This window comes from Phyllopteryx taeniolatus, chromosome 1 (genome assembly GCF_024500385.1).
Source record: "Phyllopteryx taeniolatus isolate TA_2022b chromosome 1, UOR_Ptae_1.2, whole genome shotgun sequence".
NCBI classification, from domain to species: domain Eukaryota; kingdom Metazoa; phylum Chordata; class Actinopteri; order Syngnathiformes; family Syngnathidae; genus Phyllopteryx; species Phyllopteryx taeniolatus.
The window spans coordinates 13,103,990-13,233,767 of NC_084502.1; the positions used below are offsets into that span (position 1 = coordinate 13,103,990).

The 129,778-nt window shown below is 44.2% G+C and overlaps 7 protein-coding genes and 2 long non-coding RNA genes across 21 annotated transcripts; 5 read left to right on the forward strand and 4 right to left on the reverse strand.

The window, feature by feature from the left end:
- Nucleotides 1–18,549: 18,549 nt before the first annotated feature.
- Nucleotides 18,550–19,386, reverse strand: LOC133481132 (uncharacterized). The gene is made up of 2 exons (XR_009789527.1): nucleotides 19,073–19,386; nucleotides 18,550–18,989 (listed from the first exon to the last, which is right to left on the reverse strand). It is a non-coding gene; the product is annotated as an uncharacterized LOC133481132 (long non-coding RNA).
- A 4,307-nt stretch (nucleotides 19,387–23,693) lies between these two features.
- On the reverse strand, nucleotides 23,694–36,751 carry LOC133477896 (monocarboxylate transporter 2-like). 6 transcript variants are annotated; one of them, XM_061773263.1, is made up of 5 exons: nucleotides 36,559–36,751; nucleotides 27,907–33,796; nucleotides 27,697–27,840; nucleotides 24,175–25,008; nucleotides 23,694–24,101 (listed from the first exon to the last, which is right to left on the reverse strand). In XM_061773263.1, the coding sequence occupies exons 2-5, from the start codon at nucleotides 28,151–28,153 to the stop codon at nucleotides 23,893–23,895; spliced, it is 1,434 nt and encodes a 477-aa protein (XP_061629247.1). In that variant the 5' UTR covers nucleotides 28,154–33,796; nucleotides 36,559–36,751; the 3' UTR covers nucleotides 23,694–23,892. The 6 variants fall into 6 exon arrangements, with proteins under 6 accessions (XP_061629247.1, XP_061629232.1, XP_061629241.1 ...); XM_061773248.1 differs by lacking the exon at nucleotides 36,559–36,751 and adding an exon at nucleotides 35,999–36,434 and having other exon boundaries at nucleotides 27,907–28,137; XM_061773257.1 differs by lacking the exon at nucleotides 36,559–36,751 and adding an exon at nucleotides 35,745–35,974 and having other exon boundaries at nucleotides 27,907–28,137.
- A 1,554-nt stretch (nucleotides 36,752–38,305) lies between these two features.
- LOC133477947 (calcium-independent phospholipase A2-gamma-like) lies at nucleotides 38,306–46,220 on the forward strand. The gene is given in 11 exon segments (XM_061773346.1): nucleotides 38,306–38,466; nucleotides 38,895–40,002; nucleotides 40,114–40,268; nucleotides 40,386–40,538; nucleotides 41,489–41,646; nucleotides 42,654–42,748; nucleotides 42,827–42,861; nucleotides 42,863–42,999; nucleotides 43,087–43,144; nucleotides 43,208–43,402; nucleotides 44,588–46,220. Coding segments are annotated over 10 exon segments (2,391 nt in total). The 5' UTR covers nucleotides 38,306–38,466; nucleotides 38,895–39,056; the 3' UTR covers nucleotides 45,047–46,220.
- Nucleotides 46,221–48,533: 2,313 nt separating this feature from the next.
- Nucleotides 48,534–64,764, forward strand: nfascb (neurofascin homolog (chicken) b). Of its 6 annotated transcripts, none has more exons than XM_061773313.1 (27): nucleotides 48,534–49,042; nucleotides 52,252–52,364; nucleotides 52,459–52,564; nucleotides 52,666–52,856; nucleotides 54,106–54,228; nucleotides 54,567–54,785; nucleotides 55,150–55,261; nucleotides 56,039–56,226; nucleotides 56,313–56,444; nucleotides 56,527–56,670; nucleotides 57,334–57,445; nucleotides 57,536–57,699; nucleotides 58,331–58,478; nucleotides 58,579–58,703; nucleotides 58,799–58,900; nucleotides 60,213–60,410; nucleotides 60,570–60,640; nucleotides 60,722–60,944; nucleotides 61,078–61,193; nucleotides 62,183–62,393; nucleotides 62,472–62,594; nucleotides 62,662–62,835; nucleotides 62,929–63,060; nucleotides 63,134–63,203; nucleotides 63,619–63,630; nucleotides 63,725–63,760; nucleotides 63,962–64,762. In XM_061773313.1, exons 2-27 carry the CDS (start codon nucleotides 52,289–52,291, stop codon nucleotides 64,191–64,193), a joined length of 3,540 nt encoding a protein of 1,179 aa, XP_061629297.1. In that variant the 5' UTR covers nucleotides 48,534–49,042; nucleotides 52,252–52,288; the 3' UTR covers nucleotides 64,194–64,762. The 6 variants fall into 6 exon arrangements, with proteins under 6 accessions (XP_061629297.1, XP_061629317.1, XP_061629285.1 ...); XM_061773333.1 differs by lacking the exon at nucleotides 48,534–49,042 and adding an exon at nucleotides 51,400–51,712 and having other exon boundaries at nucleotides 63,948–64,104; XM_061773301.1 differs by lacking the exon at nucleotides 48,534–49,042 and adding an exon at nucleotides 51,408–51,712 and having other exon boundaries at nucleotides 56,331–56,444; nucleotides 63,962–64,764.
- A 1,363-nt stretch (nucleotides 64,765–66,127) lies between these two features.
- On the forward strand, nucleotides 66,128–76,020 carry LOC133478052 (acidic mammalian chitinase-like). Of its 2 annotated transcripts, XM_061773582.1 has the most exons (12): nucleotides 66,128–66,236; nucleotides 66,316–66,356; nucleotides 66,425–66,454; nucleotides 66,548–66,752; nucleotides 70,278–70,334; nucleotides 70,424–70,589; nucleotides 70,666–70,790; nucleotides 70,870–70,993; nucleotides 71,084–71,266; nucleotides 74,598–74,714; nucleotides 75,245–75,377; nucleotides 75,486–76,020. In XM_061773582.1, the coding sequence occupies exons 2-12, from the start codon at nucleotides 66,332–66,334 to the stop codon at nucleotides 75,806–75,808; spliced, it is 1,488 nt and encodes a 495-aa protein (XP_061629566.1). In that variant the 5' UTR covers nucleotides 66,128–66,236; nucleotides 66,316–66,331; the 3' UTR covers nucleotides 75,809–76,020. The 2 variants fall into 2 exon arrangements, with proteins under 2 accessions (XP_061629566.1, XP_061629576.1); XM_061773592.1 differs by lacking the exons at nucleotides 66,128–66,236; nucleotides 66,316–66,356; nucleotides 66,425–66,454; nucleotides 66,548–66,752 and adding an exon at nucleotides 69,925–70,014.
- A 7,569-nt stretch (nucleotides 76,021–83,589) lies between these two features.
- Nucleotides 83,590–88,266, forward strand: LOC133477958 (acidic mammalian chitinase-like). The gene is made up of 12 exons (XM_061773382.1): nucleotides 83,590–83,643; nucleotides 84,088–84,139; nucleotides 84,387–84,418; nucleotides 84,500–84,526; nucleotides 84,637–84,832; nucleotides 84,920–84,973; nucleotides 85,179–85,332; nucleotides 85,409–85,533; nucleotides 85,617–85,710; nucleotides 85,832–85,996; nucleotides 86,070–86,147; nucleotides 87,334–88,266. Exons 3-12 carry the CDS (start codon nucleotides 84,394–84,396, stop codon nucleotides 87,481–87,483), a joined length of 1,068 nt encoding a protein of 355 aa, XP_061629366.1. The 5' UTR covers nucleotides 83,590–83,643; nucleotides 84,088–84,139; nucleotides 84,387–84,393; the 3' UTR covers nucleotides 87,484–88,266.
- A 1,020-nt stretch (nucleotides 88,267–89,286) lies between these two features.
- Nucleotides 89,287–100,295, reverse strand: LOC133477951 (N-fatty-acyl-amino acid synthase/hydrolase PM20D1.2-like). 2 transcript variants are annotated; one of them, XM_061773369.1, is made up of 13 exons: nucleotides 99,900–100,295; nucleotides 99,687–99,773; nucleotides 97,540–97,775; nucleotides 91,069–91,155; nucleotides 90,849–90,982; nucleotides 90,668–90,787; nucleotides 90,526–90,601; nucleotides 90,397–90,458; nucleotides 90,239–90,317; nucleotides 90,077–90,148; nucleotides 89,843–90,008; nucleotides 89,675–89,774; nucleotides 89,287–89,534 (listed from the first exon to the last, which is right to left on the reverse strand). In XM_061773369.1, the coding sequence occupies exons 1-13, from the start codon at nucleotides 100,069–100,071 to the stop codon at nucleotides 89,405–89,407; spliced, it is 1,521 nt and encodes a 506-aa protein (XP_061629353.1). In that variant the 5' UTR covers nucleotides 100,072–100,295; the 3' UTR covers nucleotides 89,287–89,404. The 2 variants fall into 2 exon arrangements, with proteins under 2 accessions (XP_061629353.1, XP_061629345.1); XM_061773361.1 differs by having other exon boundaries at nucleotides 99,867–100,274.
- An 11,744-nt stretch (nucleotides 100,296–112,039) lies between these two features.
- LOC133477963 (uncharacterized) lies at nucleotides 112,040–114,271 on the reverse strand. The gene is made up of 3 exons (XR_009788529.1): nucleotides 113,123–114,271; nucleotides 112,425–112,484; nucleotides 112,040–112,191 (listed from the first exon to the last, which is right to left on the reverse strand). It is a non-coding gene; the product is annotated as an uncharacterized LOC133477963 (long non-coding RNA).
- A 5,158-nt stretch (nucleotides 114,272–119,429) lies between these two features.
- On the forward strand, nucleotides 119,430–127,232 carry LOC133477964 (major facilitator superfamily domain-containing protein 4B-like). Its single transcript, XM_061773406.1, has 10 exons — nucleotides 119,430–119,709; nucleotides 119,789–119,987; nucleotides 120,081–120,323; nucleotides 120,405–120,567; nucleotides 120,667–120,782; nucleotides 122,293–122,466; nucleotides 122,540–122,687; nucleotides 123,133–123,203; nucleotides 123,278–123,398; nucleotides 123,508–127,232. The coding sequence occupies exons 1-10, from the start codon at nucleotides 119,480–119,482 to the stop codon at nucleotides 123,600–123,602; spliced, it is 1,560 nt and encodes a 519-aa protein (XP_061629390.1). The 5' UTR covers nucleotides 119,430–119,479; the 3' UTR covers nucleotides 123,603–127,232.
- Nucleotides 127,233–129,778: the final 2,546 nt, after the last annotated feature.

The window sequence follows — 129,778 nt, forward strand, 5'->3', positions numbered from 1 at the left end:
AAGAAAGAAAACCCCCAGAAAAGTATAGAAATACCTTCTAGAATAAAGTATAATAATAATCAAGTATTTGGTCTGGTTAATTAGAGGCAGTTCAAATGGCGGCAGGTGTGTGCCAACTCCTATTTCAACTTTGACTTTAAATGGGATTTATTAGTTCTGAACACAGCCACATCCCAGTTATAAGAGGGCACACGTGTAACCAGTTGTTTATATTTACTTCCCCTCTCAGAAATTGTTTTTCAAATGTTTTAAAAGTTGCGCGGGTTTTAGGTCATATTCATACAGTAAAAAGGTTTGAAATAACTTATCTTGGTCTATATTTTTATCACAAAAAATGGCATTTGAACAGGGGTGTGTACACTTTATATCCACCTAAACGGTTGGTGCACTACGTTTTTTTTACCCCGATATAAAAACACCAAAGCCATGAGCAAAATCAAGGGGGTGGGGGAAAGTCGGTTAATTGGAGGAAATATTCGCTGTGTGGATAAGCAGCTCTATCCTCCCCATTTCTCAGCACGTGATGATTGTTTTTTTAATCTGTGTCTGGCATGCCCAATATTGGCAAAGGTCTGAACCTGCACACTGCAATCTCGATGACGTAAAGACTTTTCATTAGGATTCTTGAAGCCAGCACATTCCCAGCTGAGGAAGGAGGAAGACACTGAAAGCAACATAGCCTGAACCTTCAGAGGCTTTGGATGAGACACCTGGGTGCAGGAGAGATTTAGCACTTCGAGAGGAGGAATTGTGGACTTCTCAAGATGGGGTGGTCACGTGAGTAGAAATAGCTCCACAGAGATACGGCACATCGTGAGCCCTGCAGCCAGGTTTGGAGGAATTTGTCCAGTATTTAAGGGATACATGAGGCCTAAACGGTTGGAAAACATTCAGCACGTTGACATCAGACTATTTTGATGTTCTCTCCTGAACCAATTTTGAAGCAATTTGTTGACAAGTCGCGACTTGACTTTACTATCCCTATCCAAGTGGATTAATCGCTAATCATGTGATGGAGATAGCCGGTACGTACGACGTCAGGTTCAGCCTTTTTCAAATCTTAAGAGATTTTTTTATCTGTCAGAGAAAGATAAAACAAATCCTGCATTGAGCAGTTTTTGAGCTCCGATAATGTCAACACAGAAAAACCACACACTATTTTGAAACCTCGTGTGATCACACGTGATCTCTCAAAAATGAAGAAACTTCTTGCCATCTGGGGAACCCCCTTTTATACAAAAAAAAAAAACCCAACATCTTATTCATGGCCGCTTCGTTGCTGGGCAGTCAGGAGGCTTCTGTGATTGGCTACATTCCATTTGTCGTCAGAATTCACAGCGTCATGACTCGGGCACTCGACGTCTTCTTGACTCCCAAAAATCTTTAGTTGTTCAACATCTCTGTGAAGCTCCCGTTTGCATTTCCATCTTTTGAACAAACTAGTACCATTTGTCGAAGTGACAATGATGCAAATCTGAGCTTGTTGAGCTGTGGATATTCAAAAATATACACGCGGCTGGAAGGGAGGGATCATTATACATATATCATTATCTCTTTACTACTCGTAATACTTTTTTTTTTTTTTTAACAATGGAGGTCTACCTTGGTACAATACTTGGTATCAATACTTGTCCCCGCTTTTACTGCAAATGTGCTGATGCTGATCAAAATTAAAGTGGTATGAAACGGGATTACATGGCGTACTTGGATATTGTGCTTTGATTCAGTTGTGCAGGGCATTATTTGAAATGCAACAATAAATTATGCTCACGACGTCTGTAGTGTTGAGCATGTGTATTCTTAATACAGTTTGATGAAAGGAATACATGTTGCGGATGCTCTTCACATTCACCTATAATATTTGCGACTGTGAAACCGACTTTCATCAGGGTAACGAGAGACACCGCTTGTTTGTTGATAGTTTTATTTGAGTCAATTGTCATGGTCTCGTGAAATCTTCTTCTTCTTCTTTGCCTTTCGGCTTGTCCCGTTAGGGGTCGCCACAGCGCGTCATCCTTTCCCATGAGAGCCTATCTCCTGCATCCTCCTCTCGAACACCAACTGCCATCATGTCTTCCCTCACGACATCCATCAACCTTCTCTTTGGTCTTCCTCGAGCTCTCTTGCCTGGCAGCTCCATCCTCATCATCCTTCTACCAATATACTCACTCTCTCTCCTCTGGACGTGTCCAAACCATTGAAGTCTGCTCTCTCTAACTTTGTCTCCAAAACATCGAACCTCGGCCGTCCCTCTGATGAGCTCATTTCTAATTTGATCCAACCTGGTCACTCCGAGAGCGAACCTCAACATCTTCAAGGTCATGGTCTCGTGAAATACGGATTGATATTTCCTGTCTGTTTCCATTGATTCACCGATCCATCCATTTTCTCTGTCTACTGGTCCCCAGACAATTTCAGGGCAGTTTATTTGTATTCAATAGTGAAGAGAAAAGAGTTGGTGTTAAATGCTCCTGTTTGACATATGTGGTAGGTGGATTTGCTCTGCCACCATGTCGCTTTGAAACATTTCACAGATTTTCCACACTTTTTAATTACACTATGTTTCCTTCCATCTATCTACCAGTACTGAGAAATATGAACTTGAAATGATGTAGCCCAGAGAAATATATTACTGCCGCGTCTGTAAACGCGGCGCTTCTTTTCTTCTCTCGAAAATGTTATCGGCTCATCCTTGGCAATCTCGCAATGGAGACTGAGAGGGATCTTGATTCCAATCAAATAGTGTCTTGTGTGTTCATCCAATTTTTTTAAAAAGTCAGATTATTTTTTACAGGGTTAGGTCAACCCTAACCCTTATCTTAAACCTAGCCTTCTGCTACCAAGAAAAAAAATATTGTCCAGTCACCATTAAAAAAAAAAAACCTAATCTTTGTGTGGTAATTAGAATACTAAAAACATGTATTTGACAGATTTCTTTTGAAAATATTGTATTGCTTCTTTCTTTCATCTTTATAACAAACAAACAAACAAACAAACAAACAAAAAGAACAAAATAACTACCACTATGGAGGATCTTAAAAAAAAAAAAAAAAAAAAAACACACTTAAATACTATGCAAAAATACTTCAAATAATTCCGATAATGTTGTAATCTTTTGTTAAGGGACTCAAAATATGCAGCAACATTTGCACTTTTACTTTTCCTCTTCCACTAAAATGTCCTTGCACTGATGGAAATGGCATATTTTCCATCATGGGGAAGACAAAGGTACCAAAGCCGTGGCCACCGCTTTACACTTGGTAGCATTGGAGAAGTTCCCTCAGTAGGATGCGGTGGGTGGAGATATTCAAGCTCAAAATGTCCAGCAGAGGACGGACGCATTTCAACGACTAGTAAGGATAAGTGCCGTAGAAAATGAGTGGATGGACACATAGATGAACAGACGGATGGATGAACGGTTCCAATCCAAGTAATCCAATAGGTCGGTTTTATTGAGTGCATGTAAACTAACTGTCCCCAAATCATTCACAATTAGCAGTGATTGAAATGAATCGAAAGCAACATGACAAAAAGCTGACACGTGACTTGGAGCATCTTATCATTCAAACTTCATACGTGTCTTACAGAGAGGGAATCCCCGCTCAGGCGAAATCAATATTCCTCGTGACTTGCTAAGCACGCTCATATCACTCCTCAACATCAATGTTCAATTGAAATGTGCATTTTTGCATGGAGGCAAACCTAAAGCCTCTCTCATAAACACCAGTCCAACTCGTCTTTTGGGAGGGATTGTGAAGCACCCACATAAAAACGCAAAGGCCCGCCTGTCTATCATCCTTGCTGCGCAGCAAACCAATCCCAAATATTTTTCTGACCTGCACACCACCGATTTCTGCCTGAAAAATGTCCGTGCGCTGCTGATTCAATGAACCTTTCCCTGAATGCTTCTGACGGCAGCTCTCTGAAAAGAAGAGAAAAAAGAAAAAAGCCGGAGTGTTCACAGATGTCTCATCATTTTCAAACGGGCAGTACAGATACGTGCAAACACAAAGCCCAGTGTCACATACGTACAACCCATAATGACTGCGCAGAGTGTGGACGACATCAAACCATGTTTTCAAGTCATTATGGCACCACTCTTAACGCCTGTCTGACTCTACGCTTGTAAATGGCATGCCTACAAAATAAGGTGTTAGTTGCTTCTTGCAGAGGGCGGCTAAGCACAGTGAAAATGTCAATAAATCGTTGTGTTTTGCTCAGGGTGGGAGCGCTGGAAGAACTATGGAGCCAGGATGGATCGAGTCTATTTAGCTTCCCCCTCAGCAGTCGTGTCATTATTATTTGTATTTTTATTTTTTGCCTCCCCTAAATAAAAAAAAAAAAGACATGACATTTGAAGATGATATTCAGATTACAACAACATGCCAGGGGGTAGATTTCTGTCGGACATGTACGACATGACACCGAGAAGATCGTGTTGTGCGGAAATGCTTTTCCGACAATGACAAAGAGGAAAACGTTGTGGATAAGAAAACGTACGCACGCGCACAAAGGTGTTTGGGGGGGGGGGGGGGGAAATGTTCAAGATCTCAAAGATCCTCAGTGTGATATCAATACATCAGCGCCTGTAACTTAAGTCACAGTGCTGCACTCCTCGGGACTCATTTGCATTTTCATTGGCCTTTTTTTGTTTTCTCAAGCCTTCCACAAAGGTCAATAGGAAACGCTTGCTGTCTGCTTTATCTGCAGGAGGCGACTCTGAAATTCAGCCAAGTAAGAAACAAGATTATCTTGATTGAAGGCAGTGTGGAAATGTGGCCTTTGCATCTGTTTTAGTGGAGTATTAACATCGGAGTGGGTCAAATCAATACAAACGAGTCTTGAGTGGGAACTTTTTCAATTGGCAGAGGCCCCGCCCCTAATGTTGAAAGCAAATGGAGTTTTTCCACCTGTCACGTCAGTTGATCTCAACATTGAATAGCCTCTCTTCAGTACATGAATCTTGTTGTGGATAAGAGGTCAAACGGCGACGCAACTCATGAACTTGTGCTGTGCAGAATATACGCATTACGCATGCCTAATTTCTCAGGATGTCGTAATAACCACATGCAAATGTACATCCCGAGTGTAACATTGACATTTACCCAGGGCGACGTTATTTGATCCCCAGTCAAATGTCATTGCATGCAGATTAGGAAATCTTCAAATGAACAAAAGAACTGTAGGTGTCCACGTTGAGGTTTTCTCCCCCAACAGCTGATGACAGTCTGCACAGAGCACAGATGCTTTTACCTTCTGGCTCCGGGCTGGGCCGTTCCATCCCAGTAAGCATCTCCATGCCTCCTGAGATCTCCGACTGTTCAACTCTATTGGCCACCAGGTGTGAGACATGAATACAAGAGGAGGCGTTTATTCATGGCCTTTAAGAATGTCATCTAGCGTTATCTGCGTTAATATTTGCAATTTTGCATCCCGAGCTTGATGTGCATTTCTTGTATTCCAGATAAGGAAACATCACGCAGGGAGATAACAGTGCCTTTGAAGGATTTTGAAAATCTGGCGAGATGTCACGCAAGCAATCATTTCAGTAGCCTTCGTTTTGCAATGCCACCAAAAGACCGTTGGCTCCCTCACATAAATCACACGATAACTCCAACAATTACGCTCGCTCCTGTAATCCCCCCCCCCCCCCCGACGGCTGTATTCATCACCCCAGATGAAACCGTGTTTGCCCTTCAAATATTTACGTCAGCGTCTAAATCACGTGAACAATATCACATCCATGTGTCACATGTCAGGTACGCACAGCGGAACGTTTGAGTCGAAGCTGCAATGAAGCATCGTGTCTTCTGCTACGTACGGAGGGAAAAAAATGCCAGCAAACCGCTGAAATTCAGAGCAATTCTCTCCCTCCTAAAGTGACACCTGCACAACGACAGAATACTGCATACAAAGAAGTAGGCTCTTAAAGGGTGGGTCTCTGGGAAACAGAATTCAGGAGGTTATCATTTATATTATATGACACATGTCAAATCTATGCCCATCTCCTCTTCAGTCAGAGAAGGATCCGGTTGAGATCTCAGCCTGACGCTCCTGACAAGGTCAGAATGTCTCACGCAACCTTTTTGTGGAAAGCACTCAGCACAACAAACTCGATGCCGACTGTTTGCACTCTAAAGGCAGCTCGCAAGACACCAAGCCTGGCACGCTTCTTCCTCGAGCGTTTGTTCTGGGCCACTGCTGCCCGACTGTGACTTGAACAGCTGGAGGAAACGCAACGGCAGAGGTCAGCCCCAATCGCCCCGAGAGTAATGGAAAATATGAAATTTGATGAAAAAAGCAAAACAAAAAGCAGACGATGCAATAAAGGGAGCTTTCGCTTGAAATGACAAAAGACAGAGTGAGTCCCGCCTAAATGTTGTCTTCAGACCAAAAGGTTAGCGTATCTGAAATGGGTTCACAGTCCACACACAGTTAGGTGTTTGGCTGACATATTTTGTAAGGGGTTGACAGCCACAAGAACATGGATTGATTATGTTTCTTCAGAAAGAGGAGAAAACGGAGGCCTGGCAAGAAACGAAGTGAAGGTAGAAATAAAACAACACGCAACGCAACAAATCTTTTCTAAACCCCCCCCCCCCCCCCAAAAAAAAAAAAAAACAGCAGATTACAGCAGGGGAGGGGGGGGGAGGGGGGGGGCGGAGTTGGGGTGGCCGGGGTGGTTGTGGGGTGGGGGGGAGCAGCAAACCTCCGCTGACTACGTGACTTTAGAACCAGGGGCGAGTCTAAAACAGTGCTGAGCTGCTGGCCAGGCAAGATTCATTTCAGTGTTTTGTACAATTTTCATTGCCACATTTATAAACGAGAAGCATAACACTGTTCGGGAAACTCTATGACTCAGCCAACAAATCTGAGAAAGGTTATTCGATGTTGAGCCACAGCAAGAGAAGCATGGATTGACTTTTTCAAACAAACATTCACACTGTACTCCTTTCTGGGGGAAGACAGCTCATTTTCATACAAGTACTACCTACCTCCACATATTCATTAACAGTATGCATTTTGTCTGGAGTAAACCAGCCCTCGACGGTGAGAACTTCAAAATGACACACAGAAAAAAATTTTGACGTTGGACTTCTTTTTTTCGACTTTTATATAAAATGTAATTCACCATATGTAAAACACATGAACGGAAATGGACTTTTGTGACGACTTTGAATAGTAATATACGCAGGTGTGGACTCGAGTCACATAACTTGGACTCGGGTCAGACTCGAGTCATGAATTTGATGACTTAAGACTCGACTCGGCAACGTGTTAAGACAGCGATGAGTCGTGACTGTCATGAACATGGTTAGGGCGACGGCGAGGAACGCAAGGCAAGAACATGGTGGACCCAATTGCGGGGAAGCAGGGAGGCAAGGCAGGAGTGCGGGAATCTCAAAATAATAATATTTCATCTCAATGATAAAACAACTGGCAAGACATGTGACAACGACAATGAACCGACAAGGACTGAAAGAACCCAGGGAACTAAATACAAACAAATTGACGAGACAACGAGGAACACCTGGACAAGACACGAGTGGCTGGAGAGAGCTGATTGGTCGACACAAAATAGACGAGAACAGGTGGACACAACAACCTAATGAGCACACGACAAACATGGAACACAGGAAAACATGGAACAAAACTAAACAACCCAAACCAAAACACAGACCATGACAGTGACTTCACCTGGACTTGTAAAAACTAGTATGCACCCTTCTCAAGTCGGTGCAAATAAACGTTGGCACAGAGGCGTGGACTTGAGTCAGACTCGAGTCATGAATTGGATGACTTTAGACTCGACTCGGCAATGTGTTAAAAGACTTGCAACTCGACTTGGACTTGAACAGCACATCGCTCATGCTTGCTTTCGTTAGGAAACGGCAGCTGGCTTTGCGAGCAATCACGCAAATAGTTGCGCGGCGGGCCGACCGTGCGCCGTCTGGGCTTCCTGTACATTACGGTCTAGTTGAGTTAGTGTAGTGTTCTCAAGATTCAGTCTGTCCTTTTTTTCTTTTTCATACCAATCGCATCTACTCGACATGAAACTACATTTTTCTTCGTGTCTTTTTTTACATCGTGTTCCGATTGAGATACCGCAGTTGGATTCAATTGTAACTTTATAACAAGATGACAAACTTGTGTTCCTCTTTTTTTCAATTCATGTCTTGTATTTTTAATACTCACAAGAAATGCCCATTTTAAACTGAAATCTATTTATATTTCTGCTTGAGATTTCCTCCCTCGAAATGTTTGTAGACAAGAAAATGCAGTTTCCTGCTATATGCACAATGTGAATTGAAGAAAAAAATACCGTTGATTATCGAAAAGAGTAAACCAATTGGTCATTCAATATTAAGTGAAATGTCTCATTTTCCATCGTGTATTCAAAATTATACATAGGTAGAAGGGTGTTCCAGAATTTTGAGGTCTGAAAAATATATTTGCTCCTTATCCCATCTTGATTATTATGATAGAATTGTCAGTAAAATACTCGATTACTAACTGCAGCACTACTGTATGCCAATTCTTATTGGTGACAGGTCTGTTCGATGTCACTTCAGAAATGAAGCGAAAAAAAAGAAGTCATAGCATAGCATTTTCCTAGAGTAACTTTCAATCGGTTTTGAAGGGGCAATAAACTAACACGTGACTTGCAAAGCAATGACTTGGTCCGACCTCTGCTCATATAGAAGATCCTCTCTTTTCTGCTCCCTTTCTACGTGTCCGAATAGGAGTTATATTCCGCTCAGCTAGCTTGTCGGTAGCGCCTTGGCTCTAATATTAACACATGCTAGCTTCTCTCATTCCAATTCAAACAGAAGACGGTGCTGCTGTCTTTGACCACCGGAAAGATGTCCTCGCGAGAAAAAAAAAACATCAGCTAACTCCTAAACACTGAGCTATGACTGAGTTACAGCAAAAAACGAGGAACGAATGGTGACTTCCACGTCCTGGTTTGCACCAGGTATTGCAACCACAACTTTGCATGACTAGACGGCAGCCATCTGTTGCTCTGTGCAGTCAGCGTGCACGCAACACAGTCCAGTCTTGGAGAGGTAGGAGATATTGGGTGGAACAAACCATTATTTCTGTTGTTAAAATATTACATTTCAACCAGGTGCTGTATGGTTATATAAACGTACACTCTTGTATACGTTTGTTTAAAAAGGAAATATGGTGCAATACATACATTATTCATACATACATGCATACGTACATACATTTAGGGGTGTATGATCAACTCGCCCCCCGCCATAAAAATGGGCTAGAAGCGCCTATGTTTAGAACCTCGAATGTTGAATTTGTGAGAATACCTACAATATGTAACTTGTTTTCTCACAAGATGATTTCCTTTCCCAAGAAAGTAATGTTATCGTTATTTTCAAAATGCAAATAAAACAAAGTCAACTGCGGTGAGCTGAGCAGCCAAATTGGATGGTCAAAGGAAACAAATAACTGGAGTGAACTTGAGCTCACCGGATCTTTGCTCGCCTCCACAGGCAGGATGTGAGAATAACTAATAGAAAAACTGAAATTGTATTTCCCCCCTGTAAAGAGGGATGGTTGCATATCCAGGTGGCTGCTTCAAGTACCCCCTGTGTACGACTCCTGGGTGCGGAGAGAGGAAATATTTTTCTTCCAGACGATGGAAGAGCGAGTCAGGTTTATGACTGTTGGGGGGGCCTTTATTTCCCTGAGAAGAGTCATTATTATTGCCCTGCAAATTTATGGCTTACTTCTGAGGAGAACGTACCAGCTGAGTGCCTATCATTTCTCTTACCAGATGATACATTATTGATAAGTCTACGGACCTATCATCTCTCATCAGCACACAACAACGCATGCAATGTGTGTGTGTCTACTTTGTTTTCCCTACTGTATTTTGTCATGTTACAACTAGAATGCTTTATTCCAGACTGCTCAGATCGAAAGAATTGTTACTTTTAAAGTCACTGTAGAATAAAATTGCCTTGTAAATTTGACACACCACAGAGAAGTGTTGTTAACAACCCTGCCACATTGAAATGATTACCAAAAAAAATCTAAAATCACCCAGTACAAAAAAATGAAGATTCCAAATTGGGAAAAAACAAGTCATTGTCTCCATTCTCAAATGATGTGGGGTCATCTGCTTGAAATGAAATATCACTACAGATGGATGCTACCGTAATTTCTCGTGTATAAAACGCACCCGCAAAGTTGACCTCAAAATTCTGGAACACCCTTCTACCTATGTATAATCCATTTTTACAATGCATGATTTTGCGTCTACCCATATGATCAAAACATGAAGTAGTATCTGCATTTTGTTACTTTTTTCAAAGAATTATTCTGAACTTAACACGGAATACTTTCTTTTTATTTTACTTGCTCTTATTTTGAAATTCACAGTCATACTTTGATTTAGTAAATGAGAAAACACACAGTTGTGCTCATATGTTTGATTACCCAGGCAAAATTTGTAAGATGGGTACAATTCTTGAAAGAAAACATAAAGGACCAGGCGAAACACATTTAATTTTATTTTAACGGGATTCAAATTAAACGGTCAAACATTTCACAAAAGCATTATCATTAAACAAAACATCACCATGAATAAATGAATGATGGTTGTTGTTCAGTCATCAGTCGTATTTAAAAGACAATATTTCACAAATTCTGCCTGGGTATGTAAACATATGAGCAGAACTGCACATATATGCAGTCATATTGGAATGAAAGTGTACACCTTTTACATAACCTCTAGATGGGGGCATACATTTATAAAATGTGAAAGTTTTTTTCCATTTTCCCCTATACCTATGTATAATGCGCACTATTGACGTTTGACAATTTTTTTTGGGGGGGGGGGGGGGGAAATGTGCATCATACATGAGAAATTACGCTACTTCATCTAGCATTTTTCTTATGCCTACACATAACTACATGTTCTCCTCACTCTCACTCTTGGGCCAACAACGAGGAACTGTAAAGCAGACAAGTGAGCCGATTAACAGAAGGGAAGACGCATTTTCGGGATGTATGCATAGCTAGCTAATTGACTGCATGTCGCAATTGTCCCGCTAATGAGAACGAAGGCACTTAAGTTCTTATATAGTGGGGGAGGGGCGACTCATGGCCAAGAGTGCCACCGGACTAAAATCAGGAAAACTGAAATTGGTGAAAAAGAGTTGAATGCTATATCTCCACATCATGGACGACATTGTCAGCAATTATATTCAAACAATACAATATAACATAACATATCGAAACCCATTTCCATAGTCACTTTACAGGGTTTTTAAAGTAGAAAGAAATGCTTTCCAAAATTGGGTGTCATGAGCAAGTTTGCATGAGCTGGGTTGATGAGACGTAGAAAATGGTTTAAGACGGGACAGATGCAGGCTGAGAGACAGCGAGTGTGCCCCGTGTCGGCCGAAAGGGACAGCGCTTCCCTCCCTCTCATTTTCATAATGTAGCCAGGACATGGAAATGGGAACTCATACACGGGGATGAGATTTTGCGACAAGTATGTTAGCATAGACGGTGGAAGATGCGATATGGATGATCGAAGAAGAGAAATGATGAATTACTGTTTAAGCGTCGGCTATTTTTTCAACGCAATCTGGTTGCTATTATGTTGTGAAAGAGTAATAAGGCAACAAAGGCTGTCCTCCTTTTGACGCTGTCCTTCACCTGGCTGCGAACAGCGTCTGTGTAAAAGGGCAAGAAAGATGGAAAATATTCTTTTCTATGAGCCACACACCAGAGTCTCTGCAGTCTGCACACTGAAAAAAGTTCATCATCGGTGATGTTTTATAGGAGGCCTCCCACACGTGCGCCCCTCGCTGAAGGACCCTTCAGCCCAGCAGCAATCATCCTATTTAGACAACGAGAGGGCCTGCTTTTTTGCGACGTGCTATTGTGTAACGTAGCCTTGGGTTGCAATCATGCTCTTCACGCTGCCGCGATGACGCTTAACTCGGAGCTTTTGTTTTTGTTTTTGTTTATGTAAGCAGTTTAATTAAACCCCGGATAGGTGGATTATCGTAAACGAATGCTTTTTAACATTTGCACATTTTGGAATATAAAGACCCAGTTACATGGATCTTCTAAATGGTGCCCTCTCCCGCAAGCTGACAAACTATAAATGTAAGCAAGTGTCTTTGAGACATTTCGTTACATATTGTAATTTCATCTTGATTGTAAAAACACACATCATGAGCCTCATTAAAGAAAGGTAAGGCTAAATCTCATCTATTCATTTGTAACTTCCTCGGTTCTTAATCCTGATGTTCCCTTTGCGGAAGTCTATTAGCACGTTGACAGTGATGTATGAAAAAGGGTGGGCACCGGCTGGATTGTGAACAGAGCAGGATTTCTCAAGTTTTAAAGTGATCATTTTCACATTTTAACGCAATAAGTTAGCATGTTTAAACGTGATCAAATTGTACCAAACCAAGCAATGACTTGCGGTACAGGTCACTGGCGGAGCCCGATGAAGGGACAGAAAGGTACGCGTGTCTTTTGGGGTCTTATCAATGAAATCTTACTAGTTATGCAACTATGATGTTCTTCTCCAATACCGTAAAAAAAAAAATCATAATGAGGCTGAGGGTTTAAAAAAACTGGAAACCGAAAGTCAAATTTGTCACGTTTTAATGTTAAATGTTTCATGTTATCATGTTCACATAATGTGATACTGTACTTTTTGTTTTTGTTCTGTTATGGCAACAATAAGCTTCCACAAATTCTCACTCCTCGATGTGAATTTGGAGAAGCTCCTTAACATGGCGGCGTCGGAACAACTTCCGCCTCGCTGTCAAAACATCAAAGAGCTAGTTAACGTTGCAATTAAGAGAAATGAAATCCACCAAAAGACTCAACGAATGTGTTGATTCGCTTCCCACATTCTCAGCCCGAGCCAATCCGTCACCACTGAACAACCTTCTGAATACATTAGAATACATTACGGCTGATTGGCTGTGCAGGAGTCACTTGGTGACTTATGTTGTTTGTCATTGTCTGTTTCACGAGCCGCTGCAGCCTGCAGGTGATGATGCACAGGAAGAAAGCACGGCAGCATCATGCAGCTCTCTCTGGGTGAACGTTCACACTATTGCTTTCAAAAAAAAAACCACATTTTTTTCTCTACATGGCAAACATAAAGACATTTGTAATTGTGACTTCAGATTTCAGCCGGCACTACCGAATGACTGCCTGCACTTTGAGCTGAGTTAAATGCACACGACACGAATGATCGGACAAAGAGGCGCACTTGGACAGGACGAGTGGAAGGAGAGAGCTGATTGGAGGAGACAAGTGGCGGCGCAGGGCACACTAAGACAGGACACAGGTGAAACTCATAACAAAACAGAAATAGCACACACACACACACACACACACACTCCGAGCCATAGGTGTTAAACACATTTTTGTTGTTGGCCACATTGTAGAAAACATTCATATTTAACTGTCTCATCATATTACATATACACAACAAACTGATGGATAACTAGTTTTGAAATCAGAAGTCAAGGATAATAGTTTGTTCAACTGTTGTTCAAGTTACTGTCAAAGGAGGTTTGGTAACAATAAATTCTTGCAATATCAATATATTATTGATTATATTTGACAATTTGAAATGTTGGTACAGAGTTGAAGAAAAATGATGGCAGTTGTTTTTGTGGGCCGGATCTGGACCCCGAGCCTTGAGTTTGACATCTTTTGATACATTTTAGTCTTGTTATGTACCTTCAACAAAAATGTGGGACTTTATGAATATAATACTTATCTCCGGGTAGCTGCCCAAAATGGCCCAATGTTATTGCAGTCTGCAACGGAGCGCTGTTTCTAATATTGTGACCCTTCATGAAAAAATATTCTAGCACCGTTACAAACAGCGATATGTGAAATCATTTCTTGTATGACGACTACAGTTGAACTCTACGCAAATCTTTATTCTTACATGCATGGAAATGATATTCATTTGCACACAGCACAGCGTCACGTTCCAACATTTAACCTTTCGAACCCTTTTACCGATCAGATGCATATGCGTAGCTATTTATTTTCATTCTCACTAGAGATTTATATATGTGTACGTTTTGCGTCATGTCTCCTGGTCCACCCGAGATGTGACTTTAAGGTTTTGTTTCTTACATGGCACTAAACACCTGACTTCGTAGTACCTTATGTTCCTTACGCTCAGGTCGGTCTTTTGGTGAGCTACAAAAAGAAGTTAGCGGGTACTCTGGAATGCCCTATCTGTGGAAATTAGAGCGACTACCTCTGTCGAAATGTTTGCTCTGACACTCTTTTCTGATTAAGGGTTTTAAAAATGAACTTGACTTGCATGTACAGTATTTATGTAAAAGGGAAAAACCTCAAATATGAATGTAGAACGTGTCTATGTGATATGACAACTCCTTCGTAAAGCCTTACATTCCATATACTGTATGTTCCAGGTCAATTTTGGTTTGGGCCAAGAATATCCTCAGAATCATTTTTGTATTCATTCAGTTTATGAACTACATATCTTTTTTCATTGCATTCATGACCTGTGTGACATCAGTAATTGGATAATCCTTAATCCTGAATGTTTCAGAGAAAAGAAAATATATTTTCACTTGCTACATTGCAGTTCCCTGTTTTTGCAGGTCCAGAATTCACTTTTACTTGTTCGGATTTTCGAGAAGGGCGGCGCAGTGAACGACTGGTTAGCGCATCTGCCTCACAGTTCTGAGGACCGGGGTTCAATCCCCGGCCCCGCCTGTGTGGAGTTTGCACGTTCTGCCTGTGCCTGCGTGGCTTTTCTCCGGGCGCTCCGCTTTCCTCCCACATCCCGAAAACATAAGCGGAATGGAAGACGGGTGGATGGATGGATGATTTTTCGAGAAACCCCCATGCCCCCTCTGCACAGTTTCTGCAGTCAACTGTGCAAATGTGTTCTCAGGACTGTTCCAAGCTCTCTCTTGAACACCGTCACCACACTGTCTCATACAAAATGTCAACATTTTTAAATTACAGTTTCAAGATTCCCACCTTTCCCACCACTTTCCTTGATTAAGCACACACTGGTAAATGTAATCATACATTTTTCATAAACACGGGTTAAATTCGATCCAGTCCAGTACAGCCACAGTGTACGCACACTTTGGAGCACGTGTACAAAGGAATGACATTTTCATTTTCATTGTTTATTTTGGGATTCAATTTAAGGGTCTCACAATGGCATTTAGGGAATTTTGATTTGCTGTCAAATGTCAAAGTAGGTCAAATTATACCAGAAGACTATGTAATACTTAAATAATAAATATATGTGCACATTTTTTAGACTGTGTTTTTTAAAACATGTATTGAGCCATCACTTTATTGTGGTGGTGGGGTTTGTGTGTTCCAATGAACCTAGGAGCCAAGTTGTCCGGAGCTTTATGCCGCTGGCACGGTCACCCATGGCAAACAGGTCCTCGGTGAGCACGGCTCAAAAGACCCCAATGATGTATCAAAAATATTGGAAGACTTTTTCCCTTGTGGGTAACCGGGGCCCCTCTGGAGCCGGGCCTGGAGGTGGAGCTTGAAGGCAAGTGCCCAGCCGAGCGCAGCCCGAACGGGTGACGGACGTGGGCGCCCCTTCTCATGGGCTCACAACCTGGCACTAACACAGCCCCGTAGCATCACAGATGCTGGCTTTTGAACTTTGCGTCCATAACAGTCCGGATGGTTCTTTTCCTCTTTGGCCCGGCGGACACGACGTCCACAATTTCCCAAAAACAATTTGAAATGTGGACTCGTCGGACCACAGAAGACTTTCCCACTTTGCGTCCGTCCATCTTAGACGAGCTCGGCGGGCCCAGAGAAGCCGGCGGCGTTTCTGGGTGTTGTTGCTGAATGGCTTTTGCTTTGCAAAGTAGAGTTTCAAGTTGCACTTACGGATGTCGCGCCAAACTGTATTGACTGACGTTGGTTTTCTGAATTGTTCCTGAGCCCACGCGGTGATGTCCTTTACACATTGATGGCGGTTTTTGATGCAGTGCCGCCCGAGGGATCGAAGGTCACGGCCGTTCAATGTTGGTTTTCGGCCTTGCCGCTTCCATGCAGTGATATCTCCACATTCGCTGAACCTTTTGATCACATTATAGACCGTAGATGATGAAATCCCTCAATTCCTTGCAATTGTACGTTGAGGAACGTTGTCCTTAAACTGTTGGACTATTTTCTCACGTACTTGTTGACAAAGAGGTGAACCCCGCCCCATCTTTGCTTGTGAATGACTGAAGCGCCTTTTCTACCCAATCGTGGCACCCACCTGTTCCCAATGAGCCTGTTCACCTGTGGGATGTTCCAAACAGGTGTTTGATGAGCATTCCTCTTTTTTTGGAACGTGTTACAGCCATCAAATTCTATGTTAATGATTATTTGCTAAAAATAATAAACGTTTATCAGTTTGAACATGAAATATCTTCTCTTTGTCTGTCTTTGTGAGCGCCCTTCTGGTGTGCTGTGGGAAATTATAACATTTTACTTAATTGTTTTACAATAAAGATATCATTGCTCATCTATTTATGCCAGTGAGGCATAGTGACAGACAGAACGAGTAAATACTCTTCTATTAAATGGCAGGAAGTACATACAGTCATTAATGTAGCCACGTTTTGTGACATTTTTGTTTGTTGGTGTGCCGTGAGATTTTCCGATTGTAAAATCCGTGCCTTGGCTTCATAAACGTTGGAAATGACTGCTCTAACCGAAGAGTTTCCATTGGTTATTGTCTAAGGATCCTGCAGACTTTGAATCTTGAGGCGACACAATGCCGCACGGCTCCTGCGGAGTGAGGGAACCCCTCTCAGACCGTTGAGCATTCAAGAAATAGGTAAGAGATACCAGATTAGTTCTCAAGCTATTTTCAACACTTTCAATTGGTTAACAGAGCGGCGTCTTGAGATCAAAGTTGAATTCGTTCCGTGACCACGCTGGTAACTCCAAATAATCATCTTTCCCAATTGAAATCAACGGAAATGCGATTCATCCATTCCGGCTTCCCCGTCAAAAATGAAAATTATTGTAATGTGTTTTGAATGAGAAACTCGTGCTCTTTTATTGCACTTTCTAAAACAATGCAGTAGTGACATAATTCAAGAGAATGTAAACAATGGAACAGTTTTTGGTCACACTTTTTGCTTCCTTCTGGTTTGCCTTGGCCACACGGGGGTAATAGAAGAGACATACGGATATATAGGACCGTCTCCTCATTCCTCAGTAAGTCGCAGTAATACTGTATGAGTTGTTCTTTGGCGAGGATAAAGAATATGTGTGCCTGTGAGTACTGTTCGATTGTCTGTCTACATCTGTTGACATGGCACCACAGTCATGCTAAATGGAACAGAAAAAGTGGGGTCAGCAAAAGAAAGAAATCAAGTGACGTTGACCATATTTGGACATACGAGGTTTTCGCCCGACAGCGATGGCATGAAAATAAGACACTTCCACATGTGAAGTCATCAGTACTGCTCAGCAGCACTCCAGTTTCAGGGGTGGGCGGTAGCCTAGCGCCTCCGCCTTTGGGCGCATCCAAAACCTCACAACCCCCATCGACGATTGCTTTTCAATTGTGATAAAGTTCGATCCCCGCCACCAACAATTTTTGTTCTGGGTGGGGTATCACCAAAGTGGTGGGTGCCCCGAGCAAACGTCCCTCTTGCACGTCCAGTCGCAGTCATGCTCGCATTCCCAGCCCGAGCACGGGTGTCGATCCCTGAGGGCGCGGCGCTGCCTTTGGTGGGCATCTGCAGATTCATGGGAATAAGGGGGGGATCTGGGATTGACCATTCCAAACGGAGATAATCAAACTAAACGAGGTCATATTAATCACTCGAGCGTGTCTGATAGACCGAAAGCGCAAGCCGGTTGCGTTTCATCAGCCACATGACACACATTACGTCACGTGCGCTCAGCGTGTAAATGTGTTAGCGGGCAGCCTTGTGGCCAGCGAATGCCATTTACTCTTCAACCGAACACGTTTATGCTGCGGTGTGATTCAGCGTGGCATTCAGAGGATAGATTACAATCCGCGTCTTCCTCCTGTAACACGCACACAAGAACGCTGTCGCTTGTCCACAGCGGACATACGAGCTTTGGTGGGTTTCTGCATTGGGCCAGATAAAGACAAACAATGGTCCTCATAGGCAGCACGGAGCCTCCACACCCAGACTTTCTGTGACACATTCCTTCCGACAAAGCCTAAATGTATTTTGAGTGGCAGATTAAGGATATTGGTCAGAGCCCGCATTGTCAGCACAGAAAAGTGGGCTAAATGTGCGTATACGTGATAATTCGCACATCTTTATCATAGTCGGCAGACAAAAAAAGCCCTTTTCTTCTGGCTTCCGGGGAGTGCGTTTCACAGATTGTTCATTTTGGGCACCGTAATCGCATTAAGTCTTTGTCAAGCGTGACTCGTGACGGAGAAGTTCAGGGCCTTCTCCGGTTTGTGCACGTTCAAATGAAGCCATAATGCAACTTGCTGCATCGTGGGGAAAAAAGATAATGTTCCTGCTCTTCATTTTGATCGTCTCTTAAATAAACTTTATAGCAAGCGATTCCCAATATTTGTTTAGCCGAGGTGCAATCTCACGGCACACCATCAAACGAAAATTGAACAAACATTTTTTTTTTAATTGAAATAATTAGGATCGAGTCCAGGGGGGTGGGGGCGTGTAGGGGGCATCGGTTTTTCACAGTTGTTGCGCAAATGACCACTTCGTGTAATCGCCCACGTGAGCATGGCGGTGAGACCTGCAGGGTCGCGATCCTGAAGAATGGTCCCTCGCCGACCAGAATCCGAGCGGCGTTCTGATTCAGATTTCCCAGACATAAGGATGTCCACGTGCACTCGGCCCCAGGACACTCCGGGCCGCATTTCGATGGTCATGTCAATGGACTTCCGTGTCTTGGGCACTCGGGTGCAGAGATGGGCGGAGCTGTCAACCGATCACCACCTGGTGGTAAATTTGATCCGTTCTAACTTTCATTTTTTGGACTGCAGAATCAATGAAAAATCCCAAAGTGGCGAGAAACTTACTTGTGGATCCGAAATGTAACTTCCGGCCACTTCCGAATCCTCTCAGCTGCTTGATGTCCCGCCCTCTCTGAAAGGTTGTTGCTTCTTCACTCTATTTCTGTTTGCCAGTCTCGTGCCCAGTTTTTGGCAAATGAGGGATGAGCGTTTATTCATTTTATTCCGTTTCAGCAAACCTACTGAATCCCAAAGACACAGGTCAGGGCTTAACTGCTTTGAGTGTGTCGGCGAGTGCACAAGGAATGATTGACACCTCTTCAGTCACACCCTCTTTCTCTGATTGGTTGATTTTCATCAGCTTTATTTGTATTCCTCGGATTTTCCTCCCATCTTCCTCAGTGGTTTCTTGCAAATCAAATAAGAGGACAAAAAGTGTTTTTTGTTTTTGTATTTATCGCTAGCTGATTCAGACCGTCCCCTAGTGGTCAGCTGGTTGAAAATATATTCTCATTCTTCTGGTCTTCTCGCAAATATCGACTAATGTTGTTGTCGGGGAACGAAAAGTATTCATTTGTCTTTGAATGTTCAATGTAAATAAAAGGAAATACTAACTATTACTATGGTGGGGAGTTTGCATGGCCTTTAGAGATTCAGTGCTTATTTTTTTTCAAAGAAACAATTTCAATAAATGTTACGTTTCACTTGTGACACGCACAAAACATGATTCGTGATTATTTTATAATTCATGAGAACCGTCACCTTGGATATTATGCATAAATACGAGGGCTCAAAATAATGCAAAGGCCAAATAGTCCCACACGGGCACATGCATGTGTATTATATACTGCACTTTCCTATTATTATGTCCTCTCGCCAGCTATTCTGGATAATAGCCACCTTGCACAGTAGAAATGAAAAGAATGACGACAAATACTTCCCAGAGAGAAAAAAAGAAATAGTCCACCCTGTGCTCGTAGTCATTAATGCGCATGCTGTACAATGATTTCAACCATCCATGTATTTGTATCGCAATTGTCCTGTTTAAGGTCACAGGTGAGCTGGAGCGGGTACCGACCCTGAAATGGTCACAGGCCAATCACAGGGCACTTTTGACATACAGTACAACCAACCTACGGACAATGAGTTAAATTCACCGAAGAAGCGAATGGAGGAGGAATGGAGGAGGAAGCGAGAGTGCCTGGAGAAAAGCCATGCAAAAGCCATACAAGGAACATGTGCATTTCACAGAGTAAGCCCAGATTTCAACTCTCAACCTCAGAAATGGGAGTCGGATGTGCTAACCACTCTCACACCATGGCGTGCTCCACAATTATTTGGATTTCATATGTACATTGGTGCCTTGCGATACAAGTGACCCGACATACAAGTTTTTTCAAGATTTGTTTTTTGCGAAACAAGCGCTACATGGTAGCAGTGAACTCAACAAGCAGCAGTGCAGATCGTAAGCAATTCTTCCAAAAAGAGGCCTCAAGCTTTTGCATACAGGTCACATTCGGAGTTGGCTGTCAAACCGAACAAAAACCAAGATAATTACACATTGTGTATTTACAAATTGACCGAACTTCATGCTAACACATAAGGAGAAACACCTATGCTCGACAGACTAACAAATAGCATTTATAGCTATAACGCTTTAAGCGAGGGATATCTGAACACAAATGGTGCAGCATCACACGTAGACACGTAGAATATTACAATACTCATAGGCATATATTATTTATCCTCTGCTAAAAATGACCAATATTACTGCCGATTACTGAGTCACTTACAGTAGAGGAGTGAAACTCTTCTTCATTTATCTGCATTATGCCCCGAGTGGGCAAGTAATGCACACCGGAAGGAACTGCAATGAAATGAATCATGATGCATAAACTGGTTAATTCTTGACATTCCATGTAGTTATGTGATTGCTGTATGTTTTTATAAAGTACAATATTAAAAAGTGCTATTTTCCTGAACGCAAACGGGCTGGCATGGCTCTCAAGACACCACGGTACTTTGTTATTGATAACAACCACCCTGTGCAATAAAAACAAGCTAAACAACAAGAAATACTCGAATGTCGGGCAAGCTTAGCTCAGTTGGAATGACCAAGTGCGAGTAGGCAGGCCCTTCAAGCAAATGTTCGGTCCACAGATGACAACGAAACGCTTCCGTCTCCGGTTGACGTGATAGCCACGCTGCTTGTTTGTGTAAACATGGCATAGACAGATTGCTATTGGGTTGGAAAGAAGATTAGCAGTTCTTATTAACCACTATGTTGGATTAAATGGACAGTGTCAGTCATGTTTGACACGTGCGCAGTTGCCGTTGCCACAGGAATAGCTTCCCGGATTAAATCGGCTGGTCCAAATTCAAATCAGATTGACTGACATCAGTCACAGTTCATCGCAATGATTACACTCCAGCTGTTGAGCGAGGAGATGATACTAAAGCTCACGGGTTCCGCCACTCATAGGAAGTCTTGATTTTCTTTCTCTCTTTTGCCTCTCTTGAACCTCTTTTCCCATTGCTAACAGCCTAACGCCACATTTGGGTGACAAAAGATTCTCAAAGGAATTGGAATAATTGGCTCAATTGGACCTGTTATCTGATTGGAATGAAACAAACAGAACTCACCCTAACAGCTTTACCCTTAAACATTCCATCTCATCTGCAGATAGTGTTATCCACGCTTGGAGAAGAACCTATTGATTCACACACATAAACAATTTCAGTCCATAAGAAAGGGAGTCAATATGCACCTTGCGGGGACATTTAAGCATACGTTTGTAATAATGGCCTTCTTTCCTTGAATGCCTCTCCAATGTATCTCGGACTGCAGATGCTCCATGGTATGAAGCTATAGTCAAAGCAGAATGTGCAGGGACTTCTAACCGGAGCTAATAATGTGACCATACCAGTCAGTCCTCTTTTGGGTTTTCTTTCGCTCCAGAGGCATTTTGAGTCTGAAGCAGTCCTCGACGTTTCATTACAAGATTGTGGCGCAAAGTCCTGAGAACAACCAAATCAAAAGTTAGACGGAAACACGGAGGTTGATCAATTCAAACGCAAATACGACTGAAAAGGCGCGGGGGGTTTCCGAAGAATGAAAGGTTATTCATTCATCATAGTTGACATTTCCTATAGACATTTTTTTGTGGCCAAATTAAATAGAAATAACTCACCCCCCTCCATCTCCATAATTTCTGAAACAACAACAACAACAACAACAACAAAACATTACAGTAGTTCCTCGTTTACAGGGGCTTACATTCCAGAACCTCCACAATAGATGAAGTGGAGTAGAGTTTTATTTCGATTCATTTTAAAGTTTTATGCATAGTACCAATACAAAATATGCATGTGAGGTGCAGGTATTATTTTTGCCCACTTGGGGTCGCCAGGCCCATGTTCTAGACTGTAATATCTGTGACTTTTAATGTGTATGGCTCTAAAAACCCCGCGGGGCCTGGCGTGTTGAGTAATGTGGGAGTCAGCGAACGAGAGTGTAGAGTCGTCTGTTGTTGGGTCAGGATAGTAGCGGACGATGAAGTGGCTAACCGTTAGCTAGTCTGCGTGCTGAGCTAGTATATGAAAGTGCTTGTTACGTGTTTACTTTGCTACCGTTTGTACAATAAAGCGATTGAAAGTGCTGTGTCTATCCTTGACCACCTGTGAAGGGATTGCAGTTCATTCTAACTCACGGTGGCATTAAGTAGACGGACAGTTCTGCTTTGTAGTAGACACAGTATACTTTATCTTCTTTTTTTCACTGTGAAAATACAATGTGAGTCTGCAGTAACAGCCTGTGTGGAAAAAGATGATACTGCGTTTGCATATGAAATGACGGTATTTTCCTAGCAATCTTAGAACATACAACTTTGTTTTACAGTAAATGATCATCCATGTTAGATGCTTTTTTTAGCTGCACGTATAGTATAGAGCAGGATCAGAAATCCATAATATTTTGAAAAGGGAGGTCAATTTAAATGAATATAATTTCAATCACAACTGACCGTTATTAGTATCTTTCCAATGCCACATTTATTTAGTCGTACCTAACAAACTATCACAAAGGTGCAACCCTTCAGTTATTTACCCTTGAATTGTTCAATGTAAATACTGTATCACCCATTCTAATTGTGACACTCCTTTCCTTAACCCCCTTATGTAAAATGGAGATAAAACACTTAGCTCACGTAACACACTTGACTGCATGTTTGCATGTTGAATAGAGAGAGGTGAAATAAGTCGTGCGTGTGTATGGCCTACGGGACCCACAGCATATGAAATAAGGTGGGAATGAAGAGAACATTTCAAAATAGAAATGTCTGCCCCCTTTTAGCCCATTGTGTCGCTGCTGGGTCCAATATACCCTGTATAAGAAGGTGTTTTCAATTTGAACAATAATAATAAAAAGGAAGAAAAAATAAGACCAGCAGATGATATTTCATCCTTTTTAATCTTTTTGAAATATATTTTTAATGATTAAAAAAAGAACAAAAAAATAGACCAGGAGATGAGATTTTCATCCTTTTTTTCTTTTTTTAAAAATACTTTTTCTAGATTTTGCAAACTGGGTCAACTTTACATGTTGGTGTTTGCTGCCACCTAGCTGTATTAGTAAGTTGATGAAGAAAAAAAATAAATAATAATTAAAAAAAAAATATATATATATATATATATATATATATATATACTGTACATACATACTGGCATCGTGTGTTATCCTAACCCTTCAACCTCTAAAGAAACCAAAAGGCCACACATACTGAAAATCTATGGGTTTAATCTGAGGTAGAAAGTGTTTTATTTATTTATGTATTTATTGCTTTATTTCCGTAAATATCAACTACACTCACACATCATACCCAACAAAGTCATTCCTGTGCTTCATCCTGATTCATCTTCAGCCGCACAGCCTCCGCACACGTCTTCATCTCTGCAGACGGGCGCTGCCTCTGCTCCTCATCCAGCCTCTTGTAGTTGTAGTAATGCATGATGAAGAAAAATAGGCCTGGCACCAGCATCAACACACCACACGCGTAGTACATGTACTTGTAGTCTCCAAAAATATCTACCAGCGCTCCTGAAAGACCAAAATAAACTCATCACAATTGTTATCACGTCAATCTGATGTGCTCACTTATTTAGTTCCAAACCTGAAAGCGGAGGACCGAGAAGCACCGGGCCGCACTCGATAATGGTGACAAGTCCGACTGCGGTGGAGAAGCGATGCGCTCCCACGAGGTCCATCAACACTTCGAAAAGCAAAGAACACACCATCCCGAACGACATCCCGAAAAACACGGCATAAACGACAAGGCCAACGTATCCAGAGGCCAGAGGGCACAAAAGGTGGCACACTCCATTGGAGGAAACGGCAAAACTGAATAAATACTGGATTTTGGGCCGGATCCACTTTGTATTGCCGATGAAGCCGATTGTTGGTCTAACAAACATGTCCACGAGAGCAAAGATGGACAGCAAGAACGCTGCTGAATATTCATCAACCCCCAGATGTTTGGCGTAGGGGGCTAGAAAAACTACAGGTCCAAAAAAACCAAATAACATGACCACGTTGCCGATGAGGTAAATGAGGAATCCCCTGTGTTTGAAGAGCGAAACATCTATAAACCTATGCACGCAGTCCTTTTTAGTACTCTCATTTTGGATTTCTACAGCTTGGTTATCTGCGGGGGGCTCGTCTGCTCCATTACTCTCGCGTGGCTCACTTTTGAGTTGAGTTTGGACTTTTTTGTCGGCGGGCCTCATCAGAGAACCAGCAACACAGCAGTTCAAAACGAGGCCTCCGAGGATCAGGAAGCTTCCTCTCCAGCCGAAAGAATCAAAGAGAAACTGATTGAGCGGAGCAAGAGTGAAGAGAACCACTGGACTTCCTGTCATCGCCAGCCCGTTTGCCAGCGGCCTCTTCACGTGGAAGTAGGTGCCGATGATGGTCAGGGCAGGCTGCAGATTGAAGGCTAGGCCGAAACCTGATGAAATTGTACAAGAGAGGCGTCATCATATCAGAAATAATACAGCAGATTGGGCATCATGGTCACTTAAGCAATGAGAGAAATAATAATGACATCTTTTCCCACCCATTACGACCACTCTATGATTTTTAATGACCATTAGTTGTCCAATATTGTACACGACAAAAAAACTACATTGTGAAGATTTCTACGATAATGTTGCATTGAAGAGCGCTGCCGTAACACAGATTCATTGTTTTATAAATCACGTATGATACATACAGGGAAGGGTACATTTAAAAAAAACAATTTGCAGTATTAGCTGAAATCACCTCAGCTTTCATTTTGACGCAAGATTATAAAACATTAGTGTCTTAGATAAGGACTTCCCTTCTTTGCATTACTTATAGTTAGCAAACCAAATTTGTTGTTGGTTGGACTAAGGACATGCGACTTTTGTCACAAAATGCTGACATTTTCGAACACAACGGAGAGATGAGTGAAGTGTTGCGCATATGAACAACTTTTCACACATTGTATAGTCCTTAAAATGAACAAGGTGTTTGTTTACGCAATGTCTGTGTGAAGCTTTTGAAAAATTCTTCCCAAAACTTCAGCTCCCAGCTCCGTTTTTATTGGACGATAGATTCATGCTTGTTCTTACACAATTGTAATTTCCATCCATCCATCCATCAATCCATTTTCTAGCGCTTATCCGAGATCGGGTCGCGGGGGCAGTAGCTTTAGCAGGGACGCCCAGACTTCCCTCTCCAGGTCTTCCGGGGGGATCCCGAGGCGTTCCCGGGCCGGCCGAAGGATGTAGTCTCTCCAACGTGTCCCAGAACACCTCACCTGGGAGGCGTCCGGGAGTCATCCGAATCAGATGCCCCAGCCACCTCACTGTGAAGGAGGCAAACCTCCATTCCCTCAAGCTCTCCCTCTCGCATGACCGTTCCCACTTGCATTATATATTTTTGGCTCAGAACACCCCCATGACTGCCCTTTATAGATTCCGGTGCCGATGACAACTTCATTCACGAAGCAAGAATTCACCAGCTCCAGATCCCTCTCCAACCACTTCCGTCCCTGAAGAAAGTCGCAGCCATGGATGGCCGAATCATCTCCCCCGTGAGCCCGCCAAACAGTGCCATTCACCTTGCTCATTTCGGGTAATCACCTTGAAAACATCTCACTTTTAGTCATGAGGTGGATTTTTTTCGCCTGTGGTTCTGAGTCGACGGTCCCCCGGGAGAACACCGGCTTCCGTTGGGCACGAATCAATGAAGACTACGAGACACTTGGCTTTTGGGCTAATTCGATTTATTGAACAAGCCTTGGTGTCGTAGCAGCTGCTTACAAAGCCAGGACAACGAAAAAGCCCCCGAAACGCCTGGATGCCAGTTTATAAAGGTATAAGTATCTGGGCGTGGAATTAGCCCAGCCCCTGGGTTTACCCGGAAGGTGGTCGCTCCACATGACCATATTTGGAGGGTTCTGACGGCCACAAGGTGACACTGTGCCGTGAAATAGCCACACCCGCCTGCTGGCGTGTAACAAACTGGCCTGGTGCACAAACGCTACTCTTATCTCATTAGATGCAAATCAGGCCTCTTTGAAGACTCGAAACCTCTGCTGTAAACCAAAGACAGGTTGTTGTCTGAAAACCCTCATAAACGTGCAAATGGTTGTAGGAATTCCTTTGGTGTAGAAATACAAAGAAAAGATGGTTGGCTTCAATACTGATCTCAAAGCATTTGGTCCTCTCAAAGGAACTATTTAAATATACTACAGTTATTACTTCTCCTGAGACCCCATTATTCCTCGCTATTCCCTGGCGTAAACGTCATGACGCTGCCAAAGACTGGGCACGTTTAGCCATAACAGGATGGAGCCCTCATTGGCACTCACACTGCCTGCGTTCCGCGGTACCACCCGAAATGCGAATTCCACCTCTCCTCCGTACATTATTGCCAAAGGTCAATTGCAACCGGACCCCGCCAAAATCCAAGCAATCGTAGACTGGCCGATTCCCACCGCCCGGAACATGCTGCAACTTTTCCTTTCATTACTAACCAACTTCTGTCGCCGCTTCCTCCGCAATTACAGCAAGGTCGCACTTCGCCTCACATCCACCAAGTCTCCTTTTCAGCATCCCAAGCTTTCGAGCAACTCAAAAGCATTTCTACCAGTGCTCCCATCCTACGCCACCCCGACCCCTCCCTCCGGTTTGTGGTCGAGGTTTGTGCCCCCCTCAGACACAGGGGCAGGGGGCTGTCCTCTCGCAGCGGGACCCCACTACCCCGAAACTCCACCCCTGTGCTTTTTTCCATATTTTAATGACATATCATATAGTATACTGTATATCGTTTTCAGAGTGTACGTTGTCTCTCTCCTAAAGTCAGCAGGAATGTGCTCCAGCTCACCTGTGACCCAAATGAGGACAAGTGCGGTAGAAAATGGATGGATGGAAACATTTTAAATGGGAGTCGTGAGCTGAAAAGTTTCAGGAAACTCTGCTTCAGAATGACTTGGCATGGCTATGAAAAGTCCAAAAGTCTGTATAGAAATCAACATACATTAACAGAGATACATATATAGTGTACCTATAGAATATTGTCCAAAACAGCGACACACTCCTTAACAGCTAAGCCCTGAAGCAAACTTTCTATAAGTGACATTTGTGTCGGCTTAGAAAGGTTCAATTACCTCCAATTACTCCAACGCAGAGATACAGATGGACAATAGTTGTTCCAAAAGAGGCGAGCACCATGGCAGAGGAAACCATGAGCCCGCCAACTATGACCACAGGTCTGCTGCCATAGCGATTCACAAGAATGCTACTCACAGGCCCTGCGCAGGAGAGAGCAGTCACATTGCAAACTTAAGTACATCGAAATGTGTCGCATTCCGACTGACCTGCTGCATACATAGAGGCAAGCATGGCAGAGGACACCCAGGCAATCTGGCTGTAGGAAATGGAGAAATATTCCTGGATCTCCTTGTAGTAGATGGTGAGCGACTTGGGAAAGGCGTAGGCGAATCCTATGGAGATGAAGGAGGCGAAGACCACGGCCCAACCCCAGCCTCCGTCCGGCGGAACGTAGCCCAGATTGCTCGCTGCTTTGGCCGGCATGTCGGATGGAACGGCTGAACGGAAGACCATCGACAGATTCGAGCCTCCTACTTACATGCCAAGCAAAGGTTATGTATGACTGAAAGTGCGATGGACGGGCAACACCTCTGCACAAAACCTACGAGTGTATTGAAGTGCGTTGTCGGGTGTGAGTGCGACTGGCTAACCCTCAGAGGGGTCCCGCTGAAAGGCTTCTGATCTCATCACGTGTGCTTGTACAATAAATACAAGTAAGGGGGCAGGAAGGTGTGGGGGGGGGGGGGAGCCCAGCTTGAGACTGGGAACTTGTTTTTGAAATGGAGCCCTCCAAACGTCTTGATATATGTACAAGCAAAACCTTTGTTTTTACAGCCATTTTTCATGAGATCAACTCAAACGTCTAAGATCGATTTCCTCTCAAATATTAACACTCAAATGTTCAGTTTGACTCTTTTCGTAAGTATTCAATCTTTAAGCTGGAAAATGAGTTTAAAATGATCAACTGTTTTGGGATGAGTTTTGTGGTGTATTTATGGTTTCAACTATGAATAGAGACGATTACAAACCTTTTTTTTTGTATAAAGGAGGAGCGTCAGTTACTCGCTTTTTCGCTATCTGGAGTGGGGCTTGGTTTTCGTCCAATGTGACTTGATGAAAGGTTTCGATCCTTTCGCGGAGTTCATACAGCAAACTCGATACAAATCACTGTAATGTTTCTAAGTACGCGGCAGCTCCAGTTTAGTCTCGAATCTATATTTATATTGATTTTTATTTTTGAAAGGGAAAACAACAAACGTGACCTTAGTTGGCGATGAACCGAAAGTTAAAAATGTTGAAATACATTTGTTTTCACCTCGAGCACGAGAGTCTCCCTGGCGACTCCCCACCCTTTCACTGCTATACACTATTGTTTTTAGTTTTTAGTTTCACAATGCCTGCATATTTCATAACATCCATTAGATCTGTTGACATGAACCGAGAGGAAGGCGTTTCATTTTTCTACTAAGAGAGGCGGATGAAAGAAACCTTGCGGAAATAACGTACATTTCTTGAAAGGCGGCTTATTGTCCAACTTCCCATGGTCGGGGTCGGGGTCGGGGTCGGGGTCGGGGTCGGGGGGGCCTCGGCCCAATGTCTCAGCTGTCCAAACAGAGCTGCTTCTGTGGAACATTTTTACCTTGAGCAATTGATTGTGGTCGGCATCATTTATTTGCAAGTATTTATTGTTGTCACATTACACGTGGTGAATAGGCAGCCCCTGCGGACGAGCTATTCATTCGAATAAAAAGGCGTCGACTGCATGTGGCTCCGTTTGTGTTGCACTGCACTCAGCCGCAGGAATGGAGAAAACACATTTTTTTCCTCTTGCCATAAAGACATCAAAATGATTCATTTATTTATTTACTTAATTATTATTCGAATTATTCGTATTATTATTAGAACAACGGTTTGGCTACAGCGATGATTTGAAAATCAATCCATATTTTATATAAAATATAATTTGGGTCAAATCGGAGCCCGTTTTTAGCTTCTGACAGCAATTTTGAAGAGAGTACTGTAAATGTCATTCTTTTACCCTGAAATTTCAGTACGCTTTTCTTAAGTGACCCAAAATACGCAAAATTTACAACATTTCAAAATGTCATTTTTCTTGTACACGAGCGATTGACTTTGTATACAGTGTGGCTGTTCTGGGTCAAATTTGACCCATATCTGCTCAAATGGATTTTAGATTTGCCAGTGTGCATTAAATGGGAATTGGGAATCTTGAAAGTGGGAAACTGTACATGCTGTAAAGATGTGCATTTTTTTCCACGGGACAGTGGTTGAAGTAAGATCGTGTTTTTCCTGCAGAAACATGCACGTGTTGATTTTTGAAGGGTAATGGGGGAATCTGGAAACTGTAAAAGAGTCCTCGTCATGTACTGTATATGTGTATTTGTATGGGACAGTAAGGACGGTGTTCATGGGGGACTTCGTAACAGTCCGGGGAACTGTTTAACTTCCGACCTACCACATTTACTTCGGTTCCCACAGAATCATGTACCTGTCGAAATCTCGAAACGGTGAACGAGTAAAACAGAGTTGTACATCCTTCGACCAATATACTCACTATTTCTCCTGTGGACGTGTCCAACCCATCCAAATCCGCTCTCTCCAACTTTGTCTCCAAAACATCGAACCTCGGCTGTCCCTCCGATGAGCTCATTTCTAATTGGATCCAACCCGGTCACTCCGAGAGCGAACCTCAACATCTTCATGTCCGCCACCTCCAGCTCTGCTTCCTGTCGTCTCTTCAGTGCCACTGTCTCTAATCCGTCCATCATGGCTGGCCTCACCACTTTTTTATAAACTTTGCCCTTCATCCTAGCAGAGACTCTTCTGTCACATAACACACCTGACACCTTCCTCCACCCGTTCCAACCTGCTTCTTCACTTCCTGACCACACTCACCATTGCTCTGGACGGTTGACCCCAAGTATTTCAAGTCCTCTACCCTTGCCATCTCTTCTCCCTGTAGCCTCATTCATTGTGTGGCTCATCAACTTTATTCCTCTCTAGTTGCCACAGCTCTGCACATCACCTTTGTTCTTAAAAATGGGCACCAGGACACTTTTCGTCCATTCCTCAGGCATCTTCTCACGCGCTAGAATCTATTGAACAAGCTGGTCAAAAACTCCACAGCCACCTCTCCTAGATGCTTCCATACCTCCACAGGAATGTCATCAGGACCGACTGCCCTTTCCATTTTTCATCGTCTTGAATGCCTTTCTAACTTCCCCCTTACTAATCATTGCCACTTCCTGGTCCACCACACTTGCCTCTCCTACTCTCCCTTCTCTCTCATTTTCCTCATTCATCAACTCCTCGAAGTATTCTTTCCATCTACCTAGCACACTGCTGGCACCAGTCAACATATTTCCATCTCTATCCTTAATCACCCTAACCTGCTGCACATCCTTCCCATCTCTATCCCTCTGTCTGGCCAGCCTGTATAGATCCTTTTCTCCTTCTTTAGTGTCCAACCTGCCATACATGTCATCATATGCCTATTGTTTGGCCTCTACCTTTGCCCTGTGTCGCATCTCAATGTTTTCCTTTCGCCTCTCCTCGGTCCTCTCGGTGTCCCACTTCTTCTTAGCTAACCGTTTTCCTTGTATGATTTCCTGTACTGTGAGGTTAGGGTTATGGTTCTCCTTTCCTGCCAGAAGATACACCAAGTACTCTCATGCCTCCCTCTCTGATCAACTTGCCTGGAGTGGTCCAGTCTTCTTGAAGCTCCTCCTATCCACCGAGAGCCTGTCTCACCTCTTCCCGAAAAGCTGCACAAAAACTCGTTCTGTCTCAGCTTCCACCACATGGTTCTCTGCTCTGCCTTTGTCTTCCTAATCTTCCTCCCCACCACCAGAGTCATCTTACACACCACCATCCTATGCTGTCTAGCCACACTCTCCCCTACCACAACCTTACAGTCGGTAACCTCCTTCAGATGACATCGTCTGCACAAGATGTAATCCACCTGCGTGCTTCTACCTCCGCTCTTGTAGGTCACCCTATGTTCGTGCCTCTTCTGGAAAAAAGTGTTCACTACAGCCATTTGCATCCTTGTTGCAAAGTCTACCACCATCTGTCCCTCCAAGTTCCTTTCCTGGATGCCGTACTTACCCATCACTTCTTCATCACCCGTATTTCCTTCACCAACATGTCCATTACAATCTGCACCAATCGCAACTCTCTCTCTGTCTGGGATGCTCAGAATTACTTCGTCTAGCTCCTTCCAGAATTTCTCTTTCACCTCTAGGTCGCATCCGACCTGTGGGGCATAGCCACTAATCACACAATTTCAAGTTTCGGCCTCATCTCTCGATCTGATACTCTTTTCACTTCCAAGACATTCTTAGCCAACTCTTCTTTTAAAATAACCAGTGCAAACCGGCCTACAGTTTGCACTGGCTTGTGCCCCCCATAGTGCTGCATTCTCTGAAACATTGATTAAGGGTTCATAATCCAATGATCAATGTCAGGCAGGCTATTAACACATTTAAAAAAATCTGTACTTGATATACTGTCGATTATATTCAGATAATTATTAAGATATTCTTAGCCCATGTCAGAATTGACCCCAAACTTGCTTGGAAAAGGCAGGTTTTTGTATGTAGTCTGAGAAAACCTAAGCAAGCAAGGTTATAACCTGCAAACCCCACACAGGAAGATCAGAGCTGACATTTCAACCCCAAACCTCAGAACTGTGGAGCAAACCACATGCTGCCAGAGAGTTCATCAATTCTGTTAAAATAAAAAAGAAAGCAATTATAAGTTTCACCCATTTCAAGGGCTGCAAACTTTGTATGTTTCAAATGTAACAATCCATGTAATTAAAAGTCAGCAAAGTTCTTAACAGACATTATTCGCCGATAGACTGGAAATGGGAATTACGTCATGCGCAAACGGAAAACATATTTACACACTTCGCACAAAACTGGTTAATCAGCAGGAAACTTGATTAGATATTCTTTTCCATTTTAATATCCTGCAGCTCCAAATTATGTGCACAGTTTTGAATTCAGTTGCCTTTTATCTCTTACAAGGTATCACGTTGACTTGTGATAAAGATCCATAATCATAACTTACTTATTTAATGTAGTAATTTGTAATTAACTTGGGCAAAATACTCCAATTTTCACAGCCTCCTTGGGCCTTTCAACAGTCAGTACCCTTTGGGACCCATCCATGCTAAAAATCAAACAAACAAAAAAACGACAGTATATACAACGTCCCAATTCCAATCAAGTTGGGACGTTGTGTTAAACAGAAATCAAAAGAGAATACAATGATTGGCAAATCATGTTCCACCTATGTTCAATTGAATACACTACAAAGACAAGATATTTCATCTTCAAACTGATAAAACTTGATTGTTTTGAGCAAATAATCATGAACTTAGAATTTGACGGCTGCAACACGTTCCAAACAAGCTGGCACAGGCTCACGTTTACCGCTGTGTTTGTGACATCACCTTTTCTTTGAACAACATTCAATAAACGTTCGGGAACTGACGACACGAATTGTTGACGCTTTGGAGGTGGAATTCTTTCCCATTCTTGCTCGATGTACAGCTTCAGCTGCTCAACAGTCTCCGTTGTCGGACCACACAACACGTTTCCACTTTGCGTCGGTGCATCTCAGACGAGCTCGGCGGGCCCAGAGAAGCCGGCGGCGTTTCTGGGTGTTGTTGATAAAGGGCTTTTGCTTTTCATAGTAGAGTTTCAAGTTGCACTTAACAGATGTAGCGCCGAACTGTATTTACTGACATTGGTTTTCTGGGATGTTCCTGAGCCCATGCGGTGATGTCCTTTACACATTGATGTCGGTTTTTGATGCGGTGCCGCCTGATGGATCGAAGGTCACGGGCATTCAATGTTGGTTTTTGGCCTTGCCGCTTACATGCAGCGATTTCTCCAGATTCTCTGAACCTTTTGACGACATTATGGACCGCAGATGATGAAATCCCTCAATTCCTTGCAATTGTTCGTTGAGGAACATTGTCCTTAAACTGTTGGACTATTTTCTCACGCACTCGTTCACAAAGAGGTGAACCTCGCCCCATCTTTGCTCGTGAACGACTGAGCAATTCCGGGAAGCTCCTTTTCTAGCCAATCACGGCACCCACCTGTTCCCAATGAGCCTGTTCGCCTGTGGGATGTTCCAAACACGTGTTTGATGAGCATTCCTCAACTTTCTCACTTTGTCTTTTTTGCCACCCACCTGTCCCATCTTTTTTTGGAACGTGTTGCAGCCATCAAATTCTAAGTGCATGATTATTTGCTCAAAACAATCAAGTTAATCCGTATCCAACATGAAATATCTTGCCTTTGTAGTGTACGTAATGATTTGCAAATCATTGTATTCTGTTTTTATTTATGTTTAACACAATGTCCCAACTTCATTGGAATTGGGCTTGTAAATATGTTCTTGTCAATTTGGTCCACTCTGTTAATTACTATCTTGTTGAACTGACTTATTACTTTATATCATTAGTGTTTAGCATAATCCAATTGTGTGGAACTGGCGGAACGAGTCTATATTGGCTGTTTCTTTTCTTTTCTTTTCTTTTTTACTGTCCACTTTTGATCGTAATATACGGAAGTGAGTCAAATAAGGGCCAGTATCACAGGTCAGATCAGTAGTAACAATTCCAGATTTCTATACTTTCTACTCCTTACTTTTGTTAAAACGAGCTTGTTCCTTTTTTTTTTTTTTAAAGCAACCCATTCAGTGCAGTGCAGTGTAGTGTAGTGTAGTGAGGATGGCAATGACCTCTACAGTACATCGGAGATAGCAAGCAGCCCCAACATCAACATAGGGCACAACATAGAGTAGAACAGCAGTTTCTTTGAGCCCAAAGTCAGCAGTTCTTTCGCATCTGAAAAAGAAGGGGCATTCCTTTGACGACGATTTATCCCCAATTATGGATATGGTGGATTGCTGGTTCGAAAGAGGAGCGAAAGCAGCCATCTGTTTCCAACGAGGAAGGCCCTCTCCAAACAGAGGAGGCGCTTTGCACATAATGTCCTGACATCCACATGTTTTGACGTGCTTTAGTTTTCGGGTGAGCTCTGCCGCATCCAATATGAAGGCTATCGGGGGACCAAGTCAACCCATAGACATAATTACGAGATGCCTCACCATCGAGTCGGGTCATACGTCAAGGCGTCCGCCGTTTTGCTGCAGTCATTTCCCAAGACTTAAGCGAAGATGCCCAATCGCTGTCCTGCTTAGAGTTAGACAATTTTTCAAGCAAGGAATTGTGTTTCGCCCGTACAGCATTAGCTTAAGAGAGTCAATTGTGGAAAATGCTATCTATTCCCTTGCTCCAGCTAGCCCCCACAGCAACAATGGTGAAATATATTCATTTTAAGTAGTGGGGTAGTTTTGCTGCAGTTGTTGAAATATGAGATTTTATAAGGAATCAGTCGCAGTGATTGAAGTTGGTTATGGTACTAACTTCTGAACGTTGTCATAGCAGCTGAACATTCCATTCGTCAGTTAGAACAAGAGCAAGGCCCGTCTTAACCAGTTTATCTGTGCAGACATTGGATCAGATCAAGTATGGCATGGACTACCACCATTTTGGGTTCATGTCAGGGGTTCGTTTTTGTTTTACACAAACTAATATTCCATTCCAGTTAGAACAATGAAACTTCCAAAGGACAATTCAGGGAAGAGGCTGCGCAAAACAGTGCTTTTCCAAGGTTTTTCAATTGGTTCAATCAAGCGGTAACATGGAAACAACAGCAGCCCTCAGCCTGGTGTCGAGGCGAGTTTTTATTTACAGTCGACAGATCACACAGATCGGTTTCTGGCGTAATGCTGCGATAGCATGCAAGTCAAGCCCGGAGGTCACTGTGGGTCAAATAGCGTGTAAAATTAACCAAGTTATGTCATTAGACAGCTGTAACCTTCGTGGTAAAAAGCCTTTATTTTGCAACTCCCTTAAGCCGTTTCTTTTGTGTGCGTTTTTAAATCAGTTAGAAAAGGTAACGTACGTTGTCGCAAGTGTTGATTGATGTCATTAATGTAGCAATACAACTAGAAAGATGATCACAAAGCACTCATCACACTATTATCTCAACAGCGTCACCTTGAAAATCCGAGATCAGGACCTCCTGGCAGCAGATTGTCCCCATGAAGTGAAGCGTCAACTTGGCTGGCTTGCGCAAAGTGGACACTCGATATATTTGACTTTACTTTGAAATGTCAGTCATGCAACATGTCCCTTCCACTGCAAGTGGAGGACCACCTGCTAGCAGTATTCATCCCAGACAATACACAAAGCTCGTCACTTCATCAGGCACAGTCACAAGTCGTGGGAAATAATTAGCACTCAGTACTCACACACAAAGTTCAGTTTCCAAAGGGAGTTGAAATATTTTAGCAATTCAATGCTATTCCACATTCTGAGCAACCAGCAGTCGAAACCAATTTAGAGTGTAAGTCATAATAGGGTGATTCTGTTGAGGATGATCTTTTGCTGTTTATTTTGGCACATGACGTGACACGGAACTATCCCTTTTAGGGAACCGTTTTTTTCTTCTCTGCTTCGGGTGCTGTATGTTGGACTTTGTCTAATATGTGTGACGGAGATCCGGTTCCTCCAGTTTCTGCAGAGAAAGCAGCCCGACAAAGTCGACTTTGTTGATATCTCGCTTCCGGGCTTCAACGGAGCCAAATTGGGACGTTGTGTTAAACAGAAATCCAAACAGAATACAATGATTGGCAAATCATGTTCCACCTATGTTCAATTGAATACACTACAAAGACAAGATATTTCATCTTCAAACTGATAAAACTTGATTGTTTTGAGCAAATAATCATGAACTTAGAATTTGATGGCTGCAACACGTTCCAAAAAAGCTGGCACAGGCTCACGTTTACCGCTGTGTTTGTTACATCACCTTTTCTTTGAACAACATTCAATAAACGTTCGGGAACTGACGACACGAATTGTTGAAGCTTTGTCGGTGGAATTCTTTCCCATTCTTGCTCGATGTACAGCTTCAGCTGCTCAACAGTCTCCGTTGTCGGACCACACAACACGTTTCCACTTTGCGTCGGCGCATCTCAGACGAGCTCGGCGGGCCCAGAGAAGCCGGCGGCGCTTCTGGGTGTTGTTGACAAATGGCTTTTGCTTTGCATAGTGGAGTTTCAAGTTGCACTTACGGACTTTTTTGACATTGTTTGTTGTATGTTGACAGTTTAAACAATTAATATAGGTGTGTGTTTGTATATATATATATATTTTTATTTTTTTTTTATTTTTTTTTTATTTTTATTTTTTTATTTTTTTTTGAATTATTTTATTTTTGTCATGAACATGGTTAGGGCGACGGCGAGGAACGCAAGGCAAGAACATGGTGGACCCAATTGCAGGGAAGCAGGGAGGCAAGGCAGGAGTGCGGGAATCTCAAAATAATAATATTTAATCACAATGATAAAACAACAGGCGACTATGACAAAAACAACAGGCGACTATGACATGACAAGACATGTGACAACGACAATGAACCGACGAGAACTGAAAGAAACCAGGGAACTAAATACAAACAAATTGACGAGACAACGAGGAACACCTGGACAAGACGAGTGGCTAGAGAGAGCTGATTGGTCAACACAAAGTAGACGAGAACAGGTGGACACAACAACCTAATGAGCACACGACAAACATGGAACACAGGAAAACATGGAACAAAACTAAACACAACCCAAACCAAAACACAGACCATGACAATTTTACTTTTCACCGTCGTCTCTTGAAATTGACAAAAAGTTATTTTTTTAGTTAGAAGAATTCATTTGCTTGGAATAACAGAGAACATTGAAAATATGTGTTCATTGTTACAGAAAATCCTTGTCTTTTATAAATCACGTGTTTGATACGGACTCTTTACTTAATAGCTATATTGTGTACAGTGCAGTCCTGACATAGCAGCATTAATGCTTAGGTCTCTTCTTCTAATGTCTTCTTTGATCCGCAGGCCGATCGGGGCGAGGTATTCTGTTTTATGAATGGCAACGTATGTACAGTGGACAGTCAAGTATTTAGCGTATGTCGCTGAACAAAGATACATCAATGATTGTTTTTGGACCAATCAAGTGACATTGGATCCTAGCACAGCGGTTGCTGATCACGATTCTGTCTTCACCGGATGTAAACTGTCGCTGTTAAACCGCCGGTTAGCTTTCTGGAGTGATTCCACGTAGCTATTTACAAAACAAAAGGTAGAGTGAAAATCATTTCTGGAGGTATACTGTAATCGAAGAATGTTCACTAATGCCCACCAGATGTCATTACAGGACCTCATCTAGATTGTGTATAAATAATGAATCATGCACTCCAGTCAGCATAGTTTAGGTTTGGATTTTTGAAGACTATTTTTGTCAGTGAATACAAAATGGGTGTACAAAGAGCAACGTTGTAAATAACAATGGCAAAGAGTTCTACATGTCCATGCGATGTTAAATATAGCTGCTGCAGCAGGACAGAGGCGTTGAGTTGCAATGTGCGCATGCATGCCGTGGTTTGACGTGAGACGGGGGCCAACATTAGAACATTGCCAGCAGCGGCACCGTGCACGTGACCTTAAGCCTGTTTGCTTTGACTGAACACTGGGCAAGACCCCCCCCCCGCCCCCCCGCCACCAAACTGAGTTCATCCAATAAGGAGAGCAGTTAAGTAACCAAACACAAGAACACAAGAAGGAGCTTGCTCCTGGCACATTTACAAGTGGATTGAAAAAAAAGGGAACAAATACCAGAATGACTGAAGCGGATGCACAAGGACAGAAGAAGCTTATATGTTTCAGGTAAATACTAAGCAGATGTAAAGTCTACTTTGTGTCTTGACCTTGCTCTATGCTTGTGGCAACAATTAACTCCTGCGCTGTCAAGCCCCCCGCCCCCAATGGACTGTTGAATTCAGCACTTGTCCCACTTAAAGAAAAGAAGCAAGCACAGCCAAGGGCATGCTAGTGTGCAATTACTTTGAGGTTGCATTCCTATACAGTATAAGAAGAGCGCCTACGGCCGCTCGTGTGTTATTGAGCTAACGTACATTTGATTGAATGTTTTTTTTTAACATGGATTGTCTCTGTTGCAATCAGTAAACAGTAGGCTACTTACTCACGTTACGTTTGAAAGGTTGATGAATTTGTAATGTACAATCTTTACCACTAGATAGAGCAAGTACACTATAGAGGAATTGTCACTCACTCAAAATAAATGTTTCCCTCAGAGCCATCATCATCACTACGCGCCCGTGCGTGCAAAAATAACATTTGGAATTCGAGCAATTGCAGTCGCTCACATCCGATCAACAATGTGCCGTTACGTCAGCATGGACCTAAGGACTGTGCACACTAATTGGAGCTCATAGTGTCAAACCAAAGACTTCAACATGTTCCTGAGAAGGTACCCGGCCTGTGAGCCACTTCACCTCCACCCATATTCATCAGTGCCCGCTTCTCATCTCTCCAGATTTGCGCATAAAACTCTATGCAGAAATGTAAATCTAAGTGATGACAGTTCTGTCTCTAATCGCTTCCTATCGGGTTTTTCTCCAAAAGTGAAACATCTCCAGATTGTGAGATGGTACTTGCCCTCCAACAGGGGTGCGTTCAGAGCCCAAACTACTGCTGGGCTCATCGAGGCACCTCAGAACAGTTTAGAATTAACTGCTCGGGGTCAAACCTTTAATCGATTGTCCCGAAACGTTAACGACGTATCTCGGGCTGAAAATGCTCCAGCGTATATCAGCAGGATGCAGCGGCGGAGTCCAAGTCAGCGGGCGTCCGCACAGAGACCTACGTCTGAGGCTAACGAAACAACAGTCCAATCACCGGGAGACGAACAGGAGGACTCGGGTCTTGCAAGCCAGGCAAACTCTGGACTGCAACTATTCCACATTAGTTCTTTGGCAACAAGATTTGGAGAGAGCTACAATTATGTCGCCAAACACATTAACTCGGTCTTCTCCCTGGGTTTTACCAAAGTGCAAGTTCCGGCGAAAGGGGAAATCACAAAAGGATCCGACAGGAGATCCAAGAAGAGAAAAAGGCAAAGTTATCATGTCATGCATTCCAAAGACACTGAAATATCTCCATTAACATCAAGTGCTGACGAGGCCACCGTGGAACCCAATTATAGTCACAGCTGGGAGGAGGGCTATCGTCATTTTGCAAAACACATTAATAGGTACTTTGGCGCCAAGGTTACCGATGATGCCGGCCGTCACAGTCGACCGGAACCCCTCGCACCATCTCCCTCGCACGCCCGACACAGCCGAGACCGCGTCGGCCCTGAAACTGGCCTTTTCCATAGCGGCCACAATACAACCCGCTTTGGTGAGAGCTATTTTCAGATGTCAAGTCACATGAATCGATATTTCAAGGCCGCGAGCACATTGCATGACGCCAGTAGGAATCTGAAGAACGAGATTGACTTTCCTGCCGCAGACAGACAGAAGGCAATCTCCTTCATGGACTGCTTTCATCACCCCACAAGAGTCATCCCTGACCTGCTCGGAGCATTTCTCGACCGGGTGCCCTCGCCACAGAACAGAAAGCCAAAACATGCGGTAACATCGCCGGAAGCAGCCTTCGGTGAAAAGGTAAGTTCTTAGAGGTGGGAAGAAAATAGGATGTCCATCAGAAAAGCTCAAATGGTCCTTTAGTTTGCATTGCTTGCCGACATCCAAAAGCCGATGTTTTGTGTTGCATGTTGTCAGTTGTTTTTGAGCCACAAGCAAGCTGAGGAACTGACACATGGGTTGATTGAAAACCTGAGACAGGCTTCATCTGCAGAAGGTCTGACAACCTGTGTGGAGATGCTGAATGAACACCTGCGACATCATCCTTCACGTAAAGCCTTGATGTGGCAGGTCTGTTGGAAGGGGGGAAGACAAAAAACAAAAAAACCTACCTCCTTTTTAACCCTTTCATGCATAGCGATCTCTGATTCGCTATCGGGAGACGGGTGCCCGTGCGGTGTGGAGTCACCTCCATACCTCTGCTCACGAGCGAGCCACCTCGCTGCTCACACGACGACTGTCTAGTTTTTAAATAATATCGCAAGGATAAGCGGTTCAGAAAATGGATGGATGGATGGACTGGTCATGGGTACGTCACACTGTTATGCAATTGTATCTGTAAATGCAGACATTAGCTAACGTTAGCTAGCCGCGTTAGCCGAATGAGTAAGAATATGGAGTCACGGGTAAGTGTTTTTATGGAGGTTTGGAGGTGACTCCAAACTGCACGTGTACTCTTTTGACTACACTGGACAGCTTTTCAAAAGTTTGTTTTGTCTATATGCATTATTGATGATGTCAAAGTTGCCATCGGTCACCACAGGGGGCAGCACTTGTGTCATACCTTACAATGCCAACCGCTGGTCTGCAGTTTTAAGTCCTCAAACCAGAAAGCCAAGGAGTGCAGTGCAGTGAAGGAACATCTCTTTCCATTCCTTCTATTCCTTCCTTACTATAAACAAACCAAAATACTGTACATTGAGGCATCAATTAACAACTAAGAAGTAATACATTTATTGACATTTGCAAGCATTGATTTTGCGATGCCATGCAACAGCACTGGACTATGTTAAAATGTGTGAACACATAGTTTTTTGAGTACATCAAAAACAGGAAGTATTTCATAGTTCCCATAATCTTTTTTTGGTTCATTGTTTTGTTAAAAACATGAAGAAAATCAATTAAAAGCCTAGTGGACACCAGATCCTTAAAATAATGAAGCTGGAATTTTTTGTCTTTATGCCAAAGGTCATAGAAATCTTTTTCTGAGGAAGGCTGTCCTAATTCACTGAAATCTGTAGGAGAAAATGGCCGTAACATTGCTGAGACAGCGGCGAGTCCATAGAGACGAGCAAGCCCTCCAGCCGGCCATAAGAGAAGCCCTGGCTCTCATCGGCTATGTTGACCCAGTCAAAGGTCGTGGTATCAAGGTCCTCTCCATTGATGGCGGAGGTACAAGGTAAGAGTCACACCAGACACAATACAAATCAATCTTCTGGTTTTGCACTACTCAAAAAAATACACGCCGAGTATGCCGTTCAAAGAAATATTTGGATTTAGAATTAGTCTAACGACAACGGAGACCCCAGACTGTTGAACAGCTGGAGCTGTACATCAAGCAAGAATGGGAAAGAATTCCACCTACAAAGCTTCAACAATTATTGTCCTCAGTTCCCAAACGTTTATTGAATGTTGTTCAAAGAAAAGGTGATGTAACTGTCACATGTGGGGAGTAGCTGGACCCAAGAGCAGGCGGAGGCAGATGGAAAATGATGAACAGTTTATTGAGGAAACGTTTATTGAGGAGGTGGTCCTGGATGTGTTGGCAGGCAGTGGACAGAACAGGCGGCTGGCTTGGTGGCAGGAATGACGTGGGTCAGGAGCACTAGGAACGAGGAGACACAAGAGTTTACAAGGGAAGCGAGGAACAGTGCAGCTTACTTGACATAAGGTGGGCTGTGGTACCACTAGGAGAGGCTGCAATACTTAGGCGAGGATTTCTGGGAACGGGCAGGCTTATATACACCGGTGGTGACGAGGCTGATTGAAGACAGGTGCTGAAAACAGAGAGGGGAGGGGGAGAGAGAGCACACAAAGCGCCCTCCCGGCTCCAATAATGGAACTGCAGGGCAGTATATGACAGTAACACAGTCGTAACCATGACCCTGTGCCAGCCTTTTTTGGAACGTGTTGCAGCCATCAAATTCCAAGTTAAGGATTATTTTCAAGTTTATCCGTTTGAACATGAACTATCTTGTCTTTGTAGTGTATTCAATGAAATATAGTTTGAGCATGATTTGCAAATCATTGTATTCTGTTGAAGTACACATTGTTTTATTATTATTAATACTCCATATAGCACTCCCACACGCCATATTCAATTGTATTTGACTGCAACTTTGCTGTAAGTGCGCGCCATTGTGTCGGGCCGGAATGTCAAACCGCTTTGGATCGTTTGTGTTCCAGAGGCCTGGTGCCGCTGCAGGTGCTCAAGCTGCTGGAAGCACAGACGGGAAAAAAGATTCATCAGCTGTTTGACTACATTTGTGGCGTCAGCACAGGTGACCAAGCCATGAAACTGTGATGTTTCTGACAATAAGTCCATCCAAATCCCAAATGTCACAATATTTTCACTACAGGGGCCGTGTTAGCCTTCATGCTCGGCTTGGCCCATTTTTCCCCTGGAAGAGTGTGCGGACATGTATCGGCGGTTCGGCTCTGAGGTTTTCCAACAAAACCGCTTGGTTGGCACAGTGAAAATGGGTTGGAGTCACGCTTACTATAACACAGAGACATGGGAAACCATACTAAGGTGCTTCGTACAAGAACCAGGGACTCCGGATGACTGTAGATGCAAGGCGTAATGTGAAATCAAATGTCACATTTTTATTGTATTCAGAGAGAAGCTCGGCGATCGAGTGCTCATCAAAACAGCCAGAAATGAGTCAAGTCCCAAGGTGGAAACAAAATACGTACCGCTTGAATTTAGCTGCTCGATTCATTGTACTGTATGTGATCAGGTTTCAGCTGTCAGCGCTGTGGTCAATTGGGGCAACAGTCCCAAGGCCTTCATCTTCTGCAATTACAACCACAAACCGGGATCCCTGAGCCGCTACGCAGGCGGCTCCAGCTACCCCATGTGGCAGGCGGTGCGAGCGTCATCGGCCGCTCCGGGATACTTCCAGGAATTCCCGTTACAAAGCGACATCCACCAGGTTGGAAGAATTAACAGAAGTTGTTTCCCAAACTTTATTGAACCGAGACACATATTTGACATGACTCAACTCAGTCCTAAATCTAGAGCAGTAACAAATGGATATATTTGCAAAGTTACCCTGTTGGAAATGTCATAGTAGCTTAACTATTTTAATTAGTTCCTCCAAGTAATATATCTAATTCCATTTGACTACTTTTCTTAATTTTGAATTAATGCATCAACGGGACCCTTGGATGTTTCCTTTAAAAAAAAAAAAAAAAAAAAAAAAGGTGGATTAAAACCATAGATCATTTTGGAATTAACCACATACTTTATTCTTTACACAAATCATACCAATAACAAAACGCAAATACTTAATTAAAAAAGTGTTTTTCTTGCATTTTATATATACAGTATTTATTTAGTCCAAGATTCTAAAGATGAAACCGCTCCAAAGTCAATGTTCTTTTATATCTTCAAAAGTGTAACTATGTAAGTATATGCAAAATGGCCCATGACCAGAGAGCCAATCACAAGTGTCGGCTTTAGAAGGAGGAAGTGATACGAAAAAAGTCATTTTCTCCCAGTAATATAATGGATTACAATTACATACGTCTTGTAATTCAAATACACGTAATTAGTTGCTCCCCAACACTGTGCATATATGCATGTATGTATAAATGTACAATACAAATTTGACATTGGATGCCCTTCTGATGCATCCCAAATTTTGTTTCATCTAGTAAACTCTATATTTTTAAGAGAAAATGACACAAAAAACATGAATACTGTTAAAAAGCAGCAGTGTGTGCATTTGTCTTGACAAACTCAACGATATTTATACATTTCTAATTCCCCCTTTCCCATCAATGTCTCAGTTCAAGTATGCTGCTCTTCTGAGTAATGTGTAGAAGCGCCCATTTTCAGAAAGCAATGCATGGACCACACACACTGGCTTCAGGTGCTTTTTCTTTCTTTTTTCCCCCCTCAGAATGAATGACGCCACTAATTGAACTCCACACGGCCTGTTCAGTTTATTTTCCAATCACAAAAGGAGCATGCATATCATGAATGTTGGCTCCGTTGGTTTTCTATGACTCTCCGTTTTGCCATGCAGTAATATCATTTCTACCAAAAACAGTCATTGGTTAGTCATATTTAGACAACTGTATGTAGAGTTGACTCGATGCTTTTTCGATTGTAGGATGGAGGGATTATCATGAACAACCCCTGCGCCTTAGCTGTGCACGAAAGCAGACTCTTGTGGCCCAAGCACGCATTCCAGTGCGTGCTGTCCCTTGGCACCGGTCGCTATGACAATGCTAAGAGAGGCCCTGCCACCTCCACAAGCTTGAGAGCCAAAATAAGCAACCTGATCAGTAGTGCCACCGACACCGAAGGGGTCCACACACTTTTGGACGACCTGCTCCCCCCCGACGTCTACTTCCGCTTCAACCCCACGCTGAGTGCCGAGGTGTGCCTCGACGAGAGCCGCCCGGGGGCTCTGGACCGGCTGGAGACAGACACGCGGCTTTACCTGGAACGAAACCGTCTCAAACTGGCTCGACTCTGTTTAGTACTCGGGGCGGAGCGTTCGGCTCTGAGCAAAACCAAGGACTGGATCTGCGGAAGGGCCTGGGAGATGAAGCACCAATGGGTCTAGATAGAACTGCTGCAATGAAGAAAAATAGCCCTGCATAGTCTCTCTTTTGTGAGGATCATTCTTAGTATTTATTTCATCGTACGTATATAATGCTCATTTTTGAGGCTATACTGCGTACGACATGTCTAAAAGAAAAGCAGGGTTAAAATACATAATGAGAACTGTTTCTAAATGATTTTACTCTTATTTATTCAGTAAAGCCTTGCTATTCGCCGGGGGATACAAAAAACTGTGAGTAACTGTCGCCCCCTAAAAAAATGTTTATCCAGTGGTGCCTTGAGATTGGAGGTACCAGACTTACGGTTTTACGAGATATGAGCTAAATATATATATATATATATATATGGCTGAAATAAGTATTTAACACGTCACCATCTTTTTCACTAAATATATTTCCAAAGGTGCTATTGACATGTAATTTTCGCTAGATGTTGTAATCCATACATACCAAGAAATTAGAACAAATAAGATACAAAAATGAAGTTGTGCGTGAAATGACACAATGTGAAATGACACAGGGGAAAAAGTATTGAAGACATGAAGAAAGGGAGGGAGGTGCAAAAAGGCGTGGAAAGCCAAGACAACACCGAAAATCCATCGATAATCAAACAGCAATCCAGCCCCTTGAATATCAGCTGGTTCGGTCCTCATTGATGGCCTCCAAAAAGGTCTCATTGCCGAGGTGTGAGTCAAGACACATCTCATGATGGGGAAGAGCAGAAAGCTGTCTCAAAACTATCGCAAACTAATTGTTGCAAAACATATCAGTGGCATCGGTTACAGGTGCATATCTCAGCTTCGGAATGTTCCAGTGAGCACGGTTGGGGCCATCATACGTTAAGTGGAAAGCCAATCATAGCATACGTTTGCCTTGATCAGGTGCTCCTCACCAGTGATGCCGGTAACGCGCTACAAAGTCACAAAAGTCAAGTACAAAGTAACGCGTTACTCCAAAATCACTCCGCTCTTTTTTCCAATGAATAGTAGGAAGCGATTGGGAAGTGATTGTTTATTACACAATGCACAGTCATGATGCAGTACCATAAAAGTGCACACAAATGCACCATTTTACCGTCGCCACACTATTTTTGTTATTTTCCTGCGTGAAATGTATTTGATTGTTGTTACTTTTTGTATTTACACATGAAGAATACAGTTTTACTGGCGTGTTAAACGTGCAATGCATTGTGGGTTAATTATTCATACCGAAGTGCGCAGTCATAAATCGGTCACGGAGGGTAAGGACTGACTCACTGAAGGACTTATACTTATAATACAATACTTAGCTTAAATAATACTTACAATAAAAAGTGAGAACTCTCTGGTTTGCCGCGTTGCACGGCTGACGTCACGTAGTAATAAAAAAAATGTTCTCGCTCTTCGCATCAAAATGACTGTGGTGGAAGCAATGGTGTGTGTGTGTGTCACTCACTTTCACGTTTAGGTACACGCATGCACAAAGGCACGCACACACACACAGTTGCCTTCGTGGACTACAATCGGCAGTGTACTGTGAATGGTGAGCTTGTTTACATGTTTATGTACTTCCTGTATTTGGCATGTCAAGTCTGCACTAAGTTGTTGATTTAATGTGGCTTCGGCTACACTAATATTTAACATTTATTGGTTCATGTTGATGACATCATTCTGTAACTTGTGTGGCGTACATTACCAAGTAATGGGTACAGTTAAGCTCATGGTTTTTTTTTTTGCACTGTGGATAAGTGACATTCCTGCCACTTGGCATCTGCTGAAAGTAACTAAATAGTTACTTAGTTACTTTTGAAATGAAGTAATCAGTGAAGTAACTAAGTTACTTTTAAGCTCGAGTAATCAGTAAAGTAACTAAGTTGCTTTTTCAAGGTAACTGTGGCAACACTGCTCCTTGCAAGATTTCTGACAGAGGAGTGCAAAGAATAATTAGAAGAGGACCACCTGTGGAGAGCTTCAAAAAGAGTTAGAATTAGGAGGCACTGTTGTCACAAGGAAAACACTGAGAAATGTACTTCGCCGCCATGGCTTGTATGTACGCTCACCAGGCAAGACCCCATTGCTGGAAAAAAATGCATGTCAAAGCTGGTTTCAAGTTTGCTGAACAACATTTGGACAATCCAGTTAAATACTGGGAGAATATTGTCTGGTCTGATGAGAGCAAAATTGAACTCTTTGGATGCCGTAATGCACACCGCGTTTGGAGGAGAAATGGCACTGCACGTCACCCTAAAAACACCATGCCAACAGTGACGTTCGGAGGTGGGAACATGATGGTGCGGGGCTGCTTTTCAGCAAATGGTACTGGTAAGCTTCACATTATTGAAGGCAGGATGAATGGGCAAATGTACCAAGACATTCTTGACAAAAATCTGCTGCCATCTATGAGGATGATGAACATGAAACGAGGGTGGACACGTCAGCAGGATAATGATTCAAAAAGTCCTGCCAAGCAAACTCTCAATTGGTTTCAAAGAAAAAAAAATAAAGCTGCAAGAATGGCCCAGCCAATCACCTGACTTGAATCCAATCAAAAATCTATGGAAAGAACTGAAACTCAAGGTCTGTAAAAGAAGCCCAGGAAACCTTCCTGATTTGAAGACTGCTCGTGTGGAGGAATGGGCCACAATCACACCAGATGAATGCATGCGACTAGTTTCTCCTTACAGGAGGCATCTTGAAGCTGTTTTTCGTACAAAGTATTGAATAAATACCAGTTGCCATGTACAATACTGTGCCATTTCACATTATGACACACAGCTTAATTTCAGAGCTTATTTGTTCTACTTTCTTCGAACATCTGGTGAAATTTTCATGTCAACAGCCCCTTTGGAAATGTATTTAGTGAGAAAGATGGTGAAGAACCTGCATTTTATAGTCACCTATTACTCTCGAGGTTCCATGCGTGTTCGTTTTCGTGGAAGAACTACAATTATAACGTGTTAAAAGTCAACCAATTTATTCCTGACAGAGGAGTCCATACATTTGACGGAGCTCTGGGTCAGCAGCAGCTACGCTTATCCTAGCCTCAGCAGAGACAGCGCAGACTGAACCAAGCTATCTGTTCTTGCCCCCGACTTATACAATGTTTGAAAGAGGAAGTATGGAATCGCCGTCGTCCGATTGGTCCATGGTCCCATCTGACGTGATCATTTGCCGCCGGCTCCAGACGCCGTCTCCACAGTCTTGCATCTCATGTTTACAGTGACTCCCCGCAGCCGTTGTCTTCTTTGTGGCCTCCACATGCACCCTGCTGGGAGCCTTCTTGCAACACACTCCCACACCCTTATCTGATTTACATGTTATCTTCCCTGCAATAAACTCCCTTGATCACCCCCAGACTTGTCACACCCTGAAACTCTATCTAACCTGGTGAAGTGTCAAATACTTATTTCAGCCACTGTATGTATGTATGCGTATTTTCATCAACCTTACTATAAATCAGTCTAGTCCTGACAAATGATGTAATAGTTGATCATTGTCTGAGAAACCATCCAATTACTGAATTTCTGGGGTTAAATCTCACCCATAGGTCTCAAAGCTGACAGGCTGTGTCCACAATGGGGTGTCTTTATTCCAAACAATGGTGCATTGAGTCAATGCTGCATGGTGCCAGTCACAGTTAAGATCCAAGGTCAGTAAGAAACACTTTGCGCCACTGAAAATCAACCCAAAAAGTTGGAAAAAAGTCTTTCAAACGAGATGTAGTCAGATTGAGGGCATGCTAGTCTTGGTTCAAATGATGTCCTCTCCAGTGGTGCTTAGTTGTACTGTGGCATCGCAGCGGCGATGACGTTCTATTTTTTTGGGGCATTTCACAATGGATTTCGTATCTCGAGCCTGGTCTAGCAGTTGTCGGGCAAGCCTTGTCGACCTTGATCTTTTATCTGACACGCTCCCTTACCTGGAGGAGATGCTTGTGACGCTGAGGATGAGAAGAAAGGGGTGCTTCCGTTTCCACGGCAACTCATAGAAAAGAGAAAGGAGCAACCCAAGTACTTCAAGGTAGGAACGTCTATTTATCCATCCATCCATTTTCTGAGCCGCTCATCCTCACAAGTGTCGCGGGAGTGCTGGAGCCTATCCCTGCTATTTTCGGGCGAGAGGCGGGGTACACCCTGAACACATAAAAACAAACAACCATTCGCACACACATTCACACCTACGGGCAATTTAGAGTCATCCATTAGCCTACCGGAGAAACCCCACGCAGACACGGGGAGAACATGCAAACTCCACACAGGCGGGGCCGGGGATTGAACCCCGGTCCTCACAACTGTGAGGCAGGCGCTCTAACCAGTCGCCCAGTCTATTTAGTCCCTAGAAATACAAGTAGAATCTCTGAATGCATCTGACAATGTTAGTGTTGGCATGTGAAGGGCGCTTTTGTGCTTGAGAGTGCTTCCTTGCCAAGATGTCACAAATGATGTCACAAAAAGTGGGCTGGATCGAGACGTCAGTCAGTGAAAGAAATATCGGGGCAAAATGCTCTTACGAACACAATGCCATTATATTCAAAATGCCACATTTTCCTTTGGTTTCCATAAATGTTACAAAGTATACAGTACGTCACCACTTTTGAGTGCCAACATATATACTTTTATAATCTCACACTTATGCTGTTCAAGGTTGTGGGGTGCTGGAGCCTATCCCAGCTGACTTCGGTTGAAAGGCTTTATGCCCTGGACTGGTCGCCAGTCAATCGTAAAACACACACAGAGACGGACAACCATTAAAACTCACATTCCGACCGTCACTGAGTGGGAACTGAACCCACACGGCCTGCACAGAAGTCGGGGGATCGAACCACTAAACGTCAATGACTGTTCAGTAACACTTTGAGGCAAATAGATTTTGTTTACAATCAGTGATGTTTTTATACTTCGAATGATAGCAGAACAAGGATTGGGACAATGGGCAGTAGCACTCAGGAAATAACCCCCACACAGCGAGCGTTGTCATCTTGGAGGAGAGTGTGGAGATGTGAGATTGCGCCTCGTTGCAGAATCCCATCTCAATATCTCTCTGCATTGATTGAATGGTGAGGGAGATGCCGTCCCATACTCCACCGAAGATTTGACTGTATCGGTACAGAGGTCAGCATAGCGTTTGCTGCGTCTTCCGCACACTGAGACCCTATGATCCAACTGTTGTAGGCAGAAACAGGACTCGTTGTGAGTGGGTGGCGAAAGCTCACGCGATCTCCGATTGCACCACTAGTAAACACACCCTGACATCTCTTGGTATCTTTTTTTTTTATGACATCCAGTTGAGTTGTCCTCCTCATCCACAGGTTTTGCTGAATTAATTTGGTACTTTTGACTTTTTAAATGAACATTTTTGAAGGAAATTGAAAATTGCCAAAACCTTTTGGGGTACATGTGACGGCGCAACCCCAAATAACACAAGTTTCAGTAGGTTAGTCAATAACTTCGACTGAAGTATTCTAAAATAGTCTATTGGATTGCTCTTCTCAATGAAATAATTGTACGTTTTTTGAAATAAAAGTGTTTTTCCTGGATCTGGTGGACCATTGCCCCAATAGGAGCGGCACAATGTTCTGCTTAGTCCAGTGCTCCGTCCCTCATACAATGACAGCAAAGTGTAACCGATCTCGGCAGAAACCCACTCTCACCATTGAAGCTTTTGGCCGTAATCTTGTCGTCACTGAGCTGACTCCCCTCACTGTGCAGTGTGGCGCATGGCACTGATCTCCACTGGCTGCTCTCAAGTATGACAAGTGCGGTCGCTTCAGCCTCGCTTGGGTCGGTGGTTTCTTTCCAGCCATGCGTTCGGTGTGCACAGCGACAGTACCTTGAAATTAGGAATAATCTATGTTTAAAATTGTGATAGCAGCTCAAATTAGGGAGCGCGTGGATGCCGGAAAGCCACCACATAAATGTAGTGAGGCTATGCGTACAGATACATGCTTAGATAAAATGCTTAGATTCTTTTGCTTCTACCAATACACAGCTTTATGTCTCTGTCTGTATGAATGAGGAAAAAGGAGATAATAGTCGAGGTGTTTTCAAGTAATGGGCTTGTTGCCAGGGAGTCATGGGACTCGAGGATTGCCACATGCAAATTGCAAACAAACATTGCTTTCATACTGAGCTCCGCAGTTATTCGGAGAACAATGAAGCCCACGTTTAGATGTCATCAAAAGCAGCAGGAATGCAAGTTGGCCCGATTACGGTGGGTTATTATCGGCTTTCTTGCGCATTTCTGACTGTCACACTTACTATAGTTACACTATAATTATGAACCATATTAGTTCTAACATACATCATCACAATAGCCCCGAGATTGTCCTCATTAAATGATTTCAAATGTCCTGTTCTCTTCGGACTATTCAATTGGTGTATGGTTTTCATGCATTGCACTTTACAAACAAACCTCGTGACTGCATTTGAGGGAAATATTGTGGTGATTGTGAGAGAAGAACAACGAAGTGCAGAGACTGAGGTGTAGGTGGTTGCATGGCCCTCATTCATTATTCATGAGCTGGGGAAGCGCTGTGGAAGTGCAAGTGGCAGTGACGGACACAACCTCTATTACCGAGGTGCCATACTGCTGATATTTTGTGGATTATACGTTACCCCACAAAAAAGAGGAGTCCTTTGTGGAATGTTGAATTATGACCAGTTGGATTCGGAGGAGAGTCACACGAGAAAGGTAGGTACAAATACAGTATCTATCACGTCTCGTAGTATATACCGAAACAGACTTTTCTTACGGGATGGTCAATGAATGCTACCCGTTTGTCTCATCAATTTGATCTAAAATCATTATTTGACATTGTTAAAAAATCCGAATGGAATATGTCACGAGTACCAGATGAGAACACTGTGGACTGTTGTACTGATACGCGAAACGATGACACCTGTCACCATGTCTCATCTTTACTGAATTCTCATACTGCTTCACAAGTGCTCTGCTGCATTAGCAATTGTATTATACCCAGTCTCGTCTAGTGTTGATAATATTCTCTTTTTAGTCACACTTCAACGTATTGAAGCATCTTCAATCAATACCCAAACCCATTTTTGTCCCAATAGTGACCTGATCTCTCCCAAAAAAAAAAAAAGACATTATTAGTATCTTATGCACACTTCTATCCAGCATGTCAAACGGACACATTTTTCACCGATTTCTGAACAATGAAGTCATGAATGTTCTGAAACGGCGATCGTTACTTCTGTGTTTCAATGAAGAGTTTGTGACAAGCGGAGGACCCGATGCACAGTCAAGATGGGCACACTGGTAAACCCAGCACTGTTGATGCTTTTATGGCCAAGTGTTTGGCCTTTGGACGTCCCTCTGGAAAGTGAGTCAATAACCTCCTTTTTCTGCTTGGACTTTGTGATATGTATTCTAATCTTCTGCTTTCACTCCCACGCTCATTCCTTTCCTGCCCGCAGTCCGACAACCCCCAGCCATCATAAAGCAGTCAATGAAGGAGCATATTGTTGACCCCAAAGACACCATGGTCATTGAGTGTGAGGCCAAAGGAAACCCTCATCCTATGTAAGCGGCAGATGCAGCCCATTGTAGCGTTTGGATTCAAACCCTTTCAACAAAAGCTGTTTTCTTCCACCTCTTCTTTCATACTTTGCTCAATCACAAAGTTTCTCATGGAGGCGCAACGGGAAGTATTTCAACGTGGCACGTGACCCGCAGGCAACGATGCGCAGGCGCTCGGGGACGCTGGACATCTATGCCCGGAACAATCCAGAACAGTATGAGGCAGAATATCAGTGCATTGCCTCCAATGAGTACGGCTCCGCATACTCTCACAAGATCAGACTGCAACTGTACAGTAGGTTGAAAAAGACGCTCTGCTTTTGTGCCATTTTATTTATTCAACACGTTCAAGTTCTTACGAGAAACACGATGCAGTTAGTCATCCAAATCAATTTGGTACTGCAAGGTAGAACAGAGGCTATTTTAGAAAGACAGACAGACAGACAGACAGTCTTTGCACGGCAAGAACATTAAGGCCTTTCTCTGCATGACAAGCGCACACTCATTGCTGATGCTTAATGCGGGGGAGGGGGCGACTCCTGCATTATCGGACAACTTTGTAGCCACGCCCCAAAAAATCAGGGAAAGTGAAATGGTGAAAAGCAGTTTAACGCTATAGCTCCACAATTGAGTACGACAGAGTTCTCAAATCTAGGAATTCACTTCACTGAGTATTTAAGTTCAAGGTACAATTTGCAAGATTTGAAACTAGTAGCAATATTTGAACGTTGCCTCATTTCAGTCCCCGCCCGCCCCAACCACTGCCATCTCGCTCACTTGGACAACGAAATAGAAGTGGAATTTGGGCTGGAGCAAGGCGCCGCAGCGTCCCGCTAGCCTGTGGCCGCCTCAAATTTTGCAACATTACACGAAATGTTACCGGTTTGATGCATTTTTAAAAAAAATGCATAGTCAGTTATATTTCAAATTGACTCATTCCAAAAAATAAGAGAGGTGATCAACTTACCTGACGGATCGGTTAGAACGTCGATGTGACGTACGCAGTGTTTTTCCAAACTCACTTATGCGGCCGTGCGCATAATAGGACACATACCACCGTGATACAGTATGTTTACCTCTGATTTGAAGGAGAGAGCTATCCAATTCCTTTTTTTTTTTTTACTTTTGTTGTCAACCAGAGTTAAATAAGCCAGCCCACAAAATACAATAGTCTCCTTGTGCTTGAGGCTGCTGTCATGAGCACGAGGCGTGCGTGTGCAAAGGATTGACGGACTATTCGATGGCGCCTCCATTTACCTACTCGCTGATTGGCTATTCTTGTCCAGGCGTGCTCGATAATAATCAAGATGATATTAGAGGCATTAACAGGGGCCAGAAAAAAAATCATTTGATTAATATTATACGGTCAGTTCATACAGACATTATATGACAAAAGTTGATTGATTTACTTTTTAAAAAAGGAAATTGTCCCTTTAAGTGGGACAGATGGATGTTTTTGCATTTTGCACTATGCACACTGGATGTTTCGTTACAGTCTCCAAGTGAATGGAAAGTGAGGGATTTTTTTTTGGGCGCTTGCGCAGGGGCTCCCGTGTGGCCGAGAGAGATTGTGGAACCGGTGGTGATTAGCGCTGGCTCACCTCTGGTCCTGTCCTGTGACCCGCCAGCAGGGCCACCTAAACCTGAAACCTACTGGATGTCCAGCTGTAAGTGTTGCTTTTCAGGTAGACCTTGAGGCTCTGAAAGTGGGTAGTACGTAACCTCCACCCCTCCGACTCTACCCACCATACCGAAAGCATTAACTCTTCCATATTTCCCTATATTTGTGCTGTTTTAAATGTATTGGATTTTGTCCTATAACAATGGACAGCCAAAAGAAGAACATACAACCACCATTTCATTGAACTAACCACAGTAACTGAAGTCTGAAACTGGAGTATGGTGGTACCTTGTCTTACAAGCTCATTCTCTCCGTGACTGAGCGTCTTGTGAGCGAGAAAAGTAACTGTAAAGTGGACTGGAATTTCCATGTATGACGTTTCAGGCTCCTATGCCAGACCCTTTAACTGGCCGATTCAAACAGCGTTCCCCACCATGCACGCCGTGCGGCAGGACCGTCGGGTATCCATGGGGGTTAACGGGGACCTGTATTTCTCCAACGTCCTATTCAACGACTCCGCCTCAGACTTCTGCTGTAGCGCCCGCTTCCCCTACAAGAATGCTATCCAGCAAAAGATGCCGGTCGTCGTCAAGGTTCTCACAAGTAAGTGGGAATACGTACCCACGTTTCCACCCGTTCCGCCATTTGTTCTTTTACCCCAGTTAAGACCGGCAAGTCACAGGTGACTAAGTTATTGCTCTTTACTCCATTTTTTAAATCCAATCTACTGTCTGGTCCAATAATATTACCAATGACTTTGGTGGTCCAAGATCACCATGACAATAACAGAGACACTTCATGCTTACAGTCCAGTTATTTAAGGTTACAAAGACTACGTACTTTGTGATTCTGCTAGAATTCTCCTGTCTATTGAATTGCTCTCATGTCTATTCTCCCGAATAGACATGAGTCAAACCGACATGGGTTTGTGTGTGGCAGCTTTTGATCCAGTTTGTTGCCTTTTCAGCTCAGGCCGTGGTGGAGGCTGCCCCCACCTGGTTGTCTCCCACGGGCTCGTCCAGTTCTGTTCTGGTCCTGCTGGGGGAGGAACTACTGCTGGAGTGTATTGCTGCAGGAGTGTGAGTGTGTTTCAGGGTTGTCAGATACAGTATGAGTCCCAACCTTTCATGCGTGAATTAGGACAACCTTCACAAGGAAGCGTTTGCTTCTCTTTACTCATCAATAAATGTTAGCATTAAAATGACCTGGACCTGGACAAGAGGAACAACAATCCTAAAGCAGAAGCAGCTTACAGAGTGATTCTTCGAAACTTCTTTGTATACCTGTGTGAGGATGTTAGTTAGTTAGCCCCGCCAATTATCGTGGCGAAATATAGACTGCGCTCTATGCGACGACCGTTGCTTTTTCTTTAGCCCATGCGGATGGGATTTTCTTTGTCTGACTTTGTCATTCTCCCATTTCATCAGAAAGACATTTTTGTTAAAGTTTTGATTATGAACTCGTTCAACGAGTCGGCCGTTTTCAAATCTGTTCCCCATTTTGCAGCATTTGGATTCATCTTTCACGAGTTTCTGACCAAGATGCGGAAAGAAACATCATACAGAACAGAGCCTTCGACACTCATATTTGTTTTGCTTTGGCGACGCCTCAAACCATATGACAACAAAAATAAGACTGAGAAAGGGTTCATCGTTTATTTCGAGATATACAATTAAGAAACGTGCCGTGAGCGACGGTGACTTCGAAAGCTATTTTCTCCGTTAGTTTTGATGCCACAATTGTACATTATTCCCCAGTATCCACTATGCATGAAAAGGCTAAGCTAAAAGATTTACTAGAATGGAGACTACATCATAATATGAGTGTCATATTAGTGATTGTTTATCATCAACCAGGCCAACTCCTCATATTACCTGGACAAAGGATGGTGAAGACCTGGCAGTGACCCCACGCATGAAAATTAAACGCTTCAACAAGATGATTCAAATACCAAAGGCAACATTTGAGGATGCAGGCGATTATGTCTGCAGCGCGACCAACAAGATCAGCTCCATCCAGCACAGGCTCACCGTCACAGTCAAAGGTGAGCACAAGTGCACGTCAACAAACGGGGCTTTTTTGTTTTTTGAGGGCTATTATTCCAGAGACTGACGAGACTTCAATTAACAGCGGCTCCGTTCTGGTTAGAAAAGCCGGAAAATTTAGTCTTGGCTCCTGAGGAAAGCGGACGCTTGGCGTGCCGCTCAGATGGCGCCCCTCGTCCCGCAATCAGCTGGCTCATCAACGGAGAACCCATCGAGAGTATGTTTTCCAGAAGTGCGCAATTCAACAAGCTTCACAAGTCAATCCAAACAATCTCTTTTGCTTCTCGTGTTTCTACAAGCTTCCGCACCACAACCCAACAGACAGGTGTCAGGAGATACGCTGACCCTCAGCGGCGTGACAGCCGTCAACACGGCCGTCTACCAGTGCAATGCCTCAAACCCGTACGGCTACTTGTTGGCCAATGCTTTTGTCAACGTATTGCGTGAGTAACCACCCGGCGATTTGTCTGCAAACCCTGAATGAAATGCAAACTGCTCAGGATATCTGACCCTTAGCTGCCTCAAAACATCTCTGTTTAGATATCCTTCCAATTTGTTTTAATATCGTTCGTGAATGTGGGCAAAGGACTCAAATTGTGGCTCGAGGTTCATCAACGGAGAACTTTCAGCTCAGCAAATGCGGCTCATTCAATACCACGAAGAACGACTTTTTTGTCCATAAGGGCGCAACTGCAGCGGGGCGCAAAAATTGATTTTAGTGCAAGCATACTTAGTTAGTGAGAAATATTTTCTTTGCATATCTACAAAAGCGCTATATAAAACCATTTTATGATTAGTAGTAGTCATAGTCGTGTGTCGCAATCCCCCCACTTTTTCAACACCCACACCTAATAGCGTTGTGGGTTATTACGGAGGAGAGAGAAAAAACAGTCCATCGTGTTGCTTGTGTGACCTTTAAGGGGCGGGAGTGAGGCAGACTGTCAGAAATCCTCTGAAATCTCCTCGTATCCTGATTCCTGAGCAAACATCTTGTGCATCGTCTATTACTGTTGTGCCAGGAATTAGGGCACTGAGGAAAGTTCCGTGTGGCCTCGAGTGCAGAAATAGAATTCATGAATGAATGATGAATTTCTGGTCTTTCGCAGATGCGACACCTCGCATTCTCGGGGCGAGGAACGAACTCATCAAGGTGGTGGAGGGACGTCGTGCCTTCTTAGACTGCCGCTACTTTGGCTCTCCGGTGCCCGACCTGCGATGGTGAGCGGATGGCGTTTCCCGCTTGGACTGTTGTTCAAAAGTGTATCGCTGTGATGCGTCCGTTCCATGACCACGGGTCCGCTCACACAGGTCCAAATACGGACAGGGGAATCTGGAGGGAAATCGTTTTAAGACGCACGGCAACGGCACCCTGGAGATTAGGCGCACACAGATTGAGGACCAGGGAACTTACGTGTGTGCGGTCAGCAACATCGCAGGTCGAGATGAGAGTCAAGTTCGTATTGAGGTCAAAGGTCAGCGAAGCAACCACTGCACAATCATTACATTCCCTTTATTATTCTTCTTATTATTATTATTATTATTACAGTTGCAGTTTACAGTGGCGGTACCCCATTGAAAACTACAAACTTGCAGTAATATTTCCATATGATTGTTAATAAACACTGGGAAACACCAGGAGATGTCTTTTTTTTCCTGTTTTTTTTTTTTGCTTTATGCTCACGCAAGGAGGAGATCCCGTACAGAGCAGACACACAAAACGCATACAAAGCCTTCTGACCTACAAACGTAGTTGGCATCTGCAGATACCGCACTGAACTCGGGCATATCCGTCGTGTGACTGCATGTACCGAACCGTGACGTCCGTACCGTAACATTTCGGGACGAAAACAAATACTGTCACACCTCGTGAGCCTTTTGTTCAGATACTTGGAACAGAGAGCACAAAAATAACGGACAACAAAGATATTAGATATCTGATGACGTCGACAAGCTGCTGTGCAAACATTTCCATTCCATAAGCATAATATGAACACTTCTCTGTCACTTAAATGTGAGCAATATCACCTTTGTAATATTGTGCAAGTGGTCATCACGATGTGGCTGTGCTTCGGATGAGATGCTTTTCACTTTTTTCCTACCCAGAACCTACCTCGATTACGAAAAGACCGCAGGATATGAAAGTCATCCGGGGAAGTGATGTGCGTTTGGAATGCGGCGTGAAAGCAGACGCCACTACTCCCGTCACAACCACCTGGAGGAAAGACAAAGAAACGGTCACGTTTGGATGGAGGTGTGTGTTTTGGCAACTTCAAAAGATGTTGAATGATATCCCAAGGCCCTCAAAAGGTCTCTTGCTCTCGTTTTTCTTTTTTTATATCGAAACATCTCAGAATATCCCTGGATGAATCAAATTTGGTCATCAGCGACGTAAACGGACGCGATGCTGGCGTCTACATGTGTGTCATAAGCAGCGAACTGGACCAAAAGACGGCATCGGCGCGCCTAAGGGTGATGGGTATGACATATTCCGAAAATACGATACGATACGATACAATACGGCGTGTCGGGTGTCTTTATGCCGGAATGCCGCATCTACGTCTTTGTGCGTAGATTATCCCGATCCTCCCACCAAACTCGAGCTGTCGGATCCGTATGAACGCACCGTAAGACTCAGTTGGGTCCCCGGCGACAGCAACTTCAGCCCCGTTACAGGTAGGAGCTGTGCCTCGAAATACATTGAGGTGTCCGCTTTTTCACTACTTTTCATGCAATAGCTTTTTTGCTTTTTGAACATTGGTGGAGCAGTGCATAGGGGACAGCCCATTTCAATTTCAGCCCACCTATCGTCCAGCTGCGGATCCTGGATGTGCTTCCACTTTCTCAGCGTTTCATGCAAATGATTTATTGTTTTACATTGGCTATTTTGGTCAATAAAAAGTGATATCGCGTCTCATAAGATTGTGCAGGACGTGTACAAACTGATTTTGTACCAGCAGCACGATGGCCATTCAATTAGAGGTGCAACGATTCGTGGATTACTCGACAACTCGCCAATGTTCAAATTCATCCGCATTCATTTTTTCATCATCTGTTAATTGTTGAGAGCCATTGTTTCATTTAAAATTGTCCATAGCCTCTGATTTCAGCCTCTCAACAGTAAAAATTCTGCGATAACTGTAGTCCGTCATGAAAGTAGACCGATTGTGTTTGATCATTTGCAAACATCTGCTTTTACGTTCGTACTTTGGAAAACAATAATCAACATTTTTGCCTATTTTCCGACATTACAGACCAAACCAGTAACTAATTGTTATTTGCATTCGAAGTATGAGTAACCAGTAATTGACATGTAGTTGAACCTGAAGCCGCCTCAGAAGTGTTTATCAAACTCGTCGCACTTATCAGTCCCCAAGAAGTCGCTCTCAGTTTCCAGAAAGTTGCTCTGTCACTCCCTCGTGACTGATCTTGCTTCATTTGGTTTCGTATCATCATTACACAATGCCAAATCAACAACAATAATCAATTCATAAAGAGTCGTCGAGAAACGATATATTTGGCAATAATACATTTGATCCGATTATTCATGGAATAATTGATAGAATAACAGGTTCTAAAATAGAACTGCTGCTCCTGCTGCTATATCACATTTTTAAGCGTAACTCCACGTTTACTAGTTGAAAGTAGCTTTCTACCTTTTTTTTTGAACAAGGAAATGAAGGAAGCAGACCAAAGCAACTGTGACAGTTTTAACAGTCTGGATTATTATGTGAGAAAAACACTAAATGGCATCGTTTTACGTGAGAGGCTGTATAAATATCGCTGGAAGTTCCGTTTCCACCGGAAGTTTGTGACTCTTCGCTGTGAAACTCTTTTATTTCCCAACGAAAACGCAAGTGAAATATTTTGCTGCTCCGACGGCTTAACGTAACCCGAATTGATGTGCAAGTCAGAACGTGCCTTGATCTACCACTAACCCACTAAAGTCATCGTTGCGTACTTTTGCTCTTGTTTGTCTGTTCCTCAGAATACTTAGTGCAATACGATGATGATGACTGGCTACCTGGAAAGTGGAAGAACTTGTCAACATACCCTGGAAGCCTAAACTCTGTCATTCTGCACCTTTCACCTTTCACATACTACGAGTTCCGCGTCATCGGCGTGAATGAAATCGGTCCAAGTCGCCCGAGTCGTCCATCGATGCGCTTCCAGACCAGCGGTGCACGTGGGTTTCATACTCCCGCTTGGGAGATTTGTTTTGACCTCCCCTCACCATTTACAATGACTACTCGTTTTTTTTTTTTGATAAATAAGTTTCAGTTCAATCTACATGTTTGAATCTCGAGAAATCTCAAGCTAGCCATGCTAAATAATTGCTCCACAGCTCCAGATGTCATCCCAAAGAATGTAAAAGGAGTTGGAACGTGGAGAAACAACATGGAGATCAGCTGGGAGGTAAAACACACTGGAACGAGAAGTACTGTACCATGGACCCCCATAAACCTAAAGTGCCACTGCTGGGGTCTTTTCTTTCAGCCTCTGACTTACAGAGAGTGGAACGGGCCACACCTCAAGTATCTGGTCTGGTGGCGAAGGAGAGAATCCAGAGAGGAGTGGAAGAACGCCACCACGAAATGGCTGAAATATTATATTTACGATGCAGACACATTTACTCCTTATGAGCTCAAGGTCCAGGCCGTGAATGACTTTGGCCTCGGTCCGGAGTCTCCCGTTGTCATCGGTTACTCCGGAGAAGACCGTAAGTTCCGCGATTCGTCTCGGTCATCATTTGAATGAGGGTTTTCAACACATTGAGGGAACGCGCCGCCATTTTCTCCTTTCCCTCTTCAATGATTGCTACCGAACACAATCGACCTTCTGTCTTCCCGTAGGTCCCGTCAGTGCACCCCAAAACCTGAGACTGTCAGACATTCAGAGCACGCAGGTGACAGTGCATTGGGACCCAGTGGTGCAAAGCTCCATCATGGGACAACTGAAAGAATACAAGGTGCGTTGACTAGGAGACGAATGGCTTCTATCAAGATCGATAAGCCACAATATCAAAGTAAGACATTCAGTAGATGTGACGTTATGTTCGTGAGCGCTGCACAGTCAAAGTTATTCTAAGGTCAGTGGATAACCTCGGTCGGCAGATATGAAGAGCGGACAGATTTGTCACGCTCAATTTGAAGACCCCATCAAATGTGTTCCTAAATACATCGTACTGTACATTTGAAGATAATTGCTGAAAACATGCAACGACAAGAGCGTTCAAGCTATTTTCAGTTTTGCAGATTTTGCCGGGGTCCCTTGCGCGTTATATAAGAACTGAGTGCCTCCGTTAGCATCAGCGGTTATCTGGCACGCTACGCAACGTCCAGTCAGCTCGCTCGCTATGCCTACGCCCCGGTAATGCATCTTCCCGTCAGATAGTCCGCTGCCGCGGCCGTTTCTGAGCTCCTCGTTGTCGGCTGTGAGTGTGCGCACGGCGTGCAAAAAAAGGCTCATTTCTTTCTAAAAGTCAGACTTCACAGACGGCATGCGGACATGGGCTTGGCACTTTTTTGTCGTTCAAATTTGCCAGGCTTATTAACAACACTTCTCTGTGGTATGTCAAATTCACAAGAAATATGTATTTTCACTTTACAGGGACTTTAAATGTCTCTGCTAACAAAAAAGTATTTGTTGCAAGTTCGCCAAAAATTGAAACACGTGAATATTTCTTTCATTTTGCCATCACTTTCTGTTTTTAACAAAGTGGGCGAATAGTCATTTCAAATCCTATTTGTCCTGTTTTGACATGAAGGCTGACTGTACCTTGAAAATGATTGTATTTGATTTTTCATCTACTCATGATGGATTTTTCATCTCTCGTTTGTACGGTAACAAAAAATTCATCATGGTAACCCAAAAAGGACTTCAATTATCACCTTCCTGAACCGCATGCCCCAAATGAAGCGTGCGGTGGTTGCCGCTCGGTTCTCGTTGGCCTCGCAGGTCCACTACTGGAGGGACAGCAGCCAGCTGAGGTGGCTGAGAGTCGACAGAGCGTCGAGGTCCCAAGCGTTTGCAGACGCTGGTCCCGAGCCATCGGGGGTTCTCGCAGAGCTCATCCCTTACAGCAACTATAAGATGTACATCGCGGTGGCCAACAGTCGATATGAAGGGCCGCCCAGCAACAATGTCCACTTTTCTACGCCCGAGGGAGGTAGGAAATGTCTAAAGGGACAAGTTGGAGTTTCACCGAAGCACTGGAAATCATCTCCTGCTGTGTTTTCGTCTCCAGTCCCATCGGCTCCCACATCCTTCAGGATCCAGCAGCGACACCTCGACAGTATTTATGTGGACTGGGACCTGCCGGCCGAACCCAACGGAATTATCATCGGATATTCCCTCAAGTACCAGACAGGTGATTCTTCATTTCGACTGGTGAGTTATTCTGTATTCGCCCGTTGAGATTTCCTCCCGCTGCGCAGTGAATGCCACCAAGGGAGAGGAGCAGAGAGCGGAGGAGTTCCTTGCGAACGTCACGAGTTTCTCACTGCGCCGATACGACCGCTACACTCGATACCGATTCTCCGTGGCCGCTCGAACTCGATTAGGTTTGGGGGAATGGCATGCGGAGGAGTCGCCGCACTACACAACCGAGAGTAACTCTACGCACATTTGTCGGCCCGTGCGCTTGCGTGCGACGTTGTCGAGCGGGGCTATGTTGGGATGACGTGTGCTTCGTCCGTCCGCAGTCTACGCCCAGGATCAGGTGGACATCTCCACTCAGGGCTGGTTCATCGGGATCATGTGCGCTGTCGCCCTCATCGTGCTCCTGCTCCTTATAGTGTGTTTCATTAAGAGGAGCCGAGGGGGGAAATACCCAGGTGCACTCAAACTTCCACAGATTGTCCAGTTGTCGCACGGCGAATCGTAACTGTCTTGTTTTTTACATTGCAGTACGGGAAAAGAAAGACATTTCGTTAGAACATATGGATGACATCGATCAAGAGGGTTCCTTTGACTATCGGTAAGAATAAGAGTAACCGCAGCCACTCCTCTCTGAAAAGTGTGGGGAAATATTCTTGTCCAATCATCTTCTGTCACATTACGTTACGTATGATACAAATGCGATTGACACCATTCTGTCTGTCTGCAGTGCACCCACCCCAATGTTTTGTACATCTCTTTCGTTCTAGTCTTATTGAGTTCCCTTTTCTCTGTAACTATGCGGAAATAAGCTGCATGCCGGCCCAATTCAAGGAACCATTGGAAGTTCCCTTGTAAACAAACTGATAAATCAAGTTGCGCAATGGTGGAGAGCAGCGTCTGTCTCAAAGAATCATTCTGCAGATCAAACAAAAGTCAATATTCCCTCTATGAATGTGTTTTTCTTGCTTTGCCTTTATGTTCATCGACGCTTTTCTTGGCCTCTAAACAACAAGGTCTCTTGAAAGGTAGGACCATAATCTGAGTTTTTACGCAAGAAGCGGCTTAAACTGGCCGTTCGATGAATGATCAACTGAACAAATGCTCTTTTCTGTACTATAGGATAACACACGTCACAACTTTGCCCTTCCCGCGGTGGTATGTACAATTTATGGACACTGCAACATGATTTCGTCATAGGCACTCATACTGAACTCTACTTATTCCACAAAAATGGAATCATTTCCAGATTGCCCGGGTTTCAATAATACAGTACAATCAAATTGAAGTAACACCCGAAAAGTGTATGATTGAAAGAAATTGTACTGAATTCTTGTGAGAACAGCTTCTAACCTGCAGGGAGGAGGAAAGGGGGCTTCAGAGAGGTCCGCCTTCTAAGGAAGCTGTGATAAGAAGGTCAGAGAGCGACGACAGTCTGGTGGACTACGGAGATGGCGGAGACATACCGTTCAACGAGGACGGTTCGTTCATCGGCCAGTACGCAGCGCAAAGGAGAGACGTGAGGGACTTGGACTTTGGCGGGACTCTGGAGCTTCATTCCCCAATGAATGCCATCTACTCCCTGGCTTGAAACTCTTTCTGAAAGGCAACCTGCATGTGGACTGCCAGGACCAGCAGGAGTACGAGATGGCCTCAGAGCAGCTTTGATGGTGGGATAGCTGGGAAAAATATCACGTGCATAATCATGAGTAGACATGCGATTCCATACACATTCGCATGTCGAGTGAAAACCTGCGATGCAAAGTGATTCACTTTATCACGTTGATTCCAAAAACAATGCAAGATAAAAACATTCCATCCTACGTTGGTTTCTTTTGGGTCAGAATCAATAGTGAACTCTTCTTAAACCTTCCAATGCCATAAACCATCATTTAGCACCTGCTCATCCCAATGACTAATGATTAATTCCTGTCATCCGGTTCGCCGCCACGCCTGATAGGAGACAAGGTGGTGTCAGAAATGTAACTTATTGTAACCTTTCACTTACACGAGAGAAATGACTCATGTTGATTGTTGGACGCTTTTTTTCCCACATTGTGCCCGCTGTATATTACACTCAATACTGTATTGTAAATAAAGTGTCAAATGTTACTTTCTGGAATGGTGATGATGTTCAGTTTTACCACTCCCTTTCCAAAGTGAAAGTCCCTGTAGAGTGAGCAGAAACATGTCTTGTACATTTGACAGACCACAGAGAGTTTGCCAAAACTGCATAATTAAAAAAAAAAAAAAACACCAAGTACATAGAAGGAGGCTTTCAAATCATGACAAAAATAAGCTGTTCCCGAATGTTGTGGCCGTGTCCGCTGAATGTGCTGCAACCACGCCCTGTTCAACTGTCATCTGTTAATCAAATACCGCATTCATCACAGTAACCAAAGATGTGTCGGGGCGGCACCAATTGGTTCCTAGCAGCGCAATTGTGCTTTTGATAATAGTTTCGATTGCTTTGAGGCAGAAATTCTTGCGTCAACCAATTTTTGGTGTCGACTTAGCTGACTTAGCCAATTTTTCCCCACCAGCCTTAGGTTAGCTGAATTTTTGGCAGGCTAGCTAACTCTTTGTTGTAATTGCACCGATAACTACTGATGCAAAAAAAAAGGCACCATGTGTCCCCCCCCCATAAAAACAGAAATACTAAAATGGTGAACAACAATTTATCGCTACATCTCAAAAATTGAGTGCTGCATCATTCTCAGTATTTGTAAATGTTTTCAGCAATAACCCTCCAACACGTATGATGTATTGAGAACTCAATCTCTGAGTTCACTTTACAGGGTCTTGAAGAAGAAATAGATTTGTTTTAAAGTAATGACCTTTAATTAGCTGACTTCCAGTATGAACGATCTTGAATTGAACTCGGATTTTTGCTGCATGTTGTGTTCATTGTCTTGAACCCTTGAACCAATTGCCTCCATACAAGACAACTCAAAAAGAAACTTCTTATCGTATCGCCTTTCCACTAGTGTTAGCTAGTGTTAGCATGGTAGAGAGAAGTTGTGTGATTGCAGCCTTGCCGATTGCTGCGTTCGATGGCAAAGTCGACACGTTTGCTGGGGAGGAAGACCGAGATTCAAACAATATGTCAACATTCAGTGTGCTCAAAATTCTAACTGTATTTTGGATAGGAAACCTCCATTATACAAACATGAACTTGATTTATTATTATTATTATTATTATTTAAACCTCAATTTAACCACAGTATTCTCACCGAGATTACGATCCCTTTTGCTAATGTCTCCTGGACAAACAGGCAGCAGTACAAGTAACATAACAGACATTTCAAACTTCGCCATAATAATCATACAAGTGAGATATGAACGTTAAAAATGCAGGCATAATGATATTAAAACAAATAAATGATAACTTCTAGAATATATTTAACAGGAACCAATTGCATCATAGGAACATTTATCAAGCTGTTCTTATCTGCAGAGGAGTTTTTACATAACCCCAGATTTCTCTCTCAGCAAATGGTTTGCATTTCTCAGCGGAAATTGCGCCACTGAGAGCATCTCTCTCACCAGGGTGGCACGCAGCCTTTGTTCCTCCTAAGCCTCCTATAAAACCCACTCCCACGTCGAGAACAAACACAGCCAGGCATCGGACTCGGTAAGATATCTTTAAGCTTCGAAAAGTGGAATTTCTAACCATTTTCCAAGAAGAATTCACGTGATATCTCTGTTCATAGTTGCAGGCCACTTAACATGGCTCCCCTAAAACTATTGGCTGGTAAGCTTATTATTTTTCATTTTAATGAAAGCTACTGACAACTAATCAACTTGAAATGTCTTTTTCAGGACTGTCCCTCTTGATGTGCCTCCAAATTGGTCTGCCTTTGAAAAATCCTTCACTATTTTCATAATACCTTTGAAACCTACGGTGGGAGAGTTGTTCATTTCACTTCTGTTTTTTTCCATCAGTGTCCTCGACCAAACTGGTGTGTTACTTTACCAACTGGTCCCAGTACAGGCCAGGCGTTGGAAGATATAGGCCGGAAAATGTGGACCCCCATCTCTGCACACACCTGATCTACGCGTTCTCCATCATCAGCCCCTCCAATGAGCTGTCGACATACGAATGGAATGATGACGTTCTGTATAAATCCTTCAATCAACTCAAGAGCATGTAAGCATCGAAGATGGGCTTCGGCTCACATTTAAGAATGGGGGGGGGGGGGGGGGGGGCAGCTAATAGACTTCAAATGAGAGTATAGTAATTATAAATTAAGTATAGTAATTATAAATAGTTAGAGCCGCTGCTCCTCCACATCGAGAGGAGCAAGATGAGGTGGCTGGGGCATCTGATTCGGATGCCTCCCGGACGCCTCCCCGGTGAGGTGTTCTGGTCACGTCCCACTGGGTGGAGACCCGCTGGAGAGACTACGTCTTTCGGCTGGCCTGGGAACGCCTCGGGATCCCCCCCGGAAGAGCTGGATGAAGTGACTGGGGAGAGGGAAGTCTGGGCGTCCCTGCCAAAGCTACCGCCCCCCGCGACCTGACCTCAGATAAGCGGTAGAAGATGGATGGATGGATGGATAACTGTGGTCACATCACAGGGGATTGCAGCCCCCTTTTCAGGGTACTCAAGCACCCCTAACGTGAATGCCAGCACCCGAAAATTTGAGAGATTATTTATTGTTTTATTTGTACTGTATGTCTGCTTTAAACAAGCTAGTTAAGTGTATAACCATACTGTACTTGGTTGAAACAAAAGTTAACGTGTATATAGAACCCCAATTCCAATGAAGATGCGACATTGTGTTAAACATAAATCAAAACAGAATCCATCCCTCCATCCATTTTCTGAGCCGCTTATCCCCACAAGGGTTGCGGGCGTGCTGGAGCCTATCCCAGCTCTCATCGGGCAGGAGGCGGGGTACACCCTGAACCAGTTGCCAGCCAATCACAGGGCACACATAAACAAACAACCATCTGCACTCACATTCACACCTTGGGGCAATTTAGAGACTTCAATTAACCTACCATGCATGAATGATTTGCAAATCATGTTCGACCTATATTTAATTGAATACACTACAAATACAAGATATTTAATGTTCAAACTGAAAAACTTTATTGTTTTTGTCGTATTTTACGCTTCATAATGCGCCACACATTTTCAATGGGAGACAGGTCTGGACTGCAGGCAGGCCAGTCTAGTACCCGCACTCTTTTAATACGAAGCCACGCTGTTGTAACACGTGCAGAATGTGGTTAGGCATTGTCTGAAATAAGCAGGGGTGTCCATGAACAAGACATTGCTTGGATGGCAACATATGTTTCTCCAAAACCTGTATGTACCTTTCAGCATGAATGGTGCCTTTACAGATGTGTAAGTTACCCATGCCATTGGCACTAACACAGCCCCATACCATCACAGATGCTGGCTTTTCAACTTTGCATCCATAACAGTCCGGATGGTTCTTTTCCTCTTTGGCCCGGAGGACACGACGTCCACAATTTCCAAAAACAATTTGAAATGTGGACTCGTCAGACCACAGAACACTTTTCCACTTTGCATCAGTCCATCTTAGATGAGCTCGGGCCCAGAGAAGCCGGCGGCGTTTCTGGGTGTTGTTGATAAATGGCTTTTGCTTTGCATAGTAGAGTTTCAAGTTGCACTTACGGATGTAGCGCCAAACTGTATTTACTGACGTTGGCTTTCTGAATTGTTCCTGAGCCCATTTGGCGATATCCTATACACATTGATGTCGGTTTTCGATGCAGTGCCGCCCGAGGGATCGAAGGTCACGGCCATTCAATGTTTGTTTTTGGCCTTGCCGCTTCCATGCAGTGATTTCTCCAGATTCTCTGAACCTTTTGATGATGATATGTTGGACCGTAGATGATGAAATCCCTCAATTCCTTGCAATTGTACGTTGAGGAACATTGTCCTTAAACTGTTGGACTATTTTCTCACGCACTTGTTCACAAAGAGGTGAACCTCGGCCCATCTTTGCTTGTGAATGACTGAGCGATTCAGGGAAGCTCCTTTTCTACCCAATCGTGGCACCCACCAGTTCCCAATGAGCCTGTTCACCTGTGGGATGTTCCAAACAGGTTTTGATGAGCATTCCTCAGCTTTCTCAGAATTTTTTTTTCCCACCTCTCCCAGCTTTTTTGGAACGTGTTACAGCCATAAAATTCTAAGTTAATGATTATTTGCTAAAAACAGTCAAGTTTATCAGTTTGAAGATTAACTATCCTGTCTTTGTAGCGTATTCAATTAAATATAGGTTGAACATGATTTCCAAATCATTGTATTCTTTTTTTAATTATGTATAACACAACGTCCCAACTTCATTGGAATTGGGGTTGTAGAAGTGATGAATGAATTGTCTTCTCTCAGAAATGAGTAGGGTTACAATGTGTTTGTTTTATAAATCCAATCCATTTCTCTTCTGCTGTGGTTCAACATTTATTTAACCTTTATTAGATTTGATGGAGGCGGCACGGTGGGCGACTGGTTAGAGCGTCCGCCTCACAGTTCCGAGGACCCGGGTTCAATCCCCGGCCCCGCCTGTGTGGAGTTTGCATGTTCTCCCCATGCCTGCGTGGGTTTTGTTCGGGTACTCCGGTTTCCTCCCACATCCCAAAAACATGCATTCATTGGAGACTCTAAATTGCCCGTAGGCATGACTGTGAGTGCGAATGGTTGTTTGTTCCTATGTGCCCTGCGATTGGCTGGCAACCAGTTCAGGGTGTACCCCGCCTCCTGCCCGATGACAGCTGGGATAGGCTCCGGCACGCCCGCGACCCGCGTGAGGAGAAGCGGCTCAGAAAGTGGATGGATGGATAGATTTGATGGTTTAGTGACAGACTGTCCCCAAAAGTGCTGCTTCTGTTTCATAAATGTGGGAATGAAACCTAAACCTCTGATCCTAGAATTGCTCCTGTTCACATTAGTATAAAATGATGAGAATAAAAACAAAGACAACTCAACCCGGAAGCGCAATACACTCACGCAGGGTCATCATGCAGGCACGACACCGCTAGTAGGACACGAGGCTGGCACAACAGGTGCAGCCTAACACAATCAGGTGCAGTAAATGATAGACACGGCACACAGAAAGTGGCACTACATGTAGCATATTTATATATATATATATATATATATATATATATATAGTAACATATATTGGTTTGGAACAATTATTTTATCTCGTAAAGGGGCACCACGCCTCTTTTTAGATTTGTAAAACGTCAGGACAAAGTGACGAAAACCTCTGTGTCTCGTAATCTGAAGGTTGCTACGAGAATTGCTATAAGAGTTTCCTTCCCAACGGAGCTTGCCCGTGAGCTGCCCAGGCACCCAAAAGGGTAGCTCGGGAGCGCTGGTAGGATGCCCTGCGGCGACGAAGGGTCCGATGTGTCCTCGCCATCTCGTGGTGAGTGGTGGGGCTTCCTGGCTGAGCCAGTCTTTGGCAAGTTGGTCGAACGAGCGCCCTCAACAAAGGGGGCTCCGGCTTTTATGCCCAGCCGAAATGGGGGTGTAGGTGAGACTCTTCCGGTAGGCTGGGTGTGAAAGTTAATTAACTTAGCGTCCAAGTGAAAAAATTCAACGCTATTAACACATCAAGTGTTAAATATTTGCTGACAACACTTGTGTAAGTTTATAACCAGGTCAATTGTACATGTGGTGGTCACACAGAAACCCCAACTTGAAGACTTTGCTCGCTGTTGGTGGCTGGAACTTTGGAACTGCACAGTAAGTTTCCAAATCCAAATGGCTTGGATTCAGATCTTTTCTGACATACCATGTAATGTATTTTAACAGTCTCTTCCCCGTTCCTGAAGATTTACCACCATGGTCTCCACTCCCGCCAATCGCCAGACGTTCATTCAGTCTTCCATTACGTTCTTGCGACAGTACAGCTTTGACGGATTGGACTTGGACTGGGAGTACCCTGGGGCGCGAGGAAGCCCACCGGCGGACAAAGAGAGGTTCACAGTGCTTTGTCAGGTCAGCTGGCAGAGCAGCAAATGTCTGGTTAATTATCTTGTAAAATTACTGGAAATTGCTCTCCAATTACTTGAAGGAATTACTGGCTGCCTTTGAAGAGGAATCAGCACGGACCAGTCGATCTCGTCTGCTTCTCACAGCTGCAGTTGCGGCGGGAAAGGGAAACATTGACAATGGTTACGAAATAGCAAAAGTGTCAAAGTGAGTTCGTTGTGATTCTTTTTTTCCTTTGGTGCCTTTGGTCATAACATGTACTCTGGTGTACTCTGGTGTCTAACAGGTTTCTCGACTTCATCAACATTATGACCTATGACTTCCACGGAGCATGGGACCCGTTCACTGGTCACAACAGCCCCCTGTACCGCGGCTCTTTCGATCAAGGGGACAACATCTACTCCAATGTTGTGAGTGCAATTTTCTACTTTGATGTGTTCCTACTTGGAAATCCATTGAGTTTTATACGGACAACCCTGTTTCTGTCCCCCTTCTTAAAGGATTTTGCAATGAAATACTGGCGAGATCAAGGCGCTCCTCTTGATAAGCTCAACCTTGGTTTTGCGACATATGGGCGCACGTTTCGTACAGTTTCAGCAGCTGATGGTGTTGGCGCACCTGCCGCCGGAGCGGCCTCAGCTGGGCCCTACACACGTGAAGCTGGCTTTTGGTCCTACTATGAGGTTAGTGGACATATATACGTATAGATAGATAGAGAGAGAGAGAGAGCTGTACATAAGTATATATGTGTATAAAGAGGTGGGTAGGAACGCGCTACATTTACTACTACTTTACTACATTTAAAAAACGTGTCAAAGCTCCTTTAAAGTTTGCTGAACAACATTTTGGAAAAGCCAGTTAAATAATGGGAGAATTTAGTCTGGTCGGATGAGAGCAAAATTGAACTGTTTGGATGCCATAAGCACATCACGTTTGGAGGAGAAATGGCACTGCACATCACCCTAAAAGCACCATACCAACAGTGACATTCGGAGGAGGGAACCTGATGGTGTGGGGCTGCTTCTTAGCAAATGGTACTGGTAAACTTCACATTAATGAAGGAAGGATGAATGGGCAATTGAAAATGAGACATTCTTGACGAAAATCTGCTGCCGTCTACGAGGACGATGAAAATGTAACGAGGGTGGACATTTCAGCAGGATAATGATCCAAAACATACTGCCAAGGAAACTCTCAATTGGTTAAAAAGGTTTCAAAAAGCACAATAAAATGAGGACTTAAAATAAAGAAGTAAAATAAGGAAGGACTTTTCCATCAGCTTTGTAGTGAGGAAACACCAATCTAAAAAATGAAAAGGTGAAAAAGTAAAATATTCAGACAATGAAAAATAAAACGTAAAAGTAAAAAGTGAAAGTACATACTAATCTAAGGTTAGGACTAATAAATATCACTAGACCTTGTAAAAAAAAAACATAAACATACTGAAATGTTTGCTTAAAACCTAGGCTAAAAACATATGCCTTAAGTTTACATTAAAAAAAGTCAAACAACACTGCTACAGCTGCCTGGACATGATGTGTTTTTGTTCTAATTTTAGGAATTGTTAAAAGGCCTCTACCTGAAGACCTGAGCGTTCTAGACGAGTCAATATTTGAAAGCAGATTGGATAAATAAGTGGGGCTAAGACCATGAAGTTATAAAAAGCAGAAAGATGACCTTAAAATGACTCCTGAACTTCCTGAAGCACGCAGGCAGCCACCGCACAGATTTTAAAATCAGTGGAATGCGAGCTTATTGGTCTTCATAAGCAGACATGCATCTGAATTCTGCACAAACTGGGGGGTGCAATACTTGTTTTTGTAAGACCTGAAAGAAGAGCATTCCAATAGTCAATTTTGCAGGTAATAAAAGCGAGCATTAGTGTTTCAGTATTTGTTTTAGCGAAATGGATGCATGTTGGCAACGTTTTTAAGATGATTAGGTCCAAGCTTGGTCATGTGTCTGCTTTATACAATTTTAATGAGTCAAATAAACCAGCAATATTCTTACCTTTTTCAGATGGTTGAAGAGCCAATGCTTTCAGTTTATAATATAGCTTTTCTCTCTGGGCTTCAGGACTGATAACCAGTACTTCAGTCTTATCCTGGTTGAGCTGTAAAATACATTCTGCCATACATGACGTAATATCTAGTTTACTTTAATTTAGCAGTTTTTGGAACAGTAAGAATCTTTCCCACAATTTTGGGAAAAAAGAATGGTTCAAAATATTGTTGACGTCCTAGTTCCAGAGGAAGGAACTCTGTTGATACAGTAGATTGGAACATATTGCTGCAGGTTGGAAAAGTGGATAGGACTAAATGGAACAATCCTTAAATGGCTCAGGTCCTACCTTGAGGAAAGGACTTTTTTCCTAATCATTGGAAGTTTTCAATCTCATCGAATGGCAATGACATACAGTATGCGGTCCCGCAAGGGTCAGTTCTTGGACCCCTTCTGTTCAGCCTGTACCATATATGCTATCATAGCTATGCAGAAGACACAAAGTTATATCTAGCAGTGTCTCCAGATGACCACAGTTCAGTTGAGGTGTTGTGTGACAGTCTAAAACAAACAAAAACTTCCTTCAATCAAACCACAACAAAAACAGAGACAATTGTTTTCTTGGCAGTAAATACAATAGGTTTGCTGTTAGTAAGTACCTGGAGACACTCTCTTTAAAAACCACAGACCCAGTCCGAAATCTTGGTGTGTTGATAGATTCCGACCGGACTTTCAACAGTCCTGTTAAATCCATCACTAAAACGGCCTTCTAAAGTCTCTACAATGGCTCCCAGTCAGCTTTAGAAAAGATTTTAAAGTTCTGCTACTGGGCTATAAATCACTGAATGGTTTAGGTCCTGAATACCTTAAAGACACACTAATGGAATATAAATCCAATCTGAGATCTATTGACTAAGGTCCGCTCGTGGAACACAGAGTCCAAAGCAAACATGGTGAAGCAGCTTTTAGCTGCTGTGCTGCATGCAAATGCAATAAGTTGCCAACCGAAGTGACGTCAGCCCTAAGTGTGAATGTTTTTATGTCTAGGTTAAAAACGCTTCATTTCTCTCATGCTTATGATGGAGCATTTTAGAGCATTTCCACTTTTAAACAATTGTTCTTGCACTGTGCTGTTTTAATTGGGTTTTTTTTTTTAAATGCTTTTAAGCCATCTTTTATTTTTCTCTTTATTTATTTTAATAACGTAAAGCACATTGATTTAAGTTGTGTATGAAATGTGCTGTATAAACAAATTGGCTTTGGCTTTGCTTTGCAAAATGCTCTAACATAGCAGGAGATTTATTATTATTATTTTTTTTACAATTCCATGCTCCCAACTTTGTGGGAACAGTTCCAACCTGACTGTGCAACAGTGTGCAAATCTAAGTCCCTAAAGACATGGATGAGAGAGTTCGGTGTTGATGAACTTGACTGGCATGCACGGAGTCCCGACCTCAACACCTTTGGGATGAATTAGAGAAAAGACAGGCCTTCTCGTCCAACATCAGTGTGTGACCTCACAAATGCGCTTGCGGAAGAATGATCAAAAATTCCAATAAAGACACTCTGAAGCCTTGTGGAAAGCCCTCCCAGAAGAGTTGCAGCTATTATAGCGGCAAATAGTGAGCTGATGTGATATTAAACCCAACGGATGAAGAACGGAATGTCAGTTCAGTTCATATACGAATCAAGGCAGGTGAGAGAATCGTTTTGGCAATACTATATGTATATTGTTTTAACGTTGATAGGAAATCAGACATTTCCATCTAAAAGGGTTGTGTTTACTACCTTTCTTTTACTTGACATCAGAAAACTGTCTCGATCGGTTTGTCTGAGTACAAACTCATTTCATTTTTCAGTTTACCTGTTTCCTGAACTGCAAGAAAAGTCCACAGACTGCTGATTTGCTATTGTGGCTCACAAAAGGCCTGACACGAGGGAAACTTTCGCATGCAAGCTGTCACAAAGGCAATTAAGACACACCTTATCAGATTGTTTCTTTCATCGCAACAGATTTGCACTTTCCTTGAAGGGGGAAGTCTCCACTGGATCGAGGAGCAGAGGGTGCCGTATGCCGTTAAAGGCAACGAGTGGGTTGGCTTCGATAACAGACAGAGCTTTCAGATCAAGGTAATAAATGGCCTACTTTTATGAATGTTGAAGTTTGTGTACAAATTATGAAGTTGATAAAGTATCAACAGAGCATGTTATCTGTATTTATGGAGCCGTCTAAACAAGACACACCCAGTGCTCCGTGCCAAGTGGCTTCATCGAGCCAAGGAGCCACAGCAGTATTGAGTCCTTGCACATTACCAAAGTGTCCACGAAACACCAAACAAGAGTCAATGGCAACAAATGACAAAATCAACTGTTTGGAACTGGCATGGGCACAATCCACATAATCAGCTCTGTGGCTCATCCAATAAGTTCCTGACAAATGTTGCACCATTTAAAAAGGGGAATAAACATGCTTTGCAACAGTATAAGATTTATTGCCAAGAGGCAATGTTACAACAAAGAAATAATCTACCAAACACAAATGTCCTTCATTTTTCTCTTGTTGATTTTCTTTCCCATTCAGTTGAAATGGGGGGGCATGTGCAAAGCTTTTCTCCCAAACCATTTTAAACTCAAAGCACTTTATCAATGATGTCCCACAGACACAATACTTGAAAAGTGAAAACTTTGGCGGGGCCTTTGTCTGGGCTCTGGATCTTGATGATTTTGCTGGACAGCTCTGCGGACAAGGAAACTATCCACTCATCAGTTACCTGCGCTCTCTTCTGGGCTCAGGTCAGGGGTTCTCCTCAAATTAATCAAATCTGTTTCACAAGTCAAATAGCTGGTAATGAACCTCTTCAATTATCTTTATGTTTAAGCCGTTCAATTTCTTTATCTTAGATGATCCAACACCACCGGCGTCAACCACAAACCCACCAGAGGCCACACCATCCTCAATCCCAATAGCAACAGAGACCACAATGACAGCAGAGACCACAACGGCACCAGAGACTCCAGTAGCTCCAGTAACCACCACTGCACCAACATCCGCAACGGTTGTGTCTGGCAGTGGCTTCTGCGCCGACAAGTCCGACAATCTTTATGAGAAAAGTGATGACAAAAACTCCTTTTATCAGTGCTTCCACGGCCGCACGTTCATCCAGAGATGTCCTGCTACTCTTGTTTTCAATAGCAGTTGCGAGTGCTGTGATTGGCCAAAATAAATTTGAAATCATTGCCTTGCTCAAACAATGCAGTATCTTTTCATCCTTCATTTAAGGGAAGTATATTCAATGTAGTCCACGAAAAATAACCCCAAAGTTTTCTGCTCATGGCGATATTATACATAAAATATCATCTGTGCGGCATCACACCATAATATGTAGATATGTTTATCCTCACTTTCATTAAACTACTTTTTGGTGCGTTCCTTGAAGGTTTTGTTTTTGTTTTGTTTCCTTTCGCATTTACAGACGGAGTTTTTGGTCACACTAACACGACACCCACTTCAGGTCATGCAAGTAATACATCTGACCATGTTATGCTCATAAAATACCACATCACATAACACAACGCCCGACTTCGTATGCTCATACACACCCACATCGGGTTCTGCAAATCATGCACACTTGCACATAGGTTCATCATGTAATCAACACTGCCATAGCTGCACAGTGTTGACTTGCGACCATTGTATATTAGGTGTATGAATGATCAATATTTAATATAATTGACAGAAATAGAGAGCACCAAAATCCAATTTTAATTAGGGGTCAAAGATAACGTAGGAAAGCTCTGTTAGCAGGCCATGTACTGTTAGGATCTTTAATTGTTGTAATCATATAATTCTGAAGGGATTCATGTGAAAAATCACCCAGAACACGTGATGTGTGACATTCTCCTTGGTTTATGGAACAGGGTGTCGTGTTAACTGCCGTATACGTCTAAAATGGGTTTTCTTGCCCTGCGACTGACTGGTGACCAGTACAAGTTGTACCCCACCGCTTGCCTAAAGTCAGCGGGATGGGCTCCAGCTCAGTAGTGACCCAATGACAACAAGCGATATTGAAAATCCCTTTGCCCTTCATCCTAGCAGAGAACACACATGACACCTTCCTCCACCCGTTCCAACCTGCTTGGACCCGTTTCTTCACTTCCTGACCACACTCACCATTGCTCTGGACGGTTGACCCCAAGTATTTCAAGTCCTCCACGCTTCCTATCTCTTCTTCCTGTAGCTTCACTCTTCCCCCACCACCCCTCTCATTCATGCACATTCATTTTGTCTTACTTCGGCTCATCTTCATTCCTCTGCTTTCCAGTGCATGCCTCCATCTTTCTAACTGTTCCTCCACCTGCTCCCTGCTTTCACTGCAGATCACAGAGTCATCTGCAAACATCCCGGTCCATGGGGATTCCAGTCTAACCTCATCTGTCAGCCTATCCATCACCACTGCAAAAAGGAAGGGGCTCAGGGCTGATCCCTGATGCAGTCCCACGTCCACCTTAAATTCTTCTGTCACACCGACAGCACACCTCACCGCTGTTCTGCTGCCCTCGTACATGTCCTGTATTATTCCAACATACTTCTCTGCCACTCCAGACTTCCGAATGCACTACCACAGTTCCTCTCTGGGTACTCTGTCATAGGCTTTCTCTAGATCTACAAAGACACAATGTAGCTCCTTCTGACCTTCTCTGTACTTTTCCATCAACATCCTCAAGGCAAATAATGCATCTATGGTACTCTTTCTAGGCATGAAACCATATTGTTGCTCGCAAATACTCCCTTCTGTCCTGAGTCGAGCCTCCACTACTCTTTCCCATAACTTCATTGTGTGGCTCATCAACTTGATTCCTCTATAGTTCCCACAGCTCTGCACATCACCCTTGTTCTTAAAAATGGGCACCAGGACACTTTTCCTCCATTCCTCAGGCATCTTCTCAGGTGCTAGAATTCTATTGAACAAGCTGGTCAAAAACTCCACAGCCACCTCTCCTAGATGCTTCCATACCTCCACAGGAATGTCATCAGGACCAACTGCCTTTCCATTTTTCATCCTCTTTAATGCCTTTCTAACTTCCCCCTTACTAATCATTGCCACTTCCTGGTCCACCACATTTGCCTCTTCTACTCTCCCTTCTCTCTCATTTTCCTCATTCATCAACTCCTCGAAGTATTCTTTCCATCTAGCTAGCACACTGCTGGCACCAGTCAACATATTTCCATCTCTATCCTTAATCACCCTAACCAGCTGCACATCCTTCCCATCTCTATCCCTCTGGCCAAAATATATAGATCATTTTCTCTTTCTTTAGTGTCCAACCTGCCATACATGTCATCATATGCCTCGTTTGGCCTTTGCCACCTCTACCTCTGCCCTATGTTGCATCTCAATGTATTCCTTTCGCCTCTCCTCGGTCCGCTCAGTGTCCCACTTCTTCTTACCTAACCTTTTTCCTTGTATGATTTCCTGTACTGTGAGGTTCCACCACCAAGTCTCCTTCTCTCCTTTTCTGCCAGAAGATACACCAAGTACTCTCCTGCCTGCCTCTCTGATCACCTTGGCTGCAGTGGTCCAGTTGTCTGGAAGCTCCTCCTGTCCACCGAGAGCCTGTCTCACCTCTTCCCGAAAAGCTGCACAACACTCGTCCGGTCTCAGCTTCCACCACATGGTTCTCTGCTCTGCCTTTGTCTTCCTAATCTTCCTCCCCACCACCAGAGTCATCTTACACACCACCATCCTATTCTGTCTAGCCACACTCTCACCTACCACTACCTTACAGTCGGTAACCTCCTTCAGATGACATCGTCTGCACAAGACGTAATCCACCTGCGTGCTTCTACTTCCGCTCTTGTAGGTCACCCTATGTTCCTCCCTCTTCCGGAAAAAAGTGTTCACTACAGCCATTTGCATCCTTTTTTGCAAAGTCTACCACCATCTGTCCCTCCAAGTTCCTTTCCTGGATGCCGTACTTACCCATCACTTCTTCATCACCCCTATTTCCTTCACCAACATGTCCATTACAATCTGCACCAATCACGACTCTCTCTCTGTTTGGGATGCACAGAACTACTTCGTATAGCCAACTCTTCTTTTAAAATAACCCAAACTCCATTTCTCTTCCCAACTACACCATGGCAAAATAATTTAAACCCTGCCCCTAAACTTCTAGCCTTACTGCCTTTCCACAGAGCATCAGCCTCACAGTTCTAAGGAGCGGGTTTCAATCCCCGGTCCCGCCTGTGTGGAGTTTGCATGTTCTCCCCGTGCCTGCGTGGCTTTTCTCCGGGCACTCCGGTTTCCTCCCATGCATGAATTGAAGACTCTAAATTGCCCATAGGTGTGAATGTGAGTGCGAATGATTGTTTGTTTGTATGTGCCCTGCGATTGGCTGGCAACCAGTTCAGGGTGTACCCCCCCTCCTGCCCGATGAGAGCTGGGATATGCTCCAGCACGCCCACGACCCTAGTGAGGAGAAGCGGCTCAGAAAAAGGATGGATGGATGGATGTGTCATTCACCTCATATTTTTAGTAGATCAACACAGAGGCAAGACGAAAGAAACAATTCTATGCATAGCTCAATCTTAATGCAACATGTGTTTAGAATCAGGAGTGGGCAAAAGTAGTTGATATGTGCACATGTGAAGTCATAACAAATAAATAAATACATAAATCATGACCATCTATGGAAGAGTGGTACATTTGCCACGGCAGCCCAGTTATCTTGAAAAGTTGTGAGCTCTAGGATTTTGGCCATTATTTTCCCCCGTATTCGAGTCATGCCAGGTTTTCTTACGGTCATAGGGGGGAGTGGCTGCCGAATGCCATAGGCTCAAAGACGCACTACGGTTCGGTCTGCAGTTTACCACAGATGCCAGTATTTTCCCCTCCTGGCATTCTTATGGGATCCCTCACATTTCCCATGCTCTGCTGTCCTTGACGGCATGGGTGCAAGGAACACGGAGGGAACACTGAGGACAAGGAGCGAGACAGAGGTCAGAAAGGACATGAGGAATTGAGTAGGCTTACTTGGAGACTGAGGAGTTGTGGTACCGCTGTAGAAGCTTCAATACTCTGGCAAGGTTTTCCGGGATCAGGCAGGCTTAAATGCAGGTGGTAACAAGTACTGATTGGAGACAGGTGAGTGGCCAAGGAAGGTGCTGGAAAGAGAGGGGAGGGGAGAGAGAGAAAGAGCGAGAGGGTGCAAAGCGCCAACCAGGCTCCAACAGAAGAACTGCAGGATGGCCCATGACAAAATCTTCTTAACTACTATAAAAGTGGGTCGCAACTTTGCGACAAGAAAATGAGGATCCCAGTGTGACAACAGTTGAGAGCCACTGCACTAAACACTGAAAATCAAATTCCACAATTATCCAGAAGAAGGCTTGCTCCACCATCAGTGACAATAAAACTGTATGTCTGTGTCTGTGTGTGTGTGTGTGCGCATGCGATTATGTAATGACAACAACTACACTAACATGAATAGTCCTAGATGTTCCACTCCCTTTGGTAAGTACTAATTAAGTAATAAAAAGATGCATGTGTCGTTAAAAGCAAAATTCTAAGACTATGGGCCACATTTGTCATGCCGGGCGGCTATTTGTGGCCCCCGAACTGTTACGCCCCTTTCAAAGATAAGACGAGATCGGGTATTCTCAGAGTAGTAGTATGGCTGTAAGTCACACTTCCCACAGCACAGTGCACCGTCGTCCAACCCCTTCATTGTGTGTATGTGAGGCTGGGGGTGCAGGAGACGTCTGTTCTGTTCCCGTTAAGTCAGAGACAATAATATTTTTAAAACCATTTATAATGATGTGTTCGAATAAATATTTTTTTAAATTCTGGTAGTAGGGTTGAACCAATTGGTCAACTAATGGCTGAGTCGACTTTACCACTCCGCGTCGACGTTGAAAGCTTCAATTACTTGTTTTTGGCATCTCGTCTTCCAATCGGCTAAATTTACAGAGAACGTCCGGCCTGCCCGTCTGCAGTAGTTGCCAGACTACTGTATAACGCGCTAAGGAGCAGCGAAATATCCGGGGAACAAGACGTCACCGTCTTCATATATGCGCGTAGGTTCGAGAGTATGAAATAAGATGGTTGTGGATGAGAATACCGGTTAGCCCAGCTATTGTGATCGCCGCAAGTCTTAACATTTTAACTTCATCCTCAGCCATTTGATGTTTTGATGAAGTTTGTCCATGAGTCTCTTGCTGCAGAGGGTTGGTGTTGTCGGTCTTGTTAAGTCATCCACATAGGCCTGTATTGGTGGTAGTTTCTGACCGCTCTGTCGTCGTGCTCCTCCCACCACCTATTTCGAGGCTCTGATGATGATCTCCTTTACCATCGTAATGGCTGAAATGACGGTACCCTGCGATACTGCCTAATTCCAGAGGTTGCCATGTTGTGCTGAAGCCTGATGTGAGGCAAGAGGGCAGATCCTAGAAGTAGTGTTTTTTCCTGATTTGTTATTGTCATATGAACTTAGAAGAATTCAAAAGGATTCCACAGTAGCGAATCTGGACACACAGTAGGCATGGGCGTTGGTTGACTGGAAGAACATGAAACGCTCCCTTCTCTATTAGCAGTCTGGATTTGGTGCCAAGTTCGAGGCATCCTGAGAATCCTGCTATACAAGCGATCTACATACACAATTATGAAGAACATATCCAGCTGCTGGTAGCTCGGGAGGAGTGCCACTTATTTGTTGAATGACACTTGCAATTAAAGGCCTTTTCACACATAAGAAGAAGAATCACCTTTTATTGTCATGAACATGCATGCACACGAAATTTGTTCTCTGCATTTAACCCATCACAGTGACCACATACACATGTTAGTGGAACACACTGGAGCAGGGGGCAGCTGAAGCGCCCGGGGAGCAGTTCGGGGTATCAGTGTCTCGCTCACGGACACCACAGCCGTGAGTCCGGGGGATGTTGGCGGATGGTCCAGTCGGGGTCTTGAACCTAGGTCCCCCACGGTGGCAGGCGATGAGCTTAACCATTGGGCCACTTGCACAGTTTCAAAGGTCGTAAGGATGACAGTGCCCTGCCTGGTGCATGCTTGCTCATATTTGGAAGTGCTGACGTTGCAGCCTATCAAGAAGTAAGAAGAAGCTCTTTGCTCCTTCATGTTCTTCTTCTTTTCCTTTCGGTCGTGTCCAATGTATCGAAGTCTGCTCTCTCTAACTTTGTCTCCAAAACATTTAACCTTGGCTGTCCCTCTCTCTCACGACTCTCTTTCTGTCTGGGAAGTTTAGAACTACTTCGCCTAGCTCCTTCCAGAATTTCTCTTTCACCTCTAGGTCACATCCTACCTGTGGGGCATAGCCGCTAAACATATTACACATAACACCCTCAGTTTCAAGTTTCGGCCTCATCACTCGATCTGATACTCTTTTCACCTCCCTTAGATAATCATTCCTTTAAAAAAACTCCTACTCCATTTCTCTTCCCATCTACACCATGGTCAAATAATTTCAACCCTGCCCCTAAACTTCTAGCCTTACTGCCTTTCCACCTGGTCTCCTGGACACACAATAGATCAACCTTTCTCCTAATCATCATGTCAACCAACTCCCGAGATTTTCCCGTCATAGTCCCGACATTCAAAGTCCCCACATTCAGTTCTAGGCTCTGTGCTTTCCTCTTCTCTTTCTGCCTAAGAACCCGCTTTCCACCTCTTCTTCATCTTCAACCCACAGCAGCTGAATTTCCAAAGGCGCCCTGCAGGTTGACGGCGCTGGCGGCGGACGTTGTTAACCCGGGCCACGACCGATCCGGTACGGAATTCTTTGGATGTACGCTCATATTTGTTTGGCAAAGTTTTAAGCCGGATGCATTTACCTGGGCTTGGGACCGGCCTACAGTTTGCACTGGCTTGTGCCCCCCATAGGGCTGCATTTCTCCTTCCCGTTCTACAGTTCCACAAAGACCAAAGCCACCAAAACCAAACGAACAGACGTGACATGAAAAGGGACACAAGGAAAACATGACATAACATGAAACAAAAGACATATTGGATATGGATTCCTCACGACTTAGCTCACTAAAGCGATCCAGGATGTCCAAGGTAGCTTGATGGCTGTCACTCTTCAATGCTCTCCAAACATACTACTTTTAGAGTTGTTAAAAGTTAGTAATTCACCTATTTAGCAGGTACAGTGGCGGTCTGTGTGAAACACCCCCACAAGCCCAACATCGGAATGGGCCTTATATTTTCTTTCAAATAAATCGAAATAGATTGAATTACAAACCGAGTAGAATCCAGCATCAGCAAAGAATGGTTAGAATGGTGGTAACAAAAACTCTTGCATTGCACAAATGAATTCACACTCAAGCACTTTCCTTCGTGACAGGTATTGTATTTCTATTTCCTACATGCAAAATAAATTTCTCCGTCGCATGAGGAGATGTCGATGATTGTAAGATCGGTCCTATTGACAATTTGGACGCTGTGATGCCCAGCGTCGTCCTCTTCCCCATCACTGCAGCAGAAGTTGAAGCTGCACTTCCCAGTAGGCCTCGCGGCATTTTGTCAAATAATGGCGTGAATTAAGTGCTATTATAGTTAACGCAGATGTTGTTTTCCCTTAGCAGTTGCGTGTGTGTTACATACACGTTCTGTGTCATGTCATTGCGTTTGCACTGTAAGCTTGCACATACTGAGAAGATGGCACTCCTTCAGGCAAGAAGGTGCCGCCAAAATTAAGGCAAATGTCAGATCATAATAAAGCTGGATCAGGAAGCAATTTTCTTTCTACTGGAGTTGCATTGCCACCCCGCCCAGAAATGTGTAAGCCCGCCAATTCCAATCATTTGAATAATTAAGTCATAATGAGAACATATTTGTTTGCATTGCAGGTGCACTTTTGCACCTCACCCATCCCATGGTGTACTTTTGACATGTGCCAGATCATTTTGGTCATGATGCTGAGCCCCTTGAAAGAATGACAGCCGCTGACAAACCTGGTCAACATGTATATAAGGAGGACGAGCCTATCATTACTCAGCCATCATCATAGGGAGGCACTCAAAAGCTGTCTTTTTTGGGTGAGTATACATTGACATTACCATGTGTTCATTGTTCATTATTAGTACGCTATTGCGTGTAATCTCGTGTCATCTATTGCATTTGCACATTGCCCCCAAGCTCAAAACGTTTTTCCTGAAAGTTGAGTTTTAGCCGTTGGGTCTCGTGCTTGATACGTTTACTTCTGAGAAGCACAGGTCGTTTCAATGTGAAATTCCTTCCCTCGTCATTAAAATGGTGAACTGAGGGAGCTCCCTAAAATGGAAGGCATGCCATGATGCTGGATGGTCTCTGGCAGCTGTGAAGCACTTGACAATTGGATATACTTTGGACGGAAAGTCAACACATTTCACACACGCGCCACACAAACAAAAGGAAAACTCAAAATATTTGGGGAAAATATTTGTTCTTTTTTTGTTGTTGCTGAAAATCTTAATAAAACTGTTATTTTCCCATCATTTCAGATGCTCTTTGGCCACTGATTCTGAATTCGGAATCTCTACTGTCCCAACTCAAGTAAGGAAAATGTCCAATTTTAACTATTTTCTAATATGTACAATATTATAAATATATATATCATCTAGTTATAGTTTCTAAACACAGTCCTTATTTGGGCTGTTTGAGAGACGAGTTCAGTTTTTATATTCCTGCTTTTTGCCAAAATGGCACCATAAATCATTATCGTCATTGTGAATGCTTGCTCAACTTAATAACCGACCACTTATTGTCATCCTTTTTTTGGGGGGGGGGGGGAACTTTACAGCAGCAACATGCAAAAGCTAGCTCTTCTTGCAGGTGAGGTGACGATGAGGAGAAAAAAGCAATCATCGATACTCGATAGTTTGAACAATTCTGATCAAGTCTGTCAATTTGCAGGCCTCTGTCTGATCGCCGCTCAGCCGGGTAAGTTTGTCTTGCAATGATTTGTATATCCAACGAACAGGTTTATACTTTCGAAGTGTACTGTACTGTCATTTGAAACAAATGCCAAGCGATTTCCCCCGATGTTTTAGGCTCTACTGCACGCCTTGTGTGTCAATACGCAAGCCACTCGGACCTACGCGACGGGACGAGCCAATTCCACATTGCAGACATTGATGGAGACCTGTGTACCCATCTGATCTACAGCTCTGTCTGCATTGATTCACTTTTCAACATTTCTGCCACAGCTACTCAATTACAAAACTTTGGGGCCTTCACTGCGCTAAGGTCAGCCCTTGAGCGTGCACATTTTTGCGAAAGAGATGTTGTTTTGGGCACATTTTGTTCATAATAAGTAAACGTTTGCTCCACCAGTGGTCCGAAGCTGAAAAAGATTTTGGACGTCAACTTGATGGTTGAAAAAGCGATGTAAGTTGAGATGCGCAGTCATCGATCTAAAAGATCTTTCTTCTTGATTGAATGTATTCACCCCACAACGTCAGCCCCTAATTGGAAGGAAAATGACCGAATTTCGAATTACAAGACACTGAAGAGCTGCAAACAGTGTCAGTCTGCAAGTAGCGTTCTTTGTGCCACCATTCTCAAAGAGCACCTGTTTGTTCTCATGTTCAAGAGTCCAAAACATGATGGCCACATCTGCAAACAGGGACGCGTTTATCATGTCTGCAGTTAGCTTCTTGAGAACCCATCAGTTTGATGGGATCAACATCTTGTGGGTGAATGAAAACAAGCAAGACAATAAGGCGTTGTACACTTCCCTCATTGAGGTAGGATCAGAAAGCAGAAACCTTCGCGCCAAAGAATATTTGACGTACATGTTCACAAAGGATTTCTGTTGTATAGGAATTCAGAGTCAAAATGGATGCTGAGTCGCTTGCCTCTGGAAAAGCTGCTCTACTGCTCACCGCGAGCGTGGCTGCTCAGATACCGGCCATTGAGTGGAGTTACGAGGTCCCGCAGATTGCCGCGTAAAGAGAAATTGAAAAATGATTCCCACAATGTTCTCCTTTCGCGTTTCACGAAGCGCTAACTCCTCCGTGTTTTCTACCAGTGCCGTAGACTTCTTGAACGTGAGGACATCCGACGTGGACTTCCCAACAGCGACACCGTCTTTCAGCACTCCAACTGCCTCATTCAATATGGCAGTAAGTAACGAGCAGCAACCTCTCTCCTGCGTATACGCGTCTTTCGTACACGCTTTGTGTATGACTCCAGTCAAGTACCATCGCTGTTCTTTTGCCGCTGACCATTTTCTCCATACTTTAGGCCACATCGATGCAATACTGGGAGTTTAAGGGAGCACCGGCCGCTAAGCTTAACATGGGAATCGGAGTATTTGGAGAAGTTTTTACTGTCGACGCTCGGGGTAATGTTGAACCGCTTAAAGGGAGCTTGAGTGATGTACCGCCAGGTCTGTGGGCCCGTTATGAGGTAAAATAGCAGGCAGTGGATCAGCAGCAGCTTTGATTAGAACAGATGATCAATATATTGATCTTCCTTTCAGGTGTGCTCTTTGCTGGGAAGGTCTGCTGCACCACATCTTTGGATTGCCTTTGACAACAAAGCCGCCATTGATGCAAAGGTAGACCAACTAAGCCAAACAAATGAACCAATATTACATATTATAATATACAGTGCTGCTTGAAAGGTTGTGAAGCCTCCTGACATGGTCACTCTCTTTGTGTGTATAGAAAAAACATTGAACTAAGCTTGTTAGCCAGACATCAAAATGCACATTTGTAAACCACACCTTCCACATAGTAGCCACACAAAAAGATACGTATTTTTATTATTTAATCCAAGTTTTTTTTCACAAAAACTGATAATTGCATGTGTGCAGAAGTATGTGAACCCCCATCTGAAGTGGTTAAATCCAGCAGTTAAAGACACAGGCTCAACATCCATCCATCCATTTTCTGTCGCGCTTCTCCTCACGAGGGTCGCGGGCGTGCCGGAGCCCATCCCAGCCGTCTTCGGGCAGGAGGCGCGGTACACCCTGAACCGGTTGCCAACCAATCGCAGGGCACACATAAACAACCATTCACGCCTACGGGCAATTTAGAGTCTTCAATTTTTCCAACCCAATCCATCCACTGTAAGACAAATCATTTCACAATGGACGGCCTTTAACACTAAAGCAACTCTGCTAAAATTGGACACCCATCAAAACTTATCACTCAGAAGCAACCAGAAGGGGAAGGAAAAAAAAAAAAAAGGTAAAGGCTGACCCACACATAACTTCTAGAGAGTTGCTGATCTCTCTGGGAGCATCGCAGATAAATGTGCATGCGTCTACTATTTGCTGAAAATTGAAAAGGGTGCGTTTCTAGAAAAAACAAAACAAAAGCATCTACTCTCAAAAAAACAAATGTTCCCTTTTCAACTTTGCCAGAGAGCACTTGGACACGCCACAGGCCATTTGGAAATCCTTTCTCTTGACTGGTTAGGGGTTACAGTTAACATCTGGTTGCGAAAGGAGGCCCCACAAAGCGACTATAGACGCGTTCACATCTTTTTTCACGTATGACGATCCGTTTTTGTGGGAAAGACAAAATGTTTGTTGGATTAAATCACGAAAATATCTCTTTTTGTGTGCGTGCCTACGATTTGGAAAGTATGCTTTACAAATTGGGATTTGGACGCATGTTGGACAAGGTGAATTTAGTTTCTTACAAAAAGAGTGACCACGTCAGGAGGGTTCACACACTTTCAAGCAGCGCTCTAGATAGGATATTATTCATACATTATTGACTTCTTCTGGCATACAGGTCAATTACATTGTCAACAACAGTTATGGGGGAGCCTTTGTCATGTCTGTGGACCTGGATGACTTCAATGGAAATTCCTGCAATAACGCGAATGATCTGAATGGACCGTATCCCGTCATCACACATTTGCACAAACAATTAGCCAACTAAACGTTGGATGACGGAATCCAGCACCATCGTTATGGTTTATGTAATCATGTTTACTTAACTTACCATACATGAGTGAACGGTTTCCTGATATTAAAACAGTAGCGTACCCTGTCTCCCCTTGTCACGCAGAATACGCAAGCATTTTGCTGGCTTAGTGGGAGGTAGCGATGAAGGTAATTGGGGCCAAAATCTTGACAAAGCTGCATTATTAAATCAGTTATGTGTGCATTTACAGTATGACGGTGGAATTATTACATCAATGTTGGACTAATCATTAAGTATTTTTATTCCCGGTTGGATTCTATTTTTTCAGTAGGGTGTTTGTTTGTATGATGAGGCGGTTGTTTTCAATGATATCAACGTATCATTTGTGTGACTACATGTAGATTGAAGACCCTCTCGATAGCTTTACACACCAGACTGCGCATCATTGGTTGTTGGCTTTTTTGGGGGGGTTGATTGGGGGATTGCGTGAATACAAATAAATACAATAAAATGCATCTTTGACCGCAGTGTGTTGATTCATATACACTCTTATGCCATTTTTAAAAACCCTGTAAAATGACACACACAAAAAAAACTGTCTTGTAAATTTGGCACACAGCCCCTTCTTGATCCATCCTTATTGTGGTGGAGGGTTTTGTGTGTTCCAATGATCCTTTGAGCTAAATGCTCATCACAGATCGCCCGTAACAAACACCACGATCAGACATAACCGTGTCCACATGTGCACTCCAGGTCACGGTTTGACCATCGACTTTGTAGTCGTGTCATCAGACTCGTGGCCGCATGTCTTGGACACTCGGGTGAAGAGAATGGCGGACGCGTCGACTGATCACCGCCTGGTGGTGTGTTGCCTCCCCTCGGTGGAGAAAGATGCCGGTCCGACCTGGCAGGCCTAAGCGTGAGGATCGGTTGGGAACATCTGGCAGAGGACCCTGTCAGAAGAACTCCGGCAGAACTTCGAGCACATCCGAGTGGACCACGTTCCGTGCCTCGATTGTTGAGGGGTTAAACCGAAGCTGTGGTCGTGAGGTGTTCGGTACCTGTCGTGGCGGTCATTTGCAAAATGATGCATAGTTCAAACATCAACACTGTGCTTGAATCCAGGAAAATACAATTGTACTTCAATTATGATTACATTTAAATAAAAGTCATCCTCCAATAAATGTAGTAGTATTGTATTGTAGTGGCAGCTAAAGCAGGGAAGCCCATACTTCCCCCTCCCCAGCCACTTTGTCCAGCTCTTCCAGGGAGATGCTGAGGCGTTTCCAGGCCAGCCAATCCTCCGAATCACGCACTTCCAGGTCTCACTGACTTTGCCCGCGTGAGCATTGAACTCCCCCAGCAGAACGAGGGAGTCTCCAGCAGCAGCGCGCTCCAGCACCCCCTCCAAAAATTCTAAAAAGGCTGGAAGAGTGGAAGAGGCTCCAAGCTCCCTCAAGAGGACTGGTACCAGAGCCCAGACTGTGTGCGGAAGCAAGCTCAACTATAGTTAGTCGGAACATCTCAACCTTGCACAGCAGTTCCAAATTGCGGACATCGACCCAACCCTGTGTACACATCTGAGCTACAAGCTTTGTCAGCATTGGTGCACAGTTCGGCATTTTACCTAGACCTGGTGAGCGAGAAAAATTTGCAGCCTTCAATGTCTGACCTTGAACATGCACATTTTTGTTAAGAGATGTTGTTTGTTAATAAAAAGTAACCATGTTTGCTCTAATAGCACTACACAGCTTAAAACCCTTCTGGACTCTGTGGGCATGTATGCAAAAACACACACCATGAAATATAGGTCGAACATGATTTGCAAATCGTCGTATTCTGTTTTTATTGATGTTTAACACAATGTCCCAACTTCATTGGAATTGGGGTTGTACGTGTGTGCAATTTTGTTTGCAGTGAAAGGATATGATTTTGTTTAGAGTTCGTGGACAGAGGTGTGAGGCTCAGGTAGTTTCCGAATGTCACAGTTTTGGATCAGTCTGGAGTAGAACAAAACGAGGTCCTCGTAGTTCTTTCTGGAAATCCTTTCATTTATGCCGTGAAACCTAAGAAGACGGGGAAAATACATCTGTCATGTCTATGAGATCAAACTCATTGCAGTCGCTGCAAATAAATGGCATGGTTAATTCTGAGCTTTCAGTCATCATCAACAGCTTTTTTGTATGTTTCGATGAAGTCTTCTTACCTCTTTGCATCCCCTGGTTTAAACCACAAAGGGGCAAATCGGTAAATATCTTTGGTCAAATCTTTGAAGTGTCGACTGTCTGTGTTCCCAACACAAATACCTGCCCATTCAAACATTGAAATCTGCCGTTAAAGAATGTTGGATGCCCCGTTTCAAGATGGCATTTACCTGGAGCGACTGCTACTGTTGGAAACATGTCCAACACAGTTTTCTTGATGATCTGGAAGCCATAAGATTTGTCATCGGATGAACTGACTGGTAAAGGATCGAAGCCCTCAATGAGCTCTATCTTTACACGGTGGTCCCCAATTGTAAACTGGATGAGGTCCATGACCTAGAAAAAGTAACAATACATTTATTTGCTGCTGAAAATGCCTGTTGGAAATTTGTTTTACTCAATACCTCTTGTAATGACTGCGCCGTGTGGATTCGTAGATTCACATACGCTTCAGCAAGAGAAGGCATAACATTTAACTGCAAAAGGAAACCATTTATTGGATTTTTGTTTTTTTTTAAGTTTTGAAAATCACACTGAAGGATTGAGGCTATTTCTACTGACTGTACCTTTACGCCTGCATTAAAGATTGTGACTGCAGTAGTAGTCCTTACAAAGGCATTTGAGTCTGGTTTTTGTTCAAGAAACCTGCGCCACAGCAGATGCTCATTCATTGCAAAAGTACTTTTTTAAACTGATGAATACATAGAAGGATGTAATTAATTACCTGCCAACAAGTGGAGAAAACAGCCACAAATTTGACAGTACGAACTTCAAAGGTAGCCCAAACTAAAATCACAAAAACAAAAGGTTTCAGCCATATGAATGTTAACCAAGTAGTTGATTTTAAAGGTACCTTATGAGCTAGGTGTTCAAATGTTTCACGTTCAGGTCCATGACCAAATAACATGGGCATAGGGTTGTCCTCAAGTCTGAGGGATAACGTTCTTTAAGAAATGGCTGTGCAAAAACGTATCAGATTCAAAAGACAGCGAAACCTTTTGACTGCTGCAGCTAAGATCCCAATGCTGCTCTCCCTGGAAGGCATTGAAGCGTGGCCGGGAAGAGTGGACACACTCAGCTTTACAGTGGCAAGGCCCTTCTCACTGACACCGATTCTATCCAAACAAAACATACATGCAAACAGAGAAAAGTTTCATTTTGACGTTGCATACTTACAAAGCAGCGGGTCCATCGAGACCGCTGATGACTCCATCGAGCACGGCGAGACCCTCGTCCAGGACAAACGCCAGTCGCACATTGCGCTGTTTTAGCAGTCGTACGATGTTCAAGGCTCCCTGGTAACCACTGACCTTGAAAAGACAGAAAAGACCACTACTTTATTGTAACACGATAAACCGCATCGACTTTTAAGTTTGTTTATGGAGAGGGAGCTTACTTCTTCATCATGGCCGAGACCAAGGTAAAATCCTCTATGTGGGGCATAGCCTTGAATCAGTAAGTATTCCAGGGCCTGAAGAATACCCTAGAAGACAGAAGGAAATAATGATTGATGAAGAGTGGTTCAATTCAGTTTGACAACAAACCTCCTGCCAAGGATGGCGAGCAGGGCCAAAAAGCATATGGAATATACGGAGCCGTGAAAAAGTACCGTCATTTCTCGTGTATAATGCGTTTAATGATAATGCTTGACCGTTTAATTTTAATCCCATTAAAATAAAATTAAATGTGTTTCGCCTGGTCCTTCATGTTTTCTTTAAAGAATTCTACCCATCTTACAAATTATGCCTGGGTAATGAAATATATGAGCACAACTGTGTGTTTTCTAATTTACTAAATAAAAGTAGGGCTGTGAATTTCAAAATAAGAGCAGGTAAATTTTTAAAAAAAAGGATTAAGTGTTCAAACCAAGTGCTTAACTTCAGAATTATTCTTTGAAAAAAACCCTAACAAAATACGGATAATACTTTGATGTTTTGATCATATGGGTAGAAGCAAAATCATGCATTGTCCCATTCCCAATGCATTATACATAGGTACAAGGGTTTTCCAGAATTTTGAGGTCAACTTTGGGGGTGCGTATTATACAAGGCTGCGCATTATACACGAGAAATTACGGTATTTGCCCCCTTCTTAAATTATTCTTTTGCATAGTTTTCCGACTCAAACAAATATCAGACAAAGATAACTCAAGTACAGGTACATCTCAATAAATTAGAATATATTTTTTCTACCCCTCCTGGAAACCGTCACCTTATCGTGGTGGAGAGGTTTGTGTGTCCCAATGATCCTAGGAGCTAAGTTGTCTGGGGCTTCACGCCCCTGGTAGGGTCACCCATGGCAAACCGGTACTTGGTGAGGGAACAGACAAAGCACGGCTAAAAGACCCCGATAATGAAAACTATTAATGGATCTAGGTTTCCCTTGCCCGGACGCGGGTCACCGGGGCCCCCCTCTGGAGCTAGGCCTGGAGGTCGAGAAGTTCCGACTAGATATAGTCGGACTCGCCTCCACACACAGCTTGGGCTCTGGTACCAGTCCTCTCGAGAGGGGTTGGACTCTCTTCCACTATGGAGTTGCTGGGGGACTTCAATGCTCACATGGGCAATGACAGTGAGACCTGGAAGGGCGTGACTGGGAGGAAAACCACACCCCCCCCACTCCGATCAGAACCCGAGCGGTGTTCTGTTACTGGACTTCTGCGCTCATCACGGATTGTCCATAACGAACACCATGTTCAAGCATAAGGGTGTCCACACCTGCACAGGCCTTTTTGGCCTGTGGGACTCCTGAAGCAGCTGATGGGTACCGGCTGGCCAAGGGCAATGCAGCTTTGGTGGTCGCTGAAGCAAAAACTCAGGTATGGGAGGAGTTCGGTGAGGCCATGGAGAAAGACTTCCAGATGGCTTCGAGGAAATTCTGGTCCACCATCCGGCGTCTCAGGAGGGGGAAGCAGTGCACCATCAACACTGTGTATAGTGGGGATGGGGCGCTGCTGACCTTGACTCGGAACATTGTGAGCCGGTGGGGAGAATACTTCGAAGACCTCCTCAATTCCACCGACACGCCTTCCCATGAGGAAGTGGAGTCTGGGTTCTCTGAGGCGGGCTGTCCTATCTCTGGGTTTGAAGTACCGAGGTGGTTAAAAAGCTCCTCGGTGGCAAGGCCCCGGGGGTGGATGAGATTCACCCAGAGTTCCTAAAGGCTCTGGATGTTGTGGGGCTATCTTGGTTGACACGCCTCTGCAACATCGCGTGGACATCGGGGACAGTGCCTCTGGATTGGCAGACTGGGGTGGTGATCCCCCTTTTTAAGATGAGGGACCGGAGGGTGTGTTCCAACTACAATCACACTCCTCAGCCTCCCTGGTAAGCTCTATTCAGGGGTGCTGTAGAGAAGTGTCCGTTGGGAAGTCAAATCTCAGACTCAGGAGGAGCAGTGTGGTTTTCGTCCTGGCCATGGAACAGTGGACTAGCTCTACGCCCTCCGCAGTTTGCCCAACCAGTCTACATGTGTTTTGTGGATTTGGAGAAGGCGTTCGACCGTGTCCCTCGGGGGCTGCTTCGGGAGTATGGGGTCCCGAACCCCCTGATACGGGCTGTTCGGTCCCTTTACGACCGGAGTCAGAATTTGGTCCGCATATCCGGCAGTAAATCTGACTCGTTTCCGGTGAGGGTTGGACTCCCCCAAGGCTGCCCTTTGTCACCGATTCTGTTCCTAACTTTTATGGACAGAATTTCAAGGCACAGCCAAGGCGTAGAGTGGGTCCGGTTTGGTGGCCTCAGTGTTGCATCTCTGCTTTTTGCAGATGATGTGGTTCTGTTGCTTCACCAAGCCGTGATCTCCAACTCTCATTGGAGCAGTTCGCAGCTGAGTGTGAAGCGTCTGGGATGAGAATCAGCACCTCCAAATCTGAGACCATGTTCCTCAGTCAAAAAAGGGTGGCGTGCCCTCTCCGGGTCGCGGATGAGATCCTGCCCCAAGTGGAGGAGTTCAAGTTTCTTGGGGTCTTGTTCAAGAGTGACGGAAGAATGGAACAGGAGATCGACAGGCGGATGGATCGGTGCAGCCTCAGCAGTGATGCGGAGTTTGTATTGATCCGTTGTGGTAAAGAAGGTGCTAAGCCGAAAGGCGAAGCTCTCGATTTACCGGTCGATCTACGGTCCTACCCTCACCTATGGTCACGAGCTGTGGGTCGTGACCGAAAGAACAAGATCCCGGATACAAATGGCCGAAATGAGTTTCGTCCGCAAGGTGTCCGGGCTCTCCCTTAAGAGATAGGGCGAGAAGCTCGGTCATCGGGAAGGATCTCAGAGTAGAGCCGCTGCTCCTCCACATCGAGAGGAGCCAGATGAGGTGGCTGGGGCATCTGATTCGGATGCCTCCCGGACGCCTCCCTGGTGAGGTGTTCCGGGCACGTCCCACCGGGAGGAGACCCCGGGGACGACCCAAGACACCCTGGAGAGACTACGTCCTTCGGCTGGCCTGGGAACGCCTAGGGATACCCCCGGAAGAGCTGGATGAAGTGGCTGGGGAGAGGGCAGTCTGGGCGTCCCTGCTAAAGGTACTGCCCCCAAGACCCGACCTCGGATAAGCGGTATAAAATGGATGTATGGATGGATTTTTTTCTAATTTATAGAGATGACAAACCAAGAAAAATTGTGCAACAGAAGCCTGCAGATGACTATTGGGGGATGATTGAAAAGAAACTCCCTATTTTTAAGTACTTTATTTCTGAACTATATTTTTTACAAGGAATGAACATGAGAAGACTGCGTATTGCATGGAGTTTTATTTAAAATTCGGTATGGCCACCTTGGAACCGCATTAATTGATTTCACAAGGAACTCTTTTCTATTCGCCCTTCAGGTTATTCCAAAGTCGTTCGTTTGGTAGAATAGACTTGCTCCTTTAACCAACCCCACTGAAAAAAGTCGCAGGGTGTTAAGTTAGGACTTCTGGCTGGCCACTCATACACCCATATGAATAAATTCTAAGTATTTTAAAATCGGGAGTTACTTTTCAATCACCCTGCAGATGTGATTTATTAGCTGGAAAATGCAATAGGGAAACAGCCTGAAGCCTCACACAGTTCCACTACAAATTTGAGAACAATCCATCAAAAATACATATTTATGCTCATGCAAGACAGACAAATTTGCTTTCCCTATCATTATAAGTGTTACAAGTGTCAATATTCAGTCATTTCGAAACTCTATCACGTAATTAACTTAGATGTTTTTTTTCAAGGTACTGTGCGCCACCCAGTGGATAACCAAGGAAACGCAGCGTAGTGGAGCGCTCATTGCTTATGGTCAGTACAAAATACAGGTATGTTTTTCATACATAAAGCATGATGTCACCGTTTTTGTATTCATGCTTATAATCTTTTCTTATTATATATTTTGCACATAATGTTCTTGTAGTAGGTGGCACGGTGGACAACTGGTTACCACGTCTGCTTCACAGGTCTGAGGGGGTTCAAATCCCGGCCTCGCCAGTGTGGAGTTTGCATGTTCTCCCAGGTACTCTGGTTTCCTCCCACATCCCAGAAATATGCATGGTAGGTTAATTTAAAACACTAAATTGCCTATAGGTGAATGTGAGTGTAAGTGGTTGTTTGTTTATACGTGGACTGCGATTTGCTGGCGACCAGTTCAGGGTGTCCCCCACCTCTTGCCCCGCGGGAGTCAGCTGAGATAGGCGCCACCACACTCGCGACCCGAGTAAGGATAAGCGGTACAGCAAATGGATGGATGGATGGATGTTCTTGTAGTGCATAAAGTCAGACTTCCTTGAACGTTTGATAAATGAAGTTATCTGAACTAGACTCCTTGAATTCAGAAAAAAAATAAAACGAGAAGCATGACAAGAGGTAAGCTTCAAAATGAAGTCTTTTTACTTCTTAGTATGTGGTTTTCATCCAGTAGATGTCTTATATGTAAGACTGAAATGGAATTCATAGCAGGCCAGAATCACATTAACAACTTTGAAAGCACTTTATTCCCCTCCGAAACCAATCATCAAAAGGGGGGGAAACATTTTCAGGGGCACTTTTGCCACTCCTAGCGTACTGATGGCCGCTACGAGAGCACTTTTTGCAACTTCTGAAGCCACATTTTTCTGCTCCAAGGGCACTTTTTCCTGCTGTACACAAAGGGGCACTTACGGTAAAAAAAAAAAAGGGAGGGTGTGGGAAGATCAATCAGAGCAAAGCTTTTCCATATTTAACATAAAATAACAGCGATCTGCTCAGAGCAAAGTTTATTAATGAGAAATCTGTCAGTCTCAAATGCCAGGCGGAAAAGACCAACTCCAATCGCTTGAGAAGGGGCCTTCTGAGCATTTTTAACCCAAATTATCTCACAAACCTGATGAAAGAACATGAAGGATTATAAAGAATACATTTTTTTTAAAATAATGGAGGAGGGCCTTTCAGAAATAAAAATCACCATTGAATAACTAGGGTTTAGAATCTCTGGCATGAGGCCGATTCGCTACATATCTAGATACACAGTTAGCTCACCCTATTTTCAAACACGTAAAAGACCACTTAACCCTGAGCATTGTCGCTTTATGGCTCTGGAATAAATACTGTATATATGAAATAGCCATGGGAGGGTCATTCTCTCACACACACAAACACACTGCTTTTGTTTCTTCTTTTTTTTGCTGCTTGTTGATTGCTAATTGGCTTTTTGCACTTTTAAGTTGTGATGACTAGCGTAGTTCAACTGGAGAGTTGACCGCGAGGAATCGAGAAGAACCATTAGTTTGCCGAGTTATAGCCCATGGGAATTGCCGAGATGTACCTACCTTTGCCATACTGTCTGCATGTTTACAATCTGCGGCGCACATTTCGCCGCCGGCCAACAATGTCGACGGCCGACTTGAGCTAAGGTACGTAACGTGACGTTGCATTCACTGTTTACAACTCCGGGGGGAAAGCTACTTTGCTATCGCTGTGACCACGAAAGTAGCTTAACTACTGAAAAGCAATTTGATGTTGAAATAATGTCTCTACGTAGAAATGTAGTTAAATTAGTAGTGTCGCTAGTTTCCACCATTGCTGTGTTTGGTTGTCAACATAACGTTACCTGCGGAGAACAGCGCGAGATCACTTGTTTTACAAGATGAAAACTATAAAGCCTCAGGCAAACGATTCCTAGCCGCGCGATATCCGATCCACAGCCCTACAACCGATGTATCTAAGGATTCCTGGCAGATTTTGTATCGATAACGGAGTCTGCTACCGATACAGTCCTATCTCCCGCCTTTACAAACAGATATCCAGTCGCATTGGTTTTTCATTCCCAACCTTATTAAAAGCTGCATTTTATGCTAAGGTTGTCTTTTTCCCTGCAATTGGCTGGAGACCAGTTCAGGGTGTACCCCGCCTGTCGCCCGAAGATAGCTGGGATAGGCTCCAGCACGCCCGCGACCCGAGTGAGGATAAAGCGGTACGGAAAATGGACGGATGGATGGTTGTCTTTTTCTGATATTTAAATTTCTTTGATGTTCTTTAAATTTAAAGTGGAAAAGAATTTGAGAATGGGGCAAACACTTTTCACGGCACTGTATACAGCAACAGTGAACACAAAATAAGAATTTCAACATGACGTCACAACTTCTTTCCGGTGGCAAAAGCTGAAGCAATCTGATGGCTATTCTTCCTGGAAGGCACTCTTGCTATCGTATCTGACCAACCCTTTACGCAAAATGAATTTTATTTCTCTTTTTTTTTGGGGGGGGGGGGGGGGGGTCTATCTGGAGGCACCACTCCAAGCATAGTTTTTTTGTGATCATTTCAGTTCAGGTCAACGGTAGTCACTCACATTCTGCCACCCAGAAGTATCCTGGCCCATATTGTTTACAACCGTTCTGTAATGTCCTATACGGATTCTCTCACCATTAAAGAGCTCTTGTCATCTATCGTCCCTCGACCATAGATGAAACCATCTATCTCCTGGGCAGAAAAAGGCGGAGCCACCCAGCCATCTGACTCTGTGGCAGGCACCACATCGATATGAGCCAACAGCAGGTACGGCACCAGGTCAAGCTGCGATCCTGGGACCCAAAACAGGTGGCTGTAGTTGGCCACCAGTTCATGGTGTACCAAGCCTGAGGTAAAAAGTGTCGGGAAGGCTGACAAGGGGAGAGAAGGAACACACAGAATGGTGAAACAAACAACTGCATTTACTTTTTAATTTTCAAAAGGATAAAGAATTTGGATTGGTCAAGTAGAATATATCTTTGCTCATCTATCTATGCCACAGGTGTCAAACTCAAGGTCTGGGGACCATATGTGTCCTTCCATATGATTTATGTGGCGCGCTAAAGCAAATCATGTACAGTGGAACCTCGATAAAATGGACCCTGATAAAATGGATATCGGATAAAACTGAACAATGTGTTCATGAATAGTTTTAAACTGCCCTCGACAAAGTCTGTTAGTTCCAGAATGGGCCGCTGTTGTTTACCGGCTCTGTGGCGCAATGCAGGCAGAGAATGGGACTGACGTATTTCCGGGTCACAAATACAATATGACGAGATTCAATTCCAAAGCGTGTGCCTGCCGTGCCTCCGTGGCGACCATGTTGAATGTGAGGCATTGACGAGGCGGCCATGTCATGATGGTTAGATCTATTGTGCGTAGAGCGCAAGAGAAAGAGAGAGCAGCATGGTGGCAGTGTTAACTCTGAGGAATACAAAACAATCCACGGTGATTACCACAATGATGTGTCACTCAAGTTCACCAATCAAAAGACACAAGAAAGTCACATGTCCGCGCAAGTGTTTTATCGGGCTTCGCGGGCCAATCAAAGTGAGTTGTGACAGCCGCGCCCGACTCGTGTTTACATTACAGACTACGATAACACCAGCAGCGTAGTTTTGTCACTGCCCAAACTTGGTAATTTCAGCCCACTTCGAACTTGAGAAAACACCTTGCAGTAAGTTGCAGATGTTTTTGCTATTGTTTTGGCTGTGCAACATAAGCCCCATTTCTCTCTCACACACACACTTTATCAAGAAGTCTGGTCAGCAAACAGCTTCTTCACCCAGTCATTTTAGTGGATAAAGCAAATGTTTCTATAAAGCTCTATGCATGTTGTTGTTGTTGATGTTTTCCACTTAAAAATTGAAATGGTGGCAGGTGCGTGTGGACTCCCATGGAACAGGAGTATCAATGTGATCTGTTCCTTCTGAACACAGCCACATGCCAGTTGTAAGAGAGAGTGCATCCTTGTGCAACTGGTTTTACTTATTTTTTTTTTTATTTAAAGTTTATTTAACTAAGTAAAAGACCTGTTAATACGGAACACATCTTTTGCAATGGTGACCTGGCCAAGAAAGCAGCAAGTTAGACGTCTAGTCCAAGTCAACAACATTCAAGTTTATTTCAGTTGTTTATTTTCACCTTCCCTCTCAAAAAGAAACAAAAATAAATCACTTTAGTTGTACAAATTGTACAAAGGTCACATTAATGGTGGAAAACCCTTTCGAAATGATTTATCTCGGTCGTAAAAAAAACTTTCAACACAAAAACCTGGCATTTGAACAGGGGTCATGTTCCTGTTTTTATTTTGTTTTGTTACTCTGCCCGGTGAGCCGACAGTATTGCGCTGTTTAACAAGTGACAACAATATAGTATAAGACCATTCCTTGGAGCTGAATGTGCCTTGATTTGTTATGTAGTTTAGTTTATTTTCCACCGATGGCTTTCTTACTCTTCCTCGAGGAATTATATGGAGGACTACTTTTTACTTTGACTTCAGTCATATTATTCTATAGTAACAGTCCTCTTACTTGAGTAGAATATTTGGCCTACTGTACCCACCTCTGGTAACAAGTAACCAGATCGCGATACGTTTTTGTTCGGTGGTGTTCTGTGATATTTTTCTTCTGAAGATGGGTGCGTTGGGAAAACACTCAGCTAATCAACAGCTGTTAGCTTGGATGTACAGTAAGAATATTACAGTGCAGCACTGTGATGCGTTTGTCGGTTCCTGTTGCGGTGAACGGTGCTTTTAAAAAAGAAAAAAAAAAAAAAAATACCTCTTCGGAGAAACGAGTTGAAGTGAAGAAGTGCAGTCGTGTTGCTCTCCGTGGGTGAAAAAGACACAGTGGGGATGCGAATGGCCTCTGAAAAGAAGAAGGGAGAAAGTAGCGAACAGGTAGGAAGCATTCTACTCGAGCTTTGTTGAATGAATTGCTTGTTTAAAATGGTGCCGGTACCCTTAAAGAGAGTTAGCAGCTCCTCTCGCTTACGGTGGTCTATTTCAAGCGAAATATCACTCGGCGTTTCCCAGCGTGCGAGTTGAAGTCCTGCATTGACGTCCAGGGACAGAGTCCTGATCGACGCTATCGTAACCAAGATGAAAAAAACAATGAAGCCAGTGCCTATTATGATCTTCAAAAACTTGATCATTATCAGGTTCATCCGGGGAATAACAGTGTAACTCCTGAATTCCAATTGTGGGTTTTTTTTTTTCTGGAGAGTTGTGGATAATGCGTTGGAAATGTAAACTCCGCTCCAGCGTGAAGCGGTTTACGGTTGACGTCCTGACGCCGACACGCATGCGTTACGTAATGACGTCACACGCAATGCACCGTCAACTTCTTCTTCTTCTTCTTCTTTGCCTTTCGGCTTGTCCCGTTAGGGGTCGCCACAGCGCGTCATCCTTTTCCATGAGAGCCTATCTCCTGCATCCTCCTCTCGAACACCAACTGCCATCATGTCTTCCCTCACGACATCCATCAACCTTCTCTTTGGTCTTCCTCTAGCTCTCTTGCCTGGCAGCTCCATCCTCATCATCCTTCTACCAATAAACTCACTCTCTCTCCTCTGGACGTGTCCAAACCATTGAAGTCTGCTCTCTCTAACTTTGTCTCCAAAACATCGAACCTCGGCCGTCCCTCTGATGAGCTCATTTCTAATTTGATCCAACCCGGTCACTCCGAGAGCGAACCTCAACATCTTCATTTCCGCCACCTCCAGCTCTGCTTCCTGTTTTCTCTTCAGTGCCACTGTCTCTAATCCATACATCATGGCTGGCCTCACCACTGTTTTATAAACTTTGCCCTTCATCCTAGCAGAGACTCTTCTGTCACATAACACACCTGACACCTTCCTCCACCCGTTCCAACCTGCTTCTTCACTTCCTGACCACACTCACCATTGCTCTGGACGGTTGACCCCAAGTCCTCTACCCTTGCCATCTCTTCTCCCTGTAGCCTCATTCTTCCCCCACCACCCCTCTCATTCATGCACATATATTCTGTTTTACTTCGGCTAATCTTCATTCCTCTTCTTTCCAGTGCATGCCTCCATCTTTCTAACTGTTCCTCCAGCTGCTCCCTGCTTTCACTGCAGATCACAATGTCATCTGCAAACATCATGGTCCACGGGGATTCCAGTCTCACCTCATCTGTCAGCCTATCCATCACCACTGCAAAAAGGAAGGGGCTCAGGGCTGATCCCTGATGCAGTCCTACGTCCACCTTAAATTCTTCTGTCACACCGACAGCACACCTCACCGCTGTTCTGCTGCCCTCGTACATGTCCTGTATTATTCTAACATACTTCTCTGCCTCTCCAGACTTCCGCATGCAGTACCACAGTTCCTCTCTGGGTACTTTCTCTAGATCTACAAAGACACAATGTAGCTCCTTCTGACCTTCTCTGTACTTTTCCATCAACATCCTCAAGGCAAATAATGCATCTGTGGTACTCTTTCTAGGCATGAAACCATACTGTTGCTCGCAAATACTCACTTCTGTCCTGAGTCTAGCCTCCACTACTCTTTCCCATAACTTCATTGTGTGGCTCATCAACTTTATTCCTCTATAGTTGCCACAGCTCTGCACATCACCTTTGTTCTTAAAAATGGGCACCAGGACACTTTTCCTCCATTCCTCAGGCATCTTCTCACGCGCTAGAATTCTATTGAACAAGCTGGTCAAAAACTCCACAGCCACCTCTCCTAGATGCTTCCATACCTCCACAGGAATGTCATCAGGACCAACTGCCTTTCCATTTTTCATTCTCTTTAATGCCTTTCTAACTTCCGCCTTACTAATCATTGCCACTTCCTGGTCCACCACACTTGCCTCTCCTACTCTCCCTTCTCTCTCATTTTCCTCATTCATCAACTCCTCGAAGTATTCTTTCCATCTACCTAGCACACTGCTGGCACCAGTCAACATATTTCCATCTCTATCCTTAATCACCCTAACCTGCTGCACATCCTTCCCATCTCTATCCCTCTGTCTGGCCAGCCTGTATAGATCCTTTTCTCCTTCTTTAGTGTCCAACCTGCCATACATGTCATCATATGCCTCTTGTTTGGCCTTTGCCACCTCTACCTTTGCCCTGTGTCGCATCTCAATGTATTCCTTTCGCCTCTCCTCGGTCCTCTCGGTGTCCCACTTCTTCTTAGCTAACCGTTTTCCTTGTATGATTTCCTGTACTGTGAGGTTCCACCACCAAGTCTCCTTCTCTCCTTTCCTGCCAGAAGATACACCAAGTACTCTCCTGCCTGCTTCTCTGATCACCTTGGCTGCAGTGGTCCAGTCTTCTGGAAGCTCTAGCCGTCCACCGAGAGCCTGTCTCACCTCTTCCCGAAAAGCTGCACAACACTCGTCCTGTCTCAGCTTCCACCACATGGTTCTCTTCTCTGCCTTTGTCTTCCTAATTTTCCTCCCCACCACCAGAGTCATCTTACACACCACCATCCTATTCTGTCTAGCCACACTCTCCCCTACCACAACCTTACAGTCGGTAACCTCCTTCAGATGACATCGTCTGCACAAGATGTAATCCACCTGTGTGCTTCTACCTCCGGTCTTGTAGGTCACCCTATGTTCGTGCCTCTTCTGGAAAAAAGTGTTCACTACAGCCATTTGCATCCTTGTTGCAAAGTCTACCACCACCTGTCCCTCCAAGTTCCTTTCCTGGATGCCGTACTTACCCATCACTTCTTCATCACCCCTATTACCTTCACCAACATTTCCATTACAATCTGCACCAATTACGACTCTCTCTCTGTCTGGGATGCTCAGAACTACATCATCTAGCTCCTTCCAGAATTTCTCTTTCACCTCTAGGTCACATCCTACCTGTGGGGCATAGCCACTAATCACATTACACATAACACCCTCAATTTCAAATTTCAGCCTCATCACTCGATCTGATACTCTTTTCACCTCCAAGACATTCTTAGCCAACTCTTCTTTTAAAATAACCATTTCTCTTCCCATCTACATCATGGTAAAATAATTTAAACCCTGCCCCTAAACTTCTAGCCTTACTGCCTTTCCACCTGGTCTCCTGGACACACAATATATCAACCTTTCTCCTAATCATCATGTCAACCAACTCCCGAGATTTTCCTGTCATAGTCCCAACATTCAAAGTCCCCACATTCAGTTCTAGGCTCTGTGTTTTCCTCTTCTCTTTCTGCCGAAGAACCCGCTTTCCACCTCTTCTTCTTCTTCTTCTTTGACTTCGACTTCGACCCACAGTAGCTGAATTTCCAACAGCGCCCTGCAGGTTGACGGCGCCGGTGACGGACGTTGTTAACCCGGGCCACGACCGATCCGGTATGGAATTCTTCGGATGAACGCTCATATTTGTTTGGCAAGGTTTTAAGCCGGATGCCCTTCCTGACGCAACGCTCTGCATTTATCCGGGCTTGGGACCGGCCTACAGTTTGCACTGACTTGTGCCCCCCATAGGGCTGCATTCGCAATGCACCGTCAACGCGGAAGCAAAATGGAATGGAACACTCATCCATCCCATCCATTCTCTACCGCTTATCCGGGTCGGGTCGCGGGGGCAGTAGCTTCAGCAGGGACGCCCAGACTTCCCTCTCCCCAGCCACTTCATCCAGCTCTTCCGGGGGGATCCCGAGGCGCTCCCAGGCCAGCCGAAGGATGTAGTCTCTCCAGCGTGTCCTGGGTCGTCCCCGGGGTCTCCTCCCGGTGGGACATGCCCGGAACACCTCGCCAGGGAGGCGTCCGGGAGGCATCCGAATCAGATGCCCCAGCCACCTCATCTGGCTCCTCTCAATGCGGAGGACCAGCGGCTCTACTCTGAGATCCTCCCGGATGACCGAGCTTCTCACCCTATCTCTAAGGGAGAGCCCGGACACCCTGCGGAGGAAACTCATTTCGGCCGCTTGTATCCGGGATCTTGTTCTTTCGGTCACGACCCACAGCTCATGACCATAGGTGAGGGTAGGAACGAAGATCGACCGGTAAATTGAGAGCTTCGCCTTTCGGCTTAGCTCTTTCTTTACCACAACGGACCGATACAAAGTCCGCATCACTGCAGACCCTGCACCGATCCGCCTGTCGATCTCCCGTTCCATTCTTCCCTCACTCGTGAACAAGACCCCAAGATACTTGAATTCCTCCACTTGGGGCAGGATCTCATCCCCGACCTGGAGATGGCATGCCACCCTTTTCTGACTGAGGACCATGGTCTCAGATTTGGAGGTGCTGATTCTCATCCCAGCCGCTTCACACTGGGCTGCGAACTGCTCCAATGAGAGTTGGAGGTCACGGCTTGATGAGGCCAACAGAACCACATCATCTGCAAAAAGCAGAGATGCAATACTGAGGCCACCAAACCGGACCCCCTCTACGCCTCGGCTGCGCCTAGAAATTCTGTCCATAAAAGTTATGAACAGAATCGGCGACAAAGGGCAGCCTTGGCGGAGTCCAACCCTCACCAGGAACGAGTCCGACTTACTGCCGGACATGCGGACCAAACTCTGACTCCGGTCGTACAGGGACCGAACAGCCCGTATCAGGGGTTCGGTCCCCCATACTCCCGAAGCACTCTCCACAGGACTCCCCGAGGGACATGGTCGAACGCCTTCTCCAAGTCCACAAAACACATGTAGACTGGTTGGGCGAACTCCCATGCACCCTCGAGGACCCTGCCGAGGGTGTAGAGCTGGTCCACTGTTCCACGGCCAGGACGAAAACCACACTGCTCTTCCTGAATCTGAGATTCGACTTCCCGACGGACCCTCCTCTCCAGCACCCCTGAATAGACCTTACCAGGGAGGCTGAGCAGTGTGATCCCCCTGTAGTTGGAACACACCCTCCGGTCCCCCTTCTAAAAAAGGGGGACCACCACCCCAGTCTGCCAATCCAGAGGCACTGTCCCCGATGTCCACGCGATGTTGCAGAGGCGTGTCAACCAGGACAGCCCCACAACATCCAGAGCCTTTAGGAACTCCGGGCGAATCTCATCCACCCCCGGGGCCCTGCCACCGAGGAGCTTTTTAACTACCTCGGTGACCTCAAACCCAGAGATAGGAGAGCCCGCCTCAGAGAACCCACACTCTGCTTCCCCATGGGAAGGCGTGTCGGTGGAATTGAGGAGGTCTTCGAAGTATTCTCCCCACCGACTCACAACGTCCCGAGTCGAGGTCAGCAGCGCCCCATCCCCACTATACACAGTGTTGGTGGTGCACTGTTTTCCTCTCCTGAGACGTCGGATGGTGGACCAGAATTTCCTCGAAGCCGTCCGGAAGTCTTTCTCCGTGGCCTCACCGAACTCCTCCCATGCCCGGGTTTTTGCTTCAGCGACCACCAGAGCTGCATTCCGCTTGGCCAGCCGGTACCCATCAGCTGCCTCAGGAGTCCCACAGGCCAAAAAGGCCCGATAGGACTCCTTCTTCAGCTTGACGGCATCCCTCACCGTTGGTGTCCACCAACGGGTTCGGGGATTGCCGCCACGACAGGCGCAATCCCGACCCACCTTACGGCCACAGCTCCGGTCGGCCGCCTCAGCAATGGAGGCGCAGGAACATGGTCCACTCGGACTCGATGTCCCCCGCCTCCCCCGGAACATGAGCAAAGTTCTGTCGGAGGTGGGAGTTGAAACTCCTTCTGACAGGGGATTCTGCCAGACGTTCCCAGCAGACCCTCACAATACGTTTGGGCCTGCCACGTCGGACCGGCATCTTCCCCCACCATCGGAGCCAACTCACCACCAGGTGGTGATCAGTTGACAGCTCCGCCCCTCTCTTCACCCGAGTGTCATGCGGCCGCAAGTCCGATGACACGACCACAAAGTCGATCGTCGAACTGCGACCTAGGGTGTCCTGGTGCCAAGTGCACGTGTGGACACCCTTATGCTTGAACATGGTGTTTGTTATGGACAATCCGTGACGAGCACAGAAGTCCAATAACAGAACACCGCTCGGGTTCTGATCGGGGGGGCCGTTCCTCCCAATCGCGCCCTTCCAGGTCTCACTGTCATTGCCCACGTGAGCATTGAAGTCCCCCAACAGAACAATGGAGTCCCCAGCGGGAGCGCTCTCCAGCACCCCCTCCAAGGACTCCAAAAAGGGTGGGTACTCTGAACTGCTGTTTGGTGCATAGGCACAAACAACAGTCAGGACCCGTCCCCCCACCTGAACGCGGAGGGAGGCTACCCTCTCGTCCACCGGGGTGAACCCCAATGTACAGGTGCCGAGCCGGGGGGCAATAAGTATACCCACACCTGCTCGGCGCCTCTCACCATGGGCAACTCCAGAGTGGAAGAGAGTCCAACCCCTCTCGAGAGGACTGGTACCAGAGCCCAAGGTGTGTGTGGAGGCGAGTCCGACTATATCGAGTCGGAACTTCTCGACCTCACACACCAGCTCGGGCTCCTTCCCTGCCAGAGAGGTGACATTCCACGTCCCTAGAGCCAGCTTCTGTAGTCGGGGATCGGATCGCCAAGGTCCCCGCCTTCGGCCACAGCCCAGCTCACACTGCACCCGACCCATATGGCCCCTCCCACAGGTGGTGAGCCCATGGGAAGGGGGACCCACGTTACCCTTTCGGGCTGTGCCCGGCCGGGCCCCATGGGTGCAGGCCCGGCCGCCAGGCGCTCGCCTTCGAGCCCCACCACCAGGCCTGGCTCCAGTGGGGGGCCCCGGTGGCCCGCGTCCGGGCAAGGGAAAACGAAGTCCATTGTTTGTCGTCATCATTAGGGGTCTTTGAGCCGTGCTTTGTCTGGTCCCTCACCTAGGACCTGTTTGTCATGGGTGACCCTGCCAGGGGCATAAAGCCCCAGACAACTTAGCTCCTAGGATCACTGGGACACACAAACCCCTCCACCACGACAAGGTGACGGCTCAAGGAGGGGATGGATGGAACACTCAATTTGGGAATATTAATTACTGACTTCCTCCTTTTATTTTTAGTTTCATTACAAATACAATTTGAGAATTACACTTACAAACTACGACACAATATATACCCAGCTCACATCTATATTTCACGATTTCTTGATGTTGATGACAAATGTTCCTTTTTTAAAGCAAAACCTAAAAAGTGTGACTCATTTATTTTATGGTTGCCCCATGAGTGCTACATTCTGGAAAGAATTCCTCGTGACTGTTGTGCAGGTGTTATCTGCAACTAATGGAACCGTTTGTTTGAGGTTATTGCTGTCAAAGGAGGGGCAACCAGTAATGAATAAATCCAAAGCTTCACATATTTTTACTCCCCTCCACTGTGACATTTACTGTACATTTTGTGTTACTTTTCAGCAAAAAAATACAGGAGCATATAATTGTTTGTGTGGTATCAGTTTTGGGAAAACTTTGTCAATTGTTGTGACTTAGATGAAGATCAGATCACATTGTATTACCAATTGATGCAGAACTCCAGCTAAGTCCAAAGGGTGGACATACTATTGAAACTGTCTGTCTGCCAGCCAAGGAATTACTTGACACATAATATGGATGACAGTACCTACTCATTCTGTCATGATATAGTTATTTTCCTGTAACATCATTCAAAGCGCCACAATATTCTTCTCATGTTGGATGGTTAAACAGAATTGTAAATTTGTGCTGCGGATCCCTGACCGAGGCTGGAGCGATTACGATTGTAGAGCTGTGAATGGGACATGAGACCAAAACCTCCAAAGTCATGCAGATCTTGTTACCTTTGATGATTTTACATTCATCAATATTTGCATTTGCCCTGAATAAACACATAGTTGTATGACTTGCAAACTTGTTTGAATCTTGATCATACAAAAACACAGTGACGTAGAACATCCCTTTTATTAAAAACGAATTACAATGACAGCGATATTTGGGCAGCATCATACTACATTCAGCATGTGGTGTAGCACACAGCATGAAGCAAAACATGCAGTACAACTGAACAAATGTTTACACTTACGCACACTTCAGTTGTAAAAGATAGAAATTCGGTTTCTTGTTCGCTAAAAGGTTTCCGATGAACAGTTAAGTCCGTTCTCGTCTCTTGTCTCTGCCTCCTTGTCGTCTATCCTGCGGAGGAGCTTGTCCGTGAGTGCTGCAGGAGGACTAAATAAGTATTCTTCAACAAAAATGAGGAAGAAAATGACTGGTGTTTTGGGCTATCTTATATAAACAGTGCACAGGACTGCTTGTTGGCTTGCTTGTCCACAAATGGGGACAGATCCGATATAGGCACACACATGACTGCATTCCCCTACTTCAACTCTTCAAGCACCACCACAGTTTGAGCTTTAAGTGTGACTGGACAACCTGAAAGTTACTGACCCTGCTGGACTGAGACCAATTCCCCTGCACATTGCTCTTGTTCAGCTCACTGGCTACACTCGTATCGGCGAACCGATATGTTTTGTTCAAAGTACTCACTGTAAGAGAACTAGTACAGAAATGTAAATCCAAGAGTGAGGTCTGCTTAGCATTAAGCCTTATCGACACTGTACCTTCTACTGGCGATGCTCTACTGCTGTGATTCTCAAAGTGGGGCACAGGTAGTACGAGTCTTGGTACAAAGCAGTGGTTCTAAACTGGTGTGTCGGAACCCAAAAGTAGGTCGCGGACAACTAGTAAAAAAATAATGACATGTATATTTATTTTGAATTTTCCACTACAGTACAGAGACGTATAAAGTTCCCATATGGAACATTTTCGGTAAAGAACAGGAAGTGTAGATGCCTTGTGCTTTAGCCACTAGTTTACTCTGCAAACAAATACAGTGCAGCGCAACGTCTGGCTCGCAGATGTCATAATGAGCAATATTCCTTTGGAGGTACATCAAATTCATTTGAAACAGCTTTTGAAAATATAATATACTATACGTGTGTTGTCAGCGGCTATTTTTAAACAAAACACGTTCCTAATTGTTCTTATAGAAAAGTGGGTCAAGACTTCACAACAAAAGGAAAATGCAGGTCCCAGGGTGATAACAGTTGAGAACCACTGGTATAAAACACGAGATGAAGCCTCGAGAGAGAGAGAATCCGCTACGTGTCTAATGCAAAACGAAATTGCTCGTCTAAGGCCTGGTACACACATAAGGATTTTGGAAATATTAAAAGATTATTTTGTATCTGCGACAGACCCATTTCCATCCATCCATTTTCTGTACCGCTTATCCTCACAAGGGTCGCGGGCGTGCCGGAGCCTATGCCAGCTATCTTCGGGCGGGAGGCAAGGTACACCCTGAACTGGTCGCCAGCCAATCGCAGGGCAAATATAAACAGACAACCGTTCGCACTCACATTCACATCTAGGAACAATTTAGAGTCGTCAATCAACCTACCACGCGTGTTTTTGGGATGTGGGAGGAAACCGGAGTGCCCAGAGAACACCCACGCAGGCACAGGGAGAACGTGCAAACTCCACACAGGCGAAGCAGGGATTTGAACCCCGGTCCTCAGAACTGTGACGCAGATGTGCTAACCAGTCGGCCACCGTGCCGCTCTGTGACAGACCCCACACATAAAAATAAAAAATCAGGCATTTAGCAGTTTTGGTCGTATACGCCACTTATCTTAATAGAAGACCACACACATTAAGATTCTGTTCTACCGCCGATCTCAAAATCTTGCGTAATCACACGTGATCTCTCAAAACCAAAGAAGAAGAAACACTTTCGGATATGCACTGATGCTTCCCGTGTGTTCCCACAGGTGACTGCACCCAGGAGCCTTGTAAAATGGCGACGTCCCCAAAAAACCACTTGCTTTGGAAAATGCTTCTTGCCGTCTGGGGAACCCACTTTGATACAAAAAGAAAAAATGACATTGTTTTTGTTTACTGCCGCTTTGTTGTTCCTCACTCAGTAAGATTGCATCTTTGATTGGCCACATTCATATTCACGTCACAGTTCACGGAGTCATGAAGACGGTAAATATTTGCATTCTTTATTTAAGATCTGTCCGACCTGTTTCGGATCCTAAAATCAAAACGAATCCACTCGTACCTAAGGACAATCTTATAGGATGTTCTTATAAGACAAGATTGTCTGGCGTTTGACGTGTTTGGTTGGGAAGGGGCAAAATCGGCACAAAAACAATGCCGATTGCCTTTATGTGTGTACCAGGTCTAAGTTCAAGTAAATATTAGCTCATTGAATATAGCCTACCACCACTAGTTGGAATGAATTGTGATCCCTCTACGGGTGGTGAAGGATAGACACAGACGCCGGGGCACTTTCAATCGCTTTATTGAACAAATGGTAACAAAATAAACACATTCATAGGCCACAACTGACACCCGGAGGCACTTTACACCAGACTATCCTAAACCAACAACAGAGAACTCTCTCTCACTCACATGCTCATTTACGGACTTCCACGTCACTCAACTTTTAACGGCACACACATGCAAAGTCACAGATAATACAGTGTAAAATGTGAGGATGGCGACCCCAAGCGGACAAAAATAATACCTGCACCTCACCTGCATATTTTGTGTTTGTATTAAAATAGATGTAAATAATCACATATGTTGATAGTTAGCAGATTGTCACGTATCGGAGGTTCTGGAACGTAGCCCTCATGGTAAAGAAGGGACCGCACGTCTTTCGTGACGTCAGTCCTGGAACTTCTCCGACACACTTCGTATACTTCATTTCACAAATCCTTCTCTGACTCTGAGAATATAGTGAAAAGGTAAAAGTGTTGTGAGCACCTTGAAGTTAGAAAAGTGAAGCATGTAAATAATATTTCGAGAACAAGGTCTCCTCATGTCGACTGTCCACTGTGTGTCCAATGGCTTTAGACCCTACATGACATGCTAGAGGGATTTCACATAGGAATAGAAAGCCATATGACACAGTCGTGGGCTCATTTGGATGGCAAGATGGAGTGCTGCTGCAGTAAGAGCTTGGAAACAAAAAAAAGAGGTCAAATGAGGGGCAGGTTGCTGACAACATTCCGGATTTAAAACTCACATAAGCATGAATAATTAAACAAAGAAACTGCGAGTCTTCATCAACCCTGGGGAACTAGCACTCTCCTAGAAAATTGGACTTTTCAGAGGACACACTCAAATAAAATGACCCCTACCCGATGTTTGAACCTCACAGCAGCATATCGTGGGAGTGATCTAAATCCCCGAGCAGGCAAAACTAATCTTTGATATAAGATGCTGTATGCACGGTGCCATTTTGATCACAATTGTTTTCCTCGTCTATCTGAAAGTGTGAAATCAGCACACCGCTAACCTCAACGCAACGGATTACTAGAGCATACAGCGATATCAAATAATAACATTCATCCAATTCGCATCATTTGCAATGGAGGCGGAAGTTGTGGGAAATGTTGAAATGTGCTGAAAATAATAATACAAATGACCAGCTGCTCATATAGAGTGGCACAGTGTGATTGTACGCGCGGTAGCAGTTGAATCGAAACTGTCAGAGTAAAGACGATCACTGGAGGCTTTCTTCTTTTGAGATACACCACAATGCTTGTATTAATAGGATGGCCCTCTTGTTCTTGGTTTGCCTCAGAGCTACGACTAAAAAGACGCTGATGTTAACAGACAATCCGAGGTGTTCGGTGCATTTTTTTCATTGACTAGAGACTCCAACTATGGAGGCCAGATTCGCTCGCTCAGATGTGTACTCAGAGAACAGTAGCCCTTGTACAAACAAGAAAAAAAGTGCTGTGTACAGAGGGGAAGCAGGCTACTATGGAGGACAGAGGAGGCATTTATTGACATTGTATCAAATGCAACAGAGGTATTTGAGGTGCGTAGGGGCCAGGTATTTGTCAATTCAAACAACAAAAGTCCCTTTTTCTCTCAACCTCCTGTAGCATGCTGCATGCAACTTTCCAGTGCCGGGAGAAGCACTTCTCTTCCACTTCCCGTACACCTGTTACAAGCTCTTGCAAGAGGAAAAACTACAACTCGTACATTTACTATCATAAAAATATACATGGTTTCATGCAGCCTTCAAATTCCAAGTGTATTTGGTGTGACCGTACCGGATATTAAGATGACCTCAGAGATCGAATTGGCTGCACACGGATTGTTTATTCATGAAAGGCCACCTCCAATGAGCCCCAGCGAGCCTGTGTCGATGCATATCTCAGCATAAATTACCAAAGCCTCCGTGACAACCTCTGTCCAGACAAGAAGGTGATTGTTAGCCACAGGGAGGATTAGCTCGAAATCCCCTAACATCGTACGTGGTCCCTCTCTGCTGGGAGCCAATTAGGACAATCAGCTCTGGCCAGATGTTTTGAATCACATATGATGGATGGTCTTGGCCACGTTTGATCTATTCTGATGGTCTAATGGTGAAGCGTGAATGATGAGGTGGGCAAAAAGAAAAGAACAGGACGGACACAGCAAATGACTCATACATCATCGCAGGTTACTGGCTCTGAATCTAAAGATGAATCTAAAGATGATTTCTTCTCCCATGCTGCACTCTAACACTCCCTCAAGCCTATCTTTTGTACAACACACTTCTGAAAGTAAGGTTCTCCTAACGCATGCTTGCGATGGGAAATCTGACTCTTACCTCCTTCTCCCTCTCCTGCGTCCCTCGCTGGAGCCGGAATGGCATCCCCTCAGTCTGATACTGTATGGTGAGACAATGGGTAGGGGGGGGGGGGGCGGAGTTACGATGTGAGCAGGAGGGAGGAAAAGCCAAATAAAAACCATGAGAGAGGGAAAGAGGGTGAAAGGGGCCTCTGAAGGGATCACCCACTTATAACGTTACGTGAATGGCAATTCTTCGGCAACCCCCAGCCCGATTCCCTCCCCACCCCTTCCCCAAATGTAATGTCAGAGAAATCATCGAGCAGAAATCCCTGCTTCACGTGGGAAATGTCAGCAAAAACAAGAGACTGTGAAAGAATGCTGTTCCTGGTTTTAAACAAGTCCCTTTCTTTGGCTTTCTTTGAATGATTTCTTAAGACTCCAAGTTGGCAGAGTGCCCACTGGTCCTTGATGAATAAAAGAGGGGCTGGGGGGGGGGGGGGCTTTCTATTGTGTTTGTTCCCTTCCTTTCAGGCCAGCCACTCAAGTCGATCTTTGCAACCAGTGAGAATATTCTTCAGTTATCCTTCACTGTCACCACTCCCATTTCCACGAATAATGTATTTTTTTGTCCCACTCTCCCACCCTCCATCGGGGACAAAAACAAGTTGCATTTACTGTAAAGTATTGACAGGACTTCAAAACACCCTCAAACAAGTCTTTTCCTTCTTGTCTTACTTTGCCTTTCCAGTCCATCAGAAGTATGTGGGCAGGTGTTGCGGCCCCCTCGTCCCGTTCTGTTCAATGTGAGTACCGACTATGAGAAGAGATGCCATTTTGGAAGCTTCTAATGAGTGACGTCACGTTGGTCAGAGGGTGCGATGAGGATTAATGCAAGTGCAACTCACACTTGTACTGCGTCAGTGCTGCGAGAGGAGCCTTGTTTTTCACTCCCAGTCGAGCCCTCCTCCTCATTCCCCACTAACCCTTTCCTAGCCTCCCAGTCTTCATCTGGCTTTTCCAGCAAATAGACACAGGCCTGGCTCATTACTATTCACCAGGTTCCTCGAGGACACACGTCGCCGCCCTGCACTCTGGACGGGTGCGAGGCGAAGTAGAGGAGAGGATCGGAAGGGCTTGTTGCGCAAGAGATATCGTAGCAAACGATACGAGAAGGATAGATCGCATCTGTATGTTTTGCATCTCGACTGCTGCATGCATGGCTTGCTCTCTCTCTCTCTCTCTCTCTCTTTATAGGTGGTGTCTTAAGATGCAAGTGATCTGAGATTTGAGCCGTCGTTCTGCCGATTTTTTTCTTGCTCTGATTTGGGAGCACAAACTTGAGATACGAGCATGGTGGCAGTCACTCGCTTCAACTCACCTCACGGTAGAATTAGAAAATATTCTTCAGAAAAAGAGGCTTCAAGCTGTTTACTGCCGTTCTCCATTGACGTTTACTGTCAAACTAAACATTCAACAAAGGGAATTATTTAAAACGACCACAAAGCTGCGCCTTTAGTCGACCACCTATGCGAATGGTAACACATCATGGGAAACGCCACGGACACGGGTTAACTGTTAGAATCTATGTAGCGGTGTGTTATAACCTTTGAAGCAACAGATATTTGACAGATGATATAACAGTACTCACAGACATATGTTCTTTATCCTCTATGAAGAGCAACTCATATTATTGCTGAGGATTTGTGACGTCTCCTCTTTCTCCATGTAAATACCTATGTCTGTCTTACACTGCCCCCAGGTGGCGGAGGCATGCATACGAAAATGAGCGGCACAATGTGCATTGAATCGAAGGAGAAATTGTTACAAGCTGTTTCATTCTATTCAATAATGTCATTACTGTATGTTTTTATAAAGTATGTTAGAGAGTGCTATTTTTCAAATAAAAAAATACATTACAAATATTTATAGGTGCGTGTGTGTGCATGTATATATATATATATATATATTTATTTTTTTTTTTTGTGTGTGTGTCATTTGTGTGTATTTCTTGACCGTCAGATAGTGACAGTACTGCGAAACGAGACACGTGACAAGGCTAAAAATAAACTAGCTTTTGGACTCATACGCGACACGGAGTTAAATGTCTTGTGCGGAGCCGATCGATGACATCATTGATCGGATCGGCGATTTATGACATTAAAGCCGATCGGCATAAAATGCTAATGATCGTCCGATACCGATAACACAGATCAGCGTAAAGTCTAATATATATATATATATATATATATTTTTTTTTTTTTTTTTTTGTTATCAAGACCACCGAGGGAGAAAAGGAGGCATCCGTTTGGGGAGAGGTGTTCATTTGTATAAATGGATGAAGCACCTGGCAACTAATTGAGGCACTGTGTCTATTGGAGAGGAATATTTATTCAACTGAATATATATTTGTAATATTCTTATTTGAATTCAAAACTCTTCAATGATTGCCTTTTTTTTGTTCATTCTCAACCAATGAATGATTTCCTACAGATGAGAGAGTATAATTAGCCATTGCAACAAGGGTCCGCCGATACAGCAGGCTTGCGTTTATGTGATGGGATGCCAGAAGCTGTTATCGTCACAGGCCTCTCATATTGTTTTCATCTTGTGAGAGAGAAACCGCTGACTGTTAAGCAACATCACTCAGATGCACAGAAACATCTGCGACACAAGCGTTGGGAGATTTAGCCAACACAGAATGCGGACGAGTCGATACCTGAGGTTCACACGCGTTTTCTTGCTACTGCTTCTGTTTCTATCGCTCTATTCTATTTTGGGTGCAAGGGTTGTACTGCATGGCATGCCCATCAATTTAGGTGACAGCTACGGTCTTGTGGCATAAAGAGTTTGTTTGTGTCACATCTACTTGACTTCACTTTGTTGCAGAGCTTGACTTATTTGTGGCTGTCTGACTTTCCCAGTGAAAATACCAAAACCTATACCGACTTCCTGCTTCCCGTTGCCGTTCCCATATTTCTTTAGCTCATTCCTTATCAAGCAGCCAATAGCTTAGGAAACCTCCATGCCGACACGACACACTTACGCACTACTCAAAGCATCTCGGCTGATGTCATTCAACCTGTGGCTTTGACACAATCATGAATCTGATGTGGAAGGATTGAAACAAACAATAACATTGACAAGGGCACGTATGAGCATGTGATGTGATGTGAGTTGAATAGGATTCGAAATGACCATCACTTCAAGTTGAATAAGTTGAAGGAGTTCTGCTTCATGTTTACAACATTTAGCAAACCTATGAAATCTAATGAGATTTGATGAAACTGTTTTGTAGAAATACATCATTTCTATGTACTGTGCACTAAACTTTCAGCCTATGTTTTTGGTCTCAAAACAAAATCGTGCTTTTTGATGCTCAAAAATCCTTGAAATTCTTTGGACCCAGTTGTTCATTTCAATAAAAAAAGTTTTCATCATCAAAAATGTGTTTTTCTTTACTGACAAATAGGCTAAGCCAAATGGAAATTTCTAACTCCTAAAAGCGGAGAAAAGAAAAACACACACACACGTCCGACAAAAACTTCTGAGCTTGAGTAAAAAAATATCAACAAATGTTGAAAAATGGCAGAGTCCAGAAGAAAAGTCAGGATTCTGTGTGTAGCCCATAGTTGTTGTTTTTGTTGTTGTTGTTGTTGTTGTTTTTCTTTTCTTGAAATGACAATTACAATTACAGTGAGTGAGCCAGGTTTCTAAAGGTCACCCTTTTGGAAAGTTCTCTTTTCCTTATTTGACTATTCCATATACGGTGGCCAAATCCCCGCCCGGCCTCTCCTGTGTGGAGTTTGCATGTTCTCCCCGTGCCTGCGTGGAATTTCTCCGGGCACTGCGCTTTCCTCCCACATCCCCAAAACATGCGTGCTAGGTTGATTGAAGGCTCTAAATTGCCCGTAGGTGTGAATGTGGTTGTTTGTTTATGTGTGCCCTGCGATTGGCTGGCAACCGGTTCAGGGTGTGCCCCGCCTCCCGCCCGATGAGAGCCGGGATGGGCGAGCCTCGTGAGGAGAAGCGCGACAGAAAGTGGATGGATGGATATACAGTTCAAACCAGATGTTTACATACACTATATCAAAATACTTGTTTCCCTCACATGAAATCAGACTGACTACACTTTTCCTGTTCAAGGTTCATTAGGATTAGCAAAATGAATGATTTTTGCTAAATGCCAGAATATTGACAGAAGGATTTTCTTAGGCAATTTTTAATTACTTTCTTCAAAATCAGAAGTTTACAGAAAATGTTGAGTCTGATTTCATGTCAGACAGTGAGGAAAAAAAGTGTGTGTCTTTTTCTATATACTCTATGTTAACGTCTGGTTTCAACTGTCAGAACATTTTCTGATTGTGTCTTAAATATGACTAATTGTCTTAATAAGACCAGGTTACAGTCATTCTGAGGACAGTCATAGGCACATTTGTAAGTTCAAACGGTTAATATTAATGACAAAAAGATGAATAAAAATACATTTTAAAAAGACCACAATGACTCTCTGACAGAGGAAAACAAAAGTGAGCTTTAGTATTTGCATGCATGTACTGCATATGTCTCCTGAATAGTTATGTACAAACAGTCCACCAAGGGTCAACTTTGAACGTTCAATATTAGAAAAGCAATGGCATTTTTGGGGCAATGTTATCCTGATTTTAGAATTAGTGATCATTTTCTATTGTAATTCTCAGGGGTTTTTTGTTTTTTTTTGGTCCCAATGTAAGATCTGTAAAACGCATTCACTTGAATATTTGCCCTCGAATTGTGTCTCACTGCAGTACACTACCGCCACCTTGTGTTGAAACTTCAAATAGGTTTTGGCCTGGTGAAAAATGAAAACGTTATCGAGGTTTCTGTGTTGCATAAGGCAACCAATCACAGGCTCGACTTGAGAACGTTTGACAAATGAACTGCATACAAATTCCTTGTGTGTTTTGGCAAATAAAGATGATTCTGATTCTGATTCTGATTCTGATTCTGATACATTTACCGCGCGTCAGTGCAACATTTCTGTAAGAATAATTGGCCATTTTCAGTTTTGATGCATTTTCCGTTACATGCGCAAGTGAAAATGTTCAATGTCGTTTTAAATGATGACGATAAACTGAGCCGCTGTTAACGTTTTGACAATCCAACCCATGTAAGTAAAAGGTTCATGTCCTTCTTCGGTAACCAGACAGCGGCTGTTGATTTTTAACGGGTATCTTAAGCTTACACAAGTTGACAATTACCTGAAAGAAGTCATCCTGTGTTGTTATATCTCCAGAGGAGGAAGTGATACACGTTAATCAATATCTTTTGTATAAACACGCGTGAGCTTTCGCTCGTCCATGTCCACTTGTGAGACATTTCAAATCATCTGTGCTCAAAATGTGTCATGACATCCAGACAAATGTCAAACTGACTAAACATATCGCAACCCAAGAAAAAGTGTAGCAGTCTGTCACATTCAAATGTGTATTATTTCCTTTATCTGTTATGTTATCTGAAAAACAAAGTGCTTTTCGTTTTAGGTTAGGAGCTCTCAGAAAAATCCGAGTGATTGATTGAACATATTCAGGCTCGCCACCGTTGCTTCTCCCATACAATCATTCAAGGGATTAGGTATTAATTCCCTGCTCCAAGTTAAATAACGCTCCACCTTACGGTCATTCGCTGCGGACTACAAATGAAAGAAGCGTCTCGACGGATCACCGGCCATCCCAACTTGACTCACTCTCGCTTTGATCGTGACAGATCGACGCCATCTGGAACACATGCGGAGCTGATGTTGTGAAGGCCATCAGACGCACTTGACAACAAACCATCAACAGTGTGTGCATCGCAGTGCTGCTGGTTGCACACACAAATGAAGAGTTTGGGGGAAATGATACACAGTATATTACATTCCTTGAATTCATGAATAACGTACGATTGTAGAAAACCAGCCTCCAGCTGCAGCTAACATATGAAATGAACATGAAAATACAGTAGTGCCTTGACATACTATATACTATGGACCTGACTTATGAGGTCTTCGAGATACGAGCTGTCATTCCGACCATTTCTTTTTTTTTTTTTTTGCTTTGACTTGCGAGCGCAAACTACAGACACATGCAATGCATGCCGGCAGCCAATTCAACACAACGCACTTCACAACAAGCAGCAGTCTGGCAGATAGTCATCAAAACTTCAAAAAAGAGCCTTCAAGATGTTTATTGCCACTTACGGTTCGAGCGTGCTGTCAAACTCAACATCTAAACAAAGAGAATTGCATGTTGTGTACAACATTTCTTTGCCTTAGAAATGCCCGGCTAGGTTAAGGCTAACACATAATGGGAAAACACCACGAACGTGCTAACGATTAGCATTGAGAGTTGTGGTGTTACGACTGATATTTGAACGGTGAAGCAACACATGGAGACAGACAATATCACAAAACTCACAAGGCATATATTCTTTATCGTTTGCGAAAAGCGACAAACGTCATTGCCGCTTATTGACTCACACACAATTCACCCGCCTCGAGTGACGTCTTTGCCCGGACAAATTCCATTTGGATGCTTCTCTCCTCCCACCTTTTGCACGCCCAAAAAATGGGGCAAATTTCATGTAAAGCAATGTACTATTTGGATTTGATTTGGAAACGGCACAGCACGCTCGAGCACGAACGTCAACTCAATGATGATGACAATGCAAGCACTATTCTAGTTCTGTCATTTTCCATTCAGAAATCACCTGCCCGCGATGACACACGGGGTCTGTCACAGATTTATAGTATTGAATAGCGTAAGATGATGCAAGTTGGTGCCGTCACCAAAGAACAGGATCTTCTCAATGTGTCGTCGCCGCTCGGATTGAAACATTTCCTTCCGCCGCAAAACATAAACACGCATTTCAACAAGCGGCCCCTTTTTCTGAGGTGCTAATCATTGACCCAATTCGAATGCGCCTGTTATTGTTCCAAGCATTTCCACTTCACCCATTAACCCACGAGGACATCCTTTTTAGTTAAGCAATACAATAGAGCCGGGACTAGAGCGCTTTAAAAGAAGCCAAGGGAACGGACGCTCCAGTCTGCTGCTCGTTCCTTTCCGTGCGGCCAAGATGTTCGTGGACGATCGGATAGTGTCTCTGTTCAAGAGGAACGCCCACCACACGTTGACTTACTGGAGTGTTTTCTTCAGCTTCGGACTGTGCATCGCCTTCCTCGGGCCTACCATTCTGGACTTGCAGTGTCAAACCAACTCCACGCTGAGCCAGATTACGTGGGTGTTCTTCTCGCAGCAATTCTGCTTGTTGATCGGCAGCTCGGTCGCCGGCGTTTTCAAGAGGACGTAAGTCACTCGCTCGAAGAAGCGAGGTCTCGGTGGCTGCCGACCGTCGAGAGGTCGTCACTGTTTTGCTCTCTTCCAGGTTGTTCAGCGCTCTGTCCGCTTTATTCGTCTCGGCGCTCATCATCTCTGTGATATTTTCCGTCATCCCTTTGTGCAACAATGTCCTGGTGCTGGCCATTGCCATGGCTGTGTCCGGTTTGGCCATGGGACTCATCGACACCATTGCAAACATCCAACTGGTCACCATCTATCAAAAGGACTCTGCTGTTTTCTTGCAGGTGAAAAGGCATCTTCTCAAGGTGGACTGGTTCCCGAAGTGCCCCGTAGTCAGAGTAATTCAAAGTATAACTCCCGCTTCTTCTTTTTTGCAGGCTCTCCATTTCTTTATTGGCTTCGGCGCCCTGGTGAGCCCTCTGATTGCAGATCCTTTCCTGTCGGAGCACGGCTGTGGGAATCACACTGGGAACGGGACAGAGATCATGCATCATTTCAGGAACGTGCTGAGAAACAGTCCTATTGCGGAGCACAACATCACTCAGAACTACTTGCCCCACGGGGGGGGAGAGGAAGAGTCCAGTGTGCACTATGCCTTCTGGATCATGGCCCTCATCAATGTAAAGGCTCCAAACAAAGACACTGACCTACTTGATGGTGATATTTCAGAAAATGAAGATGATTTGATTGTGCTCCTTTAGCTGCCTGTGCCCCTCGCTGTGCTCTTCTTGATGTATCGGGAGCAGCTGATACCATGCTGCCCCAGAGGCACACCGCAACTGCTGGACAAAGATGAACTGGCAATGGAGAACCGGCAGGGAGCTGAGGGCACAGAAGTGGGGCAGGGAGCACATGAAGCTGGAGGTATAGTAGTAACCCATGGAAAATGCATGCCTTCCTCTTCCGAGGAAAACAACAACAACAACAACAATAAATGCCGTTTTGTGTCAATTGTGAGCACAGGTCACGGGGATATCTTCAGCTGCTGTCACAATGATAACCTGCGCGGCTTGCCAGTATCCTTCTTCATGATTCACATCCTTGGTGGGATGGTGCTCTTCATGACTGATGGTATTGTGGTGAGTGAGCTGGAAACGCGAATAGCACACATTCATAGAGACACTGCCACACGTACAGTGGTGCCTTCAGTGTTGAAACACGGAACAAGATGACATCATTTCATTACAAATTTGACATTCATTATCCACGATGATCTCAATTAGCTGCAAAAACTCCGATTGTTATGATTTTTGTCACGCCACTTCATCCTTCTCAAGGATTGGCTCTCTCTGGTCATGTGCCATTCCGCCCTACTTTTCCAAATATGACCTCCAAGCGCCACCCTGTGGTGCAATCTATTAGTTTGTCTAAGATTTGGAAAAGGTTAGACTCATATTGAGGTCATTAGGTCAACATGGTATGGTATCGTCTTTTTCTACATGTTGTACACATATAATGCCACAAACACATGTTTTATCATGTATTTACATTTCATCATGTTTTGTCATCAGTTTATTAATTGTGTAAAAAAAACAACAACAACTAATATGTCCAAAATGATCATCTGTAGTATTTATCCACTTTTTTAGGGGAAACATCCAAGGGTCCGATGCATTCATTCAAAATGAAGAAAAATAATCCAAATGTAATTAAATGTAATGAGTTATATCACTTTCAGGCAGCAATTGAAATAGTTACACAACTTTTACATTTTCAACGCTGGTGCCTCGAGCTATGAGAGAGTGCCGACTTACAACTTTTTTGACATATGAGCTGTCGTTCTGATGATTTTGTGCTTTGACTTGCCAGAAAAAAATGGTGGCAGTGAACACGAGTCACTTCGCAAAACAAATAGAAGTGAACAAATAGGCTTCAAGCAGGTTCGTGTCACTCCCAGTTGAGGTTTTCCGTCAAACTGAATATACAAGAGGATTACGTTATGTATTTGAAACAATCATATCCAGTCAGTTAGCTTGATGCTAACACATAATGGGAAACGCCTTTGACGGGCTAACGAACGACATGGATATTGGAACACAAATGATGCAGCAACACATGTAGATAGATAGCATCAAAGAATGCTCACGTGCATATATTCTTTATCCTCTGTGAAAAAGAACGAATATTACTGCAGATTTCGGAGTCGCTGGGTGAAAGTTTTCTTCGTTTGTCTGCGTGACTTTATTATTGTGGTCAAGTCACTTACACCTGAAGGTGGCGCAATGAATTAATCATGACGCACAAACTGTTTAATTCTTTACATTCTATTCACAAACTTCTGGTTGTTGTGAAGTGAGTTGAGTCGTTGCCACCATACAGCACTGATATCAAATCTGCGCCCCCAAGTCCAAGCAAAAACCGCTTCCTCCAAAAAAAAAAACCTCAACAGTCGCGTCACTCGTATCTCAAGGCCCCACTTGATATGTTTTTCTAAAGTACAATATGTCAGGGTGCAGTTTTCAGTATTAAAAGTTTTCAGTATTGTTTGTTGTTTTTTTGGGGGGGCGAGGCTGGAAAGGATGACTACATGAATACATGAATACATGATTGTCTACATGCAACATGATCAAGCGTGCCTTTCTTTTGCAGGGGGCATACGCCGGTTTTGTGTACACGTATGCCGTTGCATCGCCCATGTCCCTACCCCATAAGACGGCAGGCTACTTAGCCAGCATTTTCTGGGCGTCCATCACCGCAGGTCGACTGCTGTCCATACCTCTCTCGTACCGTTTCCAAGTTGTGAGACTGCTCATGGTCAACCTGGTAATAATGAAGCGTTGGAAAAACACGCATGTGACCGCTGAAGGTTCAACTTCATTTGTCCTCCGTCTGACAGGCAGGTGCTATTATCACTGTGTTGCTGCTGCTGATCTTCTACACCAGCAGTACGTTTTTGTATGTCGGGACCTGTTTGTGTGGGCTTTTCCTCAGCAGCATCTTCCCGTGCATGCTTGCTTACACTGAAGACATCCTCGATTACCAAGGTACGGTCACAGTGCACAGTGGAACCTCGGCTTGCAAACGTCACGTGTTCCGCGACCCCCGTTTCTAACCCGAAAAGTTCATAAACCAATGTCATGTTTAAAATTGAAATGAACAGAAATGCAAGACGCGTTTACGTTCGCTGTGGTTACTTACTGCTAGCCCTAAAGGGTCACCACCACCCACAATAGAGCGCAGCGTTTGCATTGCATTGTGGGAGGCGGAAGCCATTTTAGGCAAAAACCACAAAGCTACCGAAAGGACGGCGGAGCCAATAATGTTGATGCGGCGTGAGAAAAAGCACAAAGTTCTGTTCGTAAACCGAAAATAGTGTCCAGCCCGAGGTGATTTGGCTTTTCACAAAATGTTCATAAACCGAGGTTCCAATGCACACGCGTACGCTAATAATAGACCAAACATTCCAAACAAACTACGGATTGTTTCTAGGTTGCGCCACCTCAGTGCTGGTGACAAGTGCAGGAATGGGAGAGATGGTCATGCAGGTTCTGGTTGGCTCAGTAAGTTGAATTGCTATGAATGCAATTTCAGAAGCAACTCTTGTGGAGACTTAGCATTGCCGTTATATCCTCAGATTATCCAAACTGAAGGCAGCTATAGCTTCCTTCTGTGTGGAGTGATTATCGCCAGCATTGGTTTGATCCTTTTTATCGCTCTGCTGTTCTTCCATCGGATGCACAGAAACTATCTCACAGGTACAACGGCAACTCATATTCGCCCACTGTAGGCCTGCTGCGGGGTTATTTGCACGCATTTCACCCTTGTCATCATTCACTCACTGCCCTCCTCTTGCCTCCCCACTAGGAACGACAAAAAAGTCCGCCATGGTGGAGGAGGAAACGCCAGAAACCAATGGATTGCCCAAAGTCGAGCCAAAAGAGGAGGCGCAGAAGAGCTGAGAGTCGTGGCCACTGGCTTTTCTTCTTTACATCAAATCCATACATTTACCAAAATGACTCTTATGACTTTTAGTGTGCTGGAGCAATATGTACTGTATATGTATATATATATATATATATATATATATATTGCTATGAGCAATATGGATGGATTTGATCGTTTCAATTGTGTGGATCTAATTATTGAATAATGGCATCTTGATGCATTGGAGGCAAAATGGGGTGCATTCTCAAGTTGGCTGTCTGAAGGCGCCCGGTCAAGTTTATTCGCATCGCCGATAATCACAAAAGAGTGATTCTCACGAGAGCCACGTGACATCAGCTATGGCTAATCCTTTGGCAGCATTTCAGTTTTCTATGCAACACTGGCATCAAAACAGGAGTCCCTCTCTTCCCATGAAAAAGAATATTCAAATAACAATCCAAGTAGTTTCTTGAATTATTCATATTCTGCCTTCTCCATTGAGGGAATATTGTCAAAAGCCCATCCCTAATTTGCAAAGTTTTTTTTTTTAAATGAGCTTTTTGAAACTTCTGGAATACGTTTTTTTATGTAACTGTAACTAGAAGAAGAAAAAGAAGCCACTTTTGGCTTTTCCCTGTCAAGGGTCACCACCGTGAGTCACTGGCATGATTTGTTTCCTGATGCAACCCCCCCTCCCAGCCACTGGCCACTGGCAGTGGCACACTGACTGAGAATCGAACCCACACCGTCTGCGTCATGTAGCACAACACTACACAGATCCTCTCCGACTGTATATAAGTGAAACACAGTAATGAAAATTCACGTTTGTTTGTTTTTAACCGCTTTGGCGCTAATCTTATGCGGTGAGGACTTTGTACTTGGTAAGAAAACGAATAAGTCCAATCAATTTCTCCACAGAAGTACGACTGGTTCATGTTTGCTGGATGCAACTTCTTAGCAGCCAGTTCTTCTGCAGACATCCAGAAGGGGGCAACAGAGATTGCCAGAAAACCTCACGGTGATAAGCCATAGAAATCACTAGAAGACGCATAGGAAAGAAATATGTGCTCATGCTACTTTAAAAAAAGAAATCATACCTTTAAAAAAGAAACAAAGAAAAGAATTGTAATACTTTCATTCAATAACTTGGAACCCATTGAGTGCAAAGTCAGAAGAGAAGGAATGAAATACTCTGGCAATTGATTTGTTCGTCAAAACATTCAAAGCTCCTAATTGACTTTACTGAACTGTGTGTCAGTGAGTCAGTGGCAATCCCAACTCGAATGGCTCCCTGTGCAAAACCCAGGCACGTGCGCACAATGGGAGCCACAAAAAAGACAAAAGTAGGTCTTTAACCTGTTAACACAATCAATACAGTCACTGATGGTGCGGTGGTACACTCGCCTGACTTTGGGAAATTGTTCATACAATTTAAAAAAATCAGCTGGGATAGCCTCCAGCGCCCCGTGACCCTAACCAGGATAAGCGCCGTTGAAAATCAATACAATAAATGATAACATGTTTAACAAAGGGGAGTCGACACAGCCCTGTTCAAATGAGAGGATTTTGGAAGGAGGAGGAGGGGGGGCTGGGGTCAAGGCGGGAGCACGTGTGCAATTCTCCCAAGGACTAAAATAAATGCTGGTCAGATTTCAAAACACTTTAGTCAAATTGATGACAGAGAGGGTCATTTTTCTTTTAAATATTGGTGAAGAAAAAAAAAGAGCTGCACCAAAAAGCCCTTTTTGGCTCAGGGCAAAAGGGCTGGTGCTTGAGCACCACCGAATGGCTATGTGTGCACATGCCCGGTTGGGGAAAAAAAAAAAAACCCCTTCGGCGTGTTAGCGACTTGTTACATGTTCTGCGATCATTTTGTTTGTACAGCGGGTGAGGTTAGTGGTCTGGTGGCGGAAATGGCAGTTAGGATAGCAAACTGTTTCACTTAGCAATATTTTCTATTCTATCCTGTGCAGCCTCACATAATGGGGAGAAAAGAAGAAACCTTGAGAAAGGACCACAGATGGAGGGATTCCCTTTCAGGATGAACAAGCCACAATGGATGTCGAGCGGGCGACATTGATCAACGCTATCAAGCCCTTTAAACAGCTGAAAACAAAAGTGCTGGAGACAGATAAAAGAATCACATTTCAGAAATACAAACAATTTAAGATAAGCAATGAAAACAAAAGAACAATAAAACCACGAAAGTCCTGAGTCTTAAGCTGGGCTGAAAGCCACAGAATAAAAATGTGCTTTAAAACACATAATACGGTGCTGAACAACGTTAATTAAGACGGCATTAGACTCCATTTAAGGAGATAAAGCAGCACAGGTCATTGCCTTCAGGCAAGCGGTTCTTCATCGGGACCTGGCCTGGTCGGTGGGAGCAGAATCCTCCACGGCAAGGCTTCCGGGGAAGACCGTGTCCCAGTCGGTCGATGCGGAATCCAGCAATGGCCACCTAGCCCCCGCTCGAAGCAGGAGCGGAGGGCGGAAGAGAGACGAGAAGCTGCAGCATAACAGTCCTGAATGCCGCCAATATGTCTTAAATGGAGATGGGAACATTTCGACTCAAATATCTGCAGTTTGTACCGACGGCAGGCTTTTAATGCTAGACATGGGAAGACTAGAAAGCAGCACATTACAAGAGTCATGGCGAGATTAACAAATGCACCGACTGTGATCTGTGTGTCATTAGCGGAGAGAATGGGCAATATATCAAAGAAGATGCTGTTTTGTTCATGTTCTTCATGTGGATTTGAAAGGAGAGCGTCGAGTCAAATAGAAGAGAGATTTTTGGTTGAGTCACTTTGGGAAACGGTGAGCAAGGCAGTGCGACTGATTCGTGGCGGGAGTAATTACGTCTGTACGAAATCATATATATAATGCAAAAGAAAGGTCAGTCTGGGCAGTTGACATGATAATACGAGCCGGGCACGCCGCAGGGCCCGGGGTGGCGTCGTGCATTGACATCGGAGGGACGGGTGGGAGCGGGAGTACGTCGTGAATACTGGCTGTCATGCCGGTCCGGTCGGTGTGTGTAGAGAGGACAACACACAACATTGACACGTTTTGGGTTGGGACTCGGTGCACACACATTATAAGGCGCCACGTCACATTTTGGAGGAAATGTAAGACTTTGAAGTGCGCCTCTGGTCGTGAAAATAGGGTCATTTACAGCCTTTGTGTTTCAGAATGGACACGCAACGATTGCTTTCGATCGTGCGATGAACACAATTCGTGTTCTCTTTTCCCAAGCAAGACAACAGCAAACGTTTTCTCAAAGGATGCCTTTAATGTCATCAAATATTTAGCAGTCATTGCAGAATCCATTTGTAACGGGATCAGCTTTGAGTTGTGTTGCTTTTCTCACCGAGATCAATTTCAAGAGCTTCATTCAAACTGGCATTGTGAGTGCCTTAGCTGCCCTCATCTCCGTTTCTTGTCAACGTCCCCTTGCTGTTCTTGCTGGGGAATGAAGAACCTCAAACTGATATGACACAACTACAGACGATCACTGACAATTGGCCGAAGCTCATCCACTGAACATTTTCAGTTTTGATAACACATTTGATTGAGTGCGGTCATAAAACCTGCACTTGGCTTATGACTTCGCACAATAAAGCCCTCGCTGCCCGAAACTTTAGGACAGCTGGATTGTATTATTTGTGTTTTCATCAAATATGCTGTTCGTGTTTCCCAGCTAATATATTTACTGCCTCTGTTGAGAGATGACATCCAAAAAGAAAAATAGCTAATTAGACAGCTGATACGTGATGATTCATATGTTCGACTATACTAATCATGCAGAGAAGTGTTTAACAATATGTCATGAAGATACACTTGCATTTCTGTGAAAAGCCTTTTAAAAGGTAAAGAAGGAACAACTTATCTAATCACGCAGCTTCCATTATAATGTGGCATTTATCTTTCACAGTTTGTTATATTACAGCTGTCAGCAGAAAATACCTCGGCTGAGGTCTGGAAGCAGAAGTAAGAACAAATCCGCTTGCCACAACTGAATCAGCCGACTGTGCGCATGAACCTTGGAAGAGAGAAGTCAGAAAAACCTCAAACGGACTGCTTGCGTATTTTACAAATCAAAGTCTCGCCTGTCACGCAGCAACCTCTAAAGTCAAATGTCCCGAAAGTGGAAGAGTTCGGCGTTCAACCCAACCTGAAAGTTGAGGCAGTTGAGAACACGTTCTCATTTGCAGTCCCTACACAGCAGCAGACAGCAGATAGAAATACTTCGACGACAATCTGTACAGTGTGATATAGTAACACGATACATTGCAGCGTAGCACATGGCGAATTAAAGGTTCTAAACATGCTAAACACAGGTGCCGCCATCATGTACAACAGCGGTGTCAAACTTATTTTTGTCACGGGCCACATCGTAGTTATGACATCCCTCGGAGGGCCGCTACGACTGTGAACCCGTAGAAATGAAAGATTACCTCACATACTGTCATTACGTACAGTATACACAAGACATTAAGGAATAACCAGCTTTGAAATCAGAAGCCTATAAAAACATTTTTTGGGACTATTACATTTCTTTTCAAAGTGGGATTGGTAACAAAAAAATGCCTGCAAATATCACCAGAACACAATGAGCAAGTTTTATTTGCGCACAGCAGACACAGTGTAGCCCAAATAACACATAACATTCGCGGAAAATGTATTTTTTCAGGTTGGAGGCAGAGCTTGATGGCTAACTGCACACTGTAGTGGTAGAAATGGCCCAAATAATCATTCATTTTGGGCATACCCCGTCCGTGTCAGCGAGGGTGTGCCTGCGGAGTGGCGCCTGGCGGGATGAGATCTTGGCGCACAGAAAGTCCGTCTAAACTTGGGCCTGCTCACACCACGTCGAGGTTGTGGCGCGGGGATCCAACGCAATATTGGTGAATCTGATCGGTGTGCATTCAGGCAGACAGACACGGGGGGGGGGGGGGGGACAGATTTAGTTGAATAACTCACTCGGTGAGTGTTTTCTAGAAAAGTTCTGTTTCTCAGATGCATGAATGGCTTTGAGAGTTCACAGTGGTCATTGTGATTGTACTTCATGCACACTGTTCCTAATCTCTCCACTTTATTCGTTCGTCGTCCCTGCTGCTATGTCCGACATTGATAACGCCCACTCAACCATTCTCACAGTGGGCAAAGATGAGGCGAGTTGCGCAACTTGCCCATGGAGGAGGCATAAGAGGAAGACCTCAATATTGCCTCATTAACGTCCACAGCACATTGTTATTTCCTCTTGAATCATGGGAACCTCCGTGTCACTGTTCAGCTTCTTCCAAGGTAATTCTGTTCTTTGGTTTGGTTTGTAAATCGCTGCATTCTAACAAATATGTCGAATAACTACCATGTTTGCATTTTGCAGTTCCGCTCCTCTTCATCCTCTGGCTTCCAAAGCATTCGGCTGAAGGCCCCGAGGTTAATTAGAGCCGCAGATGGAGGATCCTTGACTGTGCCTTGTTGGTACGACTCTCAGTTCAGAGACAACACGAAGTACTGGTGTAAGGGGGGCAGTATACGAGCTTTGTAAGGTTGTAGTGAAAACGCCAAAGCAACGCAATCACGACAGATGGGCCATCGCTGATGACAAGGAGGCAGGAGCCTTCATTGTTACTAAGTATTGGTGTGTTGTTGCCAGGCCTGGCAGGAATATTGTCGCTGGGGTCGAGCTCATCGTATCCAACAAAGGTACACTTGCTATTCATTAGACTTTACACCATCAGGATTTTCGGGGCCGATCACTTACACGAGCATGTACTTAATTGCTCCAAAAAATAAATAATGTATCTTTGTTCCTCGATTTATGCCAGTGAGGCATAGTGACAGACAGAATAAATGAATGCTCTTCTATTAGATGGCAGGAAGTAAATACAGAAATGAATGTGTCCACTTTTTGTGACATTTATGTTTGTTGGAGTGCCGTGAGATTTTTCAATTGTAAAATATGTTCCTTGGCTCCGTAAAGGTTGGAAATCACATCGTGTATTCTAATCGGTCAGGTCAAACCAACATTACATGACAGAAATAATGGGTGCTAACTTATTGTAATTAAATGACTTTATTTTGACTTCAATTAGGCAGCACGGGGGCCGACTGGTTAGAGTGTCTGCCTCACAATTCTGAGGTCCGGGGTTCAATCCCCGGCCCCGCCTGTGTGGAGTTTGCATGTCCTCCCCGTGCCTGC

What these genes read in the sequence shown, in the direction of transcription:
- LOC133477896 (XM_061773242.1), bottom strand. Translation starts at nt 35,790, where the DNA reads ATGGGGACAATCTGCTGCCAGGAGGTCCTGATCTCGGATTTTCAAG. An exon ending in CCTGATCTCGGATTTTCAAG is followed by an intron (nt 28,171 to 35,744) that starts GTGACGCTGTTG and finishes GCATGTAAGTAG; the next exon opens with GAGGCTCGAATCTGTCGATG. An exon ending in CTGCGTTGGAGTAATTGGAG is followed by an intron (nt 25,009 to 27,696) that starts GTAATTGAACCT and finishes CAATTTCATCAG; the next exon opens with GTTTCGGCCTAGCCTTCAAT.
- nfascb (XM_061773294.1), top strand. Translation starts at nt 51,675, where the DNA reads ATGACCAGTTGGATTCGGAGGAGAGTCACACGAGAAAG. An exon ending in GAGTGTATTGCTGCAGGAGT is followed by an intron (nt 55,262 to 56,038) that starts GTGAGTGTGTTT and finishes ATCATCAACCAG; the next exon opens with GCCAACTCCTCATATTACCT. An exon ending in GACAACTGAAAGAATACAAG is followed by an intron (nt 61,194 to 62,182) that starts GTGCGTTGACTA and finishes TTGGCCTCGCAG; the next exon opens with GTCCACTACTGGAGGGACAG.
- LOC133478052 (XM_061773582.1), top strand. Translation starts at nt 66,332, where the DNA reads ATGGCTCCCCTAAAACTATTGGCTG. An exon ending in TTCAATCAACTCAAGAGCAT is followed by an intron (nt 66,753 to 70,277) that starts GTAAGCATCGAA and finishes GTGGTCACACAG; the next exon opens with AAACCCCAACTTGAAGACTT. An exon ending in GACAGAGCTTTCAGATCAAG is followed by an intron (nt 74,715 to 75,244) that starts GTAATAAATGGC and finishes GATGTCCCACAG; the next exon opens with ACACAATACTTGAAAAGTGA.
- LOC133477958 (XM_061773382.1), top strand. Translation starts at nt 84,394, where the DNA reads ATGCAAAAGCTAGCTCTTCTTGCAG. An exon ending in TCTGATCGCCGCTCAGCCGG is followed by an intron (nt 84,527 to 84,636) that starts GTAAGTTTGTCT and finishes CCGATGTTTTAG; the next exon opens with GCTCTACTGCACGCCTTGTG. An exon ending in AAGCCGCCATTGATGCAAAG is followed by an intron (nt 86,148 to 87,333) that starts GTAGACCAACTA and finishes TCTGGCATACAG; the next exon opens with GTCAATTACATTGTCAACAA.
- LOC133477951 (XM_061773361.1), bottom strand. Translation starts at nt 100,071, where the DNA reads ATGAACCTGATAATGATCAAGTTTTTGAAGATCATAATAGGCACTGGC. An exon ending in GCTGCTAACTCTCTTTAAGG is followed by an intron (nt 99,774 to 99,866) that starts GTACCGGCACCA and finishes TCTTCTTTTCAG; the next exon opens with AGGCCATTCGCATCCCCACT. An exon ending in TTGAACACCTAGCTCATAAG is followed by an intron (nt 90,459 to 90,525) that starts GTACCTTTAAAA and finishes TTGTGATTTTAG; the next exon opens with TTTGGGCTACCTTTGAAGTT.
- LOC133477964 (XM_061773406.1), top strand. Translation starts at nt 119,480, where the DNA reads ATGTTCGTGGACGATCGGATAGTGTCTCTGTTCAAGAGGAACGCCCAC. An exon ending in GCCGGCGTTTTCAAGAGGAC is followed by an intron (nt 119,710 to 119,788) that starts GTAAGTCACTCG and finishes GCTCTCTTCCAG; the next exon opens with GTTGTTCAGCGCTCTGTCCG. An exon ending in GCACAGAAACTATCTCACAG is followed by an intron (nt 123,399 to 123,507) that starts GTACAACGGCAA and finishes CCTCCCCACTAG; the next exon opens with GAACGACAAAAAAGTCCGCC.